The 121,311-nt window shown below is 44.1% G+C and overlaps 3 protein-coding genes, 2 non-coding genes and 1 pseudogene across 12 annotated transcripts; 5 read left to right on the top strand and 1 right to left on the bottom strand.

The window, feature by feature from the left end:
• The first annotated feature begins 4,570 nt into the window (after window positions 1–4,570).
• On the top strand, window positions 4,571–10,970 carry ATP5F1B (ATP synthase F1 subunit beta). The gene is made up of 10 exons (XM_028110857.2): window positions 4,571–4,728; window positions 5,201–5,383; window positions 5,612–5,786; window positions 6,429–6,550; window positions 6,807–6,991; window positions 7,504–7,662; window positions 7,786–7,908; window positions 8,552–8,764; window positions 9,699–9,900; window positions 10,703–10,970. The coding sequence occupies exons 1-10, from the start codon at window positions 4,602–4,604 to the stop codon at window positions 10,798–10,800; spliced, it is 1,587 nt and encodes a 528-aa protein (XP_027966658.1). The 5' UTR covers window positions 4,571–4,601; the 3' UTR covers window positions 10,801–10,970.
• Window positions 5,446–5,521, top strand: LOC114215116 (small nucleolar RNA SNORD59). The gene has a single exon (XR_003610541.1). It is a non-coding gene; the product is annotated as a small nucleolar RNA SNORD59 (small nucleolar RNA).
• LOC114215115 (small nucleolar RNA SNORD59) lies at window positions 6,634–6,705 on the top strand. The gene has a single exon (XR_003610540.1). It is a non-coding gene; the product is annotated as a small nucleolar RNA SNORD59 (small nucleolar RNA).
• A 1,658-nt stretch (window positions 10,971–12,628) lies between the features above and the next one.
• On the top strand, window positions 12,629–47,212 carry BAZ2A (bromodomain adjacent to zinc finger domain 2A). 7 transcript variants are annotated; one of them, XM_028110913.2, is made up of 30 exons: window positions 12,629–12,807; window positions 17,732–17,815; window positions 27,856–27,993; window positions 29,566–30,159; window positions 31,049–31,234; window positions 31,873–32,091; window positions 32,534–33,034; window positions 33,166–33,226; window positions 34,281–34,389; window positions 35,156–35,257; window positions 35,416–35,626; window positions 37,094–37,194; window positions 37,546–37,611; window positions 37,796–38,029; window positions 38,177–38,431; window positions 38,819–39,033; window positions 39,338–39,412; window positions 39,622–39,802; window positions 39,907–39,966; window positions 40,158–40,302; window positions 40,816–41,492; window positions 41,626–41,848; window positions 41,965–42,120; window positions 42,237–42,388; window positions 42,567–42,856; window positions 42,968–43,100; window positions 43,218–43,364; window positions 43,768–43,994; window positions 44,109–44,252; window positions 44,345–47,212. In XM_028110913.2, exons 3-30 carry the CDS (start codon window positions 27,858–27,860, stop codon window positions 44,508–44,510), a joined length of 5,766 nt encoding a protein of 1,921 aa, XP_027966714.1. In that variant the 5' UTR covers window positions 12,629–12,807; window positions 17,732–17,815; window positions 27,856–27,857; the 3' UTR covers window positions 44,511–47,212. The 7 variants fall into 7 exon arrangements, with proteins under 7 accessions (XP_027966714.1, XP_087881364.1, XP_027966715.1 ...); XM_088025238.1 differs by lacking the exon at window positions 12,629–12,807 and having other exon boundaries at window positions 17,705–17,815; XM_028110914.2 differs by lacking the exons at window positions 12,629–12,807; window positions 17,732–17,815 and adding an exon at window positions 18,355–18,457.
• A 5,113-nt stretch (window positions 47,213–52,325) lies between these two features.
• On the bottom strand, window positions 52,326–117,632 carry RBMS2 (RNA binding motif single stranded interacting protein 2). Of its 2 annotated transcripts, XM_028110918.2 has the most exons (16): window positions 117,277–117,632; window positions 117,109–117,176; window positions 116,136–116,222; window positions 75,587–75,753; window positions 70,797–70,855; window positions 69,831–69,922; window positions 68,247–68,404; window positions 62,188–62,267; window positions 61,948–62,057; window positions 61,570–61,616; window positions 61,303–61,396; window positions 55,066–55,143; window positions 54,620–54,730; window positions 53,984–54,064; window positions 53,386–53,471; window positions 52,326–52,700 (listed from the first exon to the last, which is right to left on the bottom strand). In XM_028110918.2, the coding sequence occupies exons 3-15, from the start codon at window positions 116,199–116,201 to the stop codon at window positions 53,391–53,393; spliced, it is 1,224 nt and encodes a 407-aa protein (XP_027966719.1). In that variant the 5' UTR covers window positions 116,202–116,222; window positions 117,109–117,176; window positions 117,277–117,632; the 3' UTR covers window positions 52,326–52,700; window positions 53,386–53,390. The 2 variants fall into 2 exon arrangements, with proteins under 2 accessions (XP_027966719.1, XP_027966720.1); XM_028110919.2 differs by lacking the exon at window positions 116,136–116,222.
• Window positions 99,394–99,582, top strand: LOC114215019 (small ribosomal subunit protein eS21 pseudogene; annotated as a pseudogene).
• Window positions 117,633–121,311: the final 3,679 nt, after the last annotated feature.

The following is a 121,311-nucleotide window of genomic DNA, read 5'->3' as shown; positions in this document are numbered from 1 at the left end:
TCCGCATTGGGCTCCCTACTCAGCGGGGAGACTGTTTCTCCCTCTCCCATTCCCTCTGCTTGTGCTCTGTCAAAGTCTTTAAAAAAAAAATAATTACATGCTCTTAGGGCATAACATACAGTCATCATCAATAAAGTAAATGTACTAGGGCGCCTGGCTGGCTTGAGTCGGGAGAGCATGTGACTCAGTCTTGGGGTTGTAAGTTTGAGCCCCATGTTGGATGTTGCAATTACTAAAAAAAATAAATTTGGAAAAAAAAAATTTTCTGTAGTATGCTTCCACTGAGGTTTAAAAAATGTGCAGGGGCACATATATATATACATATATATATATATATAGTCTCTGTATATGGAATGGATAGAAAGTGAATCGGGGGGTGGTTGCCTGGGTGGCTCAGTCGTTGGGCATCTGCCTTCGACTCAGGTCATGATCCCAGGGTCCTGGGATCGAGTTCCGCATCGGGCTCCCTGCTCGGCGGGAAGCCTGCTTCTCCCTCTCCCACTCCCCCTGCTTGTGTTCCCTCTCTCACTGTGCCTCTCTCTGTCAAATAAATAAAATCTTTAAAAAAAAAAAAAGTGAATGGGGTATAGGGAAAACTTTTAGTGGTTATTTCTGGGAAGGGGAGTGAGACTTTGGGATAGTGGTACTGGTGAAAGGATTTATTCTTACCCTGTGTATCTAGAATATATTCATGTATTGTGTAAAGAAACAAAACCCAAAATTGTCTTACAAGAGAATATTGGATTTCTGAGATAGAACTTTTAAGGATAAAATTTGGGAATGACTGAGGAGTTAACATGCTTACGTGAAATGTGAATGTAAAACTAATTGGAATTAAGAAGTTAACTCTGAAACTAGAGTATTGAATGGGTTATTTTCATGAATTTGAAATCACCCAAAATGATAGTTAAGAAATGTAGAGACAAAGACATTATAGTCAATACCAAAGTACTGGAAGAATGTGCGGCATGGCCACTGTGGAAAGCAGTAAAATAAGGAGTTAGAAAATGCAATTTTGACCTTACAATGAGTGAGGTTTTCAGTCATAAATTATGCAGTCATTTGGAATTCATTTCAGGTAAGAAGCCAGATTAGGTCTTTGTGGTTCCTACTGTCCCATGAAAATAGCTTGTATTTCACATAAAATATTTACCTTGGCCTATCTGGGAATCAAGAAACATGAAATAGGACCAAAACATATCAGAACTCTAAAATAGGACACTGTTTGTTCAGAAAGGCCTATTTCATTCCAAGCTAATCAAGTTTGTTTACTTTTAGTAGTATTTACAAATTTAGCAGATTCTCTAATTTCAGAATAGGACGTAAAGTTGCTGAGGGCAATCATTGACAGCAAAAATAAGTTCACAGAATTGAGCATAATGGAGAAACAGCTCATCTACCTTAATAACATGAAATATTTAGAATTGGAATGTGATTCAAAGATGTTTAATGATAACCCAAATGTCTAAGAAAAAGTTAAATTACTTGATAATCTGCTAAGAGGACAAAGAAATGTGTGATACATTTCAAGAAGTAATGAGCCTGGAATTTATGAAAATCTTTGACACCTGGGTTTAGTTAGTGTACCAATAAATGTTTGATGGTTAATAAAGTTTTGGCCAAGACCAAAGTTGGTGATACAAAACCAAAGGATCTTAACACTAAGTCAACAGTAAGCAAAAATACTAGCTAACACAAATACAGTGCTAATTATGTGCCAGGGATTGTTCTAAATACTTCTTTCATTATTATTAATCTTAAGTCTCAAAACAACCCTATGAGATTATTCCCATTTTATTATCTCTTTTATAGATGAGGAAAGTAACAATTTAACTTCCCAATGACATCTAGTAAGTAGCAAAACCGATTTTAACCTAGACACTCTGGCTCCAGTGACAGTAAATACTCAGGGGTGTCAGCCTATCTACAGAAACTTCAACTCTAATAATTGAGGGAGGCTAGTAAAATATATAGGACCCTAATAACTGGGATGCTGCCCAGTGTAATGGAAAGCACATGGATCATAAATCAAAAATGTGTATCGTGTCTTACGATGCAGCCCACTGAAATTATCTTTGACCCACCTTTGCCATGGAATGAATTCCTAGTTGCCAAACATTACTAATTGGTTCTTTTCAGCCCTTATTATTATTTTTTAAGATTTTTATTTATTTAACAGAGAGACACAGCGAGAGAGGGAACACAAGCAGGGAGAGTGGGAGAGGGAGAAGCAGGCTTCCTGCCAGCAGAGAGCCCAATGTGGGGCTCCATCCCAGGACCCTGGGATTATGACCTGAGCCAAAGGCAGACGCTTAATGACTGAGCCACCCAGATACCCCCAGCCCTTATTTTGTAGGATATTTATGTGATTGATGCTGTTGACCACTTTCTCCTTAACATTCGCTTTCCTGTTTTGTTTTTGTTTTGTCTTGTTTTGTTTTAAGATTTACTAGAAAGAGAGCCGGGGGAGGGGGGAAAGGGGAGAGGGAGAGAAAGAATCTCCGGCAGACTCCACGCCGAGTGCAGAGCCTGACACGGGGCTTGGTCTCAAGACTGACACCAGGACCTGAGCTGAAATCAAGAGTCGGATGCCCAACCAACTGCACCACACAGGTGCCCCTCTTTTTTTTTTTTTTAAGATTTATTTCATTTTAGAGATAGAGTGAGCTTAAGCAGAGGAGGAAGGGGCAGAGGGAGGAGAGAGAATCCACAAGCAGACTCCCTGGCTGAGCACCGATCTGATGTAGGGCTTGATCCCAGGACCCTGAGATCATGACCTGAGCTGAAATCAAGAGTCGGCTGCTTAACTGCGGATGTTAAGTCAGATGCCCAACCAACTGTGCCACCAGGTGCCCCTCTCTTTCCTGATTCTTCACATCATTGTCTTTGGTCTTATTCCTCTGCTGCTTCCTTTGCTGTTTCATTTTTCTCTACCTGCTCCATACATATTGCTCTTTTCTTAGGTTCTTTCCCTCTAATTATTTGGCAAGATTACCATAGGCACCCCAAACTTAACCTTCTCTTCCTGTTTTCTCCTTTAATTATTTGATAGCTCTAACATGCCAAATGAAACTTTTTCACAATCATGTAGAAAGATGAGAACCTATGGGAGTTGGTGAGAGAAAGTCTGGGGAGGTAGCGCCATGATGAACTCTACATAGCCATGTTTGTTCTAATCGATTAAGGGTCTCTCCAACCCACCCCCAAATAGCTTAGGGGCGCCTGGGTGGCTCAGTTGGTTAAGCGACTGCCTTCGGCTCAGGTCATGATCATCGAGTCCCAGGATCGAGTCCCGCATCGGGCTCCCTGCTCAGCAGGGAGTCTGCTGCTCCCTCTGACCCTCCCCTTGTCTCATGCTCTCTCTATCTCATTCTCTCTCTCAAATGAATAAATAAAATCTTAAAAAAAAATAAAATCAATACTACAGAAAAGGATGCCCTGGTTTTTCTGATTTCCATACTCAAGGAACATTTCCACACACCTACCTCAGCCCACTCTCCACTTCATCCAAAGCCCTGAGAGCTGGCTCCTGCTAATCTCTTTACCCCTTTTTTTTCCTTCACCTCCAACCTTCCTCACCTACAGTTAAACAAAAGGAACATACGGTCATGTGCTTGGAATAGTCTTCCTACTTTACCCTAGGAATTTCTACTCGGTTTCACAACAGGTATATCCATGTCTTCCACTTTGAGACAATTCCCCTACATCTCTAGGTGATTCAAATTTATCCCCTCCTCCTTTGTGCACCCACTTTACCCTGTACTAATCAGGATCCATCACACTTTACTGCATTGTTTTCTGTCTTTAAAAAGGGAGGTCCTGAGGCACCTGGGTGGCTCGGTCCGTAGACCATCCGACTCCTGATCTCAGAGTCGTGAGTTCAAGCCCCACACTGGGCGTGGGTCCTACTTTAGAAAAAATAATAAAATAAAGGGAGGTTCCTAAGTCTTAATTATGTTTTGTTTCCTCAATGCCTGGCACATACCTGTTAAATGACTGGGTTAACATTAGTTTCTTACATTGTACAGTTTTAAGTGATATAGATTGTCCGGATTCCTGACATCCTGAACTGCCTGTAAGCTTCCAATTCCACTACTGCGAAAGAAAGACCGTGTTTTGAGTCTAGAGAAGGCTCCTGACTTTCCCAAGGTCACCGTCAGTGGTGCTTCCTGACTCCACTACTTCCCTGACCCCCGCCCCTGAGACGGTCACTTAGCTCAGGGTCCTATCTAAGGTGAGAGCCCAAGGACGGCCAAAGACAGCCCGCGTGCTTCACAACAGGAACTCCGCCCCTTTCCGAAACGTATTTCCGCCACGTACCCTCTCCAACTGACATCCTTGTTGTCCAATTATGTTTCCGAGGCTCTGAGGGTTGCACCTAACCTGACAATGTCCAATAAAAATAAGGAATTCAGATTGGCACCACTTTCGACCAATGGTTGAGAAGATCAGAGATTACTAACCTATAGGAGCAGCACTGAGAGTGATATTCAGCAAATTCATCCAATGGACTTGCTTACTGCAGAGTAGGCCTCGCCCCAACGGCGGGGGAGTTGGCGACCCGGACCTCTGCAGCGCTTAGTCGCCACCCGGGCTCCGCCATGTTGGGTCTTGTGGGTCGTGTGGCCGCTACTTCGGCCTCTGGGGCCTTGAGGGGACTCGGTCCTTCAGCGCCACTACCCCAAGTCCAGGTCTTACTGCGGGCCACTCCGGCAGCGCTCCAGCTTGGTAAGTGCCTTCCTCTGGGAGCTGGGTTCGTTTCTGCTTCCCCATGACCTTGAGCCGGAGGCCGTTTGTCACTCGGGCCTAAGGTATTTCTGGTGTTAGAAGGACGTCAGGGCCAGCGCCCTGACTTCTAACGGCGGGAGAACAAGAATAGATCGCCTGTGGGAGCTTTCTTCGATCTAATTCATCTTATTTTGGAAAAGGGGCTCTCTGTGACGGAAAAGTTCGGGCAGGTGCATTGACCTTCCCTTGAATGGGTCACGGAACTCTCGAATAATGGGGTTTTGTGCATGGGAAGATAGTGCAGGCGCTTTCTCGGTTCCTGTGCGGCGCTCCCTCCGGACTCATCTTACTTGAAAGCTGAGGGGGCCGGTTGTGGGCCGAATTTACCAGTTCTTATGGGTTAAGGCGGGGCTTCCGATGACCCTTAATTGCTCTGACCCCAATTTCTTCCAATATCTTTTTTGTCTGTTAGCCAGAGACTATGCCGCCCAAACCTCTCCTTCGCCGAAAGCAGGCGTTGCCACCGGGCGCATCGTGGCGGTTATCGGTGCAGTGGTGGATGTCCAGTTTGATGAGGGACTACCACCCATCCTAAATGCCCTGGAAGTGCAAGGCAGGGAGACCAGGCTGGTTTTGGAGGTGGCCCAGCATTTGGGTAAGTAGAGTTTGTTAAGAATAGTAAAGAGCTTTAGTCCAAATATCCCCCAAATCAGTCTTCCTTCTATGATGATTTTATCAAAATGACTTTCGTTCTTCTGAGTGTGCTGAAGCCACATTTTAGGTACTGAGAAGGAGTCTTGTTCAGCTAGTCTTTCATGCTAGCTGAACATTAAACCTGAAGCCTACTTTGTCCTTCTGTATAACCCTGCAATGCCTTTAACAGGTGAGAGCACAGTAAGGACTATTGCCATGGATGGTACAGAAGGCTTGGTTAGAGGCCAGAAAGTCCTGGATTCTGGTGCACCAATCAAAATTCCTGTTGGTCCTGAGACGTTGGGCAGAATCATGAACGTCATTGGAGAACCTATTGATGAGAGAGGTCCCATCAAAACCAAACAGTAAGTATCCCTTTTGCTGCATCTACATGCAAAGGAACTGCTTTTTCTGCAGGTTTTGTTTCTTTTTTTTAAAGTAAGCTCTACACCAGACCTGGCGCTTGAACTCAAAGGTCATGTGCTCTACCAACTGAGCCAGCCAGGGGCCCCTCTTCCAGTTCTGTACTTTTAAGGCAACACCTTCTAGTGTAGCAAAATTTTCCTGCAGAGAATGCTTAAAATGCTGATATATTGTTATCAAAACCACAGTCTTTCTGAAGAAAATTAAGGATGCAGAAGTTCTGATTGTAAAAAGAAAAAACTTGGGACTCAAGTTGGTTATTTGAGTTTTCATACCAATGACTTAGGTTGTAGGGTTTCCAAAACTAGCAGGTCTTTGTATTACCTATTGATACATGAAGAAGTGCTGTTAGGTTAGGGCTTAGTAAAAGGGAAATCTTCGTGACAGTGTAAATTGTTAGGGGTTGGGATGATTGTTTCCTGAGATAACAGAAGTGGAATCCCCTTTATTGCAGAACATTAGGTGAGGAGCCAGATGGCAATTTGTGTGGAGTGTTCTATAAGATGTGAGTAAAGGGTTAGACTTGAAAATTGAGAGGAACCTTTCAACAACATGACACTGATACTTTCTTCCTACCTTCACAGATTTGCACCTATTCATGCTGAGGCCCCTGAGTTCGTGGAGATGAGTGTTGAGCAGGAAATTCTGGTTACTGGTATCAAGGTCGTGGATCTGCTGGCTCCCTATGCCAAGGGTGGCAAAATTGGTATGTTACTGCTGGTACATATTTTCCAAACCTAATGTGGGAACAAGAATCCTACCGTGTAGTGAGTGGGTACTGAGATCTATCCTTCGCTGATGAGTAGCTTCTGACTTTCGTTCTTCTGAGTTTGCTGAAGCCAGATGCCATTCCTGAGAAGGGAAAAGATAGAAAACTGGGGTGATTTTTTTTTTTTTCCTTTAAGTTTGCTTATTTGGGAACACAGAACTCTTAAATATTTCTTTTTTTCAACCTCTTCCAGGGCTCTTTGGTGGTGCTGGAGTTGGCAAGACGGTACTGATCATGGAGTTGATCAACAATGTAGCCAAAGCCCATGGTGGTTACTCTGTGTTTGCTGGTGTTGGTGAGAGGACCCGTGAAGGCAATGACTTATACCATGAAATGATTGAGTCTGGTGTTATCAACTTGAAAGATGCTACCTCCAAGGTAAGTAGTGAGCTGATTTATGTCCACATGGTAGTAGTGCCAGGAAACCATTTTAGTTGACTGCATTACTAGCTGAAGCCATGTGTTATATTTTCATTTCGTGTGGGCCTACGAAGGAAATTCCTGTCAGTGTTTTCCTTGCAACTTAGAATACACTAACGCATATTTTCTTTCTTTGACATCATGTTACGTTTCCAGGCTTTGTTTTCAGTAGATAGTCACATCTTTGAAAGTTAATTTTGGGACTTGGAGGTAACTCCTATGTCTCAACCCTGTTTTGTGCCTCTCACTTAGTTTTATTTCCTTCCTATTTCAGGAATCTTGCCTTAATATTCTAAGAAATTGTGTTATTTTGAACCACATTTCTAAAAGGGAAAAGAAATTTGGAAACCAAAATCTTGATGCTTTCTGAGAAGGAGGGTTTTTTGGTAGTTTTCTCTGATTTGGGGACCTTGGGTATATGGCTTCTATATTCCTCTGCGAGGTTTCCTGATTGTGTATGATTATTTCAGGTAGCGCTAGTGTACGGTCAAATGAATGAACCACCTGGTGCTCGCGCCCGGGTGGCTCTGACTGGACTGACTGTTGCTGAGTACTTCAGAGACCAAGAGGGTCAAGATGTATTGCTCTTTATTGATAACATCTTCCGCTTCACCCAGGCTGGCTCTGAGGTAAGAGAGAAGGCTTGAGAGAACCTGTTTTCATTTGACCTATCTATGGAATGGTGCAGATGAGGCTAAAGTTGTAGACCCCTAATACCTTTGTTCTTACTGTTTTTCTCTCTTTTTATTAAGGTGTCTGCTTTATTGGGCAGAATCCCTTCTGCTGTGGGCTATCAGCCTACCCTGGCCACTGATATGGGTACCATGCAGGAAAGAATCACCACCACCAAGAAGGGATCTATTACCTCTGTGCAGGTAAGAACCATTAAATGGATGAAGGTCTAATTTGTATAAAGGTATATACGGAGAAGTTATTTATGTCTCAATGTTTTTGACCAGGTTAATGAGCTCCCTGAAATAATGTGTAAAATTCTATGTGTGCATGTTAGAGACCCTAAAACATTAAGAAATGCTCAAAGTGGTTGAAGGCATACATGTGAATGTAGATCACAAAAGTAGTGGTTTCTAGCCTGCAGAGTCTGGAGCTGCATGGAAACACATTAAATACATACATATATATATATTATGTATGTACAAACATAAACAGTAAAATTATCTTGAGTCTAAATTGTTTTAACTTTCAGTGAATCTAGTGAACCATTATAGTCATGCAAGGTCTTTTGTTTTTAACTGAAAGTGTGGATATCACTACAATAGAGTTAGACATGTAGGATGAATAACAAAAGGAATGACAAGAAAATTCTTTTATCACAGCTTGGACGGACCAGATCATCTATAAGCTCACTCAGCAGGTATTAGGATGGTAAGAAGGCTTTTTTGAGGTGGACTCTTAAATGCTAAGATGGAATGAGATGATGAGAGGTCAGAAAAGGGGGGGTGGCTTAAATCAAATTACTTGGCTTCCTGTTGTTTCTCATGGGTTCTTGACTCACTTTAGGCTATCTATGTGCCTGCTGATGACTTGACTGACCCTGCCCCTGCCACTACCTTTGCCCATTTGGATGCTACCACTGTGCTGTCCCGCGCTATTGCTGAGTTGGGCATCTATCCAGCTGTGGATCCTCTGGATTCCACCTCTCGAATCATGGATCCCAACATTGTTGGAAATGAGCATTATGATGTTGCTCGTGGGGTGCAAAAGATCCTACAGGTGAGTATTGTAGGTGAGATCGGTGGCCATAAAGTCATACAGTGGATTTTTGGGGACTAATTTAATACCAAATCTTTCCCAGTGACCTGTGTAATTTGCTTTGGAGTAAGGAAAGATGAGATCAGTTTTTTTTTCCTTAAGGTATTATTTATTTGAGAGTGCGTGCGCACAGGGGGAGAGGGAGAAGCAGACTCCCCGCTGAGCAGGAAGCCTGACGCCAGGCTTGATTACAGGACCCTGGGATCATGACCCAGGCCAAAGGCAGACAGACACCCAACCGAGGCATCCAGGTGCCCCAAGACCAGCAGTTTCGTTTCTTTCTTTCTTTTTTTTTTTTTTTTTTAGATTTTATTTATTAGAGAGCACAAGCGGGGAGCAGCAGAGGGAGAGGGAGAAGCAGGCTCCCCACCAAGCAGGGAGCCCGATGCGGGGCCCAATCCCAGGGTCCTGGGATTGTGACCTGAGCCGAAGGCAGACGCTTAACCGACTGAGCCACCCAGGCGCCCCAACCAGCAGTTTCTGTTAGAGAGTGTGAATGAGGTCTCTTGGGTTTCCAGGTACTTAGATTTGGAATCTAATTTTTTCTAATGGCACCAGACAAGAAGTAGTGAGGATAAGACCCTGATCTTAGCTGAGGGCCCACGTGATCCTGACTATGTAACTTCACCACTAACTTGTTCCAGTTATAAAGTGAGGTAAGGTGCTAAAATGCTTTGTACAAAGCTCAGTGTGAATACAAGGTGGTATTAACCCTTAGGTTTTTGTCCAAATTTAAAAGAAATGTGAATTTGGGGATGTCTGGCTGACTCAGTAGAGCATCCAACTCTTGATACCAGGGTTGTGAGTAAGCCCACATTGGGTGTGGAGCCTGCTTAAATAAAAAGAAGAAAAATAAAATAATATAAATACTCAGATCTCTCTTGTTTTCTCATAGGACTACAAATCTCTCCAGGACATCATTGCCATCCTGGGTATGGATGAACTTTCTGAGGAAGACAAGTTGACTGTGTCCCGTGCACGGAAAATACAGCGTTTCTTGTCTCAGCCATTCCAGGTAGCTGAGGTTTTCACAGGTCATATGGGGAAGCTGGTACCTCTGAAGGAGACCATCAAAGGATTCCAGCAGATTTTGGCAGGTGAGATTTTGAGTATAAAGCTGAATGTAAAATGTCAGAGGGGGGCGCCTGGGTGGCTCAGTTAGTCAAGCGACTGCCTTCGGCTCAGGTCATGATCCTGGAGTCCCGGGATCGAGTCCCGCATCGGGCTCCCTGCTCAGCAGGGAGTCTGCTTCTCCCTCTGACCCTCCCCCTCTCATGTGCTCTCTCTCTCTCTCTGTCTCTCACATTCTCTCAAATAAATAAAATCTTTAAAAAATAAAATAAAAAAAAATGTCAGAGGAGCTGAAATCTCTTGAATGCCCATTGTTCTATATTTCCATTCCAGCAACTGTCAAGCAATATATAAGTATATTGTGCCTAGATAAATAGTTTTAAAAATGAGCTATTTCTCATCAGTATTCTTTGGAAATACTCTATTTACTTCTGAGAGTGAAACTTGTGTTACTTGATGTCATTCAACATTTACTGAGTGTTTTCAGTCTTAGCTGCTCTTCTAGTGAATTAGAGGTCTTTGTAAGGAAGGCATTATTTTGTTTTTACAAATTAGGGATCTTGAAGCACAGAATAAGTTTAAAATAACTGGTCCTGATCTCCAGCCAAAGTAGAGAGCAAGAATTTGAATCCAGGTTGTATGGCCGAGACCATTTGTTCTTAATCCATACTGTATGATGTCTTGTAAATTAGATTTGTGATGGAAGTTTTGTTAGGATTTCTTGGATGACAAATTTCTGACTGGTGGCCCCAAGTGGTGAAGTATGTATATACTGCAAAAAATGTATCTTTCCACTTCTTACCAGTGGATTTTTTTTTCTCCATACAGGTGAATATGACCATCTCCCAGAACAGGCCTTCTATATGGTGGGACCCATTGAAGAAGCCGTGGCAAAAGCTGATAAGCTGGCTGAAGAGCATTCATGAGGAGGTCCTTTGGCAAACTAAGCACTGGTCGTCTTGTGTGCTGTGCTTCTTGTTTGCCCCTAATCCAGAAATCTCGGTTTGCTCTGTAGGCCATATGAGAGCCTTGTTTGAAGACGTTGTCTGTCTGAAGAGTATTTAAGATTTCCAATAAAATGTACACCCCCTCAGAATTGGTCTATTTTTCTTGGTCCTGACAACATGACACTGAATTTTAGAGTGGCCATAAGAAATAGTATAAAGTAGTCCACATATGTTTCAAATGGGGTCATCAGAAATGAAAAGCCATTGTCTTGATGGACAGCTGTGGGTCTTATGAGGGGTTCCCTGTAGAGGATGATAGGACCTCAATAGTAGGGCCTCAGCTTTGGTCTTTTTGTTGAGGCAGATTGATCTTGAATATTCTAATATATTATTCCTGCTTGGCTAAAAAGCAATAGGGAGAAGAGCACATTGGGGAAAAATGGGTTTACAGAGAACTGCTATCCTAAGGCAAAACAAAGGTCAGTGAATTGAATGAACCCAATTTTTAGGAAATGCTGCTTCTGAAGGATTAATAACCTGCAAAAATCTAGTCAAAAGGGCCCCCTCTCTCTCAACCTAGGCTGAATTTTTTTCTCCATGCCCATCTCCCCCACCTTTTTTCAGAAAGTGTTGCTGACTACTGCCTGCTGATTCATATTTTGGGCAAGCCCAGAGTTGAGATTCCTTGAGGTAGTGCATGGTGTAAAGTAACAGGCTTTCCTGACCTCTGCTAAGATCCTTTAGGAAAGCTGGGGAGATTGAATCTTAAAAGGAGAAGCAATTTCCAGGGTTTGTGGGATTGTGCTTTTGAACTAAATGATGGAATTAGAGAAGTTCCCCTCCATTTTAGCTACTAAAAGTGCAGGGTTGGAGTACTCAAAACTACACCCATTGCAGTGTGAAACAAGTGCCTATTACAGTGCAAAGTCAGTTTTGGTGCCCTATTGTGTTCTTTCCTGAGCTAGGGCCCATTTCCTACTGCCCTCTGGTGCTAGGACTGGAGACTGCAAGAACTCTGATCTCACCATTTTGAAATCCATAAAGGCCATTTGCTGGGATGTGGTTCTTAGCTAATGACTGTTTACAAACCAGCTGGAGCTTTTGTCCTGAGGAGGAGCCTGCATCTGTAGGCTCCACCCCTGAGGCATTCAAGTTGGGTCGAAGCAGGGCAGGGACAAACATCCCAATTCAGAGGCCCCTGGGGGCTGAAGGTTGGGGAGGGGCCTTGGGATAGGTGCCAGGGGTGGAGTAGGGGCCTGTAAGTTTCCTCCCATCTGCCTATGACGTCCTTGGCACTAGTCTCTCCTGTGTCATGATCTGGACAGAAGGTGGAGCCCCTGAGCTGACTGTGCCTGGTCTTTTGCTCCCAGAAAAGCCTGGATTTGGGGAAATGCTGAGTTATGGGGGTGGGGGCATTTCCTCTAGGTCCTGACTCCAGTGGGTAAGAAGCTGGTGCAGAAAGGCCCCAGGATATGCGGTCAGCTCTTTCTGCTTTGTTTTCCCACGTTACCCAGATGCAGACCTGGTAACTGATCCTTAAGGTCGTTTGTATCCCTCCATCCCCTCCCCCACACGTTTACGTGTCTCAGTATTCATCGAGAACCTTCTCCCTCTCACTAGATGCAACTATTTATTTCCTTCCCCCTTTACCACTCTCTTCCACCACGCCTCTGGAGTGTCAACACAGATCTAACCTTCCTCCATATTTCTCCTGGTTCTGCCCTGTCCTCACCTCCTCCTCCCTCTCCACCCAGAGAAAGCCCCGCCCTTCCCTCCTCCCTCCCCACCCCAGTCTGTCACACAGGGACATCACCCTACAGCAGTTCAGGCTGTGGTTCGCAGGAAGCATACATTGGCTTTTTGATTCGTGCTAGTTCCCAGCTCACAGTTTAGGAGGATCTAACACCAGCCTTCACGTGAAGGGGGAACCAAGGGCAGTGAGGAGCTGGGTGGTCCCAGCTTTGGAGCCCTGCCAGCTGGACATGGGTAAGTATGAGGACCGGCCCCCGGGGAAGGCCTGAAGGATGCCTACCTCCCTCCCTGGCTGACTCAGCAGGGGTGGGGCCTAACCTTTGCTCTTTTGGGGGGTGAAGAAGGGAACACGGGTCTATAGGGGCACAGGGCTCAGGTGGTGAGTCTGCGGACCAAGGGATCAAGAGCACTGACAAGCTCCGGTTCCCAGGAAGAGCCTGAGACTCTGCACCTTAGGTGGAGGCTTCCCCCCCCACCTCACCGTCCCACCCCACGCCCCAACCCCTTGCTCCTCCCCGTTTAAGCTGCTGAAATTCAAGTAATGTTTTACAGTATTCACTGCTAGCCTCCCCCCAAAAAGTAAAACCCACTTTTTGTTGCGTTGGAGGATTTTTAAGGTGCCCCTCCTCCCCTTATTTTCTCCCAGGCCTTTTAAGTCCCTGTCTTCTCTCCTCCCCCACCGCGACCCACCACCAGGTGGGGGCTGCACTGAGCAGCTGCTTCCTGTTGCCCCAGAGGTTGCTGCAAGGCTGGTGGTGGTTGGGGGAAAAGTGAAATAAAGCCGATTCTCACGGTCCCACAGCAGTCCCACTAGGGTTGCTACTGGCGGCCCCCCAAGCTCCAGTCACTAACACCGAGTGAGAAACAGGATTGAGGTTGAAAGGCCTAGGAGGTCTTCGCCCTCGTGGCTCCCTGATTCCAGAGGCTTTTAAACTTGGGTAGTGCTGGGGGAAGGAGGCTGTGCCTTTCCACAGCTGTAGGGAATGGGGCCTTGTGGAGCTGAAAACCAGGGAACCTGTTCGCCTAGCAGGGTCGCTGTGCGTTACCCCCAGCAGCCGCGGCCTTCCTCCGGCACCCCCACTCCTCCTTGGCGTCCTTGGGACTCTTCTTTGTGAGGAGATCTTTGCCGGAGTCCCGAGAGCGCGGGCGGAGCTCTCTTCCAAGTCCTGCAGTTCGGACCCACCACCCTCCCCCACTTCACCAGAGAAGTTTGTCGTCTTCCTGGGATCTCCTCTCTTCCTCCATCTGGGATCCTTCCTGGTTCTGGCCCCTAGGAGACGCCACCCGCTTCCCCCTCCCCCAGCGGATTCTTCGCGATAACCTTACCCAAGCGCTTGTCCCTACCCCAGTAGTTCCTGCCCCTTTAAGTGCCACCCCCCACCCCCTCCAACACTCCGCCGGCGGCCCAGGGCTGGGGGAGGAGGCGCCGCCGCCACCCGGCTCGGGCCACCTGCACCGCCGCCGCCGCCCGCGGCCCGGCCCTGCTCCAGGTGAGGCCCGGCACCCCCGCCCCGGACCAGAGTCCCCGGGCAGGGCCGCTCCTGTGGTCCCCTGCCCCGGGGATACCCGCTGCCCGAGACTCAGGATCTGACTCTCCCCCTGCGGGAGCTGCCCTTCCTCTCTCCCCCGCACTATCTACTCGCCCATTTCTCCCCTGTCCTCTGCGACCGGAATCCGGAGGCTTCTCACGCCTCTCCGCCAACCTCTCCCGAGTACCCCTCCCATTCTAGACCCAGGATCTCCCCCTCCCCCGCGCCTTCCTCGCCAGAAAATTCTCCCGCGGTCTGGGTTTCGCCTCCTCCCCTCTGGATCCAGAGCTTTCCCACGCCATCCTAACCTCCAATGGGAGGGGGAATAACCGCCACCCCAACTCCTCTCCCTTCCCCGTAGTAAGTGGGGGTTGGAGGTTTAGCATAGCCTATAGACACTTTCGGGCCTTGCTCCGTTTAGACCTTCAAGTTCAACTAAGCCCCATCTAAAGCTTCTCTGTAGCTCTCACCCCACCCCACCTCTCCTGGAGTTTGGGGGTCAGACCTCAGCACCCGCTGAGCAGCCCTGGTCGGAAAGCCCCTCTTCTTGGACCTGGGGTGGGCCGGTCCAGCTTAGGAACACTCCTACTCCAGAGTCAGGGAATGGAGCGGGGAGGGGGGCACACCCAGAATCTTGTGATTCTGGGCTTAAGGGTCTGTTGGGAGATAGTGGGTGAGGGGCTGGAACTCAGCCTCTAAAGGTGTTAGGGTGCTGGGAGAAGAGAGGGAATCTTAACCTTCTCTGCTCAGATGCAAAGGGGGTCCCCACTCCTGAGGCCTTTGTCCTGCTGTCGCATCTAAGACTACCATGGAGAAGCTCATTGGGGAGTTTGAAACAGGTCTGTGGGTGAATCTGAGGGGGCACATACCAACTTGGAGAGGAGGAGGGTTTATGGTCCTTTTGATGTGTTATAGGAGAATCTAGCCTCCCCAAAATATAGAGGGGGAGGAGGCTATTTTGGAGGAACCTGGAGAGGGAAGGGAGCAAGTTGGAATGGTTAGGGGGTTGAGGGATATCTCCCTACTAGACCCTATTAACACTATAAACCATTCAGCCAGGGAGGACAGGGAAAATCTTTAATAATTACCTCACCTCTACTGAGGAATTCCCCCTCCAAGTCCAGCTGTGCCCCTAGCTCTGCCCCTTTTCTCATGCTTTCATCCTTCCCCCTCTCAATCCTCCACTCCAGAATGAGGGGACAGGGTGTCTGGATTTGTTTCAGACTCTTGAGTCATGTTCCATGGCCTGGAAGAGAGCTGAGTGGAGGAGAGGGGTGGTCCGCTGTGGTGTTGGGGGTGAATTCCAGGAGTATCTGGAGGGGGAGAGGGAGGGAGAGTGGGAGGTAAAGGGATGCAAACGAATCCCCTTCTTTCTCCCTTTCTCTTTCTAACCCCCTCCCAGCCCCAGCCATCTGGCTTCAGAGTGGAGCCAGGCACTGTGGCAGCTGACCCCAGAGTCAGGGTGGTGCAGCAGAAACACAGGGAGGGTGAGAAAGGGGGAGCAGGTGCTAATTTCTCTCTTCTCATTTTCTTCATTATCCGCCCACTGGCCTGGCTTGAGAGAGGTTCAGAGTATTCCCTAGATATCCTTCTCACAAGTGGCTGAAAAGATGACCATTTGCCCCTTCTTCCCCTTTCTAGTAGCTTCCTAAAGGGTGATGGGGTGGGTGATTGGCTACATCTGATGGGACTGAGGAATGTTTGGGGACATATGGGGTCAGTCTGCCCTCTGTCGTCTGGATGGGGGGAGAAGCACAGCTGCTGCCTGGGGTGGCTTCTGACTAGAAGTAATACCCAGCTGTTGGGCATATTGACACCCTGCCCTCATCCTTGCTCAAAGAACAAGGAAGATCTCTGGTTAGATGGGATGAGGAGGTGGTCTCCTTCAGGGAGAAAGGTAATTGAAGTCTTTCTGCACCTGATGGGAAGAACGGATCCTGCCCCACTTTCATTTCTAATCCCAGGTGGCCCTCCTATCCAACACCCCTCTTCCCTACCGCTCCTGGCTGGGATAGTCCTAGAGGTTTCCCTGGAGACTAGGCCTTGGGCTCGGAAGGGGTGGGGAGAGTCAGTGGGGCACAGGAGTAACCGGCTCTTCCGGAGCGTAGTGGAGCCAGCGGGTGGGTGTGTGTGGGTGTGTGGTGGTGGGGGAAGGGGCGTGGCTACACCCGTCTGACGGGCGCAGGCTCCTCCCCTGCCTCGCGTCTCTTGACTGGCCAGCTCTACGATTGGGGGCGGGAGGGAGGACGATTATCCCTCATCTGCCCTGGAAAAGGGAACAGAAAAAAGAGATACTAGTTCTTTTCCCTGGCCCTTTAGGAAGCCACTTTCAATCCCTGAGCTCTTCATCTCCCTTTATTATTTTTTATTTTGGAGAAGGTGGGGAATTCCTTAGCTGAAGTTTGCTCGATCCCTGCTTTCTCCAGAAGGAAGGACCCGTATCCCCTGAGTGTGGCCCCCATTTAACTCAGAAACTTAAGGTCAGTAGGCTGTTAGGGTCTTTATTTTTTTCTCAGTGGTGACCTATAGATCTGTTACTTAGGGAGGAGAGAAGGGTTTTGATTTATACCTGTCTTCTCCTTCCCCTGGTAATCTACTTTTCTCAGGAACGGGAGAGAAACCCTTCTAACCCTCTTAGCCTCTTCCTTCTGGCCCACACACTTTAAGGCTTTGCTGAAGCTCGCATCTTCATTAGCTTCTCTGAGCCATTTGTAGTGGGGAGTAGGTCTGTTCGCAAAATTGAGGAAGAGCCCACTCCTCTGTGGAGTAAGGAAATCCAGTCCAGACTGATGTATTTGGCCCTGCCTTGCCCTGTCCCCATCCAGTTTTCAGATTTTCTTCCTCTCCAGACCCCCAAAGGGAAAGGTGTTTGTTGACCCTTCAACCTGCCAGAGTTTCATTATCCACACTCTGTTCCTCTTCCAGAATATTCAGCCTGAGTTTTGCAATTGTTTGTAGAACTGCATCGCATTGAATAGGAATTATCTTGAAGCCTGCAAAGTCTGTTGAGTTACAGACCTGGTTTCTAGTCACATTTTATCCACTATTTGACCTTGAACAAGTCTGTTAACCTCTCTGGGCCTTAATTTCTTCATCTGCCAAACCAGAGCAGGTTGAGCTAGAAATTTTCTAAATTCTAACATTATGTATATAGACACTGTTTTCCATCGTGGGGCCCACAATAGACATTTTAGATGAGAGCCAAACTCTAGTTCTCTGCTAGTTTTTTCTTTCCTGTTCTCAGATTTCACACAGTCATTTAGCCCTATCAAAAAAAGTATTGGGGGGGGCGCCTGGGTGGCTCAGTCGTTAAGCGTCTGCCTTCGGCTCGGGTCATGATCCCAGGGTCCTGGGATCGAGCCCCCCATCGGGCTCCCCGCTCAGCGGGAAGCCTGCTTCTCCCTCTCCCGCTCCCCCTGCCTGTGTTCCCTCCCTCGCTGTGTCTCTCTATGTCAAACAAATAAAAATCTCTTAAAATAAGTATTGGGGTTATAGAATAGGTGGACATTTGGGACATCTTATTTGCTGTGTCAGTTTTGGCTAATCCCCTGCCACTCTGACCAGGTGTAGGCTAAACTCAGGTCTTCCTTGTCCGGTTCCAGAGCCGAGTTTCCTTTTCCTATGCACAGGAATCTTCCCGACCCCCAGAACCCTGCAGATGTCGCTGGGAAAGTGGTGATCCAGCAGGAGGAGGCGGCCCCCACGGGACAGAGGTGAGTGGGCAGCAGATCCTGCAGGCCCTTGCCTTTCTCCACCCCTTTTCAGTACTGAACTTTCTTGACTAACCTTTCCGCTTGTACACTTCCACCTTCTAACTACCCAGCCTGGGAAATAACTGCCCTTGAAATTTTCACCTCCACCTCTAGCCCCACCCCTGTTAGGGGAATGGCACATGCCTTGGTCCTAAAATTTTGGTCTAGTCTTTTAGGGTAACCTTTGGGATCATGACACGCCTTTCAGTTTGCTCCGTGTGAAACAGGACTACCGGCCACAATGAGACTAGGCAGAGGGAGCTGTCGGGTAGGCTAGGGGACACCGCGGCGCTAGGACCCATATCCGGGTCGGGGGAGCGAAGATGCCCGGCGCTAGGACCCGGTGATGGAGGCCGAGGAGGGCGGCTCTCTCTCGGCCGCAGCTTCCCCGCCCCCTCCGGCTTCGGCTCACTCCTCCCCCGCCGGCCATGTTGGCTCCGCTCGGGCCCCGCGGTTGAGCCGCGTCCCCCTCCCCCCTCCCGGACCCCAGACCCCCTCCCCCGCGGTTCCCCTCCCCTCCTGGCGCCCGGAGCGCGGCCATGTGAACCACCCGTCCCCCGGGGAGAGACAAGCCCCGAGCCGGGCTGGACGCCGCCGCCTCAGGTCTGTTGGGTCTGTGGCTGGGGGCCTGAGGGGAGGGAGCCCCGCTTTCATCTGAGGCTTCCCTCAGGGAACAGAGGCTCCGGTGCTGCCAGGAGCCTCGCCTTGGGCGAGAAGCTGACTCGAGCTTATTTCCTGTTAGGACCCAGCCTGGGCGGGGGTCTCCCTGCCCAAGGGGCTGGGAGGAGAAGGGGGCTGGAGGGTCTGCTGAAGACCCGGGCTGGGGCGGCGGGGGCGGGAGGAGCTGTGGAGGCTCCCGGCGACGACGGCGGTGGCGGCGGCGGCGGCGACGACGACGACGACGACGACGAGGAGGAGGCGGAGAAGCCGCCTGGCTGGTGATGACTCCTGTGGGGGACTCGGATGGAATCCCCGGGAGGGGCTCCACCTCCTCGGGTGGGGGTAGGGACTGCCCGAGTGCGAAGGGTGGGTGAGGGGGTTCCCTGGGCGGTTTAAACACTCCGTTTGTGGGGATTGGGGCGATTTGGCAGTGGCGAGTGGAGGTAGAAAGGGTTTCCAGGGGTCTCAGGGTGTCTCCCTCGGTGAGGGGTGCACGTTCTCTTGAGCGTGGCGAGCAGGAGAGGGCCTTGCTGGAGCGGTGCTGTGCGTAGCTTGGGGCCCTCGAGGCTCGGGAGTCTCCCACTCCAGGGAGGAGGTTGATAGGGCTGATGCTGACTCCTTTGGGGGACTGGGCTTTTAGGGGCTGAAGGGAAGAATAAAGAGGGATCCCCTTGCTGGTGATCGGGATCCCCATTTCCGTGGCGGAAAAGATGATCCGGTATCATACCTTTCTTTCCTGATGTTCCCAGTTTTCAGAGGAAAGGCAATGCCAATAGCAGACATCCTTTGTAGGATTTATTGGAGTGCGAGATTTGCATCCTTCGGGGGGCGATGGGGGGGGTAGCTTCCACCTCCATCTGTACACAAACAGCCCCTCCCCCAAGCCTCCTGCAGGAAGTGGCCGGGAAATGGCAGCTGTGCGTTTGCTGCTGCGTCTCTTGTTGTTTTGAAATGTCCATTTTAATCAGATTTGGTTTCATTTTCTGAGGCCTTCTGGGCAAGCTTGGATCCTGCCAACCATGTGGTCTTGGGAGTCCTTTCGTTCGACTTTTTTTTTTTTTTTGTAAACTTCATTTGTCAACTGGAAGTGTAGTCACTGCAGTTGACTCACTGAATCCCCATCTACCTCCCCCCTCCTCCCACTCCAGAGCATCTCTGCCTCCCCGCCTGGATTTTTTTTTTTTTTCCTTGAGCTAGAGGTCATAGAGAAGCAAACTCAGTCATCCACCAGCCCCGCTGTACTTTGAATACTAGTGATGCAAAATCACTGAGCAAAGAGAGCCGCCAGAAAGACTTGGGCTCTTTTGTGGCATGAGAGTGACTTTTTAGGGTTCTGCTTAATATACTCTTTAAGTGTATAACTTTCTGTATTGCAGAGCACCTTGTCAAGTGAGCTTGTGAGATGAAGAAGGGTAGATTCTGAGAAGTGGAAGAAGAGGGAATGGAATTTATGTGTTGGGGTAGGAATGATTTGCAGAGTGAAGGTGATGGGCTTATTCCTCACTGGTGATTCTAGCCTAAGGATAGTCCCGGTGGGAAGCCTGTTAGTTGGTGTAGGGTGCTGGAGGGTTTACCTTCTGCAGAACCAGCTGATGAGAGTTAGCTGTCATGTGACTTTTCATAAAAGACATCTTCTCTGTTACCCTTCTTGGAGAGTGGTGAGCTTTTTCTCCTCTATTCTGCACAGAGTCATGTGTCTAGATTGTCCCTTTCTCCCACCTGATAACTGCAAAAGATTTCTATTATAGTATATAGTGATAGACTGTACTATGTCCCCAGGCACTTTGTTAGACACTGGGTTTGGTTAGAGGAGTTGGCGACAGGATTTTATATTTTGAGAAGTGACATATTGAGATCATTCGGACTATCCTAAAAACTGCTTGCTTAAGGCTGGTGTTTTTATCTTTTTAGTATTTTCCAGTCACAAACCTCCCACCTGAATTGTAGATTCCTAGATTAGATGTCCAGGTAGGAAAAGATGGATGTATTATTATGTGACAGCAGCATCATCACAGTTAAGATAGCATCGTTGCTGTTTTCACTGGAGCTGTTGGGGTTGATATTATGGAAGTAATAAAAACAAGTCCAATGTCATTGTCTTTTTTCTTGTCTCTGCTTGATTGGTTGGTTCTTTTGAGTTGCTTTCTGATAGGGTTGATTTGACACTGATTTTAAGTTCCCCTTTCTTCAGCCTTTGTTTACTAAGTTGGGACCTGACAGAATAGTAAATTGATTTTCCCTGTTGAAGGTTAAGAAAAGTGAAGGAAGGAAAAAGACCACTCTAAAGGAAATAGAAGGTGATTTTGAGAAAGTAGATTTTGATGCAATTTGGTACATGATTAACCAGAAAGCTGAATGAAGCAAACTTTTCCGTGTCCTTCTTGTAAAATGGATGCATTTTTCTATAAGGGCAGTGGATTTCTTAATACTGAGTGTTTTGTTTTTGTTTCCTTCATAAAGGAAATAATTTTGAAGTATAGAGAGAACTACATGGGTTGACCTCAGAGTCAGTCAGAAATCTAGAATGCCCTGAGAGGCTCATCTTGCAGTCTTGTGGTTCTGGAATCAGGTGTTGCCAAGAGAGAAGCAAAGCTTGTTAGGGTGACTGTGTCTTGCTGCCATTGACCTTTCTGATTACCTCTGAAGTGGTTTGCTATATTACATTATTTTACTGTTAAACCGTGTAGAAGTTAGTCCAATAATTGGTATGATGTTTGACCTTTTTTCTGATGTGTACAGTAAGGCAATAATGCCAAAGTTTTTATGTCTTAGGACATAGAATGAAGTATAAAACTCAGGAGGTATTTCCTGGGGCAAATAGTCTTCCTAATTTGTTTCTTGAGATATGGATGTTTTCATATTCCCCACAGCCCAAGAATAATACTTTTATCAGCATAGTTGCAGATGGGTCAGAGGACTTCATTAAAATAATCTCTGCACCCAACATGGGGTTTGAACTCAGGAGCCGGAGATCAAGAGTTGCATGCTCTACTGAGCTAGCCAGGTGCCTCCAGAAGGACTTTTTTTTTTTTTTTAACCAGCTTTTTGGTCCGTATCATTTTGAAATTTATGAAATTCTGCACAATAGAAAACCTATCTTTGATGAGCTCTGGAGATTGTTCTTAGATTGGGTTACTGGCAGTAAAAGTAGCATTGTGTTAATATGTTAATTAGTGTTTTGTCCTTCTAGTTACAGAGAATAATTAAGAGGGCATTTTACAAACTAAAAGGATAATCTAACCTTACCAAAAATTCATCAAAAAACTAAGACATGAGGGTTCTTAAGAGAAAGGTGGTCTCACGCCTTTGGTTTCCTTGGGTTGGACTCTCCATGACCTGTCTCACTAAATGGGACTCTTAACCTGCCTGCTCAGCTCAGGGTTTTTTTGGGGGGGAGGGGGGAATATCTTCTTGAAGGAAAGGGTTGAGTCTTTAAATGTTAGAACTGAAATTCTGAGAAACAGGGCTGAACGAGGGAAATAACCTTGTTACAACCTCTGGAATGTGGCTTTTACTGTCCTATAATTTCAGAGGCATTTCCATTCCTCTGACAGTGAAGTGACTAGTGAGAACTGTGGCAGAAAACCTAATCTAGATCATCATATATCCTTTATTCAGTCAACACATATTTTAAAACCTACTGTGTACCTTGAGTGTTCAGTTAAATCAAGCAAAACATTTTACAAATTTAGAGCTCAAATTTACTGCCCCTTATATTCTTAGTACTTCCTTGTTTCTAGGCCTTGTTTTCTGTAGGGGACAACTGTCTAAAATATGTCAAGATTTGGGGCCTCTCTTCCCTGTAGAAATTGTTACCTCTGTGAAGAATGAAGCTGAGTTTTTGGGTTCTCTGAGCAAAAACCACAACTTTTATTGGATGAGTAAGCTGGTAGTGGCAGAAAAGATAGATTTACTCATTCATTTGTCTAGGTATTTCCTTTGGTTCTTTTTATGTAGTTAGCCCTAAATTAGGTGCTGGACATACAGTGGTACAACATAATATCCAGTTGATGCTGCAGAACCTACACAGTTTGGAAGAAGTAAGAATGGAGAACAATCATCTTTGTGTTCTGAGCAGCCTAGACATGGCAGTTGTCTTTGAGTAGCCCCCCTTAGATTATGTAGTCTTTTTTCATCATTCTCCTACCTCATTGCCCTGACTATGAAAGGGGGTTAAAGAAAGCACATTTTGAGAGAATGAGCCTCAGTCCGTACATGCTGTAGGCTGTCAGAGTTCCAAGGGCAGATTGTTACCAAGGCTGTCAGAATGGGCTGGAGAAGACATGGGTTGGCATTTTGAACTCTGTATTGGTAGAGGAAGACAGCTTAGCCAGGAAGGGATTTTTAGATATAAAATTCAGAACATCTGTGTAACTCCCTCAGGGTGTGGGGATAGGAACTGGGGAATGGGGCAGCTTTTTATTATAGCAAGATTTTTCACTCTTGGCACGAATGATATCTTGAGCCAGGTGATTCTTCATTGTGGTGGGCTCTCTTGTGTATTGCAGGATCATTAGAAACATCTCTAGCTTCTCCTTACTAGATGCCAGTAGCATATACCTTTCAACATTATTAAATGTCCCCAGAGGCAAAATCACCCCTGGTTAGGAACCACTATATGAGAGTATGGTTCATGAATCCAGAGATGAGTAGAGTTGAGAAATATCCTTTGTAATATTCACAGTTATGGAGCTAAAACATAGTGGTATGATTTATTTACTATACAGTAAAATTTGCATTTCCTGTTTCATAAAGATAAACATTTGAAAGCTCTCCCCACCTCTTCCCTCCCCCCTCCCAAATGTAGGAACCTCTCTATTTTTGGAACTTTTGTATACTGTATGGGAAAAATCAACCAAAGAGCTACAGGTACTGCCAAAGTGTCTGGCTGGATGGTTAATGTGTCTTGTCTTTCGGGGGTTAGCGTCAGAAGTCTGAGTGTTAGGATTGGCCAGGGCACCTGCAACAGTGTTGAAATCTGTAATAGTTATTTCAACACTGTGCATTGTCAGCCTTTTTGTGTTAAAACCATGTCACAGGTCCACAGAGTAAGTAGCTCTTCAATTGGGACTGAGAAAAACAGCCTTATTTGGCCATGTGGCAAGGGCTTTACTGCTTCAAGCTTAAGGAGCAATGTCCCTCAATTCTTACAAATGAAGCATAGAGTCTCTTAGGAGATCCATTTACACACTACCGGGAGTGGGCTGGGTACTGGCCTGATTGTTCTTCCTGGTCATAAGAGCTGTCTGCTATTCTGGGGGTTGGGCGCTGACTGATTTCTTTTTTCATTTGGCCAAAATCCTATTAGTTCTAAGGGAGATATTCTCCTTTGCTTTACCTGTTCTCCTTAGTAGGAGGGAGGGCATAGATGGGAGATCATAATTTACCTTCAGGTATTATTGTGAAAAGCATCTTGAGTAGGAAGGTTAAAATGAGATAACCCTGGGTTTATCGCTTAGAATAGCTGTCCACATTTTTGCATTGCCATAAGTGATCCCATAGTTAAGTGCATGTGAAATTAAGAGTCAGGTGTAAGGAAGTGTGGCTGGATTACCCCTAGTTTTTAGTACTGGTAATGGTTTTGGGGTGTGTGTGTGTGTGTGTGTGGTTTTGTTGTTTAAGATTTTATTTATTTGAAAAAAAAAGATTTTATTTATTTGAGAGCGAGAAAGGGGGGAGTGAGGAGGCAGAGGGAGAGAGAGAATCTCAAGCAGACTCTGCTCTGAGTGCCACTCAGGGCTCCATCCCACGATGCTAAGATCATGACCTGAGCCAAAATCAAAAGAGTCAGACGCTTAACTGACTGAGCCACCCAGGCACCCCCAGTAATGGTTTTAAATTATATTTATATTTTGATCTTTTGGGTCTGGTTATCTTTTTATCCTCCCAGGCCCTGGAGGTGGCTACTAAAATTTTTACTAATGATGAAACTGAGGCTCAGCAATGTTAAGTAACTTGTCCAAGGTCACACAGCTAATGGTAGTAGAGCTGGGATTTGAACGTAGAGCCCACTATGTTGTGCTATTTTCACTGCACAAGCACAAAGAGTATTTTATATTTCTAGGAAGCTTCTTGTAAATGAAGTGATTGTGGTTCTGATGACCCTTCAGTAGAGGCTAGTGGGAAAACAGACCTCAGGCACTAGATAACTTCCCATTCCTTTTACTTAACTGATTTCTGTGAGCCATCCATTTATTCTTATTAGTATGTAATTTATGAGACCGGAAATGCTGTGCTTTCCCAGAGTAGCAGAGAGGAGAAGGTCACTAGTTTCCTCATAGATTCAAATAGAAAATGGAAAAATGAACTGTGGCCTGTCATTGAATGGAAGGATATAGTTTGGTGCACATAGGAGAGAAGGTGTATATGTCCCACACACATGGGAGGTGTAGCTGTGCATAAAACTGGGGGAGGGAAGAGGTGGGGATCAGATGAGATTGGCTCTCCAGGAATAGCATTTCTGGGACTTCCGAAATGAATTATTGCATGTCCTCTTTACTCTGTGATGTAAGCTTTGGAAGGAACCTAACTTAGAGGATTAGGGAATGAACTTTCCTCCTTGATGTCTTTCATTTCAGAAGCTTATTATTCCAGGATACTTATTTTTCGGACCCCTTATTACTGAGGAGTGGCCCTTGTAGGAAAATCCTCTGAGATCCTGAGGTCTTTCTCTGTAGAAATCCAGTTTCTTTGATGCTCAGCAGGTTTAGCTCTGCTGCTTATTTTAGAGTGAAGATGGGAAATCAATCGATCCTAAAAACTTTTTCCCCTTATGTCAACAAAATATGAATTGCTTTTGTTTTTTTAATTTCACTTAAAATTGATAAAGGTAAAGAGAGGATATTTAGCCTAGAAAATCTTATAGCTATCAATGTCATAAATACAGAGTTTTATATATATATATATTTTTTTTTAAATTTTATTTATTTGACAGAGAGAGAGAACACAAGCAGAGGGAGCGGTAGAGGGAGAAGCAGGCTTCCCGCAGAGCAGGGAGCCTGGTGCGGGGCATGATCCCAGGACTCTGGGATCATGACCTGAGCCAAAGGCAGACGCTTAACGACGGAGCCACCCAGGCGCCCCAGTTTATATTTCATGTTCGGAACACCTAATGTGTCTAGTTTGTATTATCTAGCATATTTAGGAACATGATTTTTTTTTTAATTTTTTTTAAGATTTTATTTATTTGCGAGAGAGAGAATGAGAGACAGAGAGCATGAGAGGGAGGAGGGTCAGAGGGAGAAGCAGACTCCCTGCTAAGCAGGGAGCCTGATGTGGGACTCGATCCCAGGACTCCAGGATCATGATCTGAGCCGAAGGCAGTTGCTTAACCAACTGAGCCACCCAGGCGCTCCTAGGAACATGATTCTTAAAAACCTTGGGCAGTGGTCATACATTTTCTTAATCTATTTATTTACTTATTTATTTTTATTTTTATTTTTTTAAAGATTTTATTTATTTATTTGAGAGAGAATGAGAGATAGAGAGCACGAGAGGGAAGAGGGTCAGAGGGAGAAGCAGACTCCCTGCTGAGCAGGGAGCCTGATGTGGGACTCGATCCCAGGACTCCAGGATCATGACCTGAGCCGAAGACAGTTGCTTAACCAACTGAGCCACCCAGGCGCTCCTAGGAACATGATTCTTACAAACCTTGGACAGTGGTCATACATTTTCTTAATCTATTTATTTACTTATTTATTTTTATTTTTATTTATTTTTTTTAAGATTTTATTTACTTATTTGAGAGAGAGAGAATGAGAGATAGCATGAGAGGGAAGAGGGTCAGAGGGAGAAGCAGACTCCCCGCTGAGCAGGGAGTCCAGTGCGGGACTCGATCCCGGGACTCCAGGATCATGACCTGAGCCAAAGGCAGTTGCTTAACCAACTGAGCCACCCAGGCGCCCTACTTATTTATTTTTAAAAGATTTTATTTATTTGAGAGAGAGAGTGAACAAGAGAGACAGCACATGCGGGGTTGGGGGGAGGCAGAGGGAGAAGGAGAAGCAGACTCCCCGCTGAGCAGAGAGCCCAATGCAGGGCTAGATCGCAGGACCGTGGGATCATGACCTGGGCCAGAGGCAGACAATTAACCCACTGAGCCACCCAGCCGCCCCTGTTCTTAATGAGTTTATTCATTCTTTAAACAGCTTTACTTCTGATTCTTTTTAAAAAGAGCTTATTTAAAAACATCGTCTAGGTCTTATTGCCTTATCTTGGGAGCTTGATAAAGAAATCTTTTTACCTGAATTCTTCTGCCCTTTTTAAAAACATAGTAACCCAAGGAGTTGCTTTTTCTATATTAAGATCATGTTTCTTACATATCAAATTAGTATGCACTAGTACATCATAAGTTTCTGATTGTTATGTAAGACTTAACCAATAATTCTGGCTTCTGCTTCCTGTGTTTCTTCCCTTTTATCTTTGTCAACTATATTCTGACCAAGGACTTCATTTCTTCTCACTGTATCACCTCATATTCAGGACAGGGTGAAAAGCTTTTTAACTATACTACCCCTCCAAGGAGCCACTACCTTTACAAATGTAAGATGTCCAGCTATTCTTTCCATGACTCTTTTACATTTAAGCTACAAAACCAAAACACTAGGAAGTAATCATAATAGGTATAACAGAATAATATTCCTTGGGACACCCTCTAGTCAGTTTTCCAGCTCTGACATGTTTCTGAGTTGTGTTCTTAGAAAACCATGAAAAAGAATAGAAGTGTTGCTGGATGATTTGAGTTTTGCCATTATGGTCACCTTTCCCAAACGTATTCTTTTCGAATCCCTTTGCCAAGGTAATTGCTATCTTCTTTAGATGCCTAGGGCTATGGATAGGATAACATGAAAATTATTTAACTCAAGTATAATAAAACAAAGCAGCATATGTATCAAATATGCTTTCTCTGCCAATACCCCCATCTCCCATGGCTTCATATCAAAAAGATGGCATTGAGAACCTTCTGTGGCCCATGGGAGTGGGACTCTGGCCTTACCTTGAGGGGAAGGAAAACAAAAAGATGGAAAAGGTTAAATGTTATAATAGAGGGTTAATAATATCATATCTAACATAGAGGGATAATCTGGACTAGAAGTTAAGAGTGTGGGATTTACACAGGGGGACAATTACTCCAGGCTGTAGTGTCATTGCCCAGGTTGCGGGTATATTTCTTCCTCCTCTTCTCTTTTTTCAACCTGTACTTCCCAAAATACCCCCCAAGACATAGGTAGGAGAAGGGTAAGTAGAGGGAAGGGAGGGGGCATTCCCTCTAGAAGATTCCAGGTGATATAACCTTGTTTAACCGCCAGTGTTTTTTTTCCCCTCTCTCTCCCCTCCTACAGAAATGGAGGCAAACGACCATTTTAACTTTACTGGCCTTCCCCCTGCACCTGCTGCCTCAGGACTGAAACCCTCTCCCTCCTCAGGGGAGGGCCTCTACACTAACGGGTCTCCCATGAACTTCCCCCAGCAAGGGAAAAGTGAGTGTGAGGGCCACATGGCCTGGGGAGGGAGTGGGCATCATTCCTTTAGAGCAGGTTGATGGGACAAGATTTGGCTCCCCTCTGGGCTAGCTACCTCACAACAGCTCTTTTTTCCTGCCAGGTGGGTAGGGAGGAAGTAAATTCAGAACTTCAGCTGCTGGAGAGAAACCCAAGTTTCTAAGAATAAATTCTAGGGATTTATGGAAGCAGCACTCTTAGTCTTACTTAGGTAGGAAGGGGTTAGAGAAACATACTGGCCTTTTCATCTTGGCCTGTTCTTCTGTCAGCCCTGTTCCCTGGCTACTGCCAGATAGCTGTGAGGTGGCTTCTGCTTCCGGTACCCACTTTTGGACCTGTGAGAAAAAGGTCCAGCCCTCTGAAAAGCTGTTTTTAAAGGTTAGAGAAGCCAGCCCTAGGATTGGGGGTGGAGGGGTTGGGTGAAGGTTGGGATGTGTTTGCCTTTTAGTTTGTGTAATAGAGAAGAGGGCAGATACTTGAAGTCTGTGCCACCCCTGTCCTTGAGAGTAGGAGAGAGGGACAGAAAGTTTTAATGCTTAACCTAGGTCCCTAGAGAGAAGCATCTATAATTCCAGACGGAAGTATTGCTGCCAGGATCAGGTCTTTTCCTGGATTTGGCTTATCAGTTGCTCTGTACATAGCTCTGCCAAGTACTTCTCTAATCTTTCCTGGATTTCAGGTACTTTATGCTTGGAAGCAGAGAAGCCCAAATGCTTCCTCCTTCCCTACAGCAGAAAAATACTGCCATAGGCTTAGACTTAACCACTTCTCCCTTCTCTTCTCCCTAAGGGAGTTGCAGATAGATAGACGCTCCTTTATTTCACTGGAGGACCCCCTCCCCCTCAGTTTCTTTAGTGTCTTGGTTCCTTTTATTTGAATTGTCCTCCAGTCCAGAGGTTACCATTGGTGTTGAGAACTGAAGTCTGTAGTATTGGTCATGCAGTCATTTCTCCCCTGCAATATTACCCTCCAGTTTCTATGGGGAGGGGCCAAGCCCAGCCTTCTGAGTTGGGATCTTGCTGCTGTGGTGACTGCAGATTCTATTCTTAGCCCAGCACAAAGTGCTGGATCTGCATGTGCCAGTGAGGTGGAGGCTGTCCCTTCTGGTGCCACTGCAGGGCCAAAGGGGCTCTGGGGTAAGGGGGGCCCTGGAGAATTCAGTCATGCCACTCCAAGGGAAGAATTCCTCTAGGGAATGAGGGTGGAGAAGAATGCAAGTCACTGTAGGGAGTCTGCAAGCAGCTTCATTTAAAAAAAATAAAAAGCCCTGAGCATCAGCAGCAGCCAGCTCTCTACTGGGCGCTGCTGTGGTAGGCCAGAAGAGCTCCCCAGCCCCCTACTCAGCAGCCTCAGAAGCAGTTGCTAAGCTTACATCCAGGAGCATCTGGGTTTGGTGTTCCCTGGAGACTGAAAAGCTATAAATACAGCAGAGGGGGAATCCCCCTCCCCTTCACCTTCCCTTTTTCTAGTCAGTGCTGTGCTTTTGGTAGAAGTGATAGAATTTCTTGCGTACATATCTGTAACTGACCCTTTTCCCTCTTTCTCTGCCAGGTTTGAATGGGGATGTGAATGTTAATGGCTTATCTACTGTATCTCACACTACTACTTCAGGGATTTTGAACTCTGCTCCCCACTCCTCCAGCACCTCACACCTCCATCACCCCAGCGTGGCCTATGACTGTCTCTGGAACTACTCACAGTACCCATCTGCCAATCCTGGCAGCAACCTCAAGGACCCACCCCTTCTCTCCCAGTTCTCGGGGGGACAGTACCCACTCAACGGCATCCTTGGGGGCAGCCGGCAACCTTCATCCCCAAGTCACAACACTAACCTTCGGGCTGGGAGCCAAGAGTTCTGGGCCAATGGTACCCAGAGTCCCATGGGGCTTAACTTCGACTCACAGGAACTGTATGATTCCTTTCCTGACCAGAATTTTGAGGTGATGCCCAATGGACCCCCTAGTTTTTTCACCTCCCCGCAGACTTCTCCTATGTTGGGATCCAGCATCCAGACCTTTGCACCCTCCCAGGAAGTAGGCAGTGGTATCCATCCTGATGAGGCGGCAGAAAAGGAGCTGACATCAGTTGTGGCAGAGAATGGCACTGGCTTGGTAGGCAGCCTGGAGCTGGAAGAAGAGCAGCCAGGTATAACTCTGGGTCTGTGAGCTGGGCTGGGAGAGGAAAAATGGGGCTATGGGGGGCAGTGGCTTTTTGAGGTGAGGAAAACTTGTCTTTCCAGCTCTCTGCAGTGGAGGCTGATTTGCATGTTGGTGATTAGCAGAGCCAAGTGGCTGGTGTTTTTGTGGCAGCAGCACCAGCTCGCGAGTGGGAGTGCAAATTATTTCAAGCTCATGCAGAGCTGCTGGCCTGGAGAGGGCAGGTGGGCGAGCCCGAAACAGCCCCAACAGACACCCTACATCGAGAAGGGCTGCTTCCAAAATATACGAAGGGGTTGGGGCATTAGCAGAGGTCATTGAAGCCAATTTGACTTGGCTATGGCAAGGCCAGACTGGGCTGCTAAAGTGAGCTGAGCCCTAGTAGTGATTGGCACCTGAAGGAGGGAAGGAAGCAGGCATAGCATAACATTGCTTGTCTACTCAGTTTCCTGTTGTTGTTGTTGTTGTTGTTGTTGTTGTTAGCATTGGTACATATGACAGTCCCTCTCCTCTTTTTCCTCAAAATTTATAAATGCTTATTTTGGCATTGATTCCAAATATAAGGGTGACCACCCTATAAAATCACAGGATATTTTCTCTGTTTACCACCTGTTCCCACTGGATGGGAACACAGCTGAGAACATGATGGGGTTCTTGTCTCAGACCCTGCTCTCCTTTTCCCTCTCTTTACCTGCTATAGGATTTTATTAGCATTGCTCACTAGAGTATCTTGGTATGATTGGAACCCAGCATAGGACTGAGATTTAGGATTACTGAAGAATGAACATCCCACTAGCAAAGACTGCCTGCCTACTATAGCTGAATGAACCAGTTGAAGGCACTGATTTTGACGTTTGCTCTTTTCTGGGATTTCCTAGAACTGAAGATGTGTGGCTATAATGGCTCTGTCCCTTCTGTGGAATCATTACACCAAGAGGTCTCAGTCTTGGTCCCTGACCCCACAGTGAGCTGCTTAGATGATCCTTCACATCTTCCTGATCAACTGGAAGACACTCCAATCCTCAGTGAAGTCTCTCTGGAGCCCTTCAACCCTCTGGCACCGGGTAGGCTTAGAGGCTGCTCCCTTCAGTTTGTCCATGCAAAAGGTAGCCAGCTTCTATCACCTGGAAGAGATAGTAAACCAGGGAAAGTATTGAGGAATTTGGAGCATTGTGGCCCAAATCCAGATAATCCTGTGGCCGACCAGAGTTTCATCCCACTGGCTGACTAGGCCAACTGCACTCTGAGCTGAATTGGTTCATTTCCCAGGTTCTCTCCCAGTGTTCCTTTTGGCCAGGAGCCCTGGGCTGTAATAAATCACTGGATAAGGACTTATTACCACACAGTTGGGCTGTTTGGGTCTAACTATCTCTAATAGAGATTTCTCTAATAGAAAACTGTTGCCAGTGAACAATTACCTTTTGTCCCACTGAAATATAAGAAAGGCCGATTTTAAGATGGATGCTAGAATTTTGTGTTGATCTTTGGGTTGATATAGAGCCAATGCTTTTCCTTTCATTTCTGCTTCAAGCTTTGACAATCCCTATAGCCTGGTGACTTTACTGTTTCAGGGAGAGAGCTGTAAAATTTCCTTAATTTAATATTAGAAAGAACCTTAACATGATGAGAACTAACTAGAATTGGGATATAGTGAGACCAGTATTTCTTAAATCTTGTTTTCTGATTTTTCCACCTCCTGAAGAGCCAGTGAGTGGAGGACTCTATGGTATAGATGACACGGAGCTGATGGGTGCAGAGGACAAGCTGCCTCTTGAGGACAGCCCTGTGATTTCTGCCCTTGATTGCCCTTCTCTCAATAACGCCACTGCCTTCAGTCTCCTGGCAGATGACAGTCAAACTTCAGCCTCTATCTTTGCCAGCCCCACCTCTCCACCTGTCCTTGGGGAGTCTGTCCTGCAAGGTGAGTGAAGAGAGGTAGGACAGAGTCTTTGGCCTGAGAACAGGTGAGAGAACCAGTTCCATAGTTAGGGTCTTAGGGGTGGGCGCCTTACTGGGAGCTGAGGGAGCTATCGTGGGACTAAAAAAGGCACAGGCTGCTCACTCTGACTTCTGTCTGCCCTGTGCCCAGAACTTGTAGGACTTGGAGTTTGCAGGAAAAAGGAGGCCAAAGGCCTTACTGGCTCCAGGTAAAAGGTACTTCACAAAGTGAATGCAGCAGCTTTTACCCTTTAACCTTCATGAATGTCTGGGAAGGACAGCCAGAGGCTACTTCATGTTTTCCAACCCTAGGGAAAAGCCTTCTTAAGTAACTCTGTTTAGCTTAGTCCAGGTTTGACTGAGTAGATTCTCTTGTTTTGTAGGACACCTTTTTTCCTTACCCATTTTGTCCCTTTGCATTCTAGATAACAGCTTTGACCTGAATAATGGTAGTGATGCAGAACAGGAAGAAATGGAGACTCAGGCTTCAGACTTCCCACCACCTCTGACCGAGCCAGCCTCTGACCAGTCATCCACTATTCAGCTCCATCCAGCAACTTCACCAGCAGTCCCGCCAACAGCCTCCCCAGCAATCTCCCTGGCAGTTTCGCCAGCAGCCTCCCTGGAAATCTCTCCAGAAGTCTCCCCAGCGGTTTCGCCAGCAGTCTCCCCGGAAATTTCCCCAGTCATCTCCCCAGCAGCTTTCCCAGCTGTCTCTCCAACTTCCTCAGCAGCCCTCCCACCAGTCTCCTCAGAAGTCTCCTTGACAGGCTCCCCAGTGACCTCCCCAAAAGTGTCCCCTGCAGCCTCCCCAGTAGCTGTCCTCCCAACAGCCTCCCCAGCAGATAAGGATGTCAGCACCTTCCCTGAAACCACCACTGACCTGGAAGAGATCACTGGAGAAGGAGTCACTACTTCTGGTAGTGGTGAGTGTTCCATTCTTAGCCAGTTTAAAAGAAAAGTTTTTGTCCTGTGTGGCATTTAGTCCTTCCCTGCTGGCCAGTTTCACTGTTTTGCTTGAATTCTTAAGTTGGGTATCCCCTATCTTCCTCTCAAGGTGATGTCCTGAGGAGACGTATTGCTACCCCAGAAGAAGTTCGTCTTCCCCTCCAACATGGGTAAATGCTCTAGTTTGCTACATACATTGACCTTGACAAATTTAATGAATGACTCTAGGAAGAAGGGAAGAGAGGTCATCTCATCTGAGATGGAGAGGAATGGGCTAGGCAAGAATGGATTAAAGGACAGTTATCTGCAATGATAATGCCTGAGATTTTAGCTTTCCTCCTTCTCCCAGGATCTGCCCTCCCCTCACCTATTCTTTCCTCACCTTGTGACCATTCGGATTTTTGCTCCAGGGGCTGCAGCTGTTATCTTTTCCAAACCCAGCTGGTGACCCTAGAGCTCAGATATCCAAATTAACCAACGTGTTTTATATGCTTAGAGAAGGGACAGCAGTTGAGTGGGGAGTGGCTAAGTCCTGATGAATTGGGATTTTTTTTTTTTAATGCTCTTTGGAGAGGTAAGGACAGGAACAGGATGTGACCAGAATGAGCAAGCCAGTTGACACCAAGGGCCTCATAAGAATGACTGCCTTCCTGATTGTCCCCACCCCCACCCCTCTTGGCTACTTGTGGTCACCAAAGTCTGAGTTCTGCTTAAAGTTTTGAGAGAAAGATAAGGCTTAGTCTTAGAATAATCTGTTTCTCAGAACACAGAGTTCCTTACTAAACCTTGGCCTACAGAGTCATTTTATGGAGTCAGCAGCAAGTTTATTCTTCTGCTTGTCCCCCCCGCCCCGTCTTTTCTGCCTTTATTCCCTCAAGTCGGTGCCCAGAACTTGTAGGACGGAAACCCAGCAATTGCCTTGAATGGCATTAGGGAGGGGGTTCCTGGCTGCTCATCACACTGACTTTGTAAAGGCAGGGTGGAGGTCTTTCTGGGCCTGTGCGTTTTTGTGTATTGCTCCCCCCACCCCCCAGGCCCTGAGGGATTTGTAGAGCTCAGGCCTGCCTTCCTGCCAAGCTTGTGTCTCCTGCTGTGTTCGCATCTACCTGCAGTTCTAGTAAGATAGGTGCCGGCAGGGTCATCTCGGTGGGCTTGGCTCCTGGGATGGCTTGACTGTGGGTAGGGGTGTGACCTGGCGGCAGGGCACATGTGCTTCTCTGGCAGGTGGCGGAGAGAGGTGCGCATCAAGAAGGGTAGCCACCGATGGCAAGGGGAGACGTGGTATTATGGCCCCTGTGGGAAGAGGATGAAACAGTTTCCAGAAGTGATCAAGGTAATGGAGCTTTCATGTGCATTTTTTTTTTAATATATGGCAAAGTCTTTACTTTCAAATGATTATCAGTACACCAAGTAGGAACATGTATATAAGTTCTTGAATTCTATCATTTAATAATTCTGATTAAGAGAAACTAAAAGCAGCCCGAACAGTATATACTAGTAATCGCTGTTCTACCCTTAGCCAGAAAGGACAATTTAAGGCCAGCTGCTGCTTCACACGTTACAGGAACTATTTACTACTTTTTCATAGATAAAGCCCCTGACCTTCAAGAAAGCTTTAGGGGGAAAAAAAAATTTAATCCCTTTCTGTCTTTAAACAGAATTTTTTTTTTTTTTACTACATCTAAGAAAGAAAAAGTACTTATATATGTTGCTTGAGCTAAAAGTCATAGGAAAGCAGACAATGTATACACATTAAATTTCTAAGAAATATGAGGTAAAGGGAGAAAATCTTTGGGTAAGCTCTACGTTTGTACAAAGAAGCTAGATTTGCTATTCTCCAAGAAGTGAAGGGACCTACTACATAATATACAGAAATAATTTAATGCCTTTTCACAAGGATATAACTAACTACTCAAGCTTTGCTGAAGCTTCGTATCCCATTTCATGGGCATTTTAACAGAAGCACAGACTCCTTTCTTGGGCCCAGGGGCAACAGGCTAGCATTTTCTGCTCTTTGGCCTGTTCTGTTTGTGCTATTGCTGGACAAAGGCATGATAGGGCTGGGACTTCATTAATGCCACTTTGCCTCCTCCTTTTAGTACCTGAGCCGCAACGTGGTACACAATGTACGCCGTGAGCACTTCAGTTTCAGTCCCCGTATGCCTGTTGGAGATTTCTTTGAAGAGAGAGACACGCCAGAGGTGCACACCCCAGGGTTAAATATGCTGTTGTCTCTGAGAAAGAGTCGGTGGAGAAGCTGTAGCTTCTTTTGGGGTTTGGAGGGTCTGGGGCATTGAATGATTCAGAGTTTATGGTGGCTTGCACCCTCACATTGTAATAGTCTTCTTCATTACCTTAGGGCTTGCAGTGGGTACAGCTCTCAGCAGAGGAGATCCCATCCAGGATTCAGGCAATTACTGGGAAACGGGGCCGACCTCGAAACACTGAGAAGGCCAAGACTAAGGAAGTCCCCAAGGTGAAACGGGGACGAGGTCGGCCACCCAAGGTCAAAATCGCTGAGCTGCTGAATAAGACAGATAACCGCCTCCTAAAGAAACTGGAGGCCCAAGGTACAGTGGTGTCTCTTACATTAGGATTCTGCTTGCTCTGTGAAGTATTGGAAATGCATTTGTTTTTTGTTTTGTTTTGTTTTGTTTTAAGATTTTTACTTATTAGAGTGTGAGAGAGAGCACGAGCAGGGGGAGAGGGCGACTGAGCAGGGAACCCGATGCGGGGCTCGATCCCACTGGGATCATGACCTGAGCCAAAGGCAGATGCTTAACCGACTGAGCCACCTAGTACCCCTGAAGTTTTGGAAATGTTGAGGAATTACTAATGCCTGGGTTTCCCAGGAGCGTGAATGACATTAATTATCTGGACAGAATGAATCTGAATCACCTTCCCCTCCCTAGAAAGCAGCACCAAGGTCCCAGCACTTTTGTGGTACTTCAGCAACCTGTTTCTTCTTGAATTGCTTATACTAGTGGAGCCTTGAGTAGTCCCTGGATGTTGATAGAAGAGAGGGCTTCCATGTCCTTTCTTGGCATCTTTCAGCTCCTTGGCTTATTGGTTTGGGTTGTGCACTTTAACCTTACTCATTGCACCATCACAGAGGTTCAGAATTCACATCTGAATCCAAAAATAATTGACACTGTTTTAATGGAGAGACAGGTAGGAAATGTGTAACTTTTCAGCAGATATTGCATTTACCCTGATATATTGTGAAGAGTTTGAAAAAATTTGGAGTGTTCTGACTCCTATTCACAGTTCCAGCTCTGCCACATTCAGACCATATGACCTGGAGCAAGACACTTATATTTTACTAGAAGCCTATACTGGATTATCTGTAGATAGTATCTGTCTAACTTAGGAGGTTGCTGTATAGACATGGTGGTGGTGTGTCCATGTCAGAATAGAATAGGTACTATCCTATCAAAAACATCAATTCTAACACACTCTATTGTTTTTAGCATTCCCCTTCAATATTTAGTCTTCTGGAAGCAGAGAAATTTATATTTTTTTGGTAGAGCAAGGCATAAGAACTGAGCATAAGCAATAGCTATGTCAGTGTTGATCCGATTCTACTGAGGTATCCATTATTTGAGCCCTTTCTTTCTGGCACATTCTTTTTAATTGGTGCTTCCAACTGTGGAGACCACCCTTTTTCCCTGGCAGTTTGGTTTTGTTTTCTTTCTCTGCTCTGAAATCTGTGGGTTGCTGCCCCCACAAGGTAGCCTGGGAAAGAGACAGGTTGCAAGGCTATTCTGCCATTGCGGCCTCTAAGACCCCTTCTAAAGTAGTCTAATCTGTTCCAGGGGCTGGGACTTCTGGGCAGGAGAGTTTTGAGTTCTTTGTGCTACCCCACAGCAGGTGTCTCTTCAACATTTTTCTCCCCAACGTGTTATTATGTATACCAAAAAACAAAACTAGATTCTTCAGGGAGCTGCTTAAGGAAGTCAGCTTTGTGACAGGCATGTGCTGCTCTGGATGCTGGAGATCAGTCTGCCTGCCTCACTCTTCATTTTCTGCCCTCACAGAAGCACTGAATGAGGAGGATAAAGCAAAGATGAATAAAATCAAGAAGAAGATGAAGCAGAAGGTACAACGAGGAGAGTGTCAGCCTACTATCCAAGGGCAGGTGAGGGACATCAGAGAGATTACACAGTGGGTTAACTTTTCCTACAGTCCGCTTCATCATCTCTTCTTCCTTCTCTTACATTTGCCACCTCCCCATCTCCCCGCCTTCCCTCATGTAGCAGCATACCTACGTACCTGGACTTTGCGGGGGGGCGGGGGGGGCTTGATTTAGAGAATTGGGCTTGTTCAAGAATCATGTGGGCATCTCCAGGGTGAGAGAATTGATCCATTGCCAACCCCTCATCCCATCTCTCACCTCTCCTCCCCAGCACCCTTGTCTGTTTTTGAATCCTAGCCCAAGCAGAGATGCTTTCAGAGTTTGAGGAGAAATGACTTCCCTTATGGTTTACAGGCCAGAAACAAGCGGAAACAAGAGACCAAGAGCTTAAAGCAGAAGGAAGCTAAGAAGAAATCCAAGGTAGGTGCATGTACACACAAGTATAACTTTGAAGTCACCAAACTGATTTTGCAAGACATATATGAGTTGGTCTTATTTTATAGCCATGCTTGTGGGCTCTGAGGTGGGAGGTGGGGGGACTAGGGAAGGGTGGTGACTGGAATCTTTATGGAACTTTTGGTCCCTCTCTCCTTTGGGTGAGTAGGCTGAGAAGGAGAAGGTAAAGACAAAGCAGGAAAAACTGAAGGAAAAAGTGAAGAGGGAGAAGAAGGAGAAGGTAAAAATGAAGGAAAAGGAGGAAGTGGCCAAAGGCAAATCAGGCTGTAAAGCCGATAAAACGCTGGCCATGCAGAGGCGCTTGGAGGAGCGGCAGAGGCAACAGATGATCTTGGAAGAGATGAAGAAGCCCACAGAGGATATGTGTCTGACTGATCACCAGGTAGTGAGGGGAGAGTAACAAGTCCTGGGTCCCTGGGTCCTGGAGGGGCCAGTTGTGAAGACATTTCCACTAAAAGAAGAACCTCCTAGATATCCAGACTGTTGCCTTCAGGTATGTTTGAAAACCCTACCACTTTTATCCTTACAGCCCCTACCTGACTTCTCACGCATCCCTGGTCTGATCCTGCCCAGTGGGGCCTTCTCAGACTGCTTGACCATCGTGGAATTCCTGCACAGCTTCGGCAAGGTGCTGGGCTTTGACCCCGCCAAAGATGTACCCAGCCTGGGGGTCCTGCAGGAGGGACTCCTGTGTCAAGGCGACAGCCTGGGTGAGGTGCAAGATCTGCTGGTGCGGCTCCTGAAGGCTGCGCTCTATGACCCTGGCCTGCCCTCCTACTGTCAGGTGAGGGCCTTCCCCAGGCAGGTTGGGAGGGCCTGGGATCCAGGGCTGTATCTCAGTTTTGCTTTCTCTTTAAGTTAAACACACAAAAGTCCCTCCCTGAAGTGATCAGGACAAGTGAAAGGAGATCTGGTTTCTTCCTATTTATGTTTTCCTTATATTTTTCCTTTCTGTTTTCCTTCCTGACTTCCCTCTGCTTATTTTGTTCATTTTCCTTTATTCCTTTATTTTGTTCATATTTCCTTTGTCTTCTCTCGTCGTGTGTTAGCACTTTAATTCTTATGTCTTCACCCCATAGTTCTCTTCTAGTGTATTTTCTTGTTCCAGATTCACCCAACCTGTGTTATTTCACTTTTTCTCTTAACTCCCATTCTGTTCTCCTCCAAACAGTCCTTAAAGATCTTGGGAGAGAAGGTGTCGGAGATCCCACTGACAAGAGACAACGTGTCTGAGATCCTGCGCTGCTTCCTCATGGCATATGGAGTGGAGCCAGCCCTCTGTGACAGCCTGCGCACCCAGCCTTTTCAGGCCCAGCCCCCCCAACAGAAAGCTGCTGTCTTGGCCTTCCTTGTGCATGAGCTCAATGGCTCCACCCTCATCATCAAGTGAGGGTCTGGGGTGGGGATGGTTACTGTATGCCTTGGTCAGAATGGAAAGGGGAAGGGTTTAGCCTTCCAGAAGTCCTGGGGTGATGCGTCCACTGCCATGCTCTGGAGATGCTAGAGCGACCTGGGGACTGGGTCTTAGTACCTTCCCAGGGAGAATCTAAGCCTTCCTCTGCCATTTATCCAACCTAGGCCCTAGGATGAAACTCCTGTTCAGCTGCAGCCCCTTTACCCTTGAGCCTCCCTTCTTTTTTGTTTGTGCTACCACTTCTACCTCAAAATCTCATTCCCTGTTCCTCTACAGTGAGATCGACAAGACTCTGGAGAGTATGTCCAGCTACAGGAAAAACAAGTGGATTGTTGAAGGCCGGCTCCGGAGGTAGGGGTGGGCAGAGGGTAGGGCCTAGAGGGGAGAGAAGGCGGAAAAGAGTAAAGCATAGCCAGAACTCGTGCCTGGAACCGATGCCTGTAGCCTCTCCCCTGGGGTTGGGACCTGACCGCAGGGCTCAGGATGGCTTTGATTCCAGGTGTTCCTTTTGTGGCAGTCTCCCATTCCTCACCGCAGTTTTTCCCTTACTCTGTTTTAAGACTGAAAACTGCTCTGGCCAAACGAACTGGGCGGCCTGAGGTAGAGATGCAAGGACCAGAGGAGGGCCTGGGGCGGAGACGCAGTTCTCGCATCATGGAGGAGACCAGTGGCATGGAAGAAGAGGAAGAGGAAGAGACTGTAGTGACTGTCCATGGCCGTAGGGGGCGAAGAGATGGAGAGGTACTAGCCCCACACTGAGGACAGTGGAAGTTGGAAATAGATTATTTGTCTTTCTTGAATCTAATAATTCCCTTTCTCTCATTGTCCATTTGTTTCTTCTCCAGGTTGATGCCACAGCATCAAGCATCCCAGAGCTAGAGCGCCAGATAGAAAAACTGAGCAAGGTACTGTGCTGCTAACCTCCCAGGATCTGGGGATGTGGGCTGGGAGGGAATTTATCACGTTGTGAGTTGGGCCCCAGATGGGATCAATTTTATAGGGAAGCTGAGAGCCATTGCCCAGCTCCCGTATATTGGACAGAGTCACTTTTTGGAAATGTGTTTTTTATTCCTCTTTCTTTCCATTGCCTACCCAGCGTCAGCTCTTCTTTCGAAAAAAGCTGCTTCACTCATCCCAGATGCTTCGGGCCGTCTCCTTGGGTCAGGACCGCTACAGACGCCGCTACTGGGTGCTGCCCTATTTGGCTGGTATCTTCGTGGAAGGAACAGAGGAGAGCTTACGTAGGTGTTTCATGGGAGCCTGAATTGAGTCCACTCTAACAGAGTTAACCAGTTCCTTTTTCTCTGTCAAGTCTTTTGGGGTTTCTTTCATTTTATGAGAATGAGTGTAGCATAGTGGTTAAGAGAACAGGCTGTGGGGTGAGACTTCCCACCTACCTGCTGTATGCTTCAATCTCTTCATTTATAAAATGGGGATGATAATAGTTAGGTATACCTCATAGGGCTGTTGAGAGGATTAGGATGAGTTAATATTCTTAGGATAGTGTTTAACATCTATCTGGTTCTTAATAAATGTCAGCTTATGATTATGCTGCTGCTTCTTGATTATTTGGGAGAATAGTGTTTCTTTCCCAGATACTTGGTTCATTGGCATATAAGTTGTTCCCAATTGAATCTCAAAGGGGTGGATTAAGTCCCAAGAGAAAAAGAAAATGTCTGTCCTGTATTTATACACCCTCTTTCCTTCCCCTTACGTATTAGTGTATGCTTTAAACTCTTCACTTCTCTTTACAGTTCCTGAGGATGTGATAAAGCAGGAAACTGACTCCTTAAAAGTGGCAGCCCATCCAGCACCCAGTCCAGCCCCCTTCTCCCTGAAGAAGGAGTTAGCTGGCTCCAGCACCTCTGCCAGTACTCCTGCCCGGGCCCGAGGCCGGCCTCGGAAAACTAAGCCTGGGTCTCTACAGTCTAGGCACCTGAAATCCCCTGGCCGGGGTCAGGATTCAGAACAGTCCGATGCCCAGCTTCAGCCCGAGATTCAGCCCCATCCTCAGCTTCAGGCTCAGCCCCAGCTCCAGCCCCAACCCCAGCTTCAGCTCCATCCTCAGCCCCAAAATGGGTTCCTGGAGCCAGAAGGCTCCCCTTTGTCCTTGGGTCAGAGTCAGCATGACCTCAGCCAGTCAGCTTTCCTGTCTTGGCTGAGCCAGACTCAGAGCCATGGCTCCCTGCTGAGCAGCTCAGTCCTCACACCTGACAGCAGCCCTGGAAAACTGGACCCAACCCCATCACAACCCTTGGAGGAGCCAGAGCCTGATGAGGCAGAATCCATCCCTGATTCTCAAGCTCCCTGGTTTAACTTCTCAGCCCAAATGCCATGCAATGCTGCCCCTACACCACCCCCAGCAGTTTCTGAGGACCAGCCTACTCTCTCCCCTCAGCAGCCTGCCTCCTCCAAGCCAGTAAGTAGCCAGGTATGCAGTTGACTTCATCTTGCCAGAGGCTGCAGTGCCTGGGTGCGGGCTTGTGCCGAAGCTGGGGGAAGGGATAGGGCCATTAGGGTCCTATAAATGTGAAAATGCCCTCATCTTGTGTTTCATCTCACAGATGAATAGACCCAGTGCGGCCAACCCCTGTTCTCCAGTACAGCTCCCTTCTACCCCCTTGCCTGGGATGGCCTCTAAGAGACGAACAGGAGACCCTGGGGGCACATCACAGAGTCTCACAGGGCTAGGACAGCCAAAACGGAGAGGAAGGCCCCCCAGTAAGTTCTTCAAACAGATGGAACAGCGTTATCTAACCCAGCTGACAGCCCAGCCTGTCCCTCCTGGTGAGTGCCCTTGAGGTGGCATGGGTGAGAGTATAGGTTGGAGTGGCATCAGACATGGGCCATGGGATTCATAGCTGGTTCCCACCCACCACTCCACATATGTAAATTCTTCACAGAGATGTGCTCTGGCTGGTGGTGCATCCAAGATCCTGAGACACTGGATGCTACGCTCAAGGCCCTGCACCCCCGAGGCATCCGAGAAAAGGCACTTCACAAACACCTCAACAAGCACAGGGACTTCTTACAGGAAGTCTGCCTACGGCCCTCTACGGGTAAGATAAATACTTTGACCCAGCCTGAGCTATAGAGCCCAGGGGTAAATGTTGAGCTGCTGCTGCGGACAACGGCCTCATTGATGGGCCTTTCCCTCTGCCTTCTGTGTTCTCAGACCCCATCTTTGAGCCTAGTCAGCTACCTGCCTTTCAAGAAGGGATTATCAGCTGGTCCCCCAAAGAGAAGACCTATGAGACAGACCTGGCTGTGCTTCAGTGGGTAGAGGAGCTGGAACAACGGGTTATCCTGTCTGATCTGCAGATTCGGGTACACTAGGGCTGGCACTGGGTAGGAAGTTGTTGAGGGGGAAACGGTCATCTCTTGTACTCTGTTAGGAAAAACCCTGGGTCCTCACTTCACAAGTGATCTCTTAGGACACTAGATTTTTTTCTACACTTAATTTTCTTCCTTTACAATGAGTTTTATTCCTCTCTCCCACCTGCAGGGCTGGACATGTCCCAACCCAGACTCTACTCGGGAAGACTTGGCCTACTGTGAGCATCTGCCTGACTCCCAGGAGGATATCACCTGGAGAGGTCGAGGTAGGGAAGGACTGGCACCCCAGCGTAAAACCACCAACCCGCTGGACCTGGCTGTGATGCGCCTTGCTGCCCTTGAGCAGAATGTGGAGCGGCGGTATCTACGGGAGCCCCTCTGGCCAGCTCATGAGGTTGTACTGGAGAAGGCCTTGCTCAGCACGCCCAGTGGTGCCCCCCAGTGCACCACTACAGAGATGTGAGTGCCCCCACCCCCATTCTTGGTCCTGGGGAGAAGGGATGCATTTAATGGATACTGCTCCTCATCCAAAGATCACCACTTTTTCTCCGCCCCTCCCCCACCTCCCAGATCCTATGAGATCACCCCTCGCATCCGGGCCTGGCGCCAGACACTTGAGCGGTGCCGGAGTGCAGCCCAGGTGTGCTTGTGCCTGGGCCAGCTGGAGAGGTCCATTGCCTGGGAGAAGTCTGTCAACAAAGTGGTAAGAGGCTGGGAGAGCCTGGGAAGGCTGAGGGGGCAGCCAGCTCGTGGGGGGAGTGGGGTCACTGGCAGGTAGAGGCTTGAGGGCTCACCTTGCCTCCTCATACCCTTGGTCTAGACCTGTCTCGTCTGCCGGAAGGGTGACAACGATGAGTTTCTTCTGCTTTGTGATGGATGTGATCGTGGCTGCCACATTTACTGCCATCGGCCCAAGATGGAGGCTGTCCCAGAAGGAGATTGGTTCTGTGCCGTATGTTTGGCGCAGGTAAGGCTTCTGCTTTCTCATTCCCACTCCCAAGCAGAAGTCAGAGGTTTTCTTTCTTATCCCATTTGTCACCAACCTACAGATAGCAGCACTTCCTACCATGCCTCAGTGTCCCCTTGGAAAGAGCACAGGTTAGGTGCTGGGAGACCTGGATTCCGGTGCCTCTTGGAACAGGTCATTTAAATTCTGTAGCCTCGCTTGCTTTCTTCTGTACAGTGGGAATGATTGTATTTTCCCTTTTACCTCTCTTATTGGATTATGTGAGTAGATGCACATGCTGGCTGATGCGTGGAAGTGTTTTGAAGCCTCAATCACACTTAGACAAATAGGGATGGTAATGAACTGGAAGGCAAGCAGAGTACATCTCCAGCTGTTACTGATCTCACCCTTTTCCCATCCTCAGCAGGTAGAGGGAAGATTCACTCAGAAGCCTGGTTTCCCAAAACGAGGCCAGAAGCGGAAAAGTAGTTACGAGCTGAACTTCGCGGACGGTGATGGCCGCCGACGCCGGGTACTATCCAGGGGCCGAGAGAGCCCAGCAGTGCCTCGGTACTCAGAAGAAGGGCTCTCCCCTGCCAAGCGGCGGCGATTCTCCATGCGGAACCACCACAGTGATCTCACGTTTTGCGAGTGAGTTGAATGAATTCTGGGGACAACAGGCTCTACCTTTGCCATAGTAAGGACTAAGAGGGGTCGGTGGATTTGCTTCCTGAGATGCAGCCATCCCTGTCCCTTTAATGACAGGATTATCTTGATGGAGATGGAGTCCCATGACGCAGCTTGGCCATTCCTGGAGCCCGTGAACCCACGTCTGGTGAGCGGGTATCGGCGCATCATCAAAAACCCTATGGATTTTTCCACCATGCGGGAGCGGCTGCTCCGGGGAGGGTAGGTAGACAGCAGCACGTCTCCTGGCTATTGTGTTAGTCCTGTGACTCCTCCTGGCTCACAGCTCTGCCTCCCCCTCTCCCTCTGCCCAGGTATACCAGCTCAGAGGAGTTTGCAGCAGATGCGCTCCTGGTCTTTGATAACTGCCAGACCTTCAACGAGGATGACTCCGAAGTGGGCAAGGCTGGGCACATCATGCGCCGCTTCTTCGAGAGCCGCTGGGAGGAGTTCTATCAGGGAAAACAGGCCAATCTGTGAGGCAAGGGAGGTGGGGAGTCACCTCGTGGCATCCCCCTGCCCTCCAAACCAACCAACCCTGCCATTCTCACCTGCTGATGCTGCCCTGGGTCCAGACTCAAGTCAGAGATCTCAGCCTGATTTTTGACCTTACCCTTGGCAGCGCCCTACATCCTCTTACCCCTACCTAACACCCCTTTTTCCCTTCCCTCTTCTTGCTCCTCAAATAAGAGGGGCAGAGATGAGGTCCTTCTGGACTGAAAGCCAAAAAAAGAAAGAAAGAAAGAATTTTTCCTTTCTGTTTTATTTCCTAATTTAAAATGAGGAGGAGAGAAGTCCCTGCTTCCTCCTCCCACCTTCTTCTCCTTCCCTGTACGTGCCCCAGCATTCTGGGGCTATTTAACAATAGCAATAGTTCTAGTGAATGTGTGAAACCGAAAAACACTCTGTACTGTGTGTGGACCCGCAGTGACGGCCAGTAAAGTGGACTTAACTCCCAAGTGTGTCGAGCCGGACACCGGGCCCTGAACATGCTGCTTCCATGTTCAGTCCTTTCCCTGCTTCTCTCGATTTTTCCTTTTCCCTCCTCTCCCTACTTTTAGGATTTTTCTCTCATCCAATAATGTAAAGCTATCGTGTACGGGTTCCTCTACCCTTTTCTCTCCCCCCAAATCTTTTTTCCCCTCAAAAGGAAAAAAAAGTTCGGAGGTCCCTGTCTTACTCTCTGTCCTCACCTTCCTGCCAATAGCTGTTCCCTCTGTAATGTTGGATACTCCTCACATGCTGAGTTTCTAGCCTTTTTTTGAAACTCAGTAGCTGGGGAGAGGGCAGGGAGGCACCCTGGACCCTGGGCCTTCCAGCCTCCTTCCCCACCTCTTACCCAAACCTCCCTCTTGGGAACTCCTCAGGGACAACTACTGCTGAGTTTGGGCGCACTCCCAAGATGGAGGCCAGGTAGCAATCAGCTGGCCTCAGAGAGAGGTGTGTGTGTGTGTGTGTGTGTCTTTGTGTGTGTGTGTGTGTGTGTGTGTGTGTGTGTGTGGAGGGGGAGGGAGGGAGGATGCTGTGATTGTGCCCCTGTGCTGTTTGATGGCATCCAGTTTCCCCAAGTATCTTTATTCCCACCTTCCCTAGTGTTTGAAACCATCACATTTTTGTCCTTGGGAAACCACAGGAGCAGTTTTTCTGGGTACAAGGCTCTGTCTCCTCTCTCCCAGGCATTTCTGTTCCAGCCTCTTCAAACTGTGCAATCTGTCAGCAGGAACTCCCTCTCCTTTCAATAGCTTTGAGTCTTAAGCTTTTGTAGGGAGAGGGGTAGAACTGGATCTTTCCCTAACCCCATGAGCTTCTGTGGGTTTAGTTGTGCTTTTCTTCCCTTACCTACTTCATACCCGGGACCCCTTCCCCAGCAGCAGCAGAGACCCCAGAGCACAAGAGAGTAGGGAAGAGGGGTTCTGGGTCCACCACTGCCCTACATGTGACTATGCCCGAGTTAAGCCCCAGCATGCGAGAGGAAAGCTGCTAACCCCCAGCTACAGCCATGGGCCCCTGCCCCGCTGCTTTCCTGCTCAGCAGCGCCCCTCCCATCAGAGATTACGGGTACTTGCACTGGGGAGGTGGCTGCTGGCCGGCCCAAGCAGAGAGCTGAGGCGTCCAAGAAATGTTCCATTGGTGGGGGAGGGGGCGCCAGGCGAGGTGGAGCATTCCTTGTACTTCTGGCAGCACTGGTTAGCCACTGAAGGGGGTGGGGGCCAGAGTGGGGAGGTCCTGGGGCAGCCCGTCTTATTCCTGATTGCCCCCCTTCTCCCCCATGGCCTATTTCTAAAGTCGCCTTTTCTGTCAGATAAACCTCAAAACTTTTAATTTTATTTGAGATTTTTTTTTTTTTTTGCTTTTAAGAGGTGGATTGAAGAATATTTGAATTGACTTTATATTATGCATAAATATTTATATTTTATCTAAATAACTGCGCTGTAACAAAGTTTGTGTCAGTCAGACGTTTGGAACTGTTATAGTTGGGGGCTCTTCTTTTTTCCCCATGGCAGTTTTCCCCGGTATAAAATGTACTAGATTAATTTTATTGTTAGAGGCGAGGTGGACGGGGGAGTGAAATCTCCATGTTCCTTCTTTGTGTTCCTCTCCCAGCTCCATCTCTTTTCCCTAGGGACCAGGCACTCTTAAGATGGGGTGGAGTCCTAGCCTCAGTTTGAAGAAGTTGGGGCTGAAAGGGGGGGTGGGGGTAGGGCATGATCAAAGGGGCCATTTCTCATGTTCTTTCCTCATCTTTACCGCCCCTTGAGCTAGGTGGATTTTCTCTTCTTGACAAATAAGAGTATTTGGTAGGGAAGGCAGGTTAAAAAATAATAAAACCCACCCACTGCCCCTTTGTTTCCCCTCCCCTCTATCAGTCTGGTAACAGGAAGAAACCACACCATCAACACCAACAAGTTTCCATGTTCCTTTTACAACAAAAGGGACTTGACTTTTTATATAACCAAATGTGGTGTTTTAGTGACTTTTTGATAATGTACAGTTTTTTGTGAATTTAAATTTATTTCTTTCTATATTTTTAGGACCAATCTCATTTTTAATAAGGTTTAAAAAAGAAAAAAAAAGGTCTAGAGAAAAAACCTCCTGTTTTTGCCATGTGATGTTCCACAAGTGCAGCTGTAGAAAAGTGCTTGTCAGTTGAAATAAAAACCACATTTGATAGAGATTCAAAAGACTCTTGTGTATTTATCTTCCCTTCAACATAGGTTCTCACACTTGCTTAAGGGGAAGACTGGGTATGAGGGCGAGGTTGGCTCGTCTGGTGTAGGAGATAGCTGGCAGGGGAGCAACATGCTCCTAAACTTCCAAGCTTTGTCCCTAAACCTCCAAGCTTGGCCCTTCCTGTACAAGAGGCATCCACAGCAGAATTTCTGCTTACGTGGAGGGAACAGGTTCTTAGTGCTCCTGGCACCTGAGCAAAGTGCCATTCTGGGTGCCTACTCCTTGCCTTGTGAGACGCCACCATGGCTTCCTAAGCTGCCGCTTGTGTTCCCAAAGTAGCAAATACGGGCCCATAACCAACCTCCCAACTTCTGCCCATGGATAAAACACCAGGGGGTAGACTTTTGTGTTTTATTTCAAAACAAAAGTTGAAATAAGACAAAATGGAGCTATACCAAGTTGTAGGGAAGGAACATGAAAATACTAGGGTCAAAAAGGAAGAATAAACTAGAAGGGTAGATAGCACTGGCATAAACATGAAAAGAGTATAAAACTAGAAGCTTCTGGATAAAAAATGTACAAAATGTGTGCGTATAAATTATTTACTGGTGAAGATGACAAGTGCATGCAACAAAGCACTCACCACCCAAAACAATGTGTTGGGACAGGGACACCAATAGTGGCATGAGAACTTTCTTTACTCAGGCTGGGAAATCTTACCAACCCGCCAGGTTGGAAGTTTTGTTTCGGTGAACCCTCAGACAACATCAGGTGCAGGGACACCAGCTTCCCTCTTCGGGACTTGCTTACCTCTCAGCTACACAGCGGCCACTGGCCAACTCTTTTAATCTTTAAGTTCTGAGATGGGCGCCTATGATGGTGTTCCTACGGGTGGCTCCCAAGCATTAGTTAACATCCTAGGCAATCATTCATGGCCCACCCCCGGCCTACCACAGTGAGACCAAACTGAAGAGGTCACACTACTCTAGAGGGAGTAAGGAGCAAAAAATCCCAAAGACGACACTCCAGAAACAAATTACCAAAAGTTAACTGCGTTTGATCATGAACCCCTTCTAGCCCCCAGCTCATGAAGGGAAGGAAGGAGGTAAACCAGGTGCCTGTGCCCTTGCTGAACTGTGAAATTGTGAGGTAGATGTGTCACGAGGACAAAGAAGTTCTGGTATATGGTTGGAGTAGCTATGGCAGGGAGAAAGAGCAATGGGAATGGGCAGGAGGTCACCTAGCTTTCTCACGAGCACAGTCATGTGGGGAGCACCCCTACTGCGGTCAGCAAAGATCAGAAGGGTGACAGCTCCCAGGCCGGCCTTGGTGGCTGAAGGAAGACCCTCCTTTAAAAAGAAAGTGGGAAATGAAAGGTGAGTAAATACGAGGGCTCTGCTCGTGCTCGGAAGGACCTAAAATGCAGGTAGCACAGAAATCGAGTAGTCGGTTTAAGGAGGACTCTGCGAGCAGGCACAAGCTGAACACCTAGCCCTGACACCTCGGCTTGCATAACCCCCACCTTCTTCTCTGCGGACAAGTGGAGACCTGATCACGGACCCAAGTTTATTGCCACTGGTTAAGGTCAAAATAGCGCTCACAGGTGCAGTGCCACTGCTCCCCCAGAAGGTGGGGCATGTGCACAACGGAGCAGCAATGGTCCCCGCCCCCAAAGACTAAACTGTCAGATCCCTGCAGCATCCCGTTCCAGCTCGGCCTCTCAAGTACCTTTCGGGGCAAAGCAACAGGCCATACTTAGGTCAGCTCAGAAGGAGCAGGGAGTGAGCGCCGCTGGCACCACCGGGGTGAAGGAGCTCACTGATCAGTAAGTGAGGGAAGGAAGAGGAATGGAGCCGGGCTGAGGTGACCCAACCCGGGAAGAGTGGGTAGAGCAGCGAGTCCAGTCTTCACCCTCAGTGAGTGTAATGTCCTCCTACCGCCCCTACCTACGTGTTCCTGCCAAGGGCCGTTGCCTCTTCAGGGCCACCAGGCTTCCGAGTCTTGGCAGCTCTTCAAATTCTTTGGTTAACAACAGTCTTAAAAAATAACATCGCTCCTTATCATCATTCCCACATCTTCCTTACCCTCTACCCACACCCTCCTCCAAAAAGTCTAATCAGCTTAGGGTTTGAACATCAGCTCAGAGCGTGAAGGGAACAGTAAGAACACTGACCTGAGACGGGACAGGCAGGCTCTGAGCCTCAGAAAGGATTCGATCATCTGAGGAAGGGACTCAGACATACTCTATTAGCACGGAAACAGAAAAACACAAAGTATCTTAAGAGTGTGGGGGTGAGAGGTGATGCGGCTCCATGAAGACGACAGAGAAAACGCTAAGCACAGCGTTTAAAGAGCCCAGCCCCAGGCCCCCTACACGTCCCCGGGCACTACTGCCGCCAACAGGCTATTTCGTGAGAGAAAAAGCGTCCCTCATTCCGTTCTCCCCTTTCCCCACTCATCACTCACCTTAGCAACTGTTAGACATGAACTAACAACTAGGGGAAAAACAGGAGCGTAACCCAAAACCAAAAAATTCTACAGCGCCATTAACTGCTACAAAAATAACTTCAGGCTCCCCATCCCTACCCATGCCCAAACCTGTCCAAACCAGAAACACTCGACAGAACCCTTAGGGAGAGTCAGATGAGAAGAACACACAAAAGGTAACTCCATTATGTAAAACAAAGCAAAATCCTGGCCATTTAAACATTAAAAAAAAGAAAAAAAAGCAAAAACAGACAATAGATTCAAGAGTTCTGGAAAAAAAAATAAAATTAAAAAAAAAAAGTTCTGGGACGCAAAGGAGAGGCAACCGTCACATGAACAAGTTTCCATCCCGGAAAGGCCCCCACTCCACTAAACCGCCTGCCCAGCAAGCCTCCTCCAAACTAGCAATCGAAGGAACAGGATTCTGGATTTTTCTCTTCTTCAAGGCCACTGACAAGAAATCTATGGGATACTTTCCTTGACTCAGGGCTGGAGACTTAGAAACAAGAGCTACTTGCCCAGCCACACCCTTCTAGAACGCGACTGCATGGGGGGCTGCTCTACAAGGGATAAGCCCTTCCTGAGGTTGGAAGTGGCCATGAGGAAATGAAGAGTGGGAATTCCGTCCTTCACACCTGACACCCTACCTGTAGCCACCTCCCCTGCCTCCAGGACTGCACAAAAGGGCAGCCTAGGGGCAGGGAGCGCGGGGACTCTCACTTTGGGGAGGGAAAGCTCGCTGCGAGCTCTCTGTCCAAGAACTGCTACCTCAGCTGCTTTTCCCTCCGTCTCCTCTCCTTCCTCTCCCGACAGCTGCCCTAGCAGACACCGGTTTCTCCATTGTCTCTCTTTGGCTTTCTGCCCTTAGGGTGAAAAGCACCTGACCTTGCAGTGCAGGGGAGCAGGACTGCCGGTGTGGGAACGAGGGACTGGGAGCGGACAGCTGGGGGATCTCACTTCCCGGAGAGGGGCGAAGGCTTCCTCCTGTCCCCATGGGCACAGTGCCAGGGCGGACGAGGCCTTCCAGAGTGAAATACAGGCTCTTAAGGATGGCTGACTTTGTAAATAATGAGATGGGGTTTATTGCCCTTTTCCATCCTAGCTCCCTGTCATCCTTCCACAAGAAGGAACATTATTTTTAATGTCCTGGGTCCCTGGAAAAGGGATCCAAACAAATCAGGGCAGAGCAGGTTGCCCTGGACAGTTACGGAGAGCTTTGTCCCTCCCCACCCCTGCACGGCGCACAACGCAGAACAGTCCCCACACCTTGATCCTGCTGAATGTGTGTGTGTGCGCACGCGCGCGCCCGCACGGGGCATGGACACAGCAGCACAAGCCTTCCTAGGACGATTCGCCGCGGTATGCAGAGGTATCCAAGGTCAAAGCCTGGGGAAAATTCAAGGACCCCAGTTCTGTCCCTCTCAGCCAGTTACACTGAGTACCAAAAGGCACTGCATGTCCAGGGTTAGGGTGGGAATTTACCAAGTCCTCTGGCACCGGAGGCAGTAACAACACTGTCTACATCAAGGTTTCGCAACCTTGGCACCACCATTTGGAGCCAAATAATTCTTTCGGGGGCGGGGAGCTGGGGCTGTTCTGTGCACCTGCAGGATGTGTAACAGCATCCCTGCTGCTCCAGCCACTAGATGCCGATAGCACACAGCCCTCACCCCCAAGCAAGGCCATCGAAAAATGTCTCTAGAGATTTCCAAGTGGCCTCTAGGGGACAAAACCATCTTCCTGAGAACCACTGGCCCAGAGGAAGCAGCTGATCTTCCACAGTGGGGAAAGAACTGAAGAGAATTCGGCACGGTCATAACTGCAAAGGCTGCTCTGAGCACCGCAATGTGAGACAGGGAAGACGGGGGCCCTGGGATCCAGGACAGAAAAGGAGACCCTCCAGGAAACAGGGGAGCAGGGACTCCTGAAAACCTGTCGCTGGAGAAGACACTTCCCCTCAGACAGTGCTGGCCTCAGTGGTGAGAAGAATTAGAAGTCAAAAGCCCACCCTTCTGGAACTTGCCAGGGAAGACCTAGGCTTCATCTAAATTTGACTCAAGGATGGCTTCCAAAGACTGTGGGAGTGTCTCTTAATGAGCCTACGTCACATCTCTGCTTCCTGAAGGCAAAAGTCTGGTCTTTTCTCCCAGGATGTGGCAAGGCAGAGGGAGGAAAAGCCACTTCCATTGTCTGCATAGTGTTCTACCTACTCCTTGCCCAGCCCCCAAAAAAGTCCCTAGAAAATTTCATTCAAAAAAGAAATTCACAAAATTAAAAACTGTAAAAAAGGCAAAGTCGGCAGGCTCTGCCGTATAAAAAAGAGAAAAAGAACAGTCTGGATGAGAGAAAGAAGGCATAAAATGTGTGAAGAAGAGATGGGATGTGTGAGCTAAGAGCTTTATAAAACAAAATTCGTAGTCTGTATATTCTCCTACGCACACACACACCAAAATCAGCCCATAACTAAACTCCACATAAGGGCCCACCGTAGGACTCCTTCATCAATGTTCTATCACTGCACTTCCCCCCTCCTTTTTTTTTAAAGAAATAACAAAAATTTTTTAAAGCCTCCCAGATAAGTCCAACACACCAAAAAACTGTTTTTCATAAAGATGAGAAGAAGCTCAAGGCACTATGTCTCTTTGGGATATGGAAAGAGTATATTGCAGTTAAAAACAAAATATAAAACTTTCTTTGCAAAAGAAAGAAAAAAAAGTTCTTTTGATCTCCTTGAATGCAGCACACACAAAAAGTGACAGTTCTCCCAGGCCCTCCCAGGAATGGAGGAAGAAGCAGAGGGCAGGAGTGCAGAGATTTCTTTTCTCCAGGCCCAGGAGTGCAGAGATTTCTTTTCTCCAGGCCTGTGAAAGCGCTGCCCAAGTGTTAGTCCTTAGCAGGGCCCACGCTGCGTCTGTATCCCATCAGCCCTCTGGAGTTCGGGAGCATCAGCCTCTCCAATAATTCAGGTGTCCAGGCACACCTCAGAGACAATGTGGGTTCGCTTCCAGACCACTGCAATAAAGCAAATACCACAACAGAGCAAGTCAGATGAAATTTCTGGTTTCCCAGTACATACAAAAAGTATGTTTACACTATACTGTTATATTAGGTGTGCAATAGCAGGTCTAAAAAAATAATAGGCAGACCTTAATTCAAAAATACTTTATTGTTAAAACTGTTAACTATCACCTGAGTTTTCAGCAAGTTACAGTCACTGATCACAGATTACCATAAAAATGCAATAAAAAACGACATATATTTTTTGAGATTGTATGTATTTGAGAAAGAGAGAGCAGGAGCAGAGGGGAGTGGGAGAGGGAGAAGCAGGCTTCCCTCTGAGCAGGGAGCCCGATGCGGGGCTCCATGCGGGGCTCGATCCCAGGACCCCGGGATCATGACCTGAGCTGAAGGCAGACGCTTAACGACTGGGCCACCCAGGCGCCCCCAAATTTGATCTATTTTGAGAATTACCCAAATGTGACACAGAGACACAAAGTGAGTAAATGCCAGTGGCACTGACAGACTTGCTTAAAGCAGGGAAAGCAGGGTGGCCACAAACCTGCAATTTGTACCAAAAAAAAAAAAAGGCAATATTTGCAAAGCTCAGTAAAGCACGAGAAAAAGAGGGATGGCTGTCGTCCGCAAAGAGGGGGAGGGGAACCCTAGAGGAGGCGTAAACCAGAGGGGGCGCGCTTACCGCTGCTACTTGTTGAACTGGAAGGAGTAGAGCCCGTGGTCTGAGGGCGCCTCCACTGGCACCTGAGTCTGCTGGCCGCCGCTCTCCTGCACCGCAGCCGAGGCCGGAGAGTCAAGCTCGGTGCTCCTGTGGCCCCCCATACCCAGAGTGGGGTGTCCTGCCCCACCTCCCCGCTCCCACGCGCACACAGCAGCACCTCCCCGACACACCGCGCACCCTAGCCTCTTGCAGAGACGCGGCTCAGTAACGGGCCGGCCTCAACGAGCGAGCGCCTCGTTCAAGGACACGGACGAGGTCCTTCCTTCCTAGGTTCACTCACACGCCCAGCAGCTGACCGCGCGCGCGGAATCAGCATCACTGTTAGAGGAAGATCTTTTTATTTTTATTTTTTTCTAAAATGTTGAGAGAGCACAAGCAGGGGGAGCAGCAGGCAGAGGGAGAGGCAGGCAGAGGGAGAGGCAGGCTTCCCGCTGAGCGGGGAGCCCGACGCGGGGCTCGATCCACCCAGGCGCCCCATTAGAGGAAGATCTTGATCGGGGACAAATCTCCCTCTGTGCGTTTTCCTACGCGCGATTCCGCGAGACCAGAAAGCTCTTACCTCGGCTGCAACACCGGCGGAAGGCACAGGGGTGTACGGGGCGATGTAAGCTCCTGGCACCGGGGCGGCCGCCGGCACGTACTAGAATGAAAGCCATCCACAGGCTCAGGGCAGGGAGGGGACTCCTGGCGACATTTAAAGCTGCCGGGGAGCTCTAAAAACGACTGCTGCCTCGGTTTCATCCCCAGAGAGTGGAATTTAATTGTCCCTTCTCCAGAGCGCTCCAGGGGCTGCTAAGCGCACAGGCTTAGAGAGACGTCCGCCCCTGGGGCTTCCCTTCCTCCTCCGGCCTGCGCACCACAGTGCAGCGGACCCGCAAGAAACCTGCTGAGCTTCACCCGTTCTTCTGGTCACCATGTTGGGAAGGATTTCTGGGAAATGTGTGTGAGCTCCTGGGTAAACTGCTGTGTAGACAGAAGCACTATTTAGTTTCGTCAGTAGGAATCGGTTAAAAGGAGTGAGCTGGGGAGCGGCATGGCTGTATTCTGTTTATCTCCTAGTCTGAGTCTGAGCATGCCTTCAGTGACACTGAAGTGACTGACACCCTCATTCACAAGCATTTACACTGAAGCGCATTGCATAGGTACCCCTTGCTCAGTCGGAGTCTGAAATCAGAAATATCCCGCTTGGCTTTACCGTGCCCGTGCTGCTGAGCGAGAGGTGCCCCAGTTGCTGGGTAAGAGGTCCCATCATGGAGGCAGGCTGGAGAGAAATGGGGTGATCCAACCCTGGCGGCAGAACAGAACCCTGGAGGCAGCAACAAAGGACAGGGTTAGCTGGCAGCATGCAACTAAGCCGCAGTGATTCACGCCTACCAGGACCGCTGAGGACAGACATTTAAAAATCCTGGGAAATGATAGGTGAGTAGCAACCGAGCTACGCAACAGAAATAGGTGCTCTGCCCATCAGTGTGGAGGGACCCTCTGCTTGAGAATAACAAACTGACAGAATTTCAGGTCATACAGCTGCACTGCACAAGGGACTGAGCCAGAACTCACACCCACATCGTCTATCATCAGATCCCATTGTTTTTCTTTACATCAAACTGTCTCTTTAGCTTTTGCCCACTTCTGAACACTCACTGAAGGCTGCATGAGGTATGACTGGTGGTGCATCCAAGACGGGTTAGGTACTTGTAGAGGAGATGTCTGAGTTACTCTCTAAGGCAAACAAAAGAAATAGACAAAAACATTAATTGCCTAGAAACTACTGTTTCTCCCAGTGATCTGATAATGTTCAGCAAAACCTCAAAAAAGTTGGAGTGCCCCCTCACAAAATAGAAACATTAAGAATAAACTCTTTAAAAACTATTAAAAACTTGTACACGTCAACAAATAACCCAATTCAAAAATGGGCAAAAGATAGGAATAAATACTTCTCTAAGATATACAAATGGCCAATAAGCACAGGAGAGAGGCTCAACATCATTAGTCACCAGGGAAATGCAAATCAAAATCGTGATGAGATGCCACTTCACACCCACCAGGATGGCTGTAATTAAAAGGAGAGAGTAGGGGCACCTGGGTGGCTCAGTAGGTTGTCTGACTCTTGATTTTGGCTCAGGTCACACAGGGTCCTGGGATCCAGCCCTGCATCAGGCTCCTCGCTCAGCAGGTGGTCCGCTGGAGAGTCTCTCCCTCTGCCTCCCCCTCCCCACCAACTCTCTCCCCCTCTCTCTCTCATAAATACATCTTAAAAAAAGGGGGGGCCGCCTGGGAAGCTCAGTCGGTTAAGCATCTGCTTTCAGCTCAGATGATGATCCCAGGGTGCTGGGATCAAGTCCCACATCAGGCTCCTTGCTCAGTGGGGAGCCTGCTTCTCCCTCTGTCTGCCATTCCCCCTGCTTGTGCTCGCTCTCTCTCTGACAAATACATAAAATCTTAAAAAAAAAATAACAAGTGTCATACACTGTGGGCGGGAATGTAAAATGGTGCAGCAGCTCTGGAAAACAGTTTGGCATTTCCTCAGAAAGTTAAACATAGAGTTCCTATGTAACCCAGCAAGTCCACTGGGGGTGTATACCCAAGAGAAATTAAAACATGTCTTGACACAAAAATTGTACACAAATATTCAAAGCAGCATTATTCTAATAGCCAAAAGGTAGAAACAACCCAAAGGCCATCAACTACTAAGTGGAGAACAAACGGGTATAGTCATACAATGGCAGCGGACTGACTCAGTTATAAAGAAGAATGAAGTACTGCTATGTGCTAAGACATGGATAGACCTCGAAAGCATGCTGAGTGAAAGAAGCCTGGCCCCAAAGACATATACTGCATGCTTCCATTTATACAAAGTATCCAGAGGAGGCGGACCTCTCGCCATAGACAGTATCTCAGTGGCTGCCAGGGGGCGTGGGTGAGGGAGAATGGGCAATAACTGCTAACGATTACAGAGCTTCTTTCTGGGGTAAAAAAAAAATGTTCTGGAATTAGATGATGCTGATAGCTGCATAACTTTGCAAAATATACTTGAAACTACTGACTTGTATACTTTAAGTAAGTGAATTTTATGGTATGTGACTTATCTCAATTTTATTTATTTATTTATTTTAGATTTTACGTATTTATTTGACACAGAGAGAGAGAGCACAAGCAGGGGGAGCAGCAGAGGGAGAGGGAGAGGGAGAAGCAGACTGCTGAGCAGGGAGCCCGATGCGGGGCTTAATCCCAGGACCTCAGGATCATGACCTGAGCCAAAGATCATGAGGCTTAACCATTTGAGCCACCCAGGCACCCCTGAATTATCTCAATTTTAAAATGAAAAAGAAAAAGAAAAAGAGCAATGAGAAGCTAGAAATGTATCACAATAAACAAGTAGGTTTATTTCATAAATGTAAAGATTGTTCAAGATCAGACTCTATAAACATAAGTCAAAATCGAAGGAAAAAGCCATAGTGTAATATGAGATGACAAAAAGACATTTGATAAAATCCAGCAGCAATTTATTAAAAAAACCCAAAAAACACTGATATGAGGAATTCTTAATCTCAGGAAACAAACTGAGTGTTGCTGGAGTGGTGGGGGGTGGGAGGGACGGGGTGGCTGGGTGATAGACATCAGGGAGGGTATGTGCTATGGTGCGCACTGTGAATTGTGCAGGACTGTTGAATCACAGATCTGTACTTCTGAAACAAATAATGCAACATATGTTAAGAAAAAAGAAAAAGAAGAAGATAGCAGGAGGGGAAGAATGAAGGGGAGTAAGTCGGAGGGGGAGACGAACCACGAGAGACGATGGACTCTGAAAAACAAACTGAGGGTTCTAGAGGGGAGGCGGGTGGGGGGATGGGTTAGCCTGGTGATGGGTATTAAAGAGGGCACATTCTGCATGGAGCACTGGGTGTTATGCACAAACAATGAATCATGGGACACTACATCAAGAACTAATGATGTAATGTATGGTGATTAACATAACAATAAAAAACCCAAAAAACAGTAAAATAGAGTCTAGAAAAAAACTATTTACATATTAAAGGCTAGTACCAAAACCTAGCTGTTAACATTAACCTAAACAAAGATATATTAAAACCACTACATTTATAATAATTATAATATAATACAGTAGGGTCAAACAAATACAATTAGATAAGAACACAACTGGCATAAAATTGGAAAGGAAGAGAAAACTATGATTTTTGCACTGATGATACAACTATATACCTAGAACACTTAAGAGACTCAGTAAAAAAAAAATGCTAGTAGTAATAAGGATTTAGTACATTAGCTGCACACAAGATACATGAACATAAACCAACAGTTTTTCTTCAGTGTATCCATAGCATCTAGAAATGCTTATAAAATTATAGAACACTTAGGAATATATTCAACAGGAAAAGCATAAGATCTATATAAACAACACTAACATCTTATTGAAGGGCATAGTTGTTTTCTTTTTAAGATTTTATTTATTTATTTGAGAGAGAGAATGAGAGAGAGCAGGAGAGGGGGGAAGGTCAGAGGGAGAAGCAGACTCCCCGCTGAGCAGGGAGCCCGAGGCGGGACTCGATCCCGGGACTCCAGGATCATGACCTGAGCTAAAGGCAGTCGCTTAACCAACTGAGCCACCCAGGTGCCCATTATTGAAGGGCATAAAAAAAGATTTAAAAACGAAAAGAAATACTACATCTTGGGTAAAAAGAATACTTTTTTAAAAAAAATTTTATTTGAGAGAGGGAAAGAGAGAGAGATTAAGAGAAAGCACGAGCAGGGGGAGGGGCAGAGGGAGAAGCAGGCTCCCTGCTTGATGTGGGCTTGATGTGGGGCTCGAACCCAGGACCCTGGAATTATGACCTGAGCCGAAGACAGATGCTTAACCGACTGAGCCACCCACACACCCCGAAAAGAAGAGTTCTTAAAAAGTCAATTCCCAGGGCACCTGGGTGGCTCAGTCGATTGAGCATTCGACTCTTGGTTTCAGCTCAGGTCATGATCTCAGGGTCGTGGGGTTACCACACTTAGTCTGCTTGAGATTCTATTTCTCTCTCTCCCTCTGCACCCCCCAAACTGACCTTTCAAAAAAAGGTCAGTTCTCTTAAACTAATACATAAATTTAATGAAATTCCAGTTAAAATCATCAGCTTTCCAAAAATTAGATATAAACTTTATACAGAAGAGTAAATGCCAGGGCGCCTGGGTGGCTCAGTTGGCTAAGCAACTGCCTTGGGCTCAGGTCACGATCTCAGGGTCCTGGGATCGAGCCCCGCATCGGGCTCCCTGCTCAGCAGGGAGTCTGCTTCTCCCTCTGACCCTCTCCCCCCTGGTGCTCTCTCTCAAAAAAAATAAATAAAATCTTTTTTAAAAATATTAGAAGACATTCTGAAAGCCACTGTGATCAAGTCAATGTATCACCAGAGTAAGGACAGACACAGTGAGCACCAGAAGAGGACCAAGGACACAGAAACAAACCCCAGTATTTATTATAGGTGGCATTTTAACTCACCACTGTTTAATTTTTAATTCACTGTACTAATAATCCATTAATTCAAATATGATTTAATAATTTGGTGCTAGGACAACCGGTTAACATTCTGAAAGAATGAAATAAAATGCCTATCTGGTGCCCCATACAAAAATAAATTCCTGATGATTACATATTTAAATTTTACTGTAAAACAATAAAATAAATCTTGGAGATCATATGTATAATATAGAGACTGGGAAGACCTTTTTAATTAAGAAATTCAAAAGCTTTAGTGGAAATGCAGACATATTTAACTGTACACAAATTTTAAACTTTTGCGGTTTTTTGTGGTGCAAATGAGTGAGTCCCAAAGTATGGTCCCTGGACAGGCAGCAGGGGCAGCAGCAGCATCTGGAAACAGAAATGCAAATTCCTGCCTCCTAGCCTAGTCTTACTGAATCAGAAATTCTCTGTGTGGTGCCCAGTAATTTGGGTTTGATAAGCATTCCAAGTGATTCTAATAGACAGCTCAAGCTTGAGGACCACAACACAAAGTCAATGGACAAAAATTAAATCTGGAAAAAACTATTTGTAAGAAAGATAACATTCAGAGGATTGATACTTTAATAATATGCAAATGTGGTAGCCCCTGGGTGGCTCAGTCTGTTAAGCAGCTGCCTTCGGCTCAGGTCACGGTCCCAGGGTCCTGGGATCGAGCCCCGCATTGGGCTCCCTGCTCCGTGGGAAGCCTGCTTCTCCCTCTCCCACTCCCCCTGCTTGTGTTCCCTCTCTTGCTGTGTCTCTCTCTGTCAAATAAATAAACAAAATAAATAAATAAATAATATGCAAAAGCTTTTTGTAAGTTGATGGGAAACGAATAACCAAACAGAAAAATGGGCCAAGCATATCAAGAGCAATCAGAGAAGAGTAAATCAAAATATGACAAACAGGGGTGCCTGGGTGGCTCAGTCATTAAAAGTCGGCCTTCGGCTCAGGTCATGATCTCAGGGTCCTGGGATCGAGTCCCGCATAGGGCTCCTTGCTTGGCATGAAGCCTGCTTTTCCCTCTACCCTTCCCCCCTGCTTGTGTTCCCTCTCTCGCTGTGTCTCTCTGTCAAATAAATAAATAAAATCTTTTAAAAAATAAAAATAAATAAATAAATATGACAAACATAAAAAGACACGCTTAAACTTGACTATAGTCAGGGAAATGCAAATTAAAGTAACAATGCACTTTACACCTACAGAGATAGGAAAAACTGAAAAAGACCAATGTCACTTATGGCTGGAGGGAAATGGTCACTCAGACATTGCTAGTGGAAATGTGAACTGACACAGCCTTTGTGGGAAGCAATCTGGCAACATCTGTAAAACTCAACATCCATATATTATCCAACCTAGCAAGCCCACTCCTTGGACTCTAGCCCCCAGAAATAACAGGACTCAGATTTAAGAATGTAGGCATAAGGATCTTTACATATGCATGGTTTTGTTTCTGGGGATTAGAGTTCAAGGAATGGGACTGCTAGACTGAATAATATGTGGATGGAAGTATTATTTGTACCAGAAAACCCCTGAAATCCAATTGAATACCCTTCACGGAGGTAGGGTTGAAGAATTCTGGTCTCTCTGCGGCATGAAATATACTGCAACTGTTTAAAAAAGAAATAATTAGAACAAAAAGTCTCAACATTAGCTACATCAGAATCACCTCGAGGGCTTATTAAAAAACTCAACTGGTGGGGGCAGGGACACGGGACAGTGGAAACGAGAGGATTAAGAGGTACAGAGTAGCAGGCAGAAGATATGTGAGTCACAGGGATGAACAGCACAGCATAGGGAATACAGTCAATAATACTAGAATAACTTTGTATGGTGACAGATGGTGAACAAAAAGAACAGATTGCTGGGACCCATCCCGAGAGTTTCCACTTCAGCAGATCTGGGGTGGAATCCAAGAATTTATGTTTTTTGAAATTCCCAGGTGATACTGCTCATCCAGGCACCAAACTTTGAGACTCACTGGTTTAAGATACTGTTAAGTGAGAAGAGTGAAGTGTAAAAAATATATTTAATCTGGCCAGATTTTTGTAAAATAAACAATGACTTCCAAAACTGTATACATATGCGTATATGCACACGAAGAAAAACCTGGAATTTTCTGAAATATATGGAATAATAGGAAATTAAAAATATAGTAATAAAAGTTTACTTGTGGACACAAAGAGGATTCTACCACAACAGTCTGTATATATGTCATGTGATCACACGTTATGCTTTCATGTAAAATTATTTGTGAGCAGTATGTATAAAGGAAAAACTAAAAAATAAGGAGTTTCCAGCCTTATGCTCCTTTACCTAAAGCACAGTGACAGGGAAAACCACCACACCCACCACTTTTTCGGGCATGAACGTACCTGATAGGAAGACACAGGAGATGGAAGGTACGGGGAGAGTGCAGACTGAGCAAGCATCCTGTTGGGGGTGATGTTATAAGGAGCCGGGTAAAACCTGGAGGAAGGAACCTCATCAGTAAGGAGCCACAGGAAACCACAGGTAAGAGCCCCACTGACAGACACAGCCACTTCCCACTAGCTGCTGCTTAAAAATCAAGATGAAACATCCCAGTGCCTGGACAGGCCGTTGTCATTTTCGGGTAGCCCAATTCTGTAAAACACCCTTACCCATTCTGAAGAGCTGTGGTGGGGTCATAGGTCAAGGCCATACCACCCTACAAAGGAAGAACACAGTGTTCATAATGCGAGCCCTTGGGGGAGAACAGGAGGAAGCCCAGAGTGTCAAGTCTGGGACGTATTTGATTCAACAGATTAAAGTGAAGTCTGGACAGGTCCTACTACAGCCATTCCAGAGTTTTCCTGGTTGTGCAGGCTGCAAAATCCCACTAAAGACCCACACTGAAGATCATGTTAAGCAGCCAGCCATCTCTCAGTTACTGTAACTCTGAAGCTAGCCATTCCTGCTACTCACAGGAATCAGGCCCTGGTAAATTCCATTCCACGTTAATGTCCTTAGTACTCCTGTCTCCTCAGAGGTCCTCTTACCAAATCTCCATTCCTTGGCCAGGCCCGTCCATTTTGCATATATTTCCCTTGGTTCTGTCGTTTCTTTGGACCACCATCAGCAAATTTGCAAAGCAAGGGATCAGATGGGGCTGCCAAGAAAGAAAGACACAGCTGAGTCTCACCTCACTGAGTCCACTCACACTCATGCAAAATGCCTCCAGAATCTTCACTGGAAGTAACAACCTATGGCTCTCTCAGCCTGATTCCCAGATGCCTCACCTGGTACTCCAGCAGGTGTCTTAATATATTTTCCATTAAAGTGGGTGATGATGGCTTCACACTTCTCTGTGGACTCCATCCTAAGGAGCACAAGAGGGGTTAGGCTCTAGCTTCTCCAGGATCTGCGCTCCCCCTACATTCAAAGAGAAAGCTCTAAGTTCCCAGCCCACAAATACTCCAAAAGTTGTGACTATAGAAACACAGTTTCCTCCACACAGATTCAAGGTATCTTGAAGAGGCAACCCTAGTTTCTAATGAACATTCCCTCAACTGGCTCCTGTAGGGCTCCTGAAAAGAAAAGTGAAGCTATGAATATTCCAAAGACACTGATGGATGGGCCTACTATTAGGTCTGGTTCTTAAACAAGAAACAAGAATACAATAAACAGTGGCTATCATCATCATCATCATCATCATTTTTTTTTTTTAAGTAAGCTCTACACCCAATGTAGGGCTTGAACTCATGACCGTGAGATCAAGAGTCGTATGCTCTACCCACCGAGCCACCAAGGTGCCCCATGTCACCATTATTTTTTGTTACAAAATTCCTCATGGAAATTGTTCCCTCACTCCAATAAAACTGCACAAACTAAGAACTTGCCAATGTTTACTTTTTGCTTCTGGTTATGATTATCAAGGTCTAATTAGCTACTGGTAATATTAAGATTTCTTGAAACTAGAGGAGGAAAGAACAGTAAGACAGAGTTCATGGTCTACAGTGATAGAAACAACAATGTTGGGAACTACGGAGTTAAAGTATCTTGTTGGGGAAAGACAACTGAGTAAGGAATCAGAAAATCTAGATTCTTGCACCAGGTCACCCAAAATTCTGTGAGTTAGGACCTGCACAAAACCCCATTGGATCCATTCCTCATTTCTGCATTAGATATAACATCCATCTACCCTACTACAGATCAAATGAGATAATGTATTTACATATGTTCTAAAAATTGTTAAGGGTCTATATGACACAAGGTACAGTATCTTCCCCTCCTTTCCTTATTTATTTATTTTAGAGATTTGATTTATTTACTTGAGAGAAAAGAGTGCATGAGTGAGCACAAGCTGGGGGGAGAGGGGGAGGGAGAGAGAGAAGCAGGCTCTCTGCTAAGCAGGACCGGGATCATGACCTGAGCCGAAGGCAGACATTTAGCAGAAGCTTAACCGACTGTGTCACCCAGGCGCCCCTCCCTCCTTCCATATTTAAATTAAGTCTCACTATCTTTTCTATGCCAATAACCACTAAAAATATGAACCGGTCTTATGAAGGTGGTCACTAAAAAGAGGCCTCACATGGAACCTTTTAGGGAAAACCCATGAGCTAGGTATCCCAGAGCAGCAGTCTTTAGTTGGGTTAACTTCTACTCCTTAATCTTCCAAGAGCGTGAGCAGGCCCGGGGAGTTTTAAGAGAATTGCTCGCAGATAAGCTCTTTCCTAAAACTAGCCTGCCTGAGGACAGGTCGTGCTCACTGATGGTCCAGGGCCCTCTCACAGCCCCTGCTCTGCCCTTCCTTCACACGTATCCCCAAACTCAACATGAGGCAATGATGCCTGACTTTTTAAGTCTTTTTCTAAGTCAGATGTCTTTCATTCTTTCAGCAAGCTGGACAACTCAACAGGTTGTTGACGCATAAAAAAATCAGTTTTGACAGATCGATCACCTTGGTTCTTGGCTTATAACTGAGAAGAAATTCAAAGAATTCCTATTTTAACAAAACTCTTCCTATTCCCATTTACCTATGTGAACAAGGTTCTCAGCATGAAAATAAAAAACAGGAACAGAATTGATATTATAGCAATAAACAATACTCATTGTTGGCTACATGACCTAATTGGAAAAACCTAAACAAAATAAAATTATCCATGTCATAGGAGTAAGCTTTTCCAATAAAATTTACTTTATGTGGGGTCCCTGGGTGGCTCAGTCCGTAAGCATCTGCCTTCAGCTCAGGTCATGATCCCAGGGTCCTGGGATCGAGCCCCTCATTGGGCTTGCTCCCTGCTCTATGGGAAGCCTGCTTCTCCCTCTCCCTCTGCCCCTGCTTGTGTTCCCTTTCTCACTATGTTTCTGTCAAATAAATGGATAAAATCTTAAAAAAAAAAATTTACTTCATGTGTACAGTCTCGTAACCACAGGAAAAAGATCTCATTTATTGTATATACGTATTTTTGTTGCAGAGAAGTATGACAGAACGATCCATAAAAAAACTTTCAACTATAAAAATATTCTATACTTGAATACAATTCTGTAAGGAAATAAAATGGAAATACAAGATCAAGAACAAAAAAGGAACACTATAATAAAAATTATATGAATTATGACTATTAAAAAAAATGTCCTAAGTATTTTTTTTAAGTAGGCTCCACCTCCAGGCTGGAGCCCTACACAGGGCTTGAACTCACTACCCTGAGATCAACAGTTAGATGCTCACCTTCCTGAGACACCCAGACAACCCACCCTAAAGTATTTTTATTTTTTTTAATTCTTTTTTTAAAGATTTTACTTATTTATTTGACAGAGAGAGACACAGTGAGAGAGGGAACACAAGCAGGGGGAGTGGGAGAGGGAGAAGCAGGCTTCCTGCCAAGCAGGGAGCCCGATGCGGGACCTGATCCCAGGACCCTGGGATCATGACCTGAGCCGAAGGCAGACGCTTAACGACTGAGCCACCCAGGCACCCCAGAGTATTTTTATTTTTATTTATTTAAATATTTTATTTATTTATTTGTCAGAGAGAGAATACAAGGGGGGGGGTGCAGCAGGCAGAGGGAGAAGCAGGCTACCCCCTGAGCAGGGAGCCTGATGTGGGACGATCCCAGGACCCTGGGATCCCGAACCCAGCCGAAGGCAGATGCTTAACCAACTGAGCCACCCAGGTATCCCTGGTCCTAAGTATTTTTTAAATGGATGATTTTGTGTATCAAACTGCTATGACATTTAGATCTATTTGGATATATTTACAAATAACATGACAGTTTGTTGGTTTTTAAGATTTTATTTATTTATTTGACACAGAGAGAGACACAGTGAGAGAGGGAACACAAGCAGGGGGAGTGGGAGAGGGAGAAGCAGGCTTCCCGCAGAGCAGGGAGCCCGATGCGGGACCCGATCCCAGGACCCTGGCATCACGAACCTAGCCAAAGGCAGATACCCAACCGACTGACCTACCCAGGCATCCCAATAGTTTTATTTAAAATGTCAATATTTGTAATTTGCTGGAAATTAGATTTCACAAGATCTAAATGTATGAAGAAAATGTATAGGTAGTAGCATAGGAACATGCAAGAGATTTCACGGGTTTTCAACTTTTCAAAGCCAGTTTCCAAACTGGGCTCCGAGGCACCCTGTGCCACTGTGGTGAGCTCACAGAGGCATAGGCAGGGGATTTTTTTAACTTTCTGAAGAAAATAGAGCAACATCTATTGGATTTGTTGAAAACCAATGTGTGACAGGAAATGAGGGTGTAAGTGTCCAATCTGATTCCAAGGTTTGAGAAGCTGTGAAGTGTTCAACAGGTACACATTCCACTAGTAAGTATAGTAAATATAGTTATTTAAGAATGGAATAAAAATCCTTTTCTTTCTTCTTTTTTTAAGATTTTATTCATTTATTTACTTAGAGCTTGAGCGAGCAAGCAAGCAAGTGGGGGGAGGAGCAGAGGGAGAGGGACAAGTAGACTCTACACTGAATGCAGAGCCCAACACAGGGCTTGATCTCATGACCCTGAGATCATGACTGGAGCCAAAATCAAGAGTTGGATGCTTAACCAACTGAGCCACCCAGGCGCCCTTTTTTTTTTTTTTAAGTAAATTCAACTTCCAATGTGGGATTCGAACTCACAACCCCAGGATCAAAAATCACATGCTCTACCGACTGAGTCAGCCAAGTGCCCCTTAAGTATTTCTTTTGGTCTAGAGCAAAAAAAATTATTGACACAACTTAAGGTGCCATGAACTGAAAAGGGTTGAGAACCTCTGCTTTAAAAGAGTGCGGGAGGCAGGCGCCTGGGTGGCTCAGTCGTTAAGCGGCTGCCTTCGGCTTGGGTCATGATCCCGGGGTCCTGGGATTGAGCCCCGCATTGGGCTCCTGGCTCAGCAGGGAGCCTGCTTCTCCCTCTGCCCTTGCTGCTCCCCCTGCTTGTGTTCTCTCTCTGTCAAATAAATAAATAAAATCTTTAAAAAAAAAAGTGTGGAAATTAGATTTCACAAGATCTAAATGTATGAAGAAAACGTATAGGTAGTAGCATAGGAACATGCAAGAGATTTCACGGGTTTTCAACTCTTCAAAGCCAGTTTCCAAACTGGGCTCCAAGGCACCCTGTGCCACTGTGGTGAGCTCACAGAGGCACAGGCAGGGGATTTTTTTAACTTTCTTAAGAAAATAGAGCACTGCCAAACACAGTGATCTGAAGGGGCACCTGTACCGCAATGTTTATAGCAGCAATGTCCACAATAGCCAAAATGTGGAAAGAGCCCAGATGTCCAACAACAGATGGATAAAGAAGATGTGGTAAATATATACAATGGAATATTACTCAGCCATCAAAAAAATGAAATCCTACCATTTGCAATGATGTGGTTGGAACTAGAAGGTATTATGCTAAGCTAAATAAGTCAATCAGAGAAAGACAATTATATGATTTCACACATATGTGAAATTTAAGAGACAAAACAGAGGATCATAGGGGAAGGGAGGGAACAATAAAACAAGACGAAATCAGAGAGGGAAGCAAGCCATAAGAGACTCTTAACAATAGGAAACAAACAGGGTTGCTGGAGGGGAGGTGGGAGGGGATGGGGCAACTGGGTGATGGGGGAGGGCACATGATGTAATGAGCACTAGGTTTTATATGCAACTGAGACACTAAACTCTACCCCTGGAACTAATAATATTATATATGTTAATTAATTGAATTTAAATTTAAAAAAAGTGGGAGCAAAAACAGTTTGATGACCACAAGCCTAAGAACTCTCTTTTAGTTATACTTGGGATTGCCAGCAGGTGGTGCTACCAAGATTGAGTTGGCTACGGAAGATGCCCTATTCCTTGTTCCCAAGATCTGGATAAACACCCCAGAGTAAGGGAGTGTTCCTGGACCAGACAAGGTATTATAAAACAAAATGGGACCTTCAGATCACGTATTCCAATAGTTTTCAAACTTTCAGAAAAAGCAACGGAGTCTCCTTTCAAACAAAATCTTTTTTTTTTTTAAAGATTTTATTTATTTATTTGACACAGAGAGAGAGACAGCGAGAGAGGGAACACAAGCAGGGGGAGTGGGAGAGGGAGAAGCAGGCTTCCCGCCGAGCAGGGAGCCCGATGGGGGCTCGATCCCAGGACCCTGGGATCATGACCTGAGCAGAAAGCAGACGCCCAATGACTGAGCCACCTAGGTGCCCCTCAAACAAAACCTTAAAATGAAAGCAGAACCATTTCTTCAGTGGGCTGGAAGAGGCCAAAGCTCTACAATGACACCTAGGCTCAGAAGAGGGCACCCTGGAGAACACCACAGCTCTAGAGAACACCTGAAGAAAATCACTCATCTAAATCACTTTCCACTTCACAGAGTAAACCAAGGCTCAGAAAGGTCTGATATCACAGGGGCAGTCAGTGGCAGGGTTGGTTCCAGAATCTAAGTCTCTCAACAGAACTGAAAAGGAAGAACACATCTACTTCATCCCACTGATCTTGAAGCCAGAAGGATTGGGGTGCTGTTCTACCACCCACTGCTAGGGGACCCTGGGCAAATCACTTCACAGTGGAGACTCTGGTTTCATTATCTATATAAAAGGATACAGAATTATTTTATTCTGCTTGGGTCTGGATCAAAAGAACAAATGCTAGAGTAGCAAGAAATAGTGGGGAAAGGATAAAGATTTTGAGGGCAAATGGGTATTTAAGTACTGTGACCTATAGTTTAAATGAACTTCTGATTCACTGTCAAGTACTTCAGGCCAAGAGTCTGGTCCCTTGAGGGAGGGGGGCAAAGACTTTTTTGGTGACCTTCTAAGGGACATTCTTCATTAACCTCATCATTTCCCATTCTGGCATCCCTCACCTTGCAAAGCCAACACCTCTGCTGGTCCCACTGGTGTCTCGGAGGATTCGAGTGGAGATAACCTGGCCAAAAGGCTTCAGCATCCCCTCTAGTTCTTGCTCATCCATGGAGAGTGGAAGGTTTGATATGTATAAATTTGTGGGGTCCTGTTCCTGTTGCTGTGGGAAAAAAGGGAGGAAATGAAGCTCACATCTCTTATCCCTTCCCCCCCTCAGCCCTTATCACAGAATGACATCTCAGAAAAGACACAGTAGGAAGGGGCCCACATAAACAAAGGGAATCTTAACTATTTATAACACCTAGTCCCGCTCCCATGGATTGTATGTTGAGTCCAGCCAAAAAAAAAAAAAAAAAAAAAAGGCAGACTTACTATTTCTAGTACTTTACAAGCCCACTGATGACATTTTGGCTGTCTCTTTAAGAACGAGGCAGAGCAGCGCTCCTCCCTCGTGGCCAACAGCCTATTGCCGGGCTGGATTCTCAGGACGAGCTCCCCTGCTCGCTGTTTTAAGTAAGTCCCCTCCCTCCTCTTCCGGCCACCGCAGAACCCTCGGAGTAGGAATGCCTGTTCACTCCCCAGTGGAGAGAGAGCAGGAAGGGGGAGAAGGGGGAAAGGGAAGGCGATGTGCTGGGGGCTGTGCTAGGGCCCTGATGGCGAGTCACTGGGTCACCATGAGGCCCGGAGAGCTCTAGTCTCATAGGAACTCTGAAAGCTCCTAAACTCCGTTGTCAGAGGGGCTCTTCTCCGGCAAGAGGAGGTGGAAGAGCCCCTCCAGGGGGCAGAAGGTGCAAAATGGCAGTAACTTCCCAGAGCTGTATTTTTAAGAATTGAAGCAGTCACTGCCCTAGACACTGGGTCACCAGCAACTTCAACCCCTCAGGGCTTTGTCTCTCTTCCACCAGACAGCGCAGGGGGACCGGCAGGCCTGCCTCATCAGCTCTACAGAGTATTCACAAGGACTTCAAGAAGGCAAGGGGGCAATCCCACAGAAAAAAAGGGATAGAAAAGCCTCGAGTTTTCTAGTAAGTTGGATTAAAATAAAAGCTGCAGGGAGATGTGACAAGGAGGGACAGTTTCCTTCCTTGCTGTGGCTTCCCTCTCCCCCACCCCTAGCAACTCTCCTACCCTACCTCCCCTATCCCCCAAACACGCACCAAGGGAGAACAGCATGGGGAGGTACAGAGCAAGGCTCTGAACTTCTGAGCTGACAACTCGCTGCTTCGGAGAATGTTGCAAAACTACCACAAGCTGCTTGGTAGGGAAGTAGGGCCAGGGTGGAAATGGGGAAACAAAGAGAAAGGGAAGCCTCTTGACCCTCTCACCTGATTACATTATAATACTTGATGAGAGGAACAGAGTCTCCAGAGCTACCTGCCACAGATTTTGAAGACCACCTCCCTCTAGTAGCCAAGGGGTACTCCATGGGACCCAGCCTGTCTTTGGCCAGATAGTCAAAAAGTGCTGCAGATAGCCCTTGCCCATCAGGTTCATGGCCTTAAACCCTCTGGAAGGAAGCCTTAGAACTCACCCTGTGGTGCTAACCACCAGCCCTCTGAGGAACAGACACGGGGCAGAAGCCTTACCTTTGCCATCTGTGCCTGCACTCCACTGGCCTTCAGTGCCGTGACAGCTTTCTGTGCGGCTGAAGGACTGTCGAAGTCCACAAAGCCATAGCCTGGAACAGGGAAACAGCATCACTGGGAGGTGGGGGTGTAAGGGAGGTAGGAGGCCCAGGCTTTTCAGGAGACAGAGGAAGAGTTATGATCCATGGAACAGAAGTGGCAGGGAGAGAGAGAAATTAAGAGGTTTCAGGTGGTTATCCGTGTGCTCTTCAAACCCCATGAGATTTGGTCTATTTACAGCTAAGAATGCCAAGGGCAATGATGTCTTTATGGTGTTCTTGCCTTTTTCCGTCCCCACTAAGAAATTGGAGGTTTCAGAAACTAGGCTCTTTTAACAGTCCGCAGCCCCCACCCCTAACAGAACTCTTTTCTGTTTTCTAGCCACATCCCAGGAACGCTAGGCATGTAGGGTATAGGGCCTCTCCACTGCAGATAGCCAGCCGCCTACGAGAAGCCCCACCCCACCCCAACAGATGGTCCTTTCCCTCCTTCCACTCTTCATCCCCACCTAGAGCTGCTCGAAATCTCAACAAAGCTATTCATCCTTACAAAGGAATACCCACCAGGTCACCCCACCACTGTCACCACCACAAGCTTTTACAAGGCTTTACTAAGTAGAAATAAGCTTACCTACCCATACCCACCCTCCGATCTGGGGAATCTTCATGGAAACATGAAGTACAGAGTAAGCTCAAGGGACTCACAGGCACCCTGCAGGCTTCTAGCCTTGGGTCCCCAAGATAGCATTTTCAGCTCTAGCTGTCTGGTCACCAAACAATCTAAATATCTACTAGTCTTTTAAGCCTGAAAGCCTTAAGAGACTCCTCCCCTCACTTGGTCCTAGGAGCACAGCGCAGAGAAGAGCAGGGGCAAGGGGCAGCCTCACTCGCACTCACGCTCCATCACCAAAGACAGCTGCTCTCTCACCTTTGCATTTGTTCGTGCTCTTGTCCAGGATGGCCTTAGTGGAGACAATCTTGCCATATCTGAGGGAAAAGAAAATGCAAAGTGATAATGTGGGGGCAGGAATTTGGAACAGGACATCTGGATGAATCTATGCCCTTTCTTCACAACTGTTCCCACTCAAACCTTAATAAAAACAAGAAGAAATGAATTTCAAATGTCATGCTTATCATACAAACCCATTCTCCAAAGGTGCCTACAAGAAATAAGGTAACTGTAGTCCTTATAATATCAACACATTTCTCTCTTCTTCCCCACCTAAGGCTCAGATATGAGTTGGAAAGAGACTACTGTCTTCTGGGAAAGCAGCTTGGTGATGTCCACATAGCAGAGTGTGTACGGGCAGAGCTCTGGCTGGATTCCTTGCAGACTGACTATAATCCTTAATAATTACTTACCTTCTTTTGGAGAAACACCATTCCTCCTAGGAAAAACCTATAGACGTTTCTCTTCTCTGACACCCTGTTCCCCACCCCAGGCGAAGGTTAACCTGAACAAAACTGCATCTGTTCAAACCCTGGTTCCGCCACTTTGTAGCTATCCGCCATCTTGGACAAGTCATTTAACCTTCCGGGGCCTCAGTCTCATCATCCGTGGAGACCGGATTGTTGGGAATATGAAATGAATTCATGAATATGAATATGCACTAATGTCTACCACATGGTAAACACTTGGAAGTTCTTAACTGCTATTATTATTATTATATTCAAGGAACCTCAACCTTAATGCAAGCCGTTCTCTCTCCTGCTTTGCTTTATTCTAAGACTTCTATTTCTCACTGTCAAGACCTGAGCATGTTAGGGAAATGAATGGGTATAAGACCAGGTGCAACAACAGTGTTAGGAAAATTACCCAAAACGTGACAATAAGACAAAATGAAGACTGCATATCCTTTCGGTGTTGTTCTGGAACTCTGTCTAAAAGGCCCATTTGAAATATATTTCATTATCTAGGGGGATGTTTCTTTGTTTGACTTACTATTTACTACTGATTAGAGTCCAGACCTTGCAAAGATAGGTATTAGCTTGTAGATTTTGTCCAGTAGAAATGCAAATTTCTTTTTTTTTAGTTTTTAACAAAGATTTTCTTTATTTATTTGGGGGGGTAGCAGAGGGACAGGGGACAGGAGACTCCATGGTGAGCACAGAGCCCAACGTGGGGCTTGATCCCATGACCCCAAGACCATGACCTGAGCCAAAATCAAGAGTCACATGATCAACCGACTGAGCCACCCAGTGTCCCAATGCCAATAATTTCTGTCCAGTAGGGAAGAGAATCCCAAAGGTTTCTGTTTTATAATGTCCCATAGGATATGAACCAGTTTTGTTTATAACCTAGCAATCTTATTCCAACACTCTTTCTTCAGTACCTACATTCAGTCCCTCAAATGCTCTTTGAACCCATTTTACCATTCTGTTGGTTCCCTTATTCATGAATGAAATAAACCCTGAGCATGTGTTTACCTATCTTTGTAGGAGTCATGTTTTTCAACTTTTTGAAAATTATACTTTGGCAGCAGAGACATGTGGAGTTCCCCGAACTTGAGCAGTGCAGTACCACAGGGCAGGACTATACTAGAAGTGTTCCACCAGAAAGAAGTCTCTAGGAAGGTGAAATTATTCCACTCTAGGAAGGTGAAATTATTAAAGATACAGGAGAACAGAAATCACTAACAGAATCAGAAGTACAGGATTTAACTGAAAACAGTTGGCAGGGACTAAACACGAGGCCAATACCCCAAACAAGTATTGTGGGGGATCCCCCTATCCCTAAAGAACATTATGATGATTGATATATTTGTTTTGCTCCTTGGCAGCCTCTCACTGACTTTTTTGGTGGGGCTTCTGTCACCTAATGGATTAGACAGAATAAGCCAAGCAGTGGTCTGGAGGTTGGGAAAAGAACACATTATAATGGCAGTGGGGATGAATGTGGCGCTCCTAGCCCTATTTGGATTCTTTCCCAGATGCAGGCAAGGGAAGGGATGCATGAGACCAGCGGGAGGACATATATGCCGCCATCCTTAGCAAGGCCCCAGGGTCTGAGTGGGCCAAGACTTAGAGCCCAGAGCTTCCACTGCAGCTGGCAACAGCTGGCTGCTGCTCCTTCCTCCTAAGAGGAAGGAGCCCCTCCAGACAGTCAGGGGTTCCAGTCTCAGACTCCAGGCCTCTCCTGCCTGCCCAGCAGGGGTTGGCATCCGGCAACATTCACGTCCCCTACAACCTGAGACACAATTGGGACAAAAACAGGAGGTCCCTCTAGGCATGGTAAACACCCTTCCTAGAAAGTTAACTCCCAGCTCACAGCATCCATAAGGGTTCCAGCCATCTGCTCTTCTCAGCCTCCTTTTTTGTCATAATTCATCTAGCACCTAGTCTTTCCCTGCCTCATTTCTACTCCTCCATAGTCCCCTATCAGGCTCCTTGGTTCTAGCCCATATCATGACCCTGAGTACTCTCATCCCTTCAGACACTAAGGTAAGGCAAATGTTGGGGAGAGCAAAATGAAAGTCTAAAAGCATAGTGATGTTGGGGCGCCTGGGTGGCTCAGTCGTTAAGCGTCTGCCTTCGGCTCAGGTCATGATCCCAGGGTCCTGGGGGGCTCCCTGCTCCACGGGAGGTCTGCTTCTCCCTCTCCCACTCCCCCTGCTTGTGTTCCTTCTCTCACTGTGTCTCTCTCGGTCAAATAAATAAATAAAATCTTAAAAAATAAATAAAAGTATGGTGAAGTAGAACTGAGTTTTTGTCTGTCTTGTGGACTGAGAGGATTTTTATAGCACATTATATTTAGGACAAGAAACAGAGGGTACAGAAATCAAAGAACTAGCCTGATATGATAGTCTTTTCCTTCATAAATCAACATTTCTGCCAATTCCCATTCCCCTCAAAAATTACTAGTCCTAGACTAAGTCCCCTCACTTCCATTTAAATACTTTTCTAGCAAGGCGAGTTTTACACGTATGCCTAGCCTTTAGAAACTGAGTTTATGCAGCCCAGTGCTAGCAAAAATGTACCAAACCTCAGAAGAATAAGGGACTTATAAAATATCTCTGATGACTTCTACAACTACATTTTGGGGGCAGAATGTTCTGCCTTTCCAGGATTTGGAACAGCTGGAATTTACATATACTCTTGTGGGAGTTTGGATTAGTTTAAACACTTCAGAAAATCATTTAGTATCTACAAAAGCTGAACATATGTGCATCCCGTGACTCCGCAATTTTACTCCTAGGTATATACCCAACATAAATGTGTACACATATGCACCAGAAGCCGTGAACAAGTTCATGGCAGCACAATTCATATTCATAATAGTCACAAACTGGAAACAATTCAAATGTCCAGCAACAGTAGAATGGGTAAATAAACTATGGTATATTCCTATGAAGGAATTCTATAAAGCAATAAGAATAAACAAAGTTTTGCTACATGCAACAATATAGAGAAATCTTACAAATAACAAACAAACAAACAAAAAGAGCAAAAGAAGCCAGACATAGAAGGGCATGTATGCTCTAGTATTGTCTTTACATGAAGTTCAAACAAACCACACCAACTGATTATTTAGAATCCAAACGGTAGATTGGTTGGGGGCAGGAGGGATAGAAACTGAGAGGTGGGCTTCAGAAGAGCTGGTAATGTTCTATTTCTTGACCTGGTCACAAGGGACTGTTACGAGGGTATGTTCACTTTGTGAAGTCACTGCTATGTATATATTTACGATTTGTGCACTTTTCTATATGTTATATATCAATAAAAAGTTTTAAAAGATGGTAATTACACAGTCTAAGGTTAATATTTCTATTTCTTTCTACCATTCACTTACCCAAACAATTTTCCCCCTTCCCACCCCCAGACTTCTTCCTCTAACTATTCCCCCAAATATATCATTTGAAACCCATATATTTCTGCCAAACAGAACTGAGCTGGCATCTTTGGACTCTTGCAATTTTCCCAGCATTCCCAAAGGAGCTAATTCCATGGTAGTTATGTCAACCTCATGACAAATCTGTGAAGAACCCCGAAAGGTCTGTAGGGGGTAGATGCAGAGTGACAGCCTCTTTCTCCACCTTCTCCTTCATCCACTAATTTGAGAGCTCCTCCGGGTCACTGGGATTATCTGCATCAGCAAAAACTCTCCTCAGTGTACAATTCGATTAGCTAGTTCCACTTTCTTCTATCCCTACTGCCGGCTCCCACTGCCTTCTAATCAGTATTGTTAGGGACATTGAGCGTTTCTTTCTTTCTTTTTATTTATTTTTTTTTTAGATTTTATTTATTTATTTGTCAGAGAGAGAGAGAGAGAGCACAAGCAGGGGGAACAGCAGGCAGAGGGAGGAGCAGGCTCCCCGCTGAGCAGGGAGCCCGATGCAGGGCTCGATCCCAGGACCCTGGGATCATGACCCGAGCCGAAGGCAGACGCTCAAATGACTAAGCCACTCAAGCATCCCAGGACATTGAGCACTGCTATTTGAGGTGTAAGGACAGGTATCTTCCCACAAAGACCATAAGTTCTGGGAGCACAGTGGAAACAGTCACATATTAGGCTTCAAAGGCCAGCCCCATCCTGACTTTCCTCAGAGAAACATACAAAGGTTTTATATATTAGTAGCAGGTAGAATTTCTTTAAGAGGGGCTGCTAAGAAATCTTGTGACAAACTGGACTGCATTTCAGGACACGAGTATCTGGCAAGAAGCCAGTATCACCAAATCCATACTGGCCCTCAAAGCCTACCCACATGTTCCCCAACTTACGACTGGCACAATTTGACAAGATCCTGGTCAGTAGTGCCTGGTTGCAATCCCCGGATATAGAGGTTGGTTTTGCTCAACTGGTCATTTCCATTGCTCCCACTGCTGCTGTTCGGGGTACTGTTGCTTGGACTAGGTGGTGCCATCTGCTGAGACAATGACACATAGGGCTGCAGAGAGACGGGAGGAATAGAAGGTCAGAAGCTTATACATTTAGATACTGGAGAGTGGGGAAGATTCTAGCTCCTTGGAAAGAATGAGTCCAAACTTTAACAGCAATTAACTCAATAGAGAGTAAAAACAAAACAAACTAACTAAAGGAATTCCTCTCTGCCATAGAATAAGAACATATATAACTGTTTTTACCTATCTTTCATGAATAATGAGAGGCCAAAATAAACTTGTTGAAGGTTTTGAAAAAAGGTACTTTGTTATAGTAGAATGTTTTTATCATACTGATACTGGAGAACACAGTGTATGCCTCTTAAGTAACCTGTGTAATGAGACAGGGCTAATAAAATCTAAGTTCTATTTAAAAATGATGAAGACGAAATAATAAAACTTTATCATAAAAGTATAAATAAGTTTAACATAGATGATTCAAAACACTGTAGAATATGAGAACTGCAAAATCCCTGTAGGAGCTTGAACATTACTGTAAACTTAGACAAATAAAATGAAATACTAATGATCATGTAAAAATACTAATTACCAGTAAAAACTGAAATTTGTTACCATACTAATAGGGATTTAGTCCTAAGTTGCTTACAAATTTTTAAAAGTTTGGGCACCTGGGTGGCTCAGTTGGTTAAACGACTGCCTTCGGCTCAGGTCATGATCCTGGAGTCCTGGGATCGAGTCCCACATTGGGCTCCCTGCTCAGCGGGGAGTCTGCTTCTCCCTCTGACCCTCTTCCCTCTCATGCTCTCTCTCATTCTCTCTCTCTCAAATAAATAAAATATTTAAAAAAATTTTTTTTAAAGTTTAAGTGAATGAACAATAGATACATTATGGTCAAGGAAACCCAAGATTTGGAACAAGCATCCCTTATCTTTTACTACTGATAGCAGGACAGGCAAGCAGACTCTGCTACATTTTTAAGGTACTTCTGTTAGAGGCAAATACCAAGTTGGCTGGAACATGGATCCATTCCTCATGGATATTTTAAATCCTTATGTTCTAATCAGGCTTTTAGTGTTTACATTTATATCGGGTTCATAATACCCTAAATTTGCATAGTTACCTATGATATACCATACTCATATTCAGTTCTCCCTAGGCTCAAAGCACTTTATAATATTAATTTATTTGGAATTGCTTCTCAAATGCTTTTTGGTGGTGGTGTTGAGGGCAAGCAGTACTAACAGAAGAAAAAGAGAAACATGAATATCAAAGAGGAAATCTTCCCCCCACAAAGAATCTTAATTAATGTGAAATGTGCCTCTGCTATTTTATGCCCCTGACCTTGAGCAAATTTTAAAATAAAATCTTTGCTTGGGCTAAAATATGTTGAAGCAGGAAGCGCCCCAAATAAATAAATAATCTTTAAAAAAATGACATTGAAATCTCCATTGGATTACTAGATTTGCAATAATAATCAAATACTGGGGCGCCTGGGTGGCTCAGTTGGTTAAGCATCTGCCTTTGGCTCAGGTCACGATCCCAGGGTCCTGGGATCGAGCCCCACATTGGCTCCCTGCTCAGCGGGGAGCCTGCTTTTCCCTCTCCTTCTACTGCTCCCCCTGCTTGTGCTCTCTCGCTCTGTCAAATAAATAAATAAGACCTTTAATAATAATAATAGTAATAATCAAATACTAGTGGGTCAAATACTGCCTCCTCCATTATCATTACTATCATAACTGCACCACCTGATTTAAAGTACATTCAAGACTGTGACCTATATTCTAATCATGATTGCTTCCAAGGTCAGAATAAGATTACTGCTAAAGATCATTCGGTAATACATGTCTTTCCTTGTCTCCAAGGAATTACTATTATTTACCCTTGGCTGAGAAAGCCAAACTTTTTCTCCTGAGTAGGAGATTCTAGGCCTCAAGTGATGATGATGATAATGACGACATCAACAACAAGGACAGAAAAAGCATCTCCAGTAGCATGAGACCATTTGCCTGAGTTTATCTATCCCCTTTCCCAATGTGAGAGCACATCTCTAAGAGAAAGTATCAAAGATGCCGGGACTGTGCAAACAAGAACACAAGGGTGAGGAAAGTTAAACTGAAAAGACGTTACCGGTTTGCTACATAGCTATAACCTTGGTTTTAATACTAAGGTCTTAGCTCTTAACTTAAAAATATGACTTAGTCGGGCGCCTGGGTGGCTCAGTTGGTTAAGCGACTGCCTTCGGCTCGGGTCGTGATCCTGGAGTCCCGGGATCGAGTCCCGCATCGGGCTCCCTGCTCAGCGGGGAGTCTGCTTCTCCCTCTGACCCTCTTCCCTCTCGTGCTCTCTATCTCTCATTCTCTCTCTCAAATAAATAAATAAAATCTTAAAAAAATATATGACTTAGTTGAGAATAAACTGGCTGCAAGGCCAGAAAAATTCCTAGGAAAAAAAAGATATGGTTCAAAAAAACCCACAAACTTTTTTTTTTTAAGATTTTATTTATTCATTTGAGAGAGAGAATGAGAGACAGAGAGCACGAGAAGGAAGAGGGAACTTTTATCTCTTGATATTCCTACGCAGTTTCTGAAATTGCCACATAGGTTTGCCTCCAAAGAGAAATGATAAAAATAAATAAATAAATAAATAAATAAATAAATAAATAAATAAATAAATAAATAAATAAAACTTGAGAAAGCCCCTAAGTAAAGCCTATCTGGCTTCACAAAAGGAACTATTTGGACAGACATAATAACTAATGTAAACTAAAAATCTATGTTTATCTATTATATAAGAGAGAAAAGGGGAATACGTACAACAGTACAGAGAACTGAGATATTCTTACGGGGGTAGGGAAGGATACAGCAGTATTGTCTCTCTTGACTTCTACTGAAATGGTTCTCTGAGGTCACTGGTCCTCTGTCAGGGCCTAAGCTAGAAACTGAAAAGCAAGATATTTCCTTAATCCTCCTGTACTATGGTAGATTTCATAAACCAAAGCAGGCTCTAAATCTTAAAGCTAATTTGCTTTTTATCACTTTGTCCTAAAAAATGTCATTTTCGTGTGAGCATCAAATCCAGGGTTATTAGAGAAGTTGAAATACGGGGTTCTTTTTAGGAAGGGATAGAAATCTATTACAAAAGGACGCCTGGGTGGCTCTGTTGGTTAAGCGTCTGCCTTCAGCTCGGGTCATGATCTCTGGGTCCTGGGATCGAGTCCCACATCGGGCTCCCTGCTCAGCGGGGAGTCGTCTTCTCCCTCTCTCTTTGCCCCTTCCCTTGCTCATGTGAGCACACATGCGCTCTCTCTCCTTCTCAAATAAATAAAATCTTAAAAAAAAAAAAAAAAAGAACAGGACTTGGAACTGTACTGTGCCCTATAATTCCAAGATGTGAACTCTTTAAACAAGGGCCCTCGCATTCGGCCTAGAATCTTAGATGCCTGAGATTATTAAATTTGCCTTCAGAAATAAAGGATGGTAGTATATTATGTATCAAAGGAATATGTAAAGTTATCCAGGAGAAGAGTACAGGTATCTGTGTTCTTATGAAGGAGATTTAATTCTGGAAGTGAATGGGAAACATTAGTGGGTTTATAAACAGAGAAACGATATCACATATGTCAGCCGCATTATCAAAGCTGGTTCAGAGACGTGGGACACCAGAGGTGGTGAGACTAGTTAGAAGGTATTAGACATGTAGGGAGGTAAGGAAAAAGCCTAAAGATTGGTGGGGCAGTGTTTAAAGGATGTGCAGAGAATACACTTTGATATATCCCATGAGAATATCTGGGGATAAATACCAGAGGAAGGGCTGGTGGGATGGGGGTACAGAAACGTCTAACTCCTTCATCTTCATCCAGAAAAAAAAAATCAAACTCCCTTCTTGCTGTAGCAGGAATTTTATGTTTCCGGTCTTGCTGAGTTATAGGAAACTGGGAGAGACGACAGTGTTCTTCCTTTTGTTCTCTTTCAAGAGATCATAATGGTAGAGATGATATAATGCCGACTTTCCACTCACTAAGTTTTCATCAGATCTTTAAAAGAATGATCCAGTCAGATAAGCTACTTGTTAATCAAACTATAATATAATAAAACATTGTCTTTATTCTGAAAATTAGGTTCTGATCAAGTGTTCATTTTGTGTGGTTTAATAAAATTCCAAAATCCTGTATCCATTCATTCGCCATCAAAGTCATCCCCATCCTGGGCCCTTAACTTTATTACCATCAGAGCAGGAGAAAACCCCACCCCATGTCTAGTGCCAAGCTAGCTAAGTTCCTGGCACATAGTATGCAGGCATGGATATTTGCTAAAAGGAGTAAAACAAACTCAGGGGATTTGCTATCACATATCATTTTAATAAACCCCTAAAAAAACTCACAGATATTCAATCCAGTGGCCTGACACCAAAATTCCTATTGCAACTTGGATATGGACGATCTATAAGACATGTTCCTGGAGCTGGTGGTCTCTAGGACATACAACATATCTGAACTTTTAAAAAAAAAATTCTTTTTTAAGTAAACTACTCCACACATGGGGATCGGACTCATGACTCCCAAGATCGAGAGCCGCATGCTCTCCCATGCTCTCCCGACTGAGTCAGCCAGGCGTCCCAATATCTGAACATTTTTGTCTAAAATACATTATTCCCCTGGTTTCATCATAATATCTCTTAATAAGAGAAAGTCCACTTTCCCTGAGAAAGAGACCCTTTGCACTATTTGAGTCATTCAATAAATATCTGAATACCAACTATGTGCAAGCCTCACAAATGCATAAGAGTATGAGTGAAATACTTCATAATAAATTTAAACACACACCCACAAGGAGCCATTAAGGAATTCACAAACCAGAGCTTACAATCTAGATAACTAGCAGAATGAAATATGTGTGCTAATGGGGATCCAAGCAAAACTGTATGAGTATGAAAGAAAAGACAGTTAATTCCTGAGGGAAAAGTTTCTCAAAAAAGACGGTGGTATCTTAAAGGATGTGTAGGATATTAAACTTTTCGTGGGGAGCCATAGGGAAATGCAAATCACAGTAATAATGAGATACCACTTCATATCCACTAGAATGGCTATAACAAAAAGATTACAGTTTTAATCAAAAATAATTTTGATGCTATAATCAACAATAACAAGTGTTGGCGAGAATATGAAGAATCTGGAACTCTTCTACACTGCTGGTGGGCACGTAAAATGACACAGCTGCTTTGAAAAACAGTTTGATGGTTCCTAAAATGGTTAGACACAGAGTTATCACATGACCCAGCAATTCCACTCCTAAGTATGTACCCAGGAGAACTGAAAACATATGCTCACACAAAACCTGTACACACATTTCACAGCAGCATTATTTATAATAGCCAAAAGTGGAAACAACACAAATGTCTATCAACTGACGAATAGATAAAGTGTACTATATCCATATAGGAAACTACTATTCAGCTATGAGAAGGAATGAAATAAGATACATGCTAAAACATCCATGAACCTTCAAAATATGCAGAGTGAAAGAAGTCACAAAGGAGCACATATTATACAATTCTATTCACATGAAATATCTAGAACAGGCAAGTCTATACAGACAGAAAATAGATTAGTGTGGGTGCCTGGGTGGCTCAGTTGGTTAAGCATCTGCCTTCGGCTCAGGTCATGATCCCAGGGTCCTGGGATCAAGCCCCACATCGGGCTCCCTGCTCAGCGGGAGTCTGCTTCTCCCTCTCCCTCTGCCCCTCCCCCCAACTCATGTTCTCACTGGCTCTGTTCTCTCTAATAAATAAATAACTAATCTTAAAAAAAAAATATGACGGGGATGGGTGGAGAGAAGAGGGCATTCCAACCACTAAAAACAACAGCCACAGGCTAGCATGAACTAGCACAGAATTCAGCTTAGGTTGGCATCAGCCTACTTCATTTCCAGATAGAAAAGTCCTAAGATTAATATATTTTCTTGAAATTCAAGTGGAAATATAGATCAACCATTAAATCATATCAGAGCAAGAAAGGGATATTTCAAGAAAGGCACTTGGCTGGCTCAGTCAGAAGACCATGCGACTTTTGATTTCAGGGTTGTGAGTTCGAACCCCATGTTGGGTGTAGAGAATACTAAAAAAAATAAATATGAGATGATGGACTCTGAAAAACAAACTGAGGGTTCTAGAGGGGAGGGGGGTAGGGGGATGGGTTAGCCTGGTGATGGGTATTGAGGAGGGCACGTTCTGCATGGAGCACTGGGTGTTATGAACAAACAATGAATCATGGAACACTGCACCAAAAACTAATGATGTAATATATGGTGATTAACATAACAATAAAAAATTTAAAAAAATAAAAAATAAATAAGTTTTAAAAAAATGGATATTTCCTACATTCCTCCTCTCCTTAAAAAAACAAACATTAGCAATATTAACAGCAAAACAAAACAAAAAGGCATCTCTGGAAAATGCAGAGCCTGAACCAGAGAACACATACCATGTGTCCACCATAGCTGGTTTTAAAAGCTGAGTCAGCACTTTCTACTCTTTCCTTTTAACTCAAGTAAACTTGACATCACCTCCAGCTCATCTCCTCCTCCTCCTCTTTCATGGCTCTTACCACTATGATAGCAATCTGTTTCCCACATCCCTTGAATACCAAGATGGTAACAGTACGGTGCACCAACCATACGGCCTCCAGGGAGTTATTTATGTTTATACCAAGTGGTGCTCAGACTGGGTCTCAAGTACAGGACTGATATTTAAAAACCCTCAGCCACAATAACTACAGAATCCTCAGTTAAGCATATAGCCACAGCATACTGCCCCAGAATCCATTTGCCCTTCCAGATCCACTCACCACTCTTGCCCACCTTGCTTTGTGTACCTGGCAGCTGACCATATAGAGTGCATGCGCAGGCTCCCTTGCCCTCTGGCTTCCAGCTGGATTTGGCTAACCAGATGTACACCAGCAGGAGATCAAAGGGTAGGAGGAGAATGAAGTCAGAGTATTTATTTCCCTAGCTCTTGCCAAAGCACCACGATTTGGCTGCATGCTACTGAAGCCCACAGTTCTTTCCATACAGCTACTCTCAGATTCTGAGGTAATCTCTCTCACTACTTAGCTTTATTAGATCTAGAGGTAATGAGGTAATGTAGGCTCTGTAATTGGTGGCCATAGGGTACTCTGCTCTCTTTCACTGGTTTCCTTAAACCCCTTTGTAAATAGTCTCTTTATTAAATCTTTCTCAAATTACTCAATTTGGATATACCATCTGTTTCCTTTTGGGATCCTGAATGATGAACCAACCATTCTACCTTGAAGACTCGGGTGGAAGATTTATGTCAGAAGCTCTTGAGAAACTCTGCTTTCTTCAAAACTGAATAAAAAACCTTCTCACCGTGCAAAAATCCTCAAGGCACAATTTAACACAGAATTCTGTTCTCTGTCGATTTGTCTAAACTTTAACAGTGTCTTAAATCCTTTCACATTTATGATTTCATTTGATCTTCCTGACAACTCTGTGAGGTCAGAACAGGGGATATGTTCTTCTCTTTTGAAACTTAGAAACTGAGGCTCAGTCTTATTTCAGCATTCCCTCTGTTATATCGCTTTGCTTTTTGTGAAGCAGAACCAAGGTATAGAAAACCCAAATACTGAAAGTACCCAAACCAGGGCAAACAGCTGAGTAAACACATAAAGCAGCCTTTTACATGATCCTATATCCTTTGTTTTTCTCCCTTCTGGAAAGAGAAGAGTTCTAAGTTCCCAGGCAATAGGTAATGTCTAGTCAGGGTAGAACATTTAAGGAACAAAGGTATTTGAACTATGACTCAAATACGCAAAAGGAAATCTCTTATATAGACTGGTGCTTACAGAAAACAACTAGAGCAAGAGCCCTCCACTGAAGTATATGGGCAATTCTATGGTGGGCAGAGCCCTTTTGGACACAGTGGTTTTAGGGAGCATAGCCCATGTCTGCAACCCAAGTAATAACCAACTATGTCACCAGTTTGTGGGTACATGTCAGTGTGGTAATACCTCGTATGTACCAGGAAACGTACAGCAAAGAGTTTAATAACTTCTCAGGACAACAGAAGAATCTTTAAGGGTTAAGCAGCTGAAGTCAGAACGTCAACAGCCAATTGCTTGGGAAGAATAGGTGTGGAACACAACTGAGCCCCCACTGAGTGTTATTCTGCATTACCAAACGACTCCACTATTCAGCTTGGCTGGAGGATCATCTGTGTCCGGGAGAATATATGGCCTGGGAAGGAACTGTAAAGTGAACAAGAATAGCAGCATCATTAGAGCTCCATGGCTCAAAAAGAGAAGTGTACCTGCCTCTTCCACAATACAGCTCTTTCAGACAGAGAAAAGATAGGAAAAGAGAATGCCTGCCTATAGTCTGTTTTACCCTACCTCATCATTTACCATATTTTCATCATTTGACACAATTTCATTTTAGCCAGAAATAGATCATAAACCCAAAGGAAGTTAGGAAACACCAGCACTCCTCTTTTCCACCCTCACACTACCTGTTCAAAGAATACTCAGATTGGCAGATTGGGGATCTGGTCTTATTAAGACTCAAAGTCATGAAAAGATTCTGCTCCTCTGGTCGTTATAGAATTTTTTTTTTCATTATAGAAATACTTTTGATTCACCAAACAATAAATACTGGCAATACTACACACCTGAAGGAACTGGCCTAACCCACGTGTGCCTAGTCTATTTCCAGATCAAAATAAAATGTACATATGCAACCGGCCAGTAATACATCAGGTGTATCAAGTCCTTATCTTTGTTCTAGCCTGTCTTTTACAATTCACAAAGCCCTCACAAATTCTAATATAATATGCGTACAAGTATCTCTAAAAAGATCCAAGAGAAACAGCTGATAATTATGGCTACTAGAAAGGAACTAGGTATATGGAGTATGGGGTGAAAACACAGACTTTTTCTATATTTCATTAATACCCATTTGAACCTTTTGGGTTTTGGGGGGTTTTTTTGGTTGTTGTTTTTTTGGGAGGGTTCTTTTTTTTAAAGTTAAATTCAATTAATTAACATATAATGTATTATTAGTTTCAGAGGTAAAGTTCAGTGACTCATCAATATTATATAATACCCAGTGCTCAGGGGCACCTGGGTGGCTCAGTTGGTTAAACGGCTGCCTTCGGCTCAGGTCATGACCCCAGGGTCCTGAGATCAAGCCCCGCATCGGGCTCCCTGCTCAATGGGGAGCCTGCTTCTCCCTCTCCCTCTGCCTGCCGCTCCCCCATGCTTGTGCTCTCTCTCTTGCTATCTGTCAAATAAATAAATAAAATCTTAAAAAAAATACCCAGTGCTCATTCCATCCAGTGCCCTCCTTAATGCCCATAACCCAGTTACCCCATTCCCTCACCCCTTCCCCTCCAGCAAACCCTCAGTTTGTTTCCTATGATGGAGTCTCTTATGACTACCCCATCCCCTTACCCCCTCCCCTCCAGCAAACCCTCAGTTTGTTTCCTATGATTAAGAGTCTCTTATGGTTTGTCTCCCTCTCTGATTTTGTCTTGTTTTATTTTTCTCAGGTTTCTTTTACCAGCCAGAATCATGTGTATGTATTGTTCTTTGATGTGTTTGTTGGAGATGTTCTCAGCCTAGCACACTCCTTTTATCCATTATATATTCCACAAAATTAGTGTCACTATTTGGGTTGCTTCATTCTGCTGTTATAATTATTTTTTTAAGATTTTTATTTATTTATTTGACAGAGAGACAGCAAGAGAGGGAACACAAGCAGGGCGAGTAAGGAACACAAGCAGGGCGAGTAGGAGAGGGAGAAGCAGGCTTCCCGCTGAGCAGAGAGCCATGTGGGGCTCGATTCCAGGACTCTGGGATCATGACCTGAGCAGAAGGCAGACACTTAATGACTGAGCCACCCAGGCACCCCTGCTATTATAATTATGTCCACTTTTGTGCACAAACTTGAGCACAGGGGCTGGAATTTGAAGGAAAGAGTGTCAATTTGAGTCCTTGTCAATCTGAGGTGAAGGTGTGTTGACTTGGCATTGAGCAGGTGGCAGGCCATGCATACTGACTCAGGCAGGAGGGTGGCTGGACTATGAATTTGGGACCCACAGGCCGATGACATCATTGTGATGGGGACGTGGGTGGCTTTGCTCCTGGTCATGAATTCCTTTAACTTTTATTTGTCTGGGAAACTCTATCTCACCTTCTATAGTGAATGAAAGCCTTGCTGAATAAAGTAGTCTTGGCTGTAGATTTTTTCCTTTTAGCACTTTGAATATATCACGCCACTCCCTTCTGGCCTGAAAAAGTTTCTGCTGAAAAACCCACTGACAGTTTTATGAGGTTTCCCTTGTATGTAACCGCTTTCCTTTCTCTTGCTGCTTTTAAAATCCTCTTTATCACTACTTTTGGCCATCTTATTTACTTTGTGTCTTGTGCAGAACTCTTTGGATTGGTTTTGTTGGGGGCTATCTGTGCCTCCTGGATCTGGATTTCTCTTTCCTTCCCCAGATTCAGGAAGTTTTCAGCTATTATTTCTTCAGATAAATCTGCCCCATTTTCTCTCTTCTCCTTCTGGGATCCCTATCATGTGACTGTTATGCTTGACAGTGTCGCTGAGTTCCCTGGGCCTATTTTTTTTTTTTTTTTTAAGATTTTATTCACCTAGGGCGCCTGGGTGGCTCAGATGGTAAAGCCTCTGCCTTCGGCTCAGGTCATGATCCCAGGGTCCTGGGATCGAGTCCCGCATCGGGCTCATTGCTCAGCAGGGAGTCTGCTTCTCCCTCTCCCTCTGCCTCTTCTCTGTCTCTCTCGCAAATGAATAAATAAAATCTTTAAAAAAAAAAAGATTTTATTCACCTATTTGTCAGAGAGAAAGAGACAGCACAACCAAGGGGAGCAGCAGGCAGAGGGAGAAGCAGGCTCATCACTGAGCAGGGAGCCCGATGTGGGACCCAATCCCAGAACCCCGGGACCATGACCCAAGCCAAAGGCAAACACTCAACCGACTGAGCCACCCAGGCATTCCCCCCTAGGCCTATTCTCATTTTGCATATTTTTTCCCCTCTCATCTGCTCAACTTGATTACTTTCCCTTACTCTGTCCTCCAGGCTGCTGATTTGTTCTTCTACTTCCTCTTGTTTGCTATTTATTCCAGGTGGTCTATTTTTATTTTCATTTAGTGAGTTCATTATCTCTAATTGGTTCTTTATTAGGTCTCCTGTCTCTTGGTGGAGGGTCTCGTGGAGGTCCTGCACTCCTTTCTCAATTCTAGCAAGTATCTTTATGAGCATTACTTTAAATTCACTATCAGACATATTACTTATCTCCATTCTGTTTAACTCTCTTGCTATGATTTTGTTCCGCTCTTTCAATTGGAACATATACCTCTGTCTCCTCATTTTGTCTGTTGCTGCATCTGTTTCCACATGTTAGGAAAGTCAGTTACGTCTCCCACACTTGAAAGTAGTGGCTTTATGAAGAAGAGGTCTTGGAGTGCCCCACAGTACAATGTCTTCACCAGAAAATAGTGCTTCAGGGTGTCTCCTTGTGTGTCGCGTGCACCCTCCTGTTGTGGCTGGGATGTGTTTGCCTTCAGTCCAGCCTACAAAGGCTCTCTTTACCCTGTTGCAGGCAGAGTCTGGTGCCTGTGGTGTTAGTGGGCCGGTCCAGGGACGCCTTGGGCTTGAGTTGAGTCAGACCAAGTGTTTGCCAGAGATGAAGGAGCACCAAACTGCAGGGCATTTTCCCTGTGTTGTTCCTTGAGAAGCTTTTATTGGTGGGGGGTGGGGAGCCTATAGTCAGACCAACTGCCTGCCCCCCAGCCCACTGCTGGGGTCACAGTCAGATTGGTGTGTGGTTATCTTCTCCCCCTGGAGCATGACTCACTTTGGAGTGCTGCTGACCCTTGTCTGGGCTGCTTGCACACTGCCAGGCCTCTGGCATTGCTTTGATGGGATCTTGCCAAGAACGTATCAGAGTAGGTGGATCTACTTCGCTGTGGCCTCTTGTCTGTGCCAGGCTGCAGAGAGTCTGTTCTGCCAGTCTTCGAGTCACTTTCTGAGTTATTTATGCCAATGTGGGTGTTCTCTAGGTTGCCACGTGGCAAGAGGTGAGCCCAGGGTCCTCCTACTCCGCCATCTTCCCAGCAGCCTCTGCCTGAACCTTTTGTTTTACACCAAGTCCCTACATCTATTATCTATTTAAAAACAAATAAAAGTTGGGGCAGCTGATGGGCTCAGTCAGTAGAGCATCCAACTCTTTTTCTTTTTTTAAGATTTTATTTATTCATTTGAGAGAGAGAGTGAGCGAACAAGCAGAGGGGTAGAGAGAGAGGGAGAGGCAGGCTCCCTGCCAAGCAAGGAGCCCGACATGGGACTCAATCCAGGGACACGGAGATCATGACCTGAGCCAAAGGCAGACACTCAACCAACTGAGCCACCCAGGCACCCCAAGCATCCAACTCTTGATCTCAGGTCTTGAGTTTGGGCCCCACATTGGGTGTAGAGATTTTTTCTTAAGTTTATTTTTTTAGTACTCTCTACACCCAATGTGGGGCTTAAACCCAAGACCTCGAGATCAAGAGTCAGATGCTCTTCTGACTGAGCCAGCCAAGTGCCCCGTGCTTACTTTAAAATAAATAAATAAAAGTCTCTTAAAATTTTGACAGGAGCACCTGGGTGGCTCAGTTGGTTGGGTGTCTGCCTTCGGCTCAGGTTATAATCCCAGGGTTCTGGGATCAAGCCTGGCGTCAGGCTCCGTGCTGGGTGGGGAGTCTGCTTTTCCCTCTCCCTTTGCAGCTCCCCCTGCTTGTCCACTCTCTCTCTCTCTTCCTCCCCCTCTCTCAAATAAGTAAAATCTTAAAAAAAAAAAAAAATCTGACATACTATTTTTTTAAGTAGGATAGAATATTGGAGCACCTGGGTAGCTCAGTCGGTTAAGCATCTGCCTTCCACTCAGCTCATGATCCTAGTGTCCTGGGACTCAGCCCTGTGTCGGGCTCCTGGGTCAGTGGGGAGTCTGCTCCTGTCCCCAACCCCTGCTTGTGCTCACTCTCTCTCTCTCAAGTGAATAAATCTTAAAAAAAAAAAAAAAAAAAAAGGTAGGATAGAACATTAAAACAGTTGAGTCTATATAGCCTAAGTCCTGGATCCATGATCTTCTAATTCCTAAAATACCTTAAATCTTAAAAAGACAGTAATATGAACAAAACTAGTCCTTAGCAAAGTGTTAACCTACTTTATCAAACTCAAGACCTTAAACTACAATTGGAATGGCGCAGAGGTTGGAGGTAAGGTGTGGAGGTGAGGACTTACTGCTAAACTGAACACTGAATTTCAAAAACCAATTACAGTTTATCCTTAAACAACACAGGTTTGAACTGTGCAGGTACACTTATATGCAGATTTTTTTCGATACAGTACAGTACTGTAAATGTCTTTTTTCTTCCTTATGATATTCTTAATAACATTTTCTTTTCTCTAGCTTACTTTATGGTGAGAATACAGCATATAATACATATCACATACAAAATATGTATTAATCAACCATTTATGTTATTGGTAAAACTTCTGGTCAACAGTAGGCTATTAGTAGTTAAGTTTTGGGAGAGTCAAAAGCTATACCTGGATTTTCGACTGCACAGGGGTTTAGTGCCCCTAATCCTGGCACTGTTCAAGACAAAGGGATAAGTTCCCCAAAAGAGGAGGAGAAAATTCTTTTTCTTTTTTAATTCTTTATTTAAATTCAATTTAGTTAACATACTGAATTATTAGTTTCAGGGGTAGAATTTAGTGATCATCAGTAGCATATAACACCCAGTGCTCATCAAGTGCCCTCCTTAATGCCCACCACCCAGTTACCCCATCACCCTATCCACCTCCTTTCCAGCAACCCTGTTTGTTTCTAGAGTTAAGAGTCTCCTGCAGCACCTGGGTGGCTCAGTCAGTTAAGCATCTGCCTTTAGCTCAGGTAATGATCCCAGGGTCCTGGGATCAAGCCCCACATCGGGCTACTTGCTCAGGGGGGAAGCCTGCTTCTCCCTCTGCCTGACACTCCCCCTGCTCCTGTTCTCTCTCTCTCTGTGTCAAATAAATAAATAAAATATATATTTTTTTAAAAAGTCTCTTATGGTTTGCCTCCCTCTCTGTTTTTATCTTTTCTTTTTCCTTCCCTTCCCCTATGTTCATCTGTAGCTCTACCTATTTCCCCACCTCCCACAGGATTTCAAAGCAAATACTAAATATATCATGTCGTTCTAAAATATTTCAGCATGTAACCCGGAAAAAAATATTTTTTTCAAGTTTATTTATTTACTTACTTAAGCAGTCTTTACACCCAATGTGGGGCTCAAACTCACAAACCTGAGACCAAGAGTTGTACACTCTTCAAACTGAGCCAGCCAGGTGGCCCTGAAAAAAAATCTTTTTTATAAAACAAAGCACAATATTATATCACCTAAAAAATTAATAATTCCTGGGGTGTCTGGCTGGCACAGGTGGTAGAGCATATGACTCTTGACCTTGGGGTTTTAGGTTTGAACCCACATTGGGCATAGAGCTTACTTAAAAAAAAAAAAAAAAAAGAAAGAAAAACTTCCATTGTCTCACAGATGTCAAATTTTTGTTTTGTCTCATCTTGAAGTTTATTTGTTTGAAAATAGGATCCAGGGGTGCCTGGGTGGCTCAGTCATTAAGCGTCTGCCTTCAGCTCAGGTCATGATCCCAGGGTTCTGGGATCAACCTCTGCATCGGGCTCCCTGCTCCGCAGGAAGCCTGCTTCTCCCTCTCCCACTCCTGCTTGTGTTCCCTCTCTCGCTGTCTCTCTCCATCAAATAAATAAAATCTTAAAAAAAAAAAGAAAATAGGATCCAAAGGATCCAAATAAGGTCCACATACTGTGACTGGTTGCTATGTCTGACACCTCTTAATCAATAGGTTCCCTATTCATTCCTTTTTTTCTTTTGCAATTTATTTGTTAAGGAAATTGTGTTGGTTGATACACAGTAGTATAAATATTAAATCATTCAAAAAACATTTATTAAGTGCCTACTATTTGGAGAATAAAAACAAGAAGCTATAACTGAACAATTAGGGCGCCTGGGTGGCTCCATCACCTAAGTGTCCAACTCTTGATTTTGACTCAGGTCATGATCTCAGGGTTGTGAGATGGAGCCCGAGCCTTCCATCAGGCTCTATGTGGGGCATGGAGCCTACTTAAAATTCTCTCCCTCGACCCCTCCCCCCTCTCTAAAAAAATAATAAATATATATAACTGAACAATTATTGTTGTATTTTATGTAATGTAACATGTGGAGATGCTATGAAGAAATGCAAAATAAGAAAAGACTGGCCTTCAACGGGCATAAAATGTAATGCAAAAACAGAATAATGACATAGAAAAAATCAAAACAAAAAATAGTGACAATGTAAAAGTGCCCCTGGCCTACGCTCTCAAAAGTGACTACTGAAGTTAATCTACAAACAAAACAAAATAAAACACACAAAAAAACTGGAAAAGCGAATACAAGAAAATTGCAATTGACCTATTATTTTATTATCTTTTTGTCAGGCAAAGAGAAGGCAAAATAACATTGCTGGCTATCTACTATATTCCAAACCCTAGAGGATTTTGTTATCTAATATAATTCTTACGAAGAAGATAATAAGACCAGTATCATTTACATTTTGGTTTTTATTGATTTGGAAACTGAGATTCAGAGGACTTTGTTACTTTCCCAAGTTCACATAATTAATCAATAGCAGAATCTTATTCTTAATGCAGGATCATCTGGCTCACACACCCTTCCCATTGTTATTTCTTTGAAAAAGCAATGGCTTTCACAAACTATAAGCAGGGTCAATAATTAACCCCAATTATTAAAAAAAGAAAAATCAATTTCTAAAACGTCTTCAAGGGATGACCTGGGTGGCTCAGTCGGTTAAGTGTCTGCCTTTAGCTCAGGTCATGATCTCAGGGTCCTGGGATGGAGTCCCGCATCAGGCTCCCTGCTCAGCGGGAAGCCTGCTTCTGCTTCTCCCTCGGCCTGCTGCTCCCCCTGCTTGTGCTTGCTCTCTCTCTCTCTCTCTGGCAAATAAATAAATAAAATCTTTTTAAAAAATACCCCATTCCCCTAACCCCCTCCCCTTTGGTGTCATTTTTTGACTCTTCATTTTATTTTATTTTTTTTAAAGATTTTATTTATTTATTTGAGAGAGAGAACGAGAGAAAGAGAGAGAGAGCATGAGAGGGGGGAGGGTCAGAGGGAGAAGCAGACTCCCTGCTGAGCAGGGAACCTGACGTGGGACTCGATCCCAGGACTCCAGGATCATGACCCAAGCCGAAGGCAGTCGCTTAACTAACTGAGCCACCCTGGTGCCCTGACTCTTCATTTTAAAAAGTTTTATTTATTTATTTGAAAGCCTAAGGAGAGGGAGAGAGATGGGGGAAGAGCCAATGAAGCAATCAGATCACATACAATATTTATCAATTAAGTTCACCACCTTATATGGGTTCACAGCACCCCAAAACAATTAAAATAGTAACATCAAAGATCACTGATCACAGATTACATAAACAATAACAAATTTAAAAATTTGAAATATTGCTAAGATTACCAAAATGACACGAAGTGAGCAAATGCTATTGGAAAAATAGTGCCAAGTTGCTTAACACAGGGCTGCCACAAATCTTCAATTTGTAAAAAACACAATACCTGCATAGAACAATAAAGTGAAGCACAATAGGATGAGGTATGCCTGTACACATTCAGCTTTGCTACTCCACAATGGTTTTTTTTTGTTTAGAGAAAGAGCATGAGTGGGGAGAGGGGCAAAGGGAGAGGGGGAGAGAGAGAATCCAAGCAGGTTCCATGCTCATCGAGCAGCCCAACATGGGGCTTGATCTCAAGACCCTGAGATCATGACCTGAGCAGAAACCAAGAGTCAGTTGCTTAACCAACTGAGCCACTCAGGTGCCCCTCCACACTGGTTAAGTTTTAAAGTTTTACATCCCCACCAGATGGGGAAGTCCATAGCTTTCCATTTCCTTTGTTTTAATCATTGCTATATCTAGGTAGATAAATCTGTCAATTCTGGGGTAGTATTAGAAACCCACTGGCCCACAGATATAAGCTACCTTCTTGAATATTAGTTTTATTAATAATAAAAGTATTGTTTTCATTTCTATCTCTCAAACTTTCTTATTTCTCATGTGGATTGGAGGAAGAGGAATGCTTCAACCTGAAACCCCTCAAACCCCAACATTCTTTTTTTTTAAAGATTTTATTTATTTATTTGACAGAGAGAGAAAGACACAGTGAGAGAGGGAACACAAGCAGGGGGAGTGGGAGAGGGAGAAGCAGGCCCCCCGCTGAGCAGGGAGCCCAATTGATCGATGCAGGGCTCAATCCCAGGACCCTGGGATCATGACCTGAGCTGAAGGCAGATGCCCAACGACTGAGCCACCCAGGTGCCCCAAACCACAACATTCTTTAAGGGCAAGGCAAGTATTATTTTTGGTAGTTGAAATGGGGGGGGGTAAAATGTTAGCATGCCTGGCTCTCCCAGTTTGCAAATCCTATAATTATAAAATAATGATTTAATAATAATTCAACTTGGGTTAACAACCAAAAAAAATCATTTTCTTTATTTTACAAATGAGGAAAAATCAGATTCAGTTTTTATATAGGCACTCAATTATTCACTATTCATTTAGGAATTAAGCAGGCAATGAATCAATGTTTACTAAATGTTTTTTTCTTGATTATAGATCCCATTAACTAGCAGAAAGTGGTTACAACACAGGCTCAAAAAAATAAAAAAATAAACACAGGCTCAAAAATTACAAAGACTTTGGTTTAATTCTAGTGTGGCCATGTCCTAGCTGTGTGACTCTGGATTAGCTGCCTAACCTTACTGTAAAATGGGGACAGTAACAGCACCTATGCAATAAAATTGTTATGGAGATGAAAATAAATACATGTAAGGCTCTTACAATAGTGCCTGAGATATAAAAAGAGTTCACATCTATTTATTCAACAAATACTGAATGCCTGCTTTAGAGTACCTGGCAAGGACAGGTACCAAGGACAAAATGCTGAGCTATACCAGAGAGAGTCTTGGTCCTAATGAAATTTAGCATTTAGCGGAGATAAAGACATTAATCAAATAATCATAAAGTAACTGCATAATTACCCAGTGATAAATGGGCTAAAAAGAAAAAGAACAGAAAGCTGTGACCTACTTTAGTTAGTCTGGTCAAAAAGGTGATATTTAAGTGCAACTTCAAGGATGAGAAGAAACTAGCCATTCAGAGAATGAAAGAAGATCATTTCAGAAACAGGGAATGTAGGCAAAAGATATAAGGTGGGACTTTTTTTTTTTAAGATTTTATTTATTTGTTTGACAGAAAGAGAGAGAGAGAGAGAACACAAGCAGGGGGAGCAGCAGGCAGAGGGAGAGGGAAAAGCAGGCTCCCCGCTGAGCAGAGAGCCCGATGCAGGGCTTGATCCCAGGACCCCGGAATCATGACCTGAGCTGAAGGCAGAGGCGCTTAACCGACTGAGCCACCCAGGCGCCCCATAAGGTGGGACTTTCAAATGAATCTAAAAGGAACAGAAGGCTAGTTAAGTTAGAGTGTAATTAAGGAGGGAGAGGGACACAGAGCCTCCAGCCTGTGTTGAAGTACTTGGTTTTCATTCTGAACACATTAGACCGTTGGTGAATAATTTTATGCAAGAAAGAAGTTATAAGATCTGATCAATGTTTTGAAAATATTACTGTGGCTACTATGGGAAGAACAAATTAGAGTGAGGCAGGAGATGAAATGGGAAGATCAATTAGGCAGTCACTATAGTACCCAAACAAGAAACAATGCAGTCTATAACTGGAGAGATGGCAGTAAAGATTAAAAAAAAAAAAAAAAAAAAGGAAAGATTTGAGATTTAGTTTATAGGTAGAATCAACAGGACTAGTTTATAGATTGGACGTAGGCAAGGACAGCTTGAGTAACTGGATGGATGGCAGTATCATTTATAACACTGTAGAGATTAGGGGAGGGCAATTTGAGGACTACAAAGTAAGCATTACAGTTTGAATATGTTAAATTTGAGGGGCACCTGGTTGGCTCAGTCGGTAGAACATTTGACTCTTGATCTCAGGGTCATGGGTTCAAGCCCCACATTGGGCCTAGAGCTTACTTAAAAAAACAAAAAACAAAATGAACAACGAAACAAAAAGAAAAACTTGAATCATCTGTGAGATTTCCAGAAAAAATATCAATTAGGCAGTTGGATACACAGAGGAGAGCAATTATAATCTGTAAATCTGTTAGCATAGTAATAACTAAAATCAAGGAAGAAAGTATATTTAGAGAGAAGGTAAGGTAAAAAGGTCTAAAGAACCTAAAGAACTCTAAATAATCAGAAATTGAATAAAGTAACTGACAAAGAGACCAAAAGAGAAGAGCCAAAAGGGCAAGACCCAAAGTAGTTGTGTAACCGGAGGCAAGGAAAGAGAGTATTTCAAGAAATGGAGAATAGTCAAACAAACAAACAAAACAAAAAGAAACCTAGCTGGATTTGACAACTTAAAAGTACTTTATTGACTAGATCAAACAAAAGAATCAGTGAGCCCAAAGAGTGATCATTTGAAATTACCTAGTCAGGGGCACCCGGGTGGCTTAGTAGTTAAGCGTCAGCCTTCGGCTCAGGTCATGATCCCAGGGTCCTGGGATTGAGCCCCACATCAGGCTCAGCGGGAAGCCTGCTTCACCCTCTCCCACTCCCCCTGCTTGTGTTCCCTCTCTCGCTGTCTCTCTGTCAAAAAAATAAATAAAATCTTTAAAAATATATATATATATATTTTTATCCACTTATTTGAGAGACAGCACAGGCAGGGGGAGCAGCAGGCAGAGGCAGAGAGAGAAGCAGGCTCCCCACTGAGCAACGAGCCCAATGCGGGACTCGATCCCAGAATTCTGGGATCATGACCCTAGCGGAAAGCAGACGCCCAACTGAGCTACCCAGGCGTCCCTTAAATAAATAAAATTTTAAAATAAATAAATTAATTAATTTTAAAAATCAACAGGAAAAAAAATCTCTCATACAAGAAAACCTCCATAAGGCTATTAGTGGATGTTTTAGCAGAAACCTTGCCCACCAGGAGACAATGGGTTCTTATATTCAAAATGATGAAAGAAAGAAGAAAAATGCCAACCAAGAATAATTTACGCAGAAATGAAGGTGAGAAACACTTTTCCTAACAAAGAAAAACTAAGAAAATTCATCACCACTCAACCTAACTTATAAGAAATGCTGAAAGGAATTCACTGAGCTAAAATGAAAGGATGCTCTGGCAATATGAAAACATATGAAAATGCACAACACAGTGGTAAAGCTAAACATATAATCAGATTCAGAACATTCTAATAGTGTAGTATAGTGGTATTTATCACTTAACTCTAGCATAAAGGTTAAAGAACAAAAGTACTGGGGCACCTGGCTGGCTCAGTTGATAGAGCATGGTGACTCTTGATCTCAGGGTCCTGAGTTCAAGCCCCACATTGGATGTGGAGACTACTAAAAAAAAAAAATAGTACTAAAAATAGCTATCGTTACAATAATTTGTCAATGGATACACAACATAAAAAGATTTAAACTGTGATATAAAAAAATAAAATGTTGGGGGAAGGGTAAAAGGGTAGGTTTTATATGCAATCAAAGTCAAGTGTTATCAGCTTAAAAAAGACTCTTACCTCTAAGATGTTTAAAATCTGAAGGTAACCACAAAACAAAAACTTAGAGTAAATACACATAAGATAAAGAGAAGGGAGGGCGCCTGGGTGGCTCAGTTGGTTGGGCGGCTGCCTTCGGCTCGGGTCATGATCCTGGAGTCCCGGGATCGAATCCCGCATCGGGCTCCCTGCTCGGCGGGGAGTCTGCTTCTCCCTCTGACCCTCTTCCCTCTCATGCTCTCTCTCATGCTCTCTCTCTCAAATAAATAGATAAAATCTTTAAAAAAAAAAAAAGAGAAGGGAATCAAAGTATACCACTACAGAAAATCATTAATTCACCAAAAAAGACATGAAGAAAGGAAGGAAGAAAAGCACTGTAAGACAGCCAGAAATAGGGACACCTGGCTGGCTCCATTGGTAGAGCATGCAAATCTTGATTCTGGGGTTGTGAGTTCCAGCCGCACATTGGCAGGTAGAGTTACTTAAGGAAAAAAAAAAAAAAAAAGACAGCCAGAAACAATTAACAAGATGCCAATAATAAGTCCTTACCTAGCAATAATTACTTTAAATGTAAAGGATCCAATTTTCCAATCAAAATGCACAGAGTGGCTGAATGGATAAAAAACAAGACCCAACTTATATGTTGCCTACAAAAGATTCATAAGAAGAAAGTGAAGGGTTGGAAAAAGATATTCCATGCAAATGGAAAAAAAGAGAGCAAGATAACTACACTTACATCAGAAAAGATAGACTTTAAGTAAAAAACTGTAACAAGCGGGCGCCTGGGTGGCTCAGTTGGTTAAGCGACTGCCTTCGGCTCAGGTCATGATCCTGGAGTCCCTGGATCGAGTCCCGCATCGGGCTCCCTGCTCGGCAGGGAGTCTGCTTCTCCCTCTGACCCTCTTCCCTCTCATGCTCTCTATCTCTCATTTGCTCTCTCTCTCAAATAAATAAGTAAAATCTTTAAAAAAAAAAAAACTGTAACAAGAGACAAAGATCATTATATAATGATAAGGCAGTCAATTCATCCAGAGGATATAAAAATTGTAAATATATATGTACCCAACATCAAAGCACCTAAGTACATTAAGCAAATACTAACAGATTGAAGGAAAAAACAGACAACAGTACAGTAACAGTAGGGGACTTCAATACCACACTTTCAACAATGAATATCACCCAGCAGAAAATCAATACAGAAATGCAGGACTCGGGTGCCTTAGGTGGCTCAGTCATTAAGCATCTGCCTTTAGCTCAGGTCATGATCCCAGGGTACTGGGATTCAAGCCCCGCATCGGGCTCCCTGCTCCACGGGAAGCCTGCTTCTCCCTCTCCCACTCCCCCTGCTTGTGTTCCCTCTCTCGCTGTGTCTCTCTCTGTCAAATAAATAAGTAAAGTCTTTTAAAAAAAGAAATGCAGGACTCAAACTATACTTAAGACCAAATGGCCCTAACAGACACATATAGGATATTCCACCCAAGAGTAGAACACACACTCTTTTCAAGTACACATGGAACATTCTCCAGCATACAGCCTGTATTAAATCACAAAACAAGTCCTGATGAATTCAAAAATACTGAAATCATATACCAAGTATCTTTTCTGGCCAAAATGGTATGAAACTAGAAATCAGTAACAGGAAGAAAATTAGAAAATTAACAAATATGTGGAAATTAAACAATACACTCCTGAACAACCTAATGAGTCAAAGATGAAATTTGTAAGGTCTAAACAAAAATGGTAATGCAACATACCAAAATTCATGATATGCAGCAAAAATAATGCAAAGAGGGAAGTTTATAGCAATACATGCCTACATTAAGAAAAAAAATCTCAAAAAACCTCAAGAAGTTAGAGAAAGACAATGTTAAGCCCAAAGTTAACAGAAAAAATGAGAGAACAAAGATCAGAACAGAAATAAATAAAATAGAGAATAAACAAGAGAAAAAGCTCAATGAAAATAAGTCCTGGTTTTTTGGAAAGATAAACAAAATTGACAACACATTAGCTAGACTTACCAAGAAAAAGAGAACTCAAAATTATACATAAGAGACATTACAACTGATACCACAGAAATACAAAGGATCATAAGAGATTGCCATGAACAATTATATACCACCAAATTCGATAACCTAGAATAGATAAATTCCTAGAAACATATAACCTACCAAGTCTTAATCATAAAAACAGACAAACAAACAAAATACACAGAGAATCTGAATAGACCAGTAACAACTGAGGAGATTGAATTAGTAATCAAACACCTCCCAATAAAGAAAAACCCAGGACCACAGCTTCATGGGAGAATTCTACTAAACATTTAAAGAAAAATTAACACCAGTTCTTCTCAACTCTTCCAAAAACTGAAGAGGAGGAAACATTCCCAAACTCATTTTGTGAGGCCAGCATTACACTATTTCAAAGCTGGATGAGGACACTGAGAAAACAACAGACCAAAATCTCTGATGAATAAAGACTCAAAAATTCTCAACAAAATACTAGCAAAATATTCAACAGCACATTAAAAAGACCATATACCATGATCAAGTCAGATTTACCCTTGGGATGCAAGGATATTTCAACATACAGAAATCAATAAATGTGATATACCACATTAACAGAATGAAAGACAAAAATCATACGATCGTCTCAATACAGAAAAAGCAACTGACAAGATTCAATATCCTTTCATGATAGATATGCTCAATAAATTGGATATAGAAGGAACATAACATAATAAAGGCCATATATGAAAAGCCCACAGCTAATATACTCAACAGTGAAAGGCTGAAAGCTTTTCCTCAAAAATCAGGAACAAGACAAGGGTGCCCATTCTGACCACTCCTATTCAATAGAGTATTAGAAGTCCTAGCCATTGCAAGTAGGCTAGAAAAAGAAAGGTATCCAGGGTGGCAGCAGGCATGCCCTTGACATGCAGAATGATGCCAGCATATTCATGGACCTGTTCATGCTGCAAAAGTACTCCTCCAGCAACCACATCATCAGTGCCAAGGACCACGCGTCCATCCAGAAGAACAGGGCCAAGGCTGACAAGGTGACAGGGGGGTTCAACGGCCAGTTTAAAACCTACACTATCTGTGGGGTGATTCGCAGGATGGGTGAGTCAGATGACTTCATCCTCTGACTGGCCAAGGCCAAGAGCATGGTTTCAAAGAACTTCTGACTGGGGCGCCTGGCTGGCTCAGTCAGAGGAGCACACGACTCTTGATCTCAGGGTCTTGAGTTCCAGCCTCATGTGGGATGTAGAGATTACTTAAATAAATAAAACTTTAGGCGCCTGGGTGGCTCAGTTGGTTAAGCGACTGCCTTCGGCTCAGATCATGATCCTGGAGTCCCAGGATCGAGTCCCACATCGGGCTCCCTGCTCAGCGAGGAGTCTGCTTCTCCCTCTGACCCTCTTCCCTCTCGTGCTCTCTATCTCTCATTCTCTCTCTCTCAAATAAATAAAAATAAAATCTTTAAAATAAATAAATAAATAAAACTTAAAAAAAAAAAGAAAACTTCTGACTGGAGAGGATCACGAATGTGGAATATTTGTCATAAATAAACAGCAATCCCCCCACCAAAAAAGGAAATACAGGCATCCAAATCAGAAAGGAGGGCATAAAACTGTTCACTGATGACATATCTTGTATATAAAAATCATAAATCTCCACCAAGAAAGTGAGACCTAATAAGTCAATTGAGTAGTTTCAGGATACAAAACCAACATTAATAAATCAGTTGCATTTCTATATTCTATCTAAAAAAAGAAAGAAAACAATTCCATTAACAAAAAATCAAAAACAATAAAATACATAAAAGTAAGTTAAAGAAGAAGGTAAAAGATCTGTACATTGAAAACTACATTGTTAAAAGAAACTGAAGAAGACACAATGGAAAGATATCCCTGTTTATGAATCAGAAGAATTAAGATTGTTGAGATCTATCTTGAAAGCCATCTATAGATGCAATGCAATCCTTATCAAAATTCCAATGGCACTTTTCACAGAAACAGAAAAAACAATTCTAAAATTCATATGGAACCACAAAAGATCCCAAATAGCCAAAACAATCTTGAGAAAGAACAAAGCTAAAGGCCCCATCGCACCTCCTGATTTCAAACTATTTAAAAAGCTATAGTCATCATACATACATACATACATACATACACACCTGTAGTAATCAAAACAGTTTGGTACCAGCACAAAATAGACACACAGACCAATGGAACAGAACAGAGAGCCCAGAAATAAACCCACGCTTATATGGTCAATTAATCTGTGACAAAAAAGGCAAGAATACAGAACAGGGGAAAGACAGTCTCTTCAATAAATGTTGCTGGGAAAACTGGACAGCTACACGCAAAAAAATGAAACTGGACCACTTTCTTAGACCCATACACAAAAACAAATTCAAGGGACGCCTGGGTGGCTCAGTTGGTTAAGCGTCTGCTCTTGGCTCAGGTCATGATCCCAGGGTCCTGGGATCAAGTCCCACATCGGGCTCCTTGCTCTGCGGGAAGCCTGCTTCTCCCTCTGCCTGCTGCTCCCCCTGCTTGTGTGCTCTCTCAGACAAATAAATAAATAAAATCTTTAAAACAAAACACAAAAACAAATTCCAAATGGGGACACCTGGGTGGTTCAGTCATTAAACAGCTGCCTTCAGCTCAGGTCATGATCCCAGGGTACTGGGATCGAGCCCCGCATCGGGCTCCCTGCTCTATGGGAAGCCTGCTTCTCCCTCTCCTACTCCCCCTGCGTGTGTTCCCTCTCTCGCTGTCTCTCTCTGTCAAATAAATAAATAAAATCTTTTAAAATAAATAAATAATTTCAAAATGGATTAAATATCTAAATGTGAGACATGAAACTGTAAAACTCCTTGAAGAAAACATAGGCAGTAATTTCTTTGACATCGGCCTTAGCACCATTTAAAAAAAAAAAAAATTAGTCTTCTCCTGAGGCAAAGAAAACAAAAGCAAAAATAAACTTTTAGGACTACACTAAAATAAAAAGCTTTTTTTTTTTTTTTAAAGATTTTATTTATTTATTTGAGAGCGAGAGAATGATACAGAGCACGAGAAGGAAGAGGGTCAGAGGGAGAAGCAAATTCCCTGCCGAGCGGGGAGCCCGATGCAGGACTCGATCCGGGACTCCAGGATCATGACCTGAGCTGAAGGCAGTCGCTTAACCAACTGAGCCACCCAGACGCCCAAAATAAAAAGCTTTTACACAGAGAAGGAAACCATCAACAAAATGAAAAGGCAACCTACTGAATGAAAGAAATATTTGCAAACTACATAGCTGATGAGGAGTTGACATACAAAATACATAAGGAACTCATAGAAATCGATAGCAAAAAAATCTAATTAAAAAATGGGCATAAAACTTGAAGACATTTTTCCAAGGAATACACACAAATGGCCAACAGCTGCATGAAAAAGTGCTCAATGTCACTAATCCTTAGGGAAACATAAATCAAAACCACTACGAAATTTCACCTCACACCTGTTGGAATGACTATCATAAAAACAAGAGACAACAAATGTTAGCAAGGATGTGGAGAAAAGGGAACTCTGGTGCACCACTGGTAGGAATGTAAATTGGTACAGCCATTATGGAAAACAGTATAGAGATTTCTCAGAAAATTAAAAATAGGGACACCTGGGTGGCTCAGTCAGTTTTAAGCGTCTGCCTTCGGCTCAGGTCATGATCCCAGAGTCCTGGGACTGAGTCCTGCATCAGGCTCCCTGCTTCTCCCTCTGCCTGCTTCTCCCTCTGCCTGTCGCTCCCCCTGCTTGTGCTCTCTCTCTCTCTCTGACAAATAAATAAATAAAATCTTTTAAAAATTAAAAATTAAAAAAAAGGAGGAAAATTAAAAATAGAAATCCATGGGGTACCCGGATGGCTCAGTCCATTGAGCATCTGACTCCTGATTTCAGCTCAGTTCATGAACTCAGGGTTGTGAGATCAAGCCCCCCATCAGGCTCCATGCTCAGTGCAGAGTCCGCTTGAGATTCTTTCCCTCTCCTTCTCCCTCTGCCCTTCCCCCACTCACAAGTGAGCATGCTCCCTCTCTCTCAAAAAATTAATAAAATCCTAAAGAAAGAAAAGAAAGAAAAAGAAAGAAAAGAAAGAAAAAGAGAGAAAGAGAGAAAGAGGAAGGAAGGAAGGAAGGAAGGAAGGAAGGAAGGAAGGAAGGAAAGAAAGAAAGAAAGAAAGAAAGAAAGAAAGAAAGAAAGAAAGAAAGAAAGAAAGAAAGAAAGAAAGAAAGAAAGAAAGAAAGAAAGAAGGAAGGAAGGAAGGAAGGAAAGAAAGAAAGAAAGAAAGAAAGGAAAGAAAGAAAGGAAAGAAAGGAAAGAAAGGAAAGAAAGGAAGAAAGGAAGAAAGGAAGAAAGGAAGAAAGGAAGAAAGGAAGAAAGGAAGAAAGGAAGAAAGGAAGAAAGAAAGAAAGAAAGAAAGAAAGAAAGAAAGAAAGAAAGAAAGAAAGAAAGAAAGAAAGAAAGAAAGAAAGAAAAGAAAGAAAAGAAAGAAAAGAAAGAAAGAGAAATCCATTAGATCCAGCAATCCCACTTCTGGGTATATATCCAGAGGAGATAAAATCACTTTCTCAAAGAGATATCTGGAGTTCCATGTACACTGAAACAGTATTCACAATATCCAACACATGGAACCAATCTAAGCGTCCACTGAAGGATAAAGACAGAAAATGTTGTATATATACACAAAGGAATATTATTCAGCCATGAAAAGGTAATTCTGCTATTTGTGACAACATGAACGGACTTGTACGGCATTATGCTAAGTGAAATAAGTCAGACAGAGAAAGACAAAAACTGTATAATCTCGTTATATGTGGAATCTAAAAAACACCAAACTCATAGGAGTAGAGAGGAGAATGTTGTTTGCCAAGGGTTGAGAGGTGGGGCAAATAGGGAGATATTGGTCAAAGGGTACAAACCTCCAGTTATGAGATGAGTAAGTTCCAGGGATCTAATGTACAGCATGGTGATTATAGTTTAACACTACTGTACTGTATACTTCAAAGCTGCTAGGACAGCAGTGCTTTCATGAGCTCCTGGTAATAATAACAAAAAGGTAATTATGTGAGGTGAAGGAAATATTAACCAACCTTAGTGTGGCAAACCTTTTGCAAAATAGATGTGTATCAAATCATCACATTTTATATATTAAGCTTACAGAATGTTATATGTCAATTATATCGCAATAAAACTGGGGCGGGGAAGTACCTGATGACTATGATGACCTATTTTAGTAGGACAATAGGGGCAAAAGCCAGACTGGAGGGGGATGAAACATGAATAGGAGATTCTAAATTGAATATATGTAATTATCTCCATAGGCTCCCAAATCCCACTAAGTTATTATAAAGATTTAAAAAGGGGGGGGCACCTGGATGGCTCAGTCGTTAGGCATCTGCCTTAGGCTCAAGTCATGATCCCAGGATCCTGGGATTGAGTCCCGCAACGGGCTCCCTGCTTGTGTTCCCTCTCTCACTATGTCTCTCTCTGTCAAATAAATAAATAAAATCTTCCAAATAAATAAATAAATAAATAAAGATTTTAAAAAAGACACAGGGGTGCCTGGCTGTCAGAAGAGCACGCAACTCGACCTCAAAGCCATGAATTCAAGGCCCACATTAGGTGTAGAGATTACTAAAAAAAATAAATAAATAAAAACTTTAATTTAAATAAATAAATTTTAAAAGACATAAATTTCAGAGGACATAGAAAACAGATAATAGATCCCAAATTTTACAACCTGGACACCAGATAGATGATATATAACTTAGAGGAGCAAAGAAAGCTAAAACCTAATAGGAAGCAAACTAAGAGAAAAGTAATTCCGTAAAATTCCAGAAACACTCAAAAATTAGAGGCACCAAGTACCTAAAAAGACACAGGCATTAGCCACACAATCAGGCTACCACTACCCCACTTCTACCTCCCCTCCGGAAGAAAGCCAGTTTATTCTTTGGGGAGGTTTGGACCCTGGTTTCATAGCCACCAAGCAGAGTTGAGTGAATAAATACTAAAGTGAAAACATGAGGATTAAGCAATATTCTCAGCTATTTCTCCAACCCCACCCCTCTTAGGAGATTGGAGTATTTCTCTCTGGGGAAACTGACCACCACAACAGAAAAGCTCTATAAATGATGATATCAGGCCCCTCCCTATGCAACAGCTTTTATCACCTATAGTGAAGTCCACAATTTGGTAAGGTTTTCCCATGCCAACAGAATTTCCATCTGGTATTTTAATGCCTTTCACTTAAACAGCCAAAAATCCTAAGGCATTTAAAGAAAGCCTCTGAAGTCAAAGACTAAAACAAAAAAAAAAAACTCAAAAGAAAAAGAGACAAAAGAAGAAAACTTAATGAATAGTCTCAAGAGATTTAAACAAAAATATTTTATCTATGAACCAAAAACAAAATTCAACAAAAAAGGGAACATACAGAGACAAAAAAAGTTCTTAGAAATTAACAATATGATAGCAGATATCAAAAAAATCCATAGAAGGGCTAGAAGATAAACAGAAGATAGAGGAAATATCCCAAAAAATAAAACTAAAAAAAAAGGAAAATACTAAAGAAAAATACTGATGTGGGAAGTCCTATACAAAAACAGGGCTTCGGGGCCACCTGGCTGGCTCAGCTGGTGGAGCATGGGACTCTTGATCTTGGGGTAGTGAGTGCAAGCCCCATGTTATGTGTTGAGATTACTGAAAAAAAAAAAAAATTCTTTTTAATGTTATTCCTTATAAAAACAAAAAACAAAAACAGGACTTCAAAAAGAACACACAGAAAAAAATGAAGGGAATAAAGTACAACAAAAACCCTACAACCAAAGGATATGTATTTTCAGGTTGAAATTAGTATATAACTCTAAATAAATAAGACCCACACAAGGTTCATCACTGTGAAACTTTTTAATACTGGGATAAAGATCCTAAAACCCTTGCAAGGGAGAGGAAAAGGCAGGTTTCTAACAAAAAAAATAAAAATAAAAAAGCAAATCCTTATCTCCTACAGCAGAAAGGCAATATACATCTAAAACTGAAAAACTAAGGGATGCCTGGGCGGCTAGGTCAGTTAAGCGTCTGCCTTTGGCTCAAGTCATGATCCCGGTGTCCTGGGATCGAGTCCCACATCAGGCTCCTTGCTCAGCAGGGAGCCTGCTTCTCCCTCTGCCACTCCCCCTGCTTGTGAGTTCTCTCTCTCTCTGACAAATAAATAAAAGCGAAAGGAAGGAAGGAAGGAAGGAAGGAAGGAAGGAAGGAAGGAAGGAAGGAAGGAAGGAAGGAAGGAAACCCTTGAACATATGGTCAAATGATTTCAACAAGGGTGCCAAGACCATCCAATGAGGAATGGACAGTCTTTTCAATAAATGCCACTGGGAAATTGAATACTCACCTGCAAAAGAATGAAGGTGGACCATTACTTAATACTATATATAAAGTTAACTCAAAATATATCAAATACCTAAACACAAGAGTTAAAATTCTAAAACTCTTAGAAGAAAACATTGGAGGGGCATCTGGATGGCTCAGCTGGTTAAGCATCTGCTGCCTTTGGTTCAGGTCATGATCTCAGGGCCCTGGGATCCAGACCCCAGGCTCCCTGCTCAGTGGGGATTCTGCTTCTCCCTCTGCCCCTCCCCCTACTCATGTCTCTCTCTCTCAAATAAAGAAATAAAATCTTTAAAAAAAAAAAAAGAAGAAGAAGAAGAAAACAAGGAGAAAAGCTTCATGAGATTGGATTTGGCAATTTCTTGCCAAAGACACACAGAAAAAAACCAGAAGTACAAAAGAAAAGAAAAAATAGATTAGTTGGACGATATCAAAATTAAAAACTTCTGTGTTCAAAGGACACAACAGAGTCAAAAGGCAGCCTACAGAATAAGAGAAAATATTTGCAAATCATATATCTAATAGGGAGTTAATATCCAAACTACAACTCATCAACAAAAAAATAAACAATCCCATTTAAAAAACGGGCAAAAGATTCAGGCATTTCTCCAAAGAAGATATACAAACAACCAAGAAGCATATGACAAGATGTTCAATACCACTAATCATTAAAGAAATGCAAATCAAAATCAAAAGAGGCACCTGGTTGGCTTAGTCAGTACAGCATGCAACCCTTGATATCCAGGCTCTTGATACCCAGGTCGTGAGTTCAAGCCCCACAATGGGCATAGGGCTCACAAAACAACAACAACACAATGAGATACCATCTTACACCCATTAGGATAGCTACTATCAAAAAAACAGAAAGTAAGTGTTAGCAAAGATGTAGAGAAATCAGAACCCTTGTGTACTGCCGGTGGGAATGTAAAACGGTACAACTGTTATGGAAAACAACATGATGATTCCTCCCAAAATTAAAAATAGAATTACCATATGATCCAGCAATGCCATTTCTGGTAATATACCCAAGAAAATTGAAAGCAGAGTCTTTTTTTTTTTTTTAAGATTTTATTTATTTGACAGAGAGAGACACAGCGAGAGAGGGAACACAAGCAGGGGGAGTGGGAGAGGGAGAAGGAGAAGCAGGCCTCCCTCGGAGGAGGGAACCCGATGCGGGGCTTGATCCCAGGACCCTGGGATCATGACCTGAGCTGAAGGCAGACGCTTAACGACTGAGCCACCCAGGCACCCCAGAAAGTAGAGTCTTGAAGAGATCTTTGTACACCCACGTTCATGAACATTATCTATAATAGCCAAAAGATGGAAGCAACTCAAGTGTCTCTCACTCGGGTTGAATGGATAAATGGATGAACCACAACATGTGGTATATATGTGATGTAATATTATTCAACCTTAAAAAGCAAGGAAATTCTAACATATGTTTCAACTTGAATGAACCTTGAAGACATTATGCTAAGTGAAATAAGCCAATCACTAAAAGATAAATACTGTGTGATTCCACTTATATGAAATACTTAGAAAATTCATAGAGACACAAAGTAGAACAGTGGTTGCCAGGGACTGGAAGGAGGAGAAATTGGGAAATTGTTTAATGGGTATAGGCTTTCAGTTCTGCAAGATGAAAAGAATTCTAAAGATTGGTTGCACAAAAATGTAATAAATTACTATTACATACTGTACACTTAAAAAATGGGTAGGATGAAGGGGCGCCTGGTTGGCTCAGTTGGTTAAGCGTTTGCCCAGGGTCCTGGGATCCTGCCTGCATCGGGCTCCCTGCTGAGCCTGCTTCTCCCTCTCCCTCTGCCTGCTGCTGCCCCTGTGCTTGTGTGCTCGCTCTCTCTGTCAAATAAATAAAGTAAATAAATAAATAATAAAACAATAATAATGCAAGGAAATAAATGAGAGCAAGTATATACAAATCTTGAATAAACAACTCTTTCAAGATATTTTACTGTAAAGGGAAGAAGAGAAATGCGACAGCAGCTGGAGGAAGAAGTGGCATCAAGAAAAAAGGCTTTTTTGGGGGCACCTGGGTGGCTTAGTCGGTTAAGCCTCTGCCTTCGGCTCGGGTCATGATCCCGGGGTCCTGGGATCCAGTCCCGCGTTGGGACTCCCTGCTCAGCAGGGAGCCTGCCTCTCCCTCTGCCCCCTACCCTGCTGTGCTCTCTCCCTTCCTCTCTCTCTCAAATAAATATAAATAAAATCTTAAAAGAAAAAAGGCTTTTCTTGATAAAAGAAATAACAGTCAAGACGTCTGGCTGGCTCAAGTCAGTAGAACGTGCAACTCTTAATCTTGGGGTCATGAGTTCAAGCTCCATGTTAGGCATAGAGCTTACTTAAAAAGAAAAGAAAAGAAAAGAAATAGTAAGTCCATTTATACATGCTGATGCATGATTATAATGTCATCAAATATTACCAATTCTCAAAATAACCAATAAAGTATATGTATTTTAAGATGAAGAACTCAAGGTCAGAGAGCCTAAGAAACTTGCAACTAGCCACACAGCTAATAATTCACAAAAGCCACAATTAAATTCAGATCTAACTCCATATTTCATGATTTGTATAGAATATACGATGCTGCCTTCTTTCATTTAACCTTAATTTAATGCCTAACATTAGCTTAATTACATTTATTAGAATACATATTTTTCGGGGGGTGGGGGGATGGGTTAGCCTGGTGATGGGTATTAAAGAGGGCACATTCTGCGTGGAGCACTGGGTGTTATGCACAAACAATGAATCATGGAACACTACATCAAAAACTAATGATGTAATGTATGGTGATTAACATAGCAATAAAAAATTATTAAAAAAAAAGAATACATATTTTTCAGTGTCTACTAGGTAGGCTTAAGAAGCTGTTATCAAGGGATGCCTGGGTGGCTCAGTCAGTTAAGCGGTTGCCTTCAGCCCAGATCATGACCAGGATCCTGGGATCGAGTCCCATAGAAGAGCCTGCTTCTCCCTCTGCCTGCCGCTCCCCCTGCTTGTGCTCGCTCTCTGACAAATAAAATCTTAAAAAAAAAAAAGAAGAAGCTGTTATCAGGTGTTTTGGAGAACAAACTGAATGCCACTGTCTCAACCTTTACAGGTTTATATTCCAATGAAGCTAAGACAATCACCTGATTCCAAAACTATGCAAAATTATATAAGTAACCATATATGAAATACAAAATATTAAAGAGGCTCAGAAAAAAAGTCTTCTTGAGGGCTGAGAGGTAGAGGAATTAGAAGCAGCTTTATAGAAGAGGTAACACTTCAGCTAACTTGAGGGATAGATAGGGTTTTGCAAGATGGTTTTAAAGGTGAGCTATTGAACAGCCACAATCACGCCTTAGCCCCAGGGCCTAGCTTGCTGGAGCTGTTTAACGAATGTGGGTGGAGGGAACAAACAGAAAGGCCATTCCAAAAGGAAGGGACAGCAACAACAACAAAGGAGCAGAGAGGCTGAATACTTGAGGCACAACAAAAACAAAAGGATCAGAGAGAAGGAACAAGAATAGGAACATATATATTTGGAAAATAAGTATCAAGGAACTCACCATGATTCTTTTTACATTTTGGCTCCCATATCTCCCCTCTTTAAAGAAAATGCTCTCGCTATCACCCCCAACCTCTTTCTGCCTTCATCTCATTTCTCTGTTCCCCATCTTTTTAAAATAACAACTTTATTGATTCATCATTTACATACCATGTAATTAACCCACTTATAAATTCAGTGGCATTTAGGTCACAGTTTCACAGCCATTACCATAATTAATTTTAGAACATTTTCATTACCCCAAAAGAAACCCAATACTCATTTCCAGACACTCCCCATTTTCCCCCAACCATCCCTTTCTCCCCTAGACCTAGGGAACCACTAATCTGCTATCTTCATAGATTTGCCTATTCTGGACATTTCATACTATTTTGTAGGAATGTGTCAGCATTCTATTCCTTCTTATTGATGAATAAAATTCCAAAACTTCCATCGTATGGGTACATAGAATATTTTATTTATCCATTTATCAGTTGGTGGATATCTGGGTTGTTTCCACTTTTTGGCTATTACGAATAATGTTGCTATAAACACTGGTGCACAGGTTTTTGTGTGGACATGTTTTAATTCCTCTTGGATATATACCTAGGACTTTTAAACTTTTTTTTTTAATTTTAATTTTTTTATGTATTTGAGAGAGAGAGAGCAGGAGGGGGAGGAGCAGAGGGACAAGCAGACTCCCCACTGAGCCGGGGGCCCGAGGGAAGGGTGGATCCCAGGACCCCGAGACCATGACCTGAGCCGAAGTCAGAAGCCTAACCGACTGAGCCACCCAGGTGCCCCGACTGGTTTAACCTTTTAAAGAACTGCCAAACTGTTTTCCAAAGCAGTTGCACCATTTTACATTCCCACAGTGTATGAAGAGTCCAATTACTCCATGTTATTACCTGTCTTTTTGATTACAGGCATCCTAGTGGGTGTGAAGTGGTATCTCATTGTGGTTTTGATTTGCATTTCCTTGATGGCTAATGATGCTGAGCACCTTTTTCATGGCTATTTGTGGATCTTCTTTGAAGAAATACTTATTCATATCTTTTGCCCATTTTTTAATTGGGTTCCGCTCTCCATCTTAAAGTTCTTAAAAGATTAGTCTATACACATCACCTATACTTCATTACCTTCTTATAATCATCAACCTACTATAATCTCACTTCTGCTACCAACTCTGAAACTGCTTGTCAAAATTGCCAACCACCTTTTCAGTGACAAAAATCAATGGGTATTGGGGCGCCTGGGTGGCTCAGTTAGTTGAGTATCTGACTCTTGATTTTGGCTCAGGTCATGATCCCAGGGTCATGGGATCGAGCCCCACATCGGGCCTCGCATTCAGCAGGGAGTCTGTTTGAGATTCTCTCTCCCTCTTCTCCCTCTGCCCCTTTCCCCACACTCTTTCACAAATAAATCTTAAAAAAAATAAAATAAATTAAAAAAAAATCAATGGGTACTCTTCAGTCCTCATCTTCCAGGATAAAACTCTATGGCTTGCACATCTGTATTATAATTCCATCTGACCTCTTAATCTATATTTTATGTCATCCTGTTTCTTGTCTGTATTTTTCTGTCTTACAGCATATTTTCTTATGGAATTAGAAATGTAGACCAGTAATCCAAGGGTATATCCAGAGAACTGCAGGTAAGACAACTGGGTAAAGCACAGTGTAAGTAATGGAATCAAGGGGGGTAGGTGGGGAAGATAAGCAAAGGCCAGATAGGGGCACCTGGGGGGCTCAGTCAGTTAAGTCTGACTCTCGATCTCAGCTCAGGTCTTGATCTCAGGGTTGTGAGTTCAAGCCCCGCAATGGGCTCCAGGCACGGAGCCCACTTAAAAAAAATTTAAAATAAAAATTAAGGGGCACCTGGGTGGCTCAGTCGGTTAAGCATCTATCTACCTTTGGCTCAGGTCAGGATCCCAGAGTCCTGGGATCAAGCCCTGCATCACATCCCGCTCCTGGCTCAGTGGGGAGCCTGTTTCTCCCTCTCCCTCTGCCTGCTGCTCACCCTGCTTGTGCTCTCTCTCACGATCTCTCTCTCTGTCAAATAAATCTTTTAAATAATAAAAATAATTTTTTTAAATAAAAAAAAAGAAAGGCTGGATAAATAGTGGGTACTGGGCTAGGGTTTGGGCTTTGTTTAGCAGGTAATATATAGCAATTAAATGTTTTTATACAAGAAATGCTCAGCACTAGGGCACCTGGGTGGCTCAGTTGGTTAAGCGACTGCCTTCGGCTCGGAGTCCCGGGATCGAGTCCCACATCGGGCTCCCTGCTCAGCAGGGAGTCTGCTTCTCCTTCTGACCCTCTTCCCTCTCGTGCTCTCTATCTCTCATTCTCTCTCTCTCAAATAAATAAATAAAATCTTTAAAAAAAAAAAGAAAAGAAATGCTCAGCACTAGACTGACTGCTGGGATGTTGGGAGACTGTCATGGCAGCAAATATAAAGTTATGGCGGGGGGGGGGGCCCTGGGTGGCTCAGTCAGTTAAGCGACAGACTCTTCTTTTTGGCTCAGGCCATGATCTCATGGTACTGAAATCAAGCCCCAGGGCGGCCACCATGCTAAGCACAAAGTCAGCTTGTCCCTCTCCCTCTGCTCCTTCCCCTGCTCTCATGTTTGCTCTTGCTTTCTCTCTATCATAAACAAACAAAAAATCTTTTTAAAAAGTCCTTTAAAGTTATTTGGGGCAAGGCAGGGAGAACTAGGAGGCAAGGAGATCATGTGGGATACCTATTATAGTTGTGAAGATAATCAGTAATGAGTGCATAAATTGGTGTAGTAGGGCTCAAAAGGTAAAGGAGGGATCAGAGGAAAGACATTACCACTAAACTTTAATGAACTAAGTCACCTTTATTACAGACAACAGAATAGCTGCCCCCAGTCAAGAGATGTTAGACCTAAAAGTTCTTAGTCCTCTGCTTTAAGTAAGTTTGATTTGATGGAAATTAGCTGAAAATGTTGTAAACACACAAAAATCATCCTTCCCTGTTAAGAATATAAACAATTATAGCACTGCTTCCCACTTTTTCTCTCCTGAGTAAATACTTAAAACTTTCACGTAACTCCTGCTTCTCAAAGAGTGAAGATCTGACAATACCCACCAGTCAGTTCTACTCCCATCATTGCTTCCAACTCCCTCCCCCACTGGTCTTCAATATGTTAAGATCAATAGGAAATAGAAATTTATGCAAAATAGGTTAGGCAAGGCAAATTATTCCAAGTTAACACAATCTCTCTTTTTTTTTTTCCCACAGGAAATAGTTGTTGATGCTCTGAGGAGTTAAATTATAATAACACATGCCAGGAAGATGATGTCAGGGAAGGCGTGGTTAGGCCCTTTACACGTCTGAGATTCCTTTAGTTCCAAACATTTCCTCTTTCAGTCTCACCTATACTCAAATCTCTCCACCAAGGCAACTCTTTGAAGCACTGAAAGTGTTGAGACCCTAGAACTCTGATCTTTTTATTTTAATTTTTTTAAATGAGCCAGAGAGTAATTGAAGGCCATTGAAACAGATGTTTTTAAAACAAGCACTACATTATGTTGCAGAAATCAGTCTTTGAAATCCACATTACCCCTTTCTGTGACTATTTGACTGCCAAAAAAAGAATGGATATTCAACACTCCATCTTGAGAAAGAATCTGCCTTTATTAGGAATTATACATTCGTTGGTTGCATTCCTATATTTACCACTGTCAAAAACAGCAAGAAAACTATGCCGTAGACTCCTCAGGTAACAACTTCCCTGACAAGTGAATTATACAAATATGCTTCAAAATAAAACAACCCTACTTTTTAAAGTCAAGTAAATAAAATTAATACACTTTCAAAAATGTCATAACATTGGTGTATAAATAGCTTTTGTGAGCTCACTGGTAATTACTTCTCCACAAACTAGAAGTGATGACTACAGTAAATTATGATATAAAAATTCTCCTTCGGGGCACCTGGGTGGCTCAGTTGTTAAGCATCTGCCTTCGGCTCAGGTCATGATCCCAGGGTCCTGGGATGGAACCCCTCATCGGGCTCCCTGCTCAGCGGGAAGCCTGCTTCTCCCTCTCCCACTCCCTCTACTTGTGTTCCCTCTCTTGCTGTGTCTCTGTCAAATAAATAAAATCTTAAAATAAAATAAAAATAAATTAAAAAAATAAAAATTCTCCTTCAAGAAAGCAGATCTCTACAAATCTATTATATCTAGATTTTTGGATTACATAAGGACAGACAATAAAAGCAGATATTTAGAATTTGTATTTTTCAAAAGTTTAAATTTTGATTGTCCTTTCTTTCAGTTTTTTAAACATTGTGGACAGGTCCAAGAACTTTATCACATAGACTTGATCTACTAGAAAAACTGAGTTCTTAATAGAAATGGCAAATAAGTCAATGTCAAAATTAAAACTTAACCTTGTCATAGAAAAGTCTAGTGGGATATATACACCAAATTGCTTGAGTTATTGAGTTATTCTCCTTGAGGGGTAGGATTTGGGTAAGGAACTTTAGGACAGGAAAGGAAGACTTAACTTTTTATTTTATATACCCCCTTATGCTACTTTTTTTATGGGCATGTCTTAAATTTATTACTAAAAACAAAAGTTATTTTAAAAATGTAACCTTGGGGGCGCCTGGGTGGCACAGTTGGTTAAGCGGCTGACTCTTGGTTTTGGCTCAGGTCTTGATCTCAGGGTGCTGGGATCAAGCCCTGCAATTGGGATCCACACACAGCGCAGAGTCAGCTTGAGACTTTTTCCCTCTTGCTCTGCCCCTCCCCTCTGTATGCATGCTCTCTCTCTCTCAAATAAATAAAATGTTTTAAAACATTGTGAAATATGTAACCTTGAGTGTAAAAACTTACAAATTACACGAACAAAACCATCTAAACACTCTTCCTAAAAGAGAAACAAACACATTAAGCACTACATGTCAACACAAAGACAAAGAGCAACATAGTAATGCTTTAAGTATATCCACTACTCACCAACCTATATATACACACAAGGAGTCGTGATGTCATCATAACACTGACCTGTAAGAACCCACACAATTCTTGCTTGCTTCTCAAACCTTACAAGTTATCAGAAGAGATAATGAGATTTGAATCCTAGTCCACAACTATACCTCTTTGTCCCCTATGGTATCCTAGATTTAGAAGCTGGTTAAATGTTTCCTACACTACAAGATGGGAAGGGAGTGAAGACAGCGAGAATATTTTAGATAGCACTGAATACATGAAACCCCTAGGAGGAAAAAAACTAACTTCTGGAATTCTTTTTGCTTTATTTTAATGGGTCTAGGTAACCTGAGAGACTTGAAGAAAAAAAAATTAAGTTTCATATAGTACTATATAAATTTTGAAAGGAATAAAAATAGATGAAATATCTTTCTGGGGGTGACCAGGTGGCTCAGTTGGTTAAGCATTTGCCGTCGGCTTGGGCCATGATCTCAGGGTCCTGGGATGGAGCCCCCAGCAGATCAGGGAGCCTGCTTCTCCTGTTCCCTCTGCCCCTCCCCCCAACTCATGCGCTCTCTATCTAAAATAAATGAATAAAATCTTTTAAAAAGTTCTATCAAAATTATATATTCATATGTGTATGTGTATTATTGATAACCAACAAACATATATGGACTCATTTCTTAAGGATATAAACAGAATGAATACCATTATAAACTGACACTAAGTGTTGTGGGTCTAAACATTTCCCCACTGCCTTGATCAGATACTTTGTTTAAATTACCTATAATAGTATCTTTAGATACATGAGAAAGCAGCAGCAGGAATCCTTCCCAAACCCTCCAACACTCCATCAGATGGGCAAAAGATCCCTACACATCCATGGCATCTTTTTTCTTCAAACAGCTATATGCCAAGAGAGAAGGTAAAGGGTCTTTCTCCTACAGTATGAAGTTCCTCCTAATCAGCACTGTGTGCCCTGAAATGCCAAGAAACTGTCAAGGATAGTCTCCGGTGAATGTGGGCATGACTATCCACCTCTCATTTGACTGCCCATGCTCCCAAGCATACCACAATTCTCTGGCAACTGTGGGTTAATCACAAAGACTCTAAGGATCCCTGCTGAGCCTGGCTTATCAGCAGAGGTCCAAGCACCAGCTCAGCAGCAGAACCCAAAGAATCACAGAGCTTTCCGCCTTAATTCCAAGGTACGATCTCTCTTAGGACTCCTTCCCTATGGGCTGGGTGAGGTAGGGTCTCTACCTAGTCTAGAAGAGTATACCCAGTTCTTGATGAAGCTGTTGTGATTTCACAGACTATATATTTCAGCTACCTGATAATGCTGGTGGAGTGGGCAGAAAGGAAGGGCGGGGGTGGGGGGTAGAAACAGTTCATCAAAAAGATAAAAATAACCTTGGAGGGAGTGGGCAAGGGACTAGGGTTTGAGATGACATATTATCCCAGTGGAGACTGGGTATTATCAGCAGGAAGTCAAACTAACTTAATTTCACAAAGATACAAACTTACAAGCTTGATTTGTTTTTAATTCCCCTGCCTTCTCAGGCCTCACACACAGGGACTGTAAACTGCTGGAACTTCAAAACCAGGTGAGAAAAAGATGCCGAAAGAAGTGGTGGAAAAGGGAGAGGCGCTGAGTGGAGAGAGGAATTCCGATCCCCTCTTAGGAAGAATGTTAAAGCCAAGGGCACTCCCGGATCCCCAGGAAAGGAAGTCGCTGGATTCCAAAAAAGCACTTTTCCCTACCTTCTTGTTGTTCTTGTTATAGCCAAAAGTCGAAATCCCAGGCCTGGAAGTCACTGATAGCAGCATTTTCTCTTTAATGTAAGGGAGCTGAGAGAGAGAAGAGGGAGAGGGAAAGGGAGGGGGAAGAGAGGGGGAAAGAGAAAATGAGAGGGAAAAGGGAGGGGGAGGAGAAAGGGGGAGCAAAGGAGCAAGAGGGAGAGGAATGGGGGGGCGGGTAGAGAATGAGCTAGGGCTGCTTGTTTACGTCACGGAGAGAAGTTAACCGAGAGTCTGAATGAGGCACTTCCACTGGGTCCTAATGCCCCAGATGTTATTTTATTTTTCACAGCCTTAGTAGTTAAAGCAGAAAGAAAAGTTCTTAGGTCTACCCCTTTCAACTCCACCCCTTTTCCAATAAGAGCAAGTTCTGATTCCTCTGAAAAGACACTGAGGATTTTTTTTTTTTTTTTTTGCCTTAGAGCTAGAAGATTTAGAAACAGCTTTCAAGCTTGATTTTAAAGGGGCCACTGGGACACACTGCCTCAGAGAACACGTGAGGACAACTATACTGAGAACGAATATGTGAGATGAGCTCAGGACTTTTCCCACACTTTATACTTAACAGTGGTCTTCATGCCCGAAGAAAGAACAAACGGAAGAGCTTGCCAGAGAGCTGAGACAGAGTATGGAAAGTAACTAGTTTCAGATCCTTAGATAGTTCTATTCATCTTGGGTCACGCCGATGGGCTAATGTCTCTCACTCCTTTCCAGATTCCCTCAGGCATGATTTCATACTTAAGAAGGAATTATCAAACTGGACTATGTCATAAATTTGGTGTCTAATGGTTTCCTTTCTTTCCTCCCAGCTTTACTGAGGTAAAACTGCCTACCTAGCAGTTTCTTCAACAACTGTAAGCTATCTTGTTTGACTCTTTACCCCACCATTTTCTAGTCTTCAAGGTCTACGAAGCTGAAACAATTAAGAGTTACTCACCAAACCTGGAATTTATGCCCAAACTGAAGTTCACAGAGTTGGAATGTTTGCTTCAAGTTGTCTCTGAGCTGTAGGAAAAAATTACTTTTAAAAAGCATATCCTTCACAGAGAAGAAAATACAAAGTTCTTAGGCAAGAAGAACCTAACACAGTTGAGACAACACTCACCTCAGTTTCCCAAAGTAATGACCTGTGGAAGTAGCCTTAATAAGAAACTTGTAGAAAACCAAAATTCAAGAACAATACCCAGTAATTCCTACCAATCCAAATGAAACAGGGATGTAAAATCAAAGCCTTCAAATCCCTTCTTCAGGTCACCTTCTGCCATCACAGATACTCTCTCAAAACACAAATTAACCCTGTCTCCTTTGCCACAACAAAACTTAAGCCCAAATCCTCCCTTAAATGAAGCCCCAGTCTCTCTTCTAGTTTTCTGGTCACCTTTTTGCTCTGATAATGGGACAGACGGGACTAACAATCTGCAGAGTAAATACACACATACCACACACCACCCCCAACCTCTAACTTTCATTTCCAACAGGACAGGAAGTGCCTGCTCAGCTCAAGGGACACAGGAAGGGTGGGAACAGCCTCAATGTGGGAGCCGCAAGGGAGACTGGAAGAACAGCAGCCAAGTGCAATACATAAATTACTAAAGGCATCGCTCAGCGCTACCATATTTTTTTAAAGTCCCTTTTCTGCCCTCAGAGATTCTCATTCATTATAAGCCAAGTCATCCTTGCCTTTAGACCCTTCGTTGATTTCTTCTCCCTTAGCCTAACAATGTGGTACAAAAACCTTAATCTCTAAGACCTGATTTCTAATGGGGTTTATAAAGCCAGTCAAACTATTTTAATTTTTTTTAAAAACTCTAACATTCTCAGGGTGTTTTGTTCTCCTACTTTATTTCTTGATGCTCAATATTTTAGAATTTAAAATAGAGGCACCTGGGTGGTACAGTCAGTTAAGTGCCCGACTCTTGGTTTTGGCTCAGGGCATCATCTCAGGGTTGTGCTCCGCCCCCCCTGGGCTCCAAGCTCAATGGGGAGTCTGCTTGAGATTCTCTCTCCTCTCCCTCTGCCACTGATGCTCTCTATCTCTCAAATAAATCTTAAAAAAAAAAGTTAAAACCATGAGTTTTAGAGAGAGACAGACCATGAGTTCAAATGCTGACACCATCATTATTACTTATGTGACTTTATGTCAAGGTACTTAACATCTCTAAATCACTCATTTGCAAAATGGAGATAAAACCTACTCCATTAGCCTTTGGAATCAAATCTAAGTTCCAGTTCAGTTCTGTCACAAACTGAGGGACACAGAAAATTACCTCACATGTCTGTTATCTTTTCTCACCTGTAAAACAGGATAAATAAAGAGTATCTATTTCCTAGAATGGTAGTGAAATAAGACAATACATATAAAGCCCTTAGGAAAGTCTTTGGCACTTGGTAAACAATAGGTATTAGCTCCATTATGATTAATTACTCTACTATCTCCCAGTTGTATACCCTGTGGGTATTGTATAATCCAGATTGGATGATGTGAAGTGAATATTTCCAAAAACTAGTATCTTAGTTACATTCAAAAGATGATAGATACTAGGGCTAGGCAGGCTAAACTTTCTAACTGGAAATACTGGATAAGAAGTTTCAGGATCATCCATCCAATTTCTTTTCCTTCTCTCCATTCTATAAGCAAACAATCTGATCATTCAGAAATTCTTTTTTTTTATTTTTTAAATATTTTATTTATTTATTTGAGAGAGAGAATGAGAGAGAGAGAGAGAGAGAGCATGAGAGGGGGGAGGGCCAGAGGGAGAAGCAGACTCCCTGCTGAGCAGGGAGCCCAATACGGGACTCGATTCTGGGAGTCCGGGATCATGACCTGAGCCGAAGGCAGTCGCTTAACCAACTGAGCCACCCAGGTGCCCTGATCATTCAGAAATTCTTTTTTTTTTTTTAAAGATTTTATTTATTTATTTGAGAGAGAGAATGAGATAGTGAGAGAGAGACCATGAGAGGGGGGAGGGTCCGAGGGAGAAGCAGACTCACTGCTGAGCAGGGAGCCCGATGCGGGACTCGATCCCGGGACTCCAGGATCATGACCTGAGCCGAAGGCAGTCGCTTAACCAACTGAGCCACCCAGGCGCCCTCATTCAGAAATTCTTAACTTTGATCTGGAAATTGGTGGAACATCTCTTATCCCTAGAAAAAAAGGAAACAAAATAATATAGAATCACAGCTCACTAGATACGACACCCAGCTCCCATTGCTCTAGAGTCCTACTACTCTGAGAAACAGAAATAGATCTAGAAAAAAGAAAAAGAAAAAAAAAAAGGATTTTCATGCATCCTAAGATTTAATACAATTTCTCTCCTCTAAAAGTAGACAGTATCAGAAGGAGATTGGAAGATGGCAGCAGAGTAGGAGGACCCTAGGCTCACTCATCCCACAAATACAACTAGATAATTAAATCATCCAAAGTACCCCAGAAATTGACCTGAAGACTGGCAGAATAAGCTCCACAACTAAAGGTAGAGAAGAGGCCACATCAAAGAAGCTAAAAAAAAAAAAAAAAAAATTGCACTCACATATATTTAGTATTCATAAAAATTCTCAAAAATAAAATAGAGGGATACCTGAGTGGCTCAGTCAGTTAAGCGTCTGTCTTCAGCTCGGGTCATGGTCCCAGGGTCCTGGGATCAAGTCCCACATCGGGCTCCCTGCTCGGCGGGGAACCTGCTTCTCCCTCTGCCTGCCACTCCCCCTGCTTTGTGCTCTCTCTCTCTCTCTCTCTCTCTCTGACAAATAAATAAATAAAATCTTTTAAAAAAAATAGAAACTAAGTCCAAATGAATTTCATGTTCGTATGATCTGGGAAAATATTAGGTATTACAATAAATTTAAGGATATTGATTTAATTAAAGTTTTCAGGGGATGCCTGGGTGGCTCAGTTGATTAAGCATCTACCTTCAGCTTGGGTCATGATCCCAGGGTCCTGGGATTGAGTCCTGCATCAGGCTCCCTGATCAGCAGGGAGTCTGCTTCTCCCTCTGCCTGCCACTCCCTCTGTTTGTGCTCTCACTTTCTCTCTCTGACAAATAAATAAATAAAATCTTTTTAAAAAAAAGTTTTCAGGGATACCTGGTTGGCTCAGTTGGAGGAGCATGTGACTCTTGATATTGGTGTTATGAGTTCGAGCCCCATATTGGCTGTAGAGATGACTTAAAAAAAAATACAACCTTTTTTTTAATACAATCTTTAAAAAATTTTTTTAATTAAAAAATAAAAAGTAAATTTTTAAAAAGTCTTCAGTCTTAAAACTATAGAGTTATCAGCCTTAAAAGTAAAACTTTTATTTTTCCTGTAGAAAGGAAGGGAAAGGAAAGGGAAAAGGGAAAGGAAAGGAAAGTAGGGGCACCTGGCTGGCTCAGTCAGTAGAGCATGGCAATTCCTGATCTGGGGGTTGTAAGTTTAAGCTCCACACTGGGTATAGAGATTACTTAAAAATAAAATCTTTAAAAAATATAAAAATAAAAATAAAGTAAAAGTAGACAGTCTATCAGATAAAAGGGAGATAAAGAAGAATCCAATTAAATTCTATTTTATGTGAGCTAATAAAAAAACCTAGGTTTTTATAGTCTGTCTAATAAGTTCAGGGACCTAGAAGTAAAATGACCTGGATAAGAAGTTTCAGGATCATCCATCCAATTTCTTTTCCTTCTCTCCATTCTATAAGCAAACAATCTGATCATTCAGAAATTATTTTTTTTATTTTTTAAAGATTTTATTTATTTATTTGAGAGAGAGAGAGCATGAGAGGGGGGAGGGTCAGAGGGAGAAGCAGACTCCCTGCTGAGCAGGGAGCCCGATGTGGGACTCGATCCTGGGAGTCCGGGATCATGACCTGAGCCGAAGGCAGTCGCGTAACCAAAGAAGAACAGCAGCCAAATGCAATACATAATTTTAGCCTCAGGATGCTAAAGGCTAATTATGTCAAGGAGCACCAACAAGACTGCAAACTACATCCTTTACTCTGGTAAGTATATTTTTAAAAGAGGTTATGGAATTTTGTGGAAGTGACAGAGAATGTAATAGAGTTCTATGGTTAGATTCAGGAGACATAGGAGAGGTGGAAGAATCCTATTTCTTCAGTGTGTTTGACACCCATGCCCATCTCCTTTGCCCATTATATTACCCA

Source organism: Eumetopias jubatus, unplaced genomic scaffold (assembly GCF_037043125.1).
Source record: "Eumetopias jubatus isolate StellerSeaLion01/CBP00866 unplaced genomic scaffold, mEumJub1_p1.0 scaffold_8, whole genome shotgun sequence".
Classification (NCBI taxonomy): domain Eukaryota; kingdom Metazoa; phylum Chordata; class Mammalia; order Carnivora; family Otariidae; genus Eumetopias; species Eumetopias jubatus.
Note: the sequence above shows the minus strand (reverse complement) of the source record. Positions and strands in the feature narration are given on the sequence as shown.

Coding starts and splice junctions, on each gene's coding strand:
- ATP5F1B (XM_028110857.2), top strand. CDS start 4,602: ATGTTGGGTCTTGTGGGTCGTGTGGCCGCTACTTCGGCCTCTGGGGCC. Junction 6,992..7,503: donor TGAAAGATGCTACCTCCAAG/GTAAGTAGTGAG, acceptor TGATTATTTCAG/GTAGCGCTAGTGTACGGTCA. Junction 8,765..9,698: donor GGGTGCAAAAGATCCTACAG/GTGAGTATTGTA, acceptor GTTTTCTCATAG/GACTACAAATCTCTCCAGGA.
- BAZ2A (XM_028110910.2), top strand. CDS start 18,796: ATGACTCCTGTGGGGGACTCGGATGGAATCCCCGGGAGGGGCTCCACC. Junction 33,227..34,280: donor CGTCTTCCCCTCCAACATGG/GTAAATGCTCTA, acceptor CTTCTCTGGCAG/GTGGCGGAGAGAGGTGCGCA. Junction 43,365..43,767: donor GTGCCGTATGTTTGGCGCAG/GTAAGGCTTCTG, acceptor TCCCATCCTCAG/CAGGTAGAGGGAAGATTCAC.
- RBMS2 (XM_028110918.2), bottom strand. CDS start 116,201: ATGCTGCTATCAGTGACTTCCAGGCCTGGGATTTCGACTTTTGGCTAT. Junction 75,754..116,135: donor ATAACAAGAACAACAAGAAG/GTAGGGAAAAGT, acceptor GTCTCTCTGCAG/CCCTATGTGTCATTGTCTCA. Junction 61,397..61,569: donor ACCACAGCTCTTCAGAATGG/GTAAGGGTGTTT, acceptor TCCTTCCTCCAG/GTTTTACCCGGCTCCTTATA.